At 40.6% G+C, this 144,179-nt stretch overlaps 2 protein-coding genes across 4 annotated transcripts; both read right to left on the reverse strand.

The window, feature by feature from the left end:
- Positions 1-47,219: 47,219 nt before the first annotated feature.
- HAO1 (hydroxyacid oxidase 1) lies at positions 47,220-75,635 on the reverse strand. 2 transcript variants are annotated; one of them, XM_052784061.1, is made up of 8 exons: positions 75,473-75,635; positions 67,198-67,349; positions 57,756-58,011; positions 54,104-54,279; positions 53,047-53,138; positions 49,603-49,761; positions 49,266-49,335; positions 47,220-48,877 (listed from the first exon to the last, which is right to left on the reverse strand). In XM_052784061.1, exons 1-8 carry the CDS (start codon positions 75,607-75,609, stop codon positions 48,807-48,809), a joined length of 1,113 nt encoding a protein of 370 aa, XP_052640021.1. In that variant the 5' UTR covers positions 75,610-75,635; the 3' UTR covers positions 47,220-48,806. The 2 variants fall into 2 exon arrangements, with proteins under 2 accessions (XP_052640021.1, XP_052640022.1); XM_052784062.1 differs by lacking the exon at positions 49,603-49,761.
- An 8,262-nt stretch (positions 75,636-83,897) lies between these two features.
- Positions 83,898-109,570, reverse strand: TMX4 (thioredoxin related transmembrane protein 4). Of its 2 annotated transcripts, XM_052784063.1 has the most exons (8): positions 109,348-109,570; positions 100,521-100,636; positions 95,548-95,593; positions 94,302-94,430; positions 93,293-93,338; positions 90,922-91,023; positions 88,562-88,625; positions 83,898-87,245 (listed from the first exon to the last, which is right to left on the reverse strand). In XM_052784063.1, exons 1-8 carry the CDS (start codon positions 109,557-109,559, stop codon positions 86,959-86,961), a joined length of 1,002 nt encoding a protein of 333 aa, XP_052640023.1. In that variant the 5' UTR covers positions 109,560-109,570; the 3' UTR covers positions 83,898-86,958. The 2 variants fall into 2 exon arrangements, with proteins under 2 accessions (XP_052640023.1, XP_052640024.1); XM_052784064.1 differs by lacking the exon at positions 90,922-91,023.
- Between the last annotated feature and the right edge of the window lie 34,609 nt (positions 109,571-144,179).

Genomic DNA, 144,179 nt, shown 5'->3' on the forward strand with positions numbered 1-144,179 from the left:
CCCCTTGAAATTCAACATGCAGTTGTATATGATTGGGTTTCCGTTTGCACTTAAAGTTATTTTCTTGGCAGAGGTGAGCTTGGAGCTAGTTAGTGGAAAAACTCTCCTTTGCTCTATTTTGCCCACCTACTTGCTTTCAAAAGCCAAAAATCACAATCTGATGTACAAAGGGAACACTCAGTGGCTCCGAGTAGCCTGCCTTCTCCATTTATTTGCACTCTATATACTCCCTTGAGTTTAAGGATGCGTATCAATTCCCCTCCTTGTCTAGTCTTTCTGGTCTACTGACACAGCAGCGTGATTGACACTGTCCGTTGTCCACACCAAAATGAACGTGAAATGACACCAGAAAGATGCCTCTATCCAACATTTCTAACTAAAGAGTGGAGAAGAATGGTCTTATTCTTGCCCTAATTCCTGACTGAAAATATGACCACAACTTGCCTCTAATATAAATATCACTTGAGAGCTTAAAGCCACCTGGCTAATGACCTTTTACAACTAAAGAACTAGAAATAGCTGTAAAAACTAAAAATGTAATAATAATCAATGGAACTACATGATATGTTTAGTGTGTAAAAACCGTGATAAAAAAACTGAGCTATCTATTGCCAGCTTCTTCATTTCTGTACACAATAGTCATGCTCTGTGCTCCTTCTGCATTTGTATTCAGAAATCTGCCACAGAAGTTTTGCTCAGGTCTACCTTTGTTGGACTTACTTCATGTCCTGGGAGCCAGCACATGGCCTACATGTCATGTATGTCTTCAGAGCAGGGCCAATGGAGCACAAGTGGAAAAGATGCCCCAATACCATGAGGCAGAATAAACATGCCCATTGGGACGTCTGACACTGGCTGATTCTCCTGCTGACTGCCAGCGCAGAGAATCTGTATGCTGTCATAAAATTGTTCACCATGAGGCAGAATAAACATGCCCATTGGGACATCTGACACTGGCTGATTCTCCTGCTGACTGCCAGCACAGAGAATCTATGTACTGTCATAAAATTGTTCATTCTCACAGGGTAAATTTTCCCTTCACAGACTGGAAGTACATTCTAGGAGAAAGGCACAGAGGAAGAGCTACATGCCAGCATCAGTCCTAATTTTAGTAAAGTCTTTGTTGGTACCATTCACTGGATATCCTCCAATGCTGTTGAAGACAACAGCAAACCTTCTTTTGCCATGACCAGGTATTCACTTGGGCTCTAAACTCACATAACACCAAATAAAAACATCCACACCGGGTCTGATTTCTGCTGCTCCCAAAGTCAGTCATAGAAATAGATCAAATTGGGGGCAGAGGAACCCCACTTGGCAAACTCCCCCCCGTCTCTCACTAGGTATATTACAACCTTGCAAGACATTACAAATTTTCTTCACATAAACAGTGAATAATCTGCCTAGCAGTAATAGCAAGAAATGCAAATACTTCCTTAGCCAAAGGCAGACTAATACTACGCTGGCAAACCCATGCTCCCCACCTTAGTTTGGGAACGGTTAAAACAGTATAAAAGTGTAACACCAGTGGATAAAGCCTGTAGAATGCTGTACAGCCAAGAAGTAATATTTTAAATCATGTGGGGAAACATTTTTGTATGTTGCAGAGACCAAAACTCAGCTTTAAACCCCCATGGGAGAGCTGATCTGGAAACACTGTATAATTCTGTCTTAGTTGCCTCATGGAACTGGAGTACAAACAGGTGACGTACTGTGTATTCTGGACTTGTCTTTGGAAAACTGGGCTCTAAACCACAAACATCTGTACACAGTCTCACCCTTTCACCAGGGCCATCATCTGTTTAAAAAAAAAAAAAAGTGCAGGAAATTCAGTGTGACAAAAGGATTGCCACACTCATGATTTTTGCTACTTATTCTGATACTGGGTGGGCTTTTTCTAATATGAAAAAAAAAAAAAGGAAAGAAAGCCCCAGCTCCTGGAATCTTGAGAATTTCAGTGTTCCTTTTCTTTTAGCTTCTAGTCTGGAGAATTACAGAGAAAAACCTAGAAACATGACCCCCAAGTTATTTTTACTTAAAAATATTTTATTTTATAACTGTCTTCACTTTTGAAGCCTTGGTCATAATACTGCAAGGATCAATTTGTGATTTAAGAACCACTAGAAATAACAAGATTGTAGATCACTCCCCTATATATTCCATAGGTTATGATCAAATCACTAGAATTATCCAATCCACATATTTATTATGCAATATTTTTTCTGCCTGGAAAGAACTTCCCATTTCTTTTTCTGTGCAACTTTTTCTTTTTAAACAGATACAATGAGAAAAAGAATTACTCTAAAGACAAATGTAATTCTCCTGGGGAATTCCCTGTTTGCTGGAGTACTTTATACACTTAGACCAGCCAATTCAAACTGTCTTACATATATACAGTTGCACTAGCAAGTACTGTGGATGTAATTCAAGTGTGCTCAAGAGAAGCACACTCAGTGATGATTGACTGACAGTCCAGTTTTCACCTAGTTTTGTTTTCTCATGGACATCTGCCCTGTGTGAATTGTAAGCCATACGCAGTGAGAATGTTTGTTTAAAGTAGAGAAGTTATCTACAGATTTTTAACATCCCCTGTGGCTCAGCAAACAAAATAACTCTACATTGGTAGTGTGTCATCCCCCTGGATTTTGCAGTTTGTATGAAGTCTATTGCATCCTTCTCCAGAAAGTACCAAACTAATGACCTTGCCTGTTCATTCCTGCCAAGTAGTAGTTGGCAAGCGAGGAACACACTTCAGAGAGCAATGCCTTTTACTGATGACATTTTTACCCTTAAAGCTACATTTTTTTACATTAATTTAACTGACCAAACAAATCAATACAGAAACAATAACGTCATAGTGAACAGGGACCTGTACATACAGATCCAAGCAATATTAGAAACCAAAGCTAAGTCTGGAGATTGTCACATCATTCCTAAACCCTGTAAGCAGCTCACAGCTTTTAAAAACTAGTGAGCAAACCATTTCCCTTTATGAGTTAACTTTCTGGTGTTGTAATAAGACTATTTTTTTAAACTACAGAAAGGGAATCACAGACTGTGTGCAAAGGTAGCTGATGAGAGCCACAGCTATATAAGCCTATCTACTGGAGCGGTGTTTGCAGTGTGCAGATAATCTGCTTCACTTAGCTTTAACTCTGATGTGCCATGTACTGACAGGAGTCAAGCCTGAGATAGCAGGAGATGCAAGAGTCCTTCCAGGTCCTGCGGCACAGATAAAGCTTTGTTGAGCAAACAGCTTCAGATGCTTTAACACTCCCTTGTTCCAGAAGTGTTCCTTCAGGACACTTCACTAGGGATTACTGACTTCTGCAATAGCTATGAGCAAGAATACCTGTCTACATCCCCTGCTCCTTTGCTAGGTGGATGGTGTGAGCTACAGGTGATCTTGCCAGGTTTCAGTGCTATTTATCTCCTCCAGGCTGGCTCAATTAAAAATGACCCTGTGTGTATATCAAAGTCCCATTTTTCACCTGGTCACACCAGCTTTAACAAGATCTACCACTTACTGAAAGTCTCACTGTAATTGATTTGGTTTTTTTCTCTATAAATCCTCTGGCATTTGAGAAAGATGGTTATCTGAGCACTTTCATTTTTGAATCTTCACCTTGAAATCAAAGTATATTCTTAAATTTATAATGTATTTATATAGGAGAAAAATCTCATGCTAATTTAGACCCAAACCCTGCAACTGCTTCCACATGTGCTTGCCTTTACTAGTGTACCATTCCCTGGAATGAGTGGATTCCAGCAAGCTGCTGTCAGTGGCAGCAAGCTGAAGCCTGCTTCAAACTGTTTGCAGGATCAGGGCTTTCTCCTCCGGGAATGCATCATTGTAAAGGAGCGCAGTTTTCAAATAAGGCATCTGCATTCAGACACTGACACTCACTGGAGACTTTTAAATGCTTCTTTTATGTAACTAAAGGTCAAACTGAACCTCCAAATGTGGAATATCTGACATCCAATTAAGTAGCCCACATTAAAAATTGGGCCAGTGTTTAATTATGTCTGGAGAATACATGAGTTCAGCTGAGACAATTCACACTCACTTCATGCGTTTCTCAGTGTTTTCGATGGTGGAACTGAATAAATATTCTTTTGCTCCACAGATGCACTGGATCAAGGTTTAGCTTGTTACGCATAAAAAATAAATCAGCTCATATTTCCTTGACTTCATTTTTCCAGCTTTGTCATTCTGTCTAGTAGCATACTTCACAGTCAAGCCAGGCATGGCTTTGCATGTTAATAACCCTTGGAAAACTATGGCTGCTTCTGTGCAAAATCCTTTTTATTTTTTCCAAATAGCCAAAGTGCACCTGGTGAAAGATACTTTTCTTTCTCTTTTTTTTTCTTTTTATTAAAGCATGCGTTTCAAAAATCCTAAGTGGAACCACAACTGTGATGCTGCTTTTCAAATCAAAAGGATAGTACAGTCTTCACAGGATATGGCTCCCAGCCAGTTGTTTAATGCTTGTAGGTCAATATACAACCAACTCAGCTTCTGCTGCCTAATTGACAAACCACATATCAGACACAGGAAGTTTAACAACTGTGCTTTCTTTCACCTAAGATCCTCTGTTGAGTCCCTGGGCCCTCAGCCCCTTTTTATTTTATCATTCACAAATATCTACTGTGAGCTCCCTCCAGGCACAACAGACTAACTGCATGCCTGAAAAAAAACAAGACCCCTGGTAAGCAGTGGGTGTCTGGTCACTCAGGAGCCAGGCTAGCTGTTCATCATGCTCCTTGATTTCAGTCTGCCAAAGAGGTTTAGACCCACTGCTCCCAGTGTAAATTATTTGTGGATGAATGAACCAGGAAGAATTTCCTCCAAAATATATTTGATTAATGGAGTAATGACACCAAACATCAATGCATCATCAAACAGTCTTGATACAATCCAGTAACCCACTCCAGCTTGTTTGTCAATTGTCTGTGTTTTAAGGTAAGTATCTATTTGCAAAAACAAATGTTAAAAGTCTTTGCACAAAAATGTTCCCTAAAACACCAACAAAGAAGTAGCCTTCCTTTTATTACGTTTTTTCCTGGTATTATTCCCTGCCTGTCTAAAGGGAACAAACCTACTGGTAAGGGAAGATTTCTGGAGGGGGGCACCTGAGAAGAGCAGAGAACACAAATATCAACAAGACCCAATGCCTGTTACTGCCCAGGAAAATCACCTGATTATTTCACCCCTTCTGTCCCCTCCACAGCATGGCAGTCACATATAAGAGAAATACATGGACAAAACCAGACCTCCACCCAACACTGCAATACTTTAGTATCCTGGCATATGCCTCAGACTAGATATACCAGAACTAAAGGGGCATGAGAAGCTACAAATATTATTCCAGTTAATATTCTTGTCCAGATTCTTGGGGATGCTGCCCCTACTATATCATAATAGTAATACCTTGTACTTCACTCCAACGAAGCTGCAGCAAAGTCCAGCAACGTAAGCACAGAGGTTTCAACTCTCTGTGGCCATAAGACACTGTATAGTGACATAAAACCATCTCTGCACATGCTGCTTCCATTAACGTTGAGTGGATAACCGTCATCTAGAAGAGAAATAACCTGGTGAAGATTCTAACAGCTAGTTCTGAGTACAACATACATCCAATCAATGCTGAGTTATGCCTTGTTGTGCAAAGACTTAATGATACTTAGACCCTCAGGGTTGAGTGCCGATTGTCTGAGTGGCTAAACCCTTATATTTATCCATGAGTTTGATGTGCACCTTCTTTGAAGGAGACACTGAGTAGTTCCATTAGCAGCACACACAGCTGTTTCCACCAACTTTTATTAGCCGGGAGAGACATGCTGTTGTTCTACCAGCTGTTGCTTTCAATGTTTTGTGCTGTGTTTGATGGTGCTGAGCTTGAGGTATGAGGACTGTGCACAACGGATAGTCTCAAAGTGATAGAATTGCCTTCCCCATCTAGCTCCAATAGAGGACGTGGATAGTTTTGCAGAGATGTAGAGTTTGGGTCTGTAGTTTGATTAGTCTAAGTGAAATAACCTTCCTTGTATTGTCTGTGAAAAGTAGATCCCTCTTATGTCTCTTTTCTTGCTACTAGTGTTTGTACTACTGAAGGAAGAGATCAGAATGGCTCTGTATCATCCTTCCACCCACCTGTTTCAGGCAAAAACATCAATTTCTTATCTTCAAGGGTTCATGAAGAACAACATTTTAAGGATATCGCCTTTCAGCAAGGACCTCCTCGTATGCATAGCACAGGTGTGAATATGTAGCAAAGCAACAGCAGTAAATCAGCCCATGCAAAATAAAGCAAAAGGAGATACAGTACTGCAAAACCAGTCAAAACCGATAAATGATTTTGTTCAAACATTTGCTGATAGCCTGCAACTTGCAGAACTCAAGAGACAGACAATAGAAGCCAGGCTTTGTGTCTAAGCTTTTCCTTTACCTCAAGAGACAAACCCTAGCCTGCTTGATGATCTCTCTGCTTCCCCCACAATTTCCCATTTTTTCCATAATACATAGAATTCTATCTTTAACAAGGTCAACACAATACAAAGGGCACAGATACAGGAGTTCTAACTTTAGGTCACAATGATTTCTGGCAGGAAAATTACTTCAGCTTTGGAAACACAAATGTATCTTCAAAGATTTGAGGGCCAGCTGCTGTTTCTGTATGTTTGTTTCTTTTCCTGATGTGACATTGAGAAATGTGATTCCTCCTGTAAAGGGGGGGAAATTCCAGTATCCATCATTTTGAAGGATTACAGTCAGTGCCATTAACTTGTGAATGCAGCTCTAGTCTAAATTACATTTTCTCTTAGGGCACTCTAAAAGTGAAACTGAGCATGAGACTTGAAATTAAACTGGATTGGGAACAGAAAGCCTGGGAACCTTTCCCCTTTCCATAAAGTCGCTGAAGCCATTCTACTTTGCAACAGCACTGTATAATATATTTCCATTGGCCTGGAAGACAAAGCTCAATTTGTCTGAGTAGCTTGGAGGAATGGAATTGTTATGATTTACAAAGTTAAGTAAGAGGTTCTTTTTCGTTTGCTATTCAAAAGCCAGTTTCCACCTCCCTTAGTTTAATTTTTCAGACCTTCATATATTCCTGAGCAATTTCATTTGCATAAAGCCATGCTGGTTTTCTTCAGAATTAATCAGGTAGAACTGTCATATCTATTTCTGCCCACATGCAGGGCCTAATACATTTTTTCCATCTTTGACATTTTTCACAGAACTGAGATTAAAAACCTAGTTTCGATTTTAAAATAAATTGCAGACAGGATTTTCAAAAGTGCCTCTGCATTTCTGCTCCCACTGAAATCAACACTCAAAAATTCAATCTTCCTCTTCTGTGACTACAAGGAAAAAATGTAAGCTGATGCACTGTTATATTCTCCAGTCTGTAGATAGCTTGAAACAATACATCTGAAGGATGTGAACTCCTGTCTCTCATCCTAGTGGAGTAAATCTGAAACCAGAAGATGACAGTCTGCATCAACCTTGTTAACTCTTCCACAGCTAAGGATGTCAGCAGGAATGCTCAGCTGAACTTCTGCAGTCTCCCTTTTTTTTTCCTCTGCCATAAACTGCCCTGCCCCTACAATCGTAATATGTATCCAGTATCTGTCTGTACAGCTCATTGGAAACAGCAGAGAAGTTCATACAATTTATAGCACAATGGGAACTGAAAACGCAGAAGACAGCTGAGAGTAGTAGAGCTCTCCTAATCTCCAGAACATCTCCTGTCCTGGTTTCAGCTGGGATAGAGTTAACTGTCTTCCTAGTAGCTGGTACAGTGCTGTGGTTTGAGTTCAGTATGTGAAGAATGTTGATAACACTGATGTTTTCAGTTGTTGCTCAGTAGTGTTTAGACTAATGTCAAGGATTTTTCAGCTTCTCATGCCCAGCCAGTGAGAAAGCTGGAGGGGCACAAGAAGTTGGCACAGGACACAGCCAGGGCACCTGACCCAAACTGGCCAACGGTGTATTCCATACCATGGGACGTCCCATCTAGTATAGGAACGGGGAAGTGGGGGCAGGGATTCGCCGCTCAGGGACTGGCAGGGTGTCGGTCGGCGGGTGGTGAGCAATTGCACTGCGCATCATTTGTACATTCCAATCCTTTCATTATTTCTGTTGTCATTTTATTAGTGTTATCATTATCATTATTAGTTTCTTCTTTTTCTGTTCTATTAAACCGTTCTTATCTCAACCCACGGGTTTTGCTTCTTTTCCTGATTTTCTCCCCCATCCCACTGGGTGGGGGGGAGTGAGTGAGCAGCTGCATGGTGTTTAGTTGCTGGCTGGGGTTAAACCACGACATCTCCACAACAGCATCTTCTTCTGCCGTCTTCCTCTTCCAAAAAGAAAGTCCTCCTTGCTGCCACCATGCCCCAGCCTGATGCATGGACTATGCAAAGGGTCCTACAGGAGAAAGTATGCTTCAGAGACCACAGAAACCTTATTCCCTACCAATACAAAACTCTCAAACCAGACAGGAAATAAAAATAACTGAAAGACATTTATTTGAAGCTCTTTCATTTTAAACCAAGTTTACGATTTATGGAAGCGTAAGATATGACTGGGAAGGGGATACTGTGGTTGGCAATAAGGGATGCAAAACTGTCGTGCTGAGAAGTCACCATTTCCAGGACAGCAGAGCTCTAACACACTCTATTAAGCAGCTGAGCAAGAGTTCTTGATGCTCTTCTTCAAAAACTATGTAGCTGCTATTTGGACTATGTAAAGCCACAGCATTGTCCTCAGATGTACTCTCCCTAGGATTTCAGAAGTTCACAGGCTATAAATACAATTACATCAGTATACTTCTTCCTCTATTGGGAAAGAAAATTTTGTATTGCTAAACTGCCTTGTTCTCAGGTTGCCCAGCTAACACTTAAGCCATTATTGCTGCCTCTTACACAGCTGACACCATGCCACAATGGTAGCATTAGAAAGGTTTCTGCTGTCATACCGAAAATAATTTCACAACCCCAGTCTAGGCAGATTTACAAGCAGTTAACAGTCTGATAATTTCAGTGGATCACATATTTGGTAGGATTTTGGAAACATAGTTTTCATTTTAGTTTTTTCCTCTTTTTTCTCCTGTCATTTACTCTCACCAACAAGTCTGTTGAAATGTAAAGCAAATCTATTTTATGTACTGCTATAGCTTTTGCAAACCGCAGCCATCAAGTAAATATTTGCAGATATTCTGTGGTTTAATTAATTGGCTATGGTCTGCTCAAAGTGTGTGCATAATGTTGGTCTATTTGCAGAACACCACCACTAAGGAATGACTCTGTTTCTTCTCTTTCATGTAGGTAATATTTGCCATTACCTGGTATATCAGATTAGGAGTGTTATATGAATACACTGATTCTGGCGATGAAGTTTGGAAGCAACTGTGTAGATCCTGTTCATCATGTTTCTATGGTTATTCATAAATATTATGGCCAACCTCAGTCAATATAGGCCATTTGCAAACGAAATATATTTTCTTTTTTCAAATTGCTGAAAGCTGTTTTCTTTCAAAACTCATTTCAGAGTACTCAGAGGAATTCAGTCAACTTTTTATTAATATCATTTAAAGGATGACCAAGGTAAACACAGTTATTCAGTGCCAGTGTTTTCATATTTGGACCAGGCCACCACTTCTATACATTGTTTACCTCTACACTGAGTTTGTAGGGGAGGACAAGTGGAAGGAGGGCTGCTATAATTTAATATAAAATAACCAAAAGGTCCTTTGGCAGTTTCCTTATTCCCTGAAAAATTAATGCACTGCCTGGAAAATTAAAGGAAACCTGATCTGTAACTCCAGTGGAAACCACTCGTCATCTATTGTCTAGATACGAGAAATGTTACTTTTCCTCTTCCACACATGCTGCAAGTAGCAATCCAGCTGAATGCTTTGCGGGAACTGGAAGGCCAGTAGAGACTAAACACAATCATCTGCTCTGGCTTCCTGGATGACACAAGCCATGGAATTTCAAAGCCTATAACTCCAGCTACAGCAACAAGCACAGTCATCAGAAAGACATCCATTCTTGATTTAAAGACTTCCAGTGATGGAGATCCACTATGTTCCTGGATAAATTTTTCCAAACTTGTTAAATAACCTCATTGTTAAAAATGCAGCCTTACTCCTACTTTGAATGGATCCTGCTTTTTCTATTTGTTGGCTCTTGTTACACCTTCATCTGTTAGAGTAGAGAAAACTCCACAATTACAATCTTCTGACCATTAGAAAATTGTACATTGTAAACAAGGCACTTCTAAATAAAGTGAAAAGCCTGAACTACTTTCATCTTTTCATGCAAAGGAGTGTTATTTATTTACTCTACTTTAGCTTGCCCTTTAAATAGTCAGTGTATGGAAATAGCCTCTATACAGAGACTATGTCATGCTTTACCACAAGGATAGCCGATATCTTGTTTAGTCTTTCCAGCCTTTAATATTATCATTACTGTTAATATTATTTTAAGAGTCAAGAACGCCTCCATCATGCCTTCCAACATAACTGAAGCAGATGAAATACCAATATGAACAGTCAGCATGAAGGTCTCATTCATAGATATCAGAATGATATGAGACTTGCAAACACTTGATCCTACTTCCAGGAGAAATCATTCAATGCAGGAATACCCACAATCTACTCAATATTCTGTACCCCATCCTGTTCAGAAATTAAAATTGCAAAAGCAAGAAGTGACTGTTCATTTTCCCAACCTTTTGGACAGGAACAGAGCTGAGCAGTAAAATAAATTTCTTGGAAAATCTCCATCTCTTTTCTTTTGTTTGTGAGTAACTTGAGATATTCTCAGATTTATTTGAAAGAACCTGTGACCTTCTTTGCCATTTCCCTCCCAAAATAACTTACGAGAAGTTTGCTGTTAACATTTAATTATTTAATTTAGTACACTGCATTGTGTAAGTTGTTTACAAAAATTAGGCATTACTTTTTCTGTCCCATGATTGGTTATTTAGACTAGATTTGCAAAGGTCAAATTAGGAACTTCACACAGAAATAAGAAATGTTTCAGCCAGTGCTTTAGTAGTCACACATAAAATGGTCTTCTTGTGAATGTTACAGAATAAGTATCACAGGAGAAGAGATCAGACAGCAGGATGTACATGTTTTGGTGTGGGACCATAAGTTCAGGATGAAAAAAGACAAGTAGAGCTTCATACACAGCTGCTAAACAAATGAAATCCTGATTCTTCCAGCACCTTCCTGGTTGCTGCATCATATATTGTTAATCACACATTCAGGAAAAATATTTGCGAAGGCATTTTTCACAGGCCTGAATTGAAAGTCAGCCTTGTACCACCTGCTTAGGAGTGGAGAATGGGGTCAGGATGTGGACAGCCAGCTGGCACTTTTTGGAGCAGCATTTAGACTGACCTTAGACTTATTTAATAACACTTTGATAACTGGCACCTCTAGGACCAAGGGAACAGAGCCATGATGTACAGCCACTTGCTTCTCCTTCCTAAGAGTTTGTAAATTGAGGATATCGCCCCATATTTCTTATGTAGAAGTACCCTTTAAAGACAGCATTCTTTCTACATTTAGAGCTTTTTCTGGAACTCTCTTAACTAGTGCCTGAATACAGTTCAAATCCAGTCCCAATGCTGACATTTGTGCATGCTTCTATCCAGTATTTTCTCAGGCAAAACTCCATTGGCTTTGAGAAGGGTTTTGCTTGAGCAAGATCATCAGGTTTGACCTTTCAATTGCACAGTGACAATTAATAACAGCTCAAAACAGAGATTTTTTTTAAACACAATACAAAAAATCCAGTCTATTACAAAATATTTGCTGCCACTGAAATTCTCTTCTCCCCAAACCAACAGAAATAAACTGTTTTTTTCCAAAGCTGCTTCATCATACCTTGAAGAACCTCTACAGACTTCAAGAATTATTAAATCAGCACCTTTCCGAGTGCCGTGCCTGCATCAAATTCAGTAGCACAGTCAGAAGTCTCTGATTCCTATATATGTAAATGCAGCCTAAACCAGCTATACATACAAGTACTTCTGTGTCAGAATGGGAGTGAGAGCTCAACTCCCATCCAGTTCTCTATCCCTTAGTAAATGTTTTTTTCCCCTTTCAACCTTAAGACAAGCAGAGGAGATGGTGTGGTTTGGAGTCCAGTCTAATTTATCTCCTCTATAAATCTTGTGAATTGCTATCTAAACAACTGTTCTATAAAGCAAACGCTTTGACTGATTGGTCCCATGTGTCACAGGGCCAGGTCAGATAGGTATCTCTTCACTTATTCCATGCATGTGAGAGAGAACCCAGCATAAATTTCATGTCAAATCTATGTTTATTTAATTAGACTATTGACTACATGTGACAAGGAAGAAGGTGACTTTATACTGTGGAGGAGACCAGGTAAGTAAGTTTGTGAGCTAGTCCATCATTTCATTCCATTCATTCATCCATTCACACTTTTTTATTTTTTATTTCTGACATTTAAGTCAGAACTCCACTTTCCAAAACAGCCTGAAGCTCCCTCATCTTTCCAGTGGCTGGTGAAGAAATACTGAAGTATGCCCAGATCACCCAGCTTAGCCCAATGTTTGCCTACACAGTTGAACAAGAGGCACTTCAGCTTCTCTTTCACACTTACCTGCTGTTGAGGCTTGGGTAAAATCTTGGCCCCTTGGAAGACAAAAGCAAAATTCCCACTAATTCCATCAGAACCAAGGTTTCCCTCCTCATATGTCCTAGTTATGGAAAGGAAGCCTAGAAAAGCAGCAGTTCTGAGTTGTTTGGGGTTTTTTTCTTTCTACAGACAGGTAAGACAGCATAACTGTTGTCACTTAGAGGCGTTAGAAGTCTTAATTTTGGACCCTGCCTCTTTTACCAAAAACATAGCCAGGCAGACTGGAAGCTGCAGCCTAACAAGGAATAGTAAATCATTAATTTAGATCTACTGCTCTAGTTATCACTTGTGGCTCTTAAGAAAACACTTGCCCACATGCAGCTTAGGTTAGTACTAGAGTTGTGCTGCATTACAAGTTAATTACAGAGTGTGATGCTGTATGGAAGGGCAGGTCTCTTCCAGTTTTCTTGCTTTGAGTGTTCTGTTCTGTGTGCGTTTCACCAGAAACAGTCTCATGTTTTAACATTTCTATTAGTTCTAACACAGTTTGTACAAGTGTGACATGTCCCTCCCGGTTTGCCTTGCAGATCGGTGGGAATTGCTCATTCTCTCCCTAGCTTGGTAATATTTTCTTCAGAGTGTGGATAAATCTCAAATGAGAACTCTATTCTTGCCTGGATCTATTTCCTTGAGATGCATGCTACATTACTTAGGAAAGCAAGCTGAACCTGTAGACAAAGTGCTGTCCAACACCTCAAGTGCTGCTAGTAAAAAATACCTGGTTGTGCTGTGCTTTTTAATTCTATTTTCTTGATCTCTCTATTTTATGGTACCACATTTCAGTAGCACCTGAGTACCAGGATGCATAAAATTGACCAAAATTGAGAGCACACACAGTGTCCATAGAAGATGGGTTTCTATCTGCCCTGTCTTTGGGAGTTAAGAACTCTGCTTTGACGTAATTTTTTCCCAAGTGCATTGATTTGTGATTTTAAGATCAATTTATTTCATGGCTTTTTGTTGTTATTTAATATGAGGTAGATTGTGTTTTGGCAAGGTTGGAGAGTCTTGAGATAGGACACTGTCAGTATGGTATTACTTTCACAAGTTTTTCAAATGGGAAGATTTTGTAGTGTTTGCCAATGATGATCAGACCCTTTACTGCCTTTAGAAGACCTTGCATGGTCAGATCCTTTTGCCAAATAATAGTTTCTTTTTCAGCTGTGTCTCCACAGTTCCACAGGAATGCAGCTATAATTGTCTTTATTAGCTTCAAAATGAGCCCTTTGGGTCCACAACTTAAAACAGAGATGGTTGTTCCCTATTTTAACATCACTTAGAGTAGCTACCAATGAACAGACCACCTCTGTGCGCATACTTAACTGTGTCAGACCCTAGCACAGAAGAACTTCAGATATCATATCCTCTAGTTACTTCTGTAAGGACATCATTAATATTTTTCAAATCTGATAAATTTAATTTGGTAATTTCCATCTCCTTCTGCAAATGTTTTAGACCACGTTGCATTACAACAGCTAGCTGACAGGGGAAGAAAAGGGTTTTTTAGTGCTAACGAGTGTTACAGTGAGGATAGGCTTACTGGACTGATGGGAGTTATAGAAAACACAGAGTGCCTAAAATACTGCTAAGTCAACATCCAGTCTGAAATTTTCTTCTGTACTCTTCTACTTTCCATTCCAGACTATGTTCATCTTTATGCTTGCTGTCATACTATCTTTTAATCTTTTACCAGTTCATTGTAAATCTCGATGTCATTATAACAACAGAACTGAATCACGCTAAGGCATACATCTTGACAGGACTGAAAGCTACAAAACAGGAAGTCTTTAAGATAAGTCCGTAGCTCAGAAAGTATCACACAGAGGCCCTAATAACTACCGAGCTGTAGAATTACCAGTTTTGCCAAAAGCAACAGATTTCCTTCTGATCTCAGAGCAACTGTTTCCACACAAATCACATGTGGAGACATTTTATAGGGGTTATGTTATCTATGCCTCTTCTGTTTTCTCCTTGCATAGATTCTTGTATTTTGACACTATTTCTCCTCCCATATAAATGACCTTGTAAATTAAATTTATAGCTTCACAAGTGCGGTCAGATCAGTACAGTTTGTTCTAGTTTGGAATACAGAATAGGAAGGAGCATTCTTAATGGGTTTAGGACAGACGTTACTTCTTGGGAATGGAAACAGACTCCACCAATCACTAGCACAACAAACTGGGAATTGGGAATCCCTTGTTTTGTCTTGGCTGGCTGTGTGAACAAATCATGAAGTCTTTCTGTGGCTCCAGTTCACCCATCAGTAAAGAGGAAATCTGATCATTCCTGTCTACTTCAGAGGGAACTGATATGCATTAAGCACTGACGTATTGGCATAGAAATGACTATAAACACATAAATCTAGGTCTCAGTGGTAAATGGTAAAAGTTAAATCAACTCATTGTTCAGGAGAATGACTCCAAGCCCAACACTCCTATCATGCTCTGAGCATGTTAATTCTTACCCATGCAGTACTTATCAGATATGTCTTTGGAGCTGGCAGGCACTTAGCTTTACTACCATATGCATAGTATGCTTTATCCATTTCCTACATTGAACACACTGCTGCAGATACCACAGTATTGTTCAGTCAGAAATGGAAAAACATTTCTAATAAAGGATTATGGCAACCACTGTACATGTCATGTGCCAGTGTGTAAAGGCTTCAGGAGAATGGACAGAACATTTGTCCAACTCTTCCTGAAAAGGTGATTTGCCAGACTTCAAATTTCCATCACTTCACCACATAAAGATGCCTAATTTCATATAGTGCTATTGGGTGTATATGCTATTCATCACTGGAAAGTTATAAAACAATCAAATGAAGTATCAGACTGTATAGACACTATGCAGAAAGAAATGTTGAAATAGAGGGAGTGTGAGAAGTTGACACTCACCAACAAATTTGGGTGAAAAGCACAAATCAATAGGCAAAAACTGCATAGGCAGTTTTGTCACTGCTAGTGACAAATCGTGATTATGGCAGCTTCATAAAAAGCTGAACATGTTTTTTTCTCTGTATCTTTCCCACCCCTGTTCCTATCCCAAACTATTGCAGCATTTTGGCTGCCATTTTCCTGCTAAAGGAGGCAAAGTTTAGTAAGCAGGACCCAAGACCAGGAGTCAGCACACTTGGGCTTTACTCTTGGCTATGCCAGTGACCTGCTGTTTGACTTTTTGCATCACCCCATGGAAACAAATAGCACCTTTGTGTGTCTATTTCTGTTCCTACACTTTGCAAGTCCTATGAGCAGAGCTGTCCCTACATGTGCAGGGTGTAATGCATAACAAATCCCCAGTCTTGGTCAGGGCCTCGACATCCTCAAATACTAAAATAAATCAAATAATTGTTACTAATTGTAAAAAAAAGTGCTCTCAGAGAAACCAAATGGTTGGCAGAGGAGCCTGTACAGAAGTGTCATTCTTTCCATTCTCACTTCCTCTCTCATGTTCAACTTTCAACTTTATATGTTAATCCTACAAATATTCACCCAAAAAGTAAGAGTCATTCATTGCTCATCTTTCAGACTTAATACTGGTGCAGTCCTTACTTGGGTAGTCTATCCACTTTCTAAATTAATAGTTGCTTTTTTGAAGACCCCATCATGACCAATGGTTAACAGATCATGCAGTTTACACTGACAAAGGACACAAAAAAAAAGAGAGCGAGCGGCCCAGTACCTTATAGCCTTTTAGGTGTTATTCTCCTACTTTCCTCTGCTAGGCTTCTTTGGATCTTGTTTTCAATTCCTGGGAGTAAAAAAATGAAAACCTGTCTAAACAGAATGGCCAAAATAATAAGGAAGTGATATTACATGACTCACTGGAAAATTAAGTTTTGTGAGGGTTACACTGAAAAGCTAAAATCTGTCCCCAGTACATACCCTGCAACATGACAGGACTTCCAGACCGTCTGCACTGCAGGAAGGTGTTCATCCTGCACTCCAAGTCAGAGTCAGTTTGGTGCACATTTGGAGGAAAAATGAAATCTTTGTTGCCATTATGATTTTTTTCAATTAATCTGATAGAAGTCTAGACATGTTATAAATAACGAGGAGGAAAGCAATAGGCAGAATACAGGTAAAACGGTCAAAAGCTGTATGATGCATGTTGATTATCCCTACCTTTCTACAGTTTCATCACAGCGAATGTAAATAATGCATTTGTGTATGTTCATGTTTGTAAAATGTAATTAATACAGACTATAATGTATCTAGTAATAAATATATGTGAGTAAATATATTATCTTATTTATGTTTGAAAACTCCAAATAAAAATAACTAGTAAATTTTTCCAAACCTACCAAGAAAAAAGCAGCTCTTGTTTCTTGAATGTGTAGCAATGATATAACCCAAACCTTAATCACAGAGTGCCAAACTCTGGGATCTATTGAAAACTATATCCAAATGAGCAGGCTTGAGTCCTTCTATAGCGTAGAGTGTGGGGTAGCAGCACTAGCACCCTGATCCTTAGACTCTGCTTTACAGTTCACTGTTGGTTAAAGCTGCACTAGAAAAAAAAAGTAGGACTGAAGGTATCTGAAAACATACTGTTCCTCAGCAGTGAGGTCATCTCATATTCAGTCAGCTAGTAGGTAAACTGTATAACAGGAAAATCCAAGTTGAAATATTCAAACTGCCAAGGATTGTGAATTCTTTGTTTTGCTTTGGAAACAAATGCACAGTAGAGACTAGAGTCACAGCACAAGGAAGACATAACAAAAGCTTTGTTTGTAAGGGGATGGAACCACTGCTCTCTGGTCAGGGATGAGGTTGGCTGATGTGTTTTCCATAATAGTCAATTGAACAATCTCAGCACTCAATCCTGGCCAAATACTAATCTGCTGAATTTATTACATTTGGGTTTTTAAATCAAAATTACCATCTGTAACTCATGTGTGGTAAACAGCACAGAACATGTGACAAGAGAAAAAAAGCACCTCATGAAAAGGTGGGCAACTTCCAATTGGTTTGAGGAGCCCAGAGAACTGTGACACTGCACATTGAACATTTTCTTGCTGAGCAAAAAGCATAACAGTTTAATGAGGTTATTTGTTAAAAACCCCTCTGTTCACCTCAGTAATGGTCTGTGCAGCCCAGGTCTGGAAATGTAGTTGGTTTGACCAAAGTGATACTATCAAGTGAACAAAGCCAAATTTCATAGGAAAAATGCCATGGTAGCCAGAAATAATACACATACACACACAGAAGAAAATCCCAGCTTGGGTTTTGGGGGGGTTTGTTTTGGTTTGGTTTTAAGATTTCTGCTCTCACAGTCATAAATATTCTCAAGACAACAAAAGCTGATTCAATATTGCAGCTACGCGGTCTGAGGTGGGTGAAATCCTGCGCCACTAAACACAGGATATTTGGACTCCTGCAGGCCCACCGTGTCACCCAGCATTCCTGGTCAATAAAGCTGCTGGTGGTGACTCTATAGTCTAATTCCTATTATTTCAAGCAAAGCTGAGGGCTTAAACCTTTTTTTCTTTTTCATTACAACTCTTATACAAGTGCTCTCTTCAGAAAAGCAGTCTTCTGAAAATAGCAAGTCTATTCATCTCCAGTTGAATAAACCGACAAGGTATGAATGCCAATTGGTTACCCACTTCATGCTTTCAGTTTGACTTGTGCCAAACCACGTATCTGACATTATTTCTGCACAGAAATGGGTCTGGGCTTAGTGGAAACATGTCACACTGCACATGCACACAGAGGTGCAAATTACCTGCAAAATTATGCTGGGTAAAACTGGCCTAAAAAAATGTTTTGAGAACAAGTCTGTTTCCAGAAATACTTTTTTACTAACCTTCTTTTGTGCAAGTGTCTGCAAATCCTATGGGTGAACATCTGAATCCATTTTCTAATGAGGGTATCATACAACAAGTTATCTTGTCTTACTGATCCCAGGAAGTCAGAAGAGTCTTAGGAGCTACTCAGATAGGGTCTTTTACCCCTCCCATGGTATCACTGCTTTCAGATCATATTTCTTAGTACAAATAAAACCAAAAAGAGTGGGGCCCCAGACATGTTAGGTGTTGTACAGAGAGAGTCCATGCATACAGTCCCCTGTGTAAAAATGAGGCACTGGCTAAGAACTGGTCATAAAGTCTCCTCGTACAGTCAAAGGAGATGGGCACATTCAAATGACAACTCATCCCATCCATGGGATGCGATGGGATGGGATCGCTCTGTAGGTGCTCATCTCTCTTTGCTCTTTAGGAAGAGAGTAACTTAAACAAAAAGGTTAACCTTTATTAGTTTTTTAGGGGTTTAGTGATGACTAGTGCTAGACAAGAAAAATCCCATGTTTAAGGCTAACAGAAGAAGACTTCCTATTCTCATTTTGCAAATGAGAACAAATGAGGCTAAAAAAATGAACAGTCACTTGCTCAAGGTCACATAAAAGGTTAGTAGAAAAGCTAGCATTTAAAACTCAGTTTTTATTAGTGCAGCCCTTCCTTCCTCATGGTGAAGTAGCAAGAAAAAGGTTCTCACTGCTTTCCAATAAACAGCAGTGGAAATACATAATTGACTTATTTCACACTTCGTGCTTCCTGTCCATTTCTCTGTGAAAAGAACACTGTCCCTGTTGTTTTCTTTCTTCCTGACCGAAGTCAAAGACATAGAAATTTAGGCCACTTTTCCTGTTTCTTTGGCATTTATTCCTAGAGACATTGTTTTTGTTGTTAATTTCACTATGGCCAGATTCTTCGACTGAGATCAGTGCAAGACTTGCAACCAGCTTGAACAAATTCAATATAAGGTCTTAGACATAACTGTTTCAATGCAAAAAGACAACAGAAATCATATCAGCTTTTTCAGGGGAGGGGGTTGTTAAGGTTTTTTCCAAGCCTATAATGTGAACATAATCTTTCACACAAGATTTCAGCTTCATTGACTCCCACTTCACAAATTAGAGATCTGATATCTCTTTGTTCTTTTCAGATCTAGGACTAACAGAAATAGAAATAATTTTTAAAAATCATGTTTCTCCTATCTGTTCAGCTGAGGCATTAGCACAGAAATAGTGGGAGTAGAAGGACCTTTACAGAAAAGTCTCTGAACAAGCGTTTGGTTCACTATCCGGAGACGACGAGCCAAGTTATTTTTAATGGTGAATTATTACAAATAAAATGGCACCTAAACCTGACCATTTGGCAAACAGAGCATCAGTAACATGAGAGCTCATGAAATTACTGGTGTTGAAACCATCAGTTACTGATAAAAAAAACTAAGCAGAAAAGAATACATTTCTCAAATTTTTCAAAAACCTACCTACCTGCTTAGGGGGGTCATCCAAAGACTTAGAAGCAAGATCTGAATTTCTGCTTCAAGAGGTCAACCCACAACATCCCAGGCTTCCATTCTCACAGCAAAATACACACAGATTGGAAGACCGTTGAGGCTTCTGACAACAGCCATGAATGCCACAGCAGATTCAGAGGAACCCTGGTGAAAAGACCATTGCACAGACATCAGAATCACTGCAGGCTGCTACATTTGACATTCACGCTGGCAGAAAAAGCCTGTGAGTTTAGCTCTGACTCCCTTGTATGATGAAGTGCCCTACATTAACTCAAGACCAGTTTTGATTCTGTCCTTTATGACTTGAAAGCCATTTAAAAATAAAATAAGAAAAAAAATCAGCCATTTCGAGTGTCAGTGACATATTTTTCCTGCTTAAAAAGAAATATTTATCCAACAATGACAAATCCATGCTAAAGCCTAAACCCAAAAATTATTAAAATATTTTAAATTACATTTTTAAATAGTATTAAGAGATACATGTATTTATTGTCAAACTCATATAGAAAGTTAAAGCACTGAGTAGATCAATGTCACTGTAACCAACGCTTACTGAACCGATAGCTAACTTCTGATAGCAGGACCTCTTCTGTAAAAAACAGAAGAAATATTGTCTTAATTCTTGTCAATTTAATCAGTCCTCTAAAATGACTAGTTCATTCAGAATTGGTAAAGAGATTGGGATTTGAAAAAGAAGGAAAGTCTCTTTTCTTCTTATAATCTATGCACAACTACCTGAAAGAGGGTTGTAGTGAGGTGGGTGTTGGTCTCTTCTGTCAGGTGGCTGGAGATAGGACAAGAGGAAATGGCCTCAAGTTGAGGCAAGGGAGATTTAGGTTAGATATTAGGAAAAATTTTTTTACTGAGAGGGTTGTCAAACATTGGAATGGGCTGCCCAGGGAAGTGGTTGAGTCACCATCCCTGGAGATATTCAAAAAGCGAGTGGACAGGGTACTCCAGGACATGGTTTAGGGGGCATGGTTAATGGTTGGACTCGATGATCTTGAAGGTCTTTTCCAACCGAAATGATTCTATGATTCTATGAACAGGAAAGCCTGGTTTCCTCTTAGCTATAAATAAAAGATAGTTATGAAAGGATGATGCCTAATAATTCTGAAATGTTGAAGAACATGATAAGCAGAAGCTGACCTTCTAATTTCTTTACTTTTGTGTGTAAAAAGTTAGTTTTATGTGCAAAATATCTTCCAATAAATTCTTTTTTCCTATATAATCAGGAACATTAAGATATTTTAAACAAGTAACAAAACATTGTGGTGGTCTTTTTGTGCATTATAGTTTAATTCCGAATTTTATCTAAATACAGTCCAGGATGATGAACAAGCAAATAGTTAGTAGGCAGCTAGTAATATGAAATATATTGTTCATCCTTTTCTAGCATAATTCAAATTCTAGCAAATTTTGATAGTTAAGAGTCCTAATATTTTGTTACATAATTTCTTAAATATACATGTAGGGATAATACTATAGCAAAAAAGGTCAGGACCAAGGAAAAATTTTAGCAGAAATATACCAGTGAACATCAGATTTTCAATGATTTTAAAGTAGATCTAAAATAAGGCTGAAGTGGATTATTCAATAGGTTGTGATCTCATCACTGATCATATTTAAAAACAGAAAGGGTATCTTTGCCACCCACTGCTTTTTCTGCAAGCAGCATGGACTCCTGGGTGCACAGCAGCATTTTTCTCCCTTCTCAATGCCCCAGAGGTAGAGAAGCACATGCAGGTTCCCAAAAAAGAACGATGTGGAGAAAATACAGTTCAAGTGGCATCTCAGGACCAGGCTCCTTCTCTACACATGTCTTTTTCTCACTCCATCTCTGGTGTTGTTTAATCACATGTACAAACACAGTTCTCTTCCCCTCTCATAAACCTAAAGATTCTCCCTTGTATATCACATTGTTTCTAACATCTCCCCTTCAGCAATCACTCCCAGTCTCAAGAAACTCTCACTGGGAGTCAGAGGAACTTTTTCATAGCCTCTGCCAATATTTCACATTATTTTGCATGAAGAATATGTGCCCTACTGCCCGTAATGTTCACTACCACCTACGGGTGTGCAGTCACCTTAGAAAACATAACTAAGAGCAGAGTGCCACAAAGAGTTTGGGGAGGGGGAGCACAACAGCTAGGCTGTTATTTGTATTTAAATGCTAGAAGACTATGTGGAGCAGAAAGAGTTACAAAGATTGACATTTGTGTTTTTAAGTTGACGTTAGCATAATGGAAATGGTGTATAACTCCAATCTCCCCAGCCATCAAGGGTCTGTCAGCCCTAGTCAGTGTCCCAACGCCCTCTCACTCATCCTCCTTAAAGTAAATGAGTCGTTATGCATCTGACATTTCTTCCAGAGGCAAGCCCAGCAGGGTCCTCCTTCCCTCTAACTTGCCGTCGTCCAGAGTTTTGTGTTTTAGTAACTTGAAACATCCTGTGAAATCTATCAGGATTAGTTTCCAGTATAGAAGCACTTGTACTTGATCCAAGCTAATCAAATGTTCTTCAGATACTAAGCCCCAGGGTTTAAGCGAGTACCCCCAACATATTAAGCAAAAATGACCTTCTTAGTGTGGGTACTATATCCTCCTTTTTGACCCCTTTTGACACAATTTTGGCTGAGACAAGACAGAGAGTTAAAGCCATTGTGAATGGGCCAAAAATAATACAGTTAGTGTGTCTCTGATGTCACCAGAATGTTATACCCCAAGACAAAAAAAGCTGGGTTTAGATGGAACAGAACATTTTTTACATACTAGCAAAACAGGCTTTTTAATAGATAACTTTTTGTTTTCAGACTCATATTTCAGTCTTTCCCAATGGAATCAGTAACCAAATTAAGGGGTTTAGGAGCTCATATTATAATCAAATACAAGTCTGAACTTACAAGTCATGTATGACCTGGCAGTCAAGAGTTTATGGTGAGTAAGAAGGTAGACCACAGAAAACCAAAGAACAGGAAACTTTCAGTCTAGTGTTGATGGAAAAGCTTTGGATTAGATGGATGCAGTACTGAATAACTTATTTCAAAGCAAACAACTCTAACAGAAGTTTCTGATCCTTTTATAGAGGAAATGCTGAAGATGTATGATGTAAGAATTCAGAAGTGCACATGTTAGGCTGCAGTCTTATTTTGAGTTATATACAGCAAGATCAGCGTTTACACAGCTATACAGAGTGACTTCCCCTTCTTCCATTCATGGGCTCTATCAACTGACTGACTTCCTTAATTTCAAAAACCAGTATTTATTATTCCATGGAAGCTGGTTTAACGTTCAGCTCATCTATATGCCCAGGGAATTTAACGGAATTTCTGGAAGGCCCCGGATGTACAATACTTAAAACAATTCAGTTCAGTCCTCTGTCAAAATCACTTTTTCTGTGCAGCCATAGAAAAAACTTCTTTTTCCATCAGTGACAACTCCAGAAACATCCAGATGCTGACAATTTAAAAATGGCAAAGCATTTCAGTAGAATTAAAATCAATCCAATCCAATATTTCCCCATTCTTCGGAAAGGGCCTTAAAACCGGAACATCCCATATAAGCATGAGCTTCTATCGCTGACAAATATTAAGGGGCAATAAGTGAAATGGCTTAGAATTCCCAAAGCCAGTTCTAAGACTGCATGAGGTTGCGTTGCCTTATCTTCAGTATTGCCTTGGATTCAGGTGAATAGGAGGTTAATTTTAATTCTGCCCAGTAAAATGCAACACAACTTGTCAATGAAGAACTTAGAGTAAAAGGAGGCTAGGCTAATAAGATGAGCTGATTTCCTTGAGTGAACTTAGGCTTGATTAAATTTCTGAAAATATAATATAACACTAATAACAAATCTAAACTTTGACCGAGGTTAGCTCTTTAATTTCCAGTGGAATAAAAGCAAACATATGTCTCCAGAGTAAAATGAACAAAATAAAAAATATTTTAAAAGTGGACAAAAAGTTCAAATCTCACTAGGGAAACTATATGCAGTTCCCGTTCATATTAATTGTAAGCATTTGTCTAAGAAAACATGTGTGATCAGTTGCTACAGCTCAGCTGATGACTGGCAACTTGATGACATGCTTGAGGCCAAAATCTATCTAGAGGCAGCCTCTTGTGCCGGCTCACAGAGCTGCCTGATGTTTAAAAGAATGTTAATTTCAATTAATAGTGAGGGTGTTCAGGTTAAAGAACAAATTTTTAAAAATGAAAGCTGATAAAACTCAAGATACATTCATTTCAGGGAGGAGAGTCCTCCCCACCCTTTCTATTTTGGGTAAACCTGCTCTGAATACTGGTAGACTTTCACTGCTAAGGCTTCTCATGACAATGATGCAAGAATCCCAGGTCTGCTCTCTTAGTAAGATAGAAATGAGTTACTTGAATTCAAATAATCTAGTCTTATCTAAATCCAGACTAATATCAAAAAAAGACATTTCAGTCACTACCAGAAAGTTCAGACTAACAGATATTAACAAATCTGGGGACCAGGGGAAGGCCAAAAAGGCTTATACAATGCCTTGACTGAGTCAATATTACTATTTAACTTTCACACTCATAACAAAACTCAGCCAAAAAGCCCAAACCACTAAATCGCCAGATTCTCTTCTGGTGTGGATCAGTATAGCTCAAACACAGGCACCGACTATATGCTTTTTAAAGTAACAACAGCTCAGGTACAAGGCATTTGAGAACTGATTCCTTATTCCAGGCAGTTATTAGATCCATATTACCACATGCTTACAATATTTTTTTTTTTAATTTTAAAAATATCACAAGATTTTGGCCCAAGTGAAAACAGAAAAAAGACTTTTTTTATTTGAAAACCTCCATGCTATTTTTCTGGTCATAACTTTGTGGTTTTATTACATGACATTTATTCCTAGATATTATATGTTATGAAATATCAGATCACATTAAGAGGCAAATTAACTTTATTTTCTTCCCAGATCTAGATACCCAACTTGGGCCACAATTACTAAAGCTAATATCCTGTTCTATCATAAATGTCAGTATTTGCTGATTCCACTGATTTTTGCCATACTCAGCCTACGAAGCTGCTTTAAAATCTCTGAGAAAATACACAGTTTGTTTGGAAACATGTAGAAATAGCATACTTGGGTGTCACTTCTCTGAATCTAATTTAAAGATTAACTTAAATATCCTGGACTTGTTCTTGCTTAAAATCCTTCCCCATCAGAGCACAGCAATAGTGCAGGAGGCCTTGGGGTAGGAGAGACAGTGGGACCGACACCATGGCGCACTATGGTGCAACTGAGCTACCGGGAGTAACGCAGGGTTACTGTTCAGAGGAGGGAAAGTTTAGCGCAGAAAGGGAATGGAGGGCAGCCTGGAACAAAGATCGGTGTCAAGGGGGAATCCTGCTGCGAGGAATTTACTGAGCCCAGAAACTGTCTCTGTTTTTATTACTATTTATAATTATAAATAAATTATGGTAATTTTTAAAACTTTCCTTTCACAGCAAAATCCCAAGGTCATGGGAATCACCAACACCACAAATAGATAGATGATTGAGACAAAGATATGAAAACCTGCAGCTGCACAGGGTCTGTCAGCTACAGGCTCCCATACCTTCTCCCCCTTCTCCACCCAATGCTCCTCACCTCCACTGGATGGACTCACTGTGCACTGTAAGGTAAGCACTACCTCAATACTAAGCTCACGCAGCACTGGCAAATTTAAAAGTCCAGGTTCACAACATGCCAGGACACCACTTTTGGTGCTTCCCTGTGAGATCCTTTTGGGTTAATCCAGGCATTCATTTGACCACTGCTCTCTCTGTTGATGGTAATATAACTGGGATTGCCGTGAGGCCCTTTGTCATCAGTAGGGGCTGGGATTGGAGCCCAGTACAGATAGCACATCCTGAGTAACAGTCGTGCCTGGAAGAGCACTTTAACTGTCACCCTAGTAGTTTCAGGAGAAAAAGGGAGTAGGCCAGGAGAAAAACACACATCTGCTTTGAGTCATGACAAGGAAAGAGCATAAGGAGAAAACAGCCATGATTATGACAGCCAGACTTCCCTGATGGACTGGCTTCTTCCCTGCCTCTCACCTTCCAACCTTTTTTTTTCTGCAGATCCCCATCTTTTAAGATCTTCACATCTTTCCTCATTTGTACTCCAACACTTCCCCAGACAGCCAGACCAACCTGAGAGAAGATTTTCCTGCCATGTACTGCTTGACAGTATCTTACATTACTTTCACATCCACTGGAGTTCACCTTTCTCTTTCTATGCTGAAGGGAGGCTCAGCTGCCACTCAAACCACCCAGCTTCTGTAAGCTTTAAAGAGCTGCATCTTTATCAGTACTCAAATGTAAAAAATTGTTCTGCTGGAAATTTGGGAACCATTTAAATTTGAGTGAGAGTGAAAGCCCACAAAGTACCTTCAAATCATCACCAGTAGCACATGCAGAAACTCATATGACTTTGCTATGAATCAGTTTCATTCTTTGCAAAAAAACCACTAGCGCTTTTTTTACTGCAGGTCCTAGCAATTGTAGCTGTTAGATCACATAGCTCAATATAATGCGTCACATCACAGGAGTTACTATAGATAACAGTAAATTTATTACTGAAAACAAGGTGTTTTGTGGCTGCTTCTGCACAATGCAAAGAGTCTTGGAACAAAAATTACTTGTCTTAAAAGTAACTTGAAGGTGGACAGCTTGCAATGAACACAGCCACATGCCAATCCCAGGACATTCTGCCTGCACGAGACTGACTGGAATAGCTTCACTGTCACTAGGGAAGCTTGTTTAGAAACAGTTTCTTTCAAATGTGTGGAGCTGGTAAGAAATTTTTCCGTATAAAGCCATCTGTACATCCATCAGAACAGTTCCCTCTAAATGGAGGCTTTGCTTTCCATAGAAAACTGCAATTTTTCATCAGAAGAGCTAAAATCCACCCAGCAAAAAGATTTTCAGCTTCTCAAAATAACAGAAGTTCCCTAGAAAAAGAAAGCGTTTCCAACATCAGCACCAGGTACAAATTGCCTGGAAGCCCCAGACTAATTGGGCCGCTGTTTCCCTCTGCAGTCATTCCCCCAGTGTCTCTTTGTAGTACTAATCCCAAGCTGAGCCTCCAGCTAAGAAATAAATCATAACATAACACCCACCATGAGTAAGCATTGTAGTTCAGTGAAAACTTTCCTCAGCATTTGTTCCTTTATACATGACAAATCAGGATATAATTCCAGGTATTTTTCCTACCTTCCCTTTTTAAAATATAGGCGGTACAGACAGTTACAGTATAGTGGAAACATTACTCCAGCAACTGCCCTTACCAGTAAAGACACACATGCTCCTTTCCTCCTATCTATCCTCAATGTAACAGCTTACTGGCAGGTGCTACTGATTATTGAGTGCTTACAGAAGAGCTGCTTCCAGCTATGAACTAAAAACTGACAAAAGCATCATCACAACCAGCATTTCCTAATTTTGTATTACCTTCTTCCATGGCCTGTTTTCCTCGTCTGCCTTTCAAATGAGCCTTGCTATCATGTGCACCATGACATGGATTTTCATGTCCCAGTAAATCAGAGTATCACCTTTTAACCCCCACCACCTGGGAGGGCAAAACCCCCAAGATTAGCAATTCGCCACTCCTCTTTCTTAAAAGCGAGCTCCATAATATTCACCTGCAACGTTTCACTGATACTATTGCTTCTTATCTGGCTGTCTGAAAGTAGGAAAAAATATTTAATGTATTTTTATAAATATTTTCATGTATTTTTATAAATATTTTCATGTATTTTAATAAATATTTTCATGCTGCACACCTACTGCATTTTGTTTACAAAATACAGGGGGAAAAGTACCAAGTTTACTTCCACTAATCAGGAAATATTTCTCTGTGGGTAATTTCGTGGAAGTCAAGAAGATGGCTAACTCTAAGAAAGGACAAAACAATATTAGCCTGGGTATTTCTTTATGTTACTACAGAACAATGTAAATGAGGCAGAGAGAGATTAAGGATCAGCTTTTCAAAATTACTTAAGCACAGATAGGCACTTAATAGGGTTTTCAAAGGTCCCTACAGAGGTTAAGGATCTAACTCCCTTTGGTAATACAAACATTTAGGACATCTAGATTTCCACTGAAACACCAGTGAGGCCATGAAAGCATTCAGAGAGACATATACCTTTTCCTGAAACTGCTTAATGTAATGCTACTCAATCCCATCTAATGATTTAATGTAGTAAAAAAAATAATGTAGATGCCATTTCCATAGGAAGAAGAAACATATATCTACTGTAATCTTGACAAGCAATGATGCTCAAAACCTTACACTGAAAAGGTGTACTGTGATCTTTCTCACAAGGCTAAAAGCCTATGCAAGTTGTAACTCTGCAGATACAGAAGGTGGTATTTGCTGTAAAACTGTGCTGTAGAATCGGAGTTTATGATAATGGTTTTTAGCTTATGTGGCCACAGTAAAGCAGATTTTAAATGTCAACTGAGCTCAGAAAAGTTTTTCATTTTGCCAGGACTCCAAATTTTGCTGTTTAATTCCATGTTCTAGGTCCAGTTGTAGCTGAAGAGAAACAATGGTCTATCTTACTGTCTGTGGAAACATGCACAGAGCAGTGAGCTATCTCTGTATTTTTCTGTATCTGATGTGCTTACTTCAGAAATACTGTTCTCTCAATTTTACAATTAAAATCTATTAAGATTTCCCCCCCTGTCCCTTAAAGCAGAGTTTGGAAAAGAAAACCCCAAACTGTGCCATCTGCAATGGATATGCTATCTCAGCAGCCATCCAGCTATGCTCAGGCCAGGTGGCAAACACCACCTAAACGCTCTGTCTTCAAACATCTCACAGTCTATCCAGGGACCTTTTGCTCACACCAGATAAAATTATGGGCACAGAAAGGACCTGGATGAGGGAGGGAAGGAGAAATAATATAGGATTTCCAGTTCCTTTTTCAGTCACTAAGAAAATATCCTTTGAAGTAACAATCTTTAAGGTGAAAAAAAAAATTTACGTCTCCAAGATGTGATTTTTACTTTTTTTTTTAAAGCAGAACAAAAGTCATGCATGCTTTGGTCATTTGTGAGCCCTGGCAGGTTTCAGAGAGGTTCAAAACTGTGGGACATACAGTTTTATTGCTGCATCTGCAGGCTTGCTGCAGGGAGACCTCTAAGAGCTGAAGGGACCTCTCCTGTGCCTCACTACAGGGTCCAGCACTGGAGCACCAGGGGACTTCAAATGGCAGCACCATCAAGATTGGCCGTTCTCAGCCCAAAGGCACAGCTCAGAGGTACAATTAAATCCAGTTCTCACTTCCCAAGACACACAATGCCCAGTCATGCCACAACTGAACAGCCAGCATAGTGTCTGTCCTTCCCTTATCCTTCTGGCAGGCAAATCAGTCCCCAAATCGGTAGCAATAGCAAGTTGCAGAGGCAGCATCAAATCCAATGAATTCAAGTTCAAACATGTAAGTGATGGGTAACTGCACAGACAAACTGTTCACATACCTGCTCAGAGACAGGAAAGGTAAAGCTCTGCTCATGCACCCCACTGACATCCCGGCTTCAAGTCCACCCGTGCCCTTTCAGGTAACTCTGGTGCTCACTCAATCGTGTTTCTGTCTAAACATGAACACAGATAATTCCCCATTTACCCATTCTTTTTACATGAGACATGATGGGACCCTGACATCAGCTGGATTTTGTTGTTTCTATTGCAATACAACACTTATAGCTTTCATTTTTAAAGGATGTCAGGTTTTTTCAGTTGAAGTGATCCTGAGGCTAATTTCCCATTCACTACAGAAAACAGAAGACCTTCCTGTACAAGTCCCAAAGTCTTAGTAGTCACCTTGGGTTTTTTCATGTTAGCCAGTGAATAACCCACCCCGTTACCACACAAGGGCACTTGTTTAATGTTGACGGAAGAAGGAAGTGTACCACCTACTGAGTCACCAATGCCACATCCTAAACACCTGCCTTTTGCCTTGCTGGGCTTCCATTTAAGCATGAATCTACCCTGAGTGGAGCCGTAGAAAAAGTCTATAATAAAACCTCAAACCACACAACACTTTCCTGGATGGGAGTATATTATGATCTGCTAAACTTCACGGACTTCCAGAAGAAAACTGAAATCCTTTCCAAAGCAGATCTATCTGCTTTGCTTTTGTCCAATTTCAGGGATAACAACTACGCATGTCAAGTCCCCAAAAAAGGTATAAAATTAAGTTTCCATCAAGTCAGAAATAAAATCACAGCTACAATTTTTTTTTTAAGTGACTGCACAAAATTATGGCCAAATCTGCCAAGGTTTTAGATGCTTAATCTCCCACTTACCTTTGTGAAAGCTCATCCAAATTCTAATCATTCTCACAAGACTTCTGTACAAAAAATACAGATATCTTAAAGCCAAACTAAAGACATTTCTTACAAATGAAATTCTTGCCTGTTAGGCAATGACTTATTTGCCATCCACAGTACATCCCATAGTTGACAAACAAAGCAGTAGTTGCCACCCTATTGCAAAACACAGCACAACGTATTTTAGGAAATGATTCTTCATTAAAAAAACATCGTCTAGGGCAGTACAATGCAACAGGAGTCACATGAATGTGCTACATTCTGTGACTGGCTCTGAAGTAAGTGTGAAAATAGTCACAAAACATTTTGGGGGCAGAAGGAAGCACACACTTTTCTATGGGACACCAGCTTACAGATGGGCTCACTTACCTTTGGTTTGTCTTGAGTCAGACCAAAATCCCTTTAACCCCCACACTGAGGAGCTCAGCCTCTTGGCAGCTCTCCCACAGGCAGGATGATCTAGTCAACACCCTTCGAAGGCACTTTCTGCAACGTGCTGCCACAAGGCAGCGCATGGTTTCCACAAGAAAATGAATGTTTATCTACCTAAAGCTTCGCTTCCTTCCGTATCTGCTACCTGAAGAAATGAAACAACTCTGTGCTCAAGCTCAGAGACCAAAACCATAAATGCGTGGTTTGCAGGGAGAAAAAGGTAAACTAGGGAAGAGAGTAACAACAAGGAGGGACATGTCTGTAATTCACATCCTTTTTAAATCCGAATTTCTTACCTCTTTTAAACTAATATTTGCAACGTGTAATTCTGAAAAACCTTATGTGTTGCAGGAAGTATTTGCAACAGCTATACTTTTTATATGTAAACTATCAGGAGCATCACCCCAGATTAGTGCATCATTGCACACAAGGGAGAGAAACCAAGTACATGCAGACAGTTCCAAGAGCAAGATCACCTCAGTACACACTGCCAATAAAATTGTTAATAATGCTTAAGTGAGACATCCCCGTACGGACTGGAACAAGCTAAGCCACTCCTGAACAAGAATATGGACTCGAAACATTAATAACAGCATTAGTGCATTTTCTTTTCTCAATGCACACCCTTTTCCAATTGATAGCACTATAGTTAAATAGTAATAGGCCCCTGCCTCAGCAGGACTACAGCATTGATTTTCTCAAGAAGTACCCAGCAAAACACAGTAGGCCATTGCTCTCCAGCAGCAACACTAATGGCAGAATATCCTAACAGAACAAGCAAGCTTAATCAAGACTGCTCATGTGCAGACAAGAAGATAAGATTCCCCTAGTAGCATATGAATTCTCTATATTGATATTTCCCAGAGGAAAATGCATCAAAAATTAAGTCATTAGTAACTTTTTTGTTTCTTTTTTTTTAATAATTTCAACACAAAGGTAAAAAAGCACAATCCCCTTTTTATTTTTCATTTTATCAAAATAAACTTCAGTTTTCTAGAAGACTTACTGAATTTCCCATAACTCTCCAATTTTCAGAGTAATTATTTTTATTGTCACTCAGACTTGGCCTAAAGCCATATTCTGAAATCTAAAAATGCCAAGTTAAACAAATTATTTGTCCTTTGCACAGAGCTCAGCTTCTCCAGACCCTGCATGTGAGGAGCCCCTTCAAAGAACCATCCTTTCACAGTCCAATTCAAAGCTCCTCAAACCCCTTGGAACAGAGACATGAACAGGCACATCAGAAGAGGACAGAAAAGAAGACCTCACAGCCATCTTATCCTGCAAAAAGAACACCAGCACCCATTCCCACACCAAGATGAAACCCAAATCTGCATTGTACAACAAATCCAGGAATGTCAGAAGAGAGTCTGGCAAGGAGGAAAAAATGACATCACTTCCGAGGTTTTGCCCAAGCCATAGCAGGACCCTCCAGTAGGGCTGCAGGCCCTGACACCATGAGGCTCCTTAACCTCCACAGCACCCTCTTGGTTTCTTGCACGAAATCCACCTGCTCCCTGCTAAATCAAAACACAAAGACTACAGCAGAGACCTCTAAATTTTGTAATAGGAATAAGCCTGCAAGTTCCATTTTCTTTAAGTTACAGACTGGCTTTGGATGCAAAGCCAGAGCAACTTGGCTTCAGGGGAACTACTTCACATTTCAACCTGATGCCTCTCACACTGATTTCAAGTTGTGGGGAAGAGGCTATCACGTCAGCAGTCTTGCTTAACGTTTTGAGTCACATATTGTGTTAGTCACAAGATACAGTAATTGTCTTTTCATCCCTTTTCCCTCACTGAGATGAATAACTCCTCTTAAGGGGCAGGTTTTCCTAGGTGCTTTTGGTCAGAAACAAATGGGTCGCCTTCCAAACAGGCTCCCGAGCAGACCAAAAAAAGCCCAGAAACATCCACACACACTCCTGACTCACAATTATCAAACAATCCTGCAGAAAAAAGAAAAGTTGCAGGTTGCTATTTACTTGCAAAGGGGATGCAGGCGGTCTTGCTCCCAGGGCCTGTGACCCCAGTCTGCAAAGCATCAGTGTACAAACCACTGGGTACAGCTGATGGGCCAGATATTCCCCCAGCGCAGATCACTCCATCTCCAGCAAGGCCACTCTAGTCCATGCCAGGTCCTTCTGCTTGCTCCCCTGCTGTCCAGTAAATCATGCAGGAGTTATCCTTCTCGTCCCAGTTGATTTTTTTTTTTATATTTTTCTTTTTAATAAAAGAAACTGAAGGCCTTCTCACGTGCAACCTCCGCACTGAAATAACCTCCACGTTTTGGATTACAGCAATGAAAAGACAGGGAGCAGCCGGGCTTCGCCTCTGTCCTCAGCTCACTCTGGTGCAGTTCGGTGCCAGAGGGATCAGGCAAGAGGCTCTGCACTCCAAGTGTGTTGTTGCTCTTCCCTTCCACTGCTGCGATATTAAGCCATCCAAAAAAACAAGGGAAAAAAGTTCAATTTACACAGAATGCCCCAAGCGCCCATAAGCGGGACACGCCAGTAGTCCCGGCACATCCCTTGCTTTTCAAATCATTTTTCAAGTTTACAGCTCGGTGGTATAACAAAAACAGCTGTGCAGCGTTGTCGGGTCCCTCCCTGAGCATATTTCTCCCTGTCCTCACTGCTGCTGCCTGCCGATTAGCAGCAACTCGGCCCCTTCTCCTTGTGGCACGCCATCAGTTCGCAGGGCACCAGGTGCTGGCTGGCAGGCAGGGACAATCTCACAAATAAATGGCAAACATTTTGAGAACTTTCCTTTTTCCACAAGGGAGGGGAAAAATAATGCAGCGCATCCACGCCAGTCTTGTTTTACACCGCCATGTTTTGCAGAGCTCCCCCTGCACCTAAACATGCCCTGCTTGCTCATGGTGCCTTGCGTGTGTTTCGGTGCCTTGCGTGTGTTTCAGTGCCTCGCTACAAACTCCCCCTGTAACTCTGCTGCCTTTTTTTTTGGGGGGGGGGGGGGGGGGGTCCTCACTATTTTCACCACACTAGCTGGAGGCAGGTGGTGGAGGCAGCAATTGGGTCGCCCCCACTGCCCTGACAGGGGAAGCGCCAGAAGGTTCCAGAAGGCACCAGAAGGTGCCAGAAGGTTGTGGGGCAGGCTGGCAGCAGGGCTGCAGTGCTGGGCACAAAATCACCATTGTTTCTTGGGGGTTTTGAGGTATTTTTAAAATTTTTGAGGAAAAACAGGCCTTTCTCTATGGCCCAAGCCACTCTAAGCTGCGGGCACAAACCCAGCACCAACGAAAACGCCAGGGAGTGAGCGAGCCATGGCCGCCCTGTCTGAGGGGTGCCTGCCAAACTGAGACCTGCACTGCCAGGCGAACCTGTCACTGTGAGGAAGGCCGAGCTGGGCAAAGTGCTGGGAGATCATGGTGGACTTGCCGTCCCTACACCCCTCACCAACCACCCCTGAGGAGAGGCATGCACCATCCCCTCACCCAACTGCCCTCGGCACCCTCATGGCTGCCCCGTCTACGCTGCTGCGTGAGGCAAGATCAATCCAAAAGGCCTCTCCCCATCAGAAACTGCTTCACATGTTTGGAAATAACAAAGAGTGGGACGTCTGTCCTCCGGGGCGGGAGACAGAGCTGCACAGTCTGCATTTGCAATTGCACAAGGCTGCCGGGTGCGAGGCGGGGAGCGGTTTTCCTCAGGGGTTGGGGGTGGTCAGAGGCAGCCCCTAGTACATCTATCCCGTTTTCCCTGTGCAGGGAAATAAATACTTGATGTATTGCAGCACCACCTGCTGGTTTCTTAAAATTGGGCATCTCCCCACAGGGCGGGAAGGAGCAGAAGGGCTTTGCGAGTGGTTTTCGCGGAGTGCAAGGCCCCTGTGCTTTTCTGCACATGAGCATTTCCTGAAGATTTTCCTCCTTGTAAAGGAATTAAGGTACCTCTAAATAAGCAGTTTAAGAAAAGCCACCTCCTGGAGAAACAACAGGCAAATTAGTGGTGAGTTTAAGGATTTCACTGAAGAAGTACAATAAGCAAAATCTAGGCTTTTTCCTATTCCTCTAAAACAGAGCCCAGTAAATTTTGCAGAACCCTTGGGGAATGATTTTCTAAAGTCACTGACTGATTCTGGGCACTTCTATTTTTTCTATATATCTAACTCAGGCTGCCTGCCTTTAAAGGCACTTGCATTTCATGAAGTCCCGAGCTGCTGCTTTCTCACCCTGTGGTCCTCTGAAGGGGGCTCAGCCTGGCCACCCCCAGCCGACCGTCACTTCAGTAAGCCCCAGCTGACTTTCAGCAGTTACTTACTTATTTCAGCTGGTTTCCTTCCTGGGCTTGATTCATCCCAACAGTGAAGTTATGTTTGTGAACTCTATTGAAAGTCGCTCCTTGCTGTTAATTTACAGCCTGGTGAAGGCAGAAGGAAGAAATTCAGATTTTTTTCCCCTCTCAATGAGTGACTTGAGATAATACAGATATGAAGAAATACATTACTTTGAAATTATGTTGTATAGATGAAGGACACTCACCTCTTTTGCTTCCTTAAAATTCAAGTGCAATACTAACTAAACCAGTAACACTGGAGACTGCTGATACATGCAGGAATTATTGGGGAACTACTGTCTTGCAAAAAACAACATAACTTTCATTTTAACCAAACATTTACTGCTTGCAGCAGTTAAATGCAACACAGTGTGCTGAGGATTTGTGAAAAGAGGAAAGCATAGCTGGCTTTTAGTCTCTCCCAGCTCTGTACCCAAATAATTAAATTTGCATTTCCCCTCATCTCCTCTGCTTATCAATAGCTCTGCAGCAACTTGCAGGACACAGGTCCAGTTTCAGGTGTGTTTCTGGCACAGTGGATGAGCCTACAGACTCCAACACAGCTGGGCACAGTCAAGCACTACAGGTCTGTTCAATAATGTCACCTCTAATTTAACCCTTTCCATATCTGCGATCTTAGTCTGCCTTGCAGCATCACCTCCTCAGTACCCACGCCACCCTGTAGCACTTCACATTCCTGTCTGGCCCCCTCTTTTCCTAACGATGAGACCCTGTTTTACAATTAGTGCCATTGCAGCAATGGCTAAACAAAAGAAAACCAGCTAGCTTTATAGCATATTTGAGTTTCCCTTCACAGGGCCCAGCAAATGTCCAAGGTTCAAACAAAGTACGAGGTGCTAACGAACAGTCTTGACAAACCTTGTTTTCCTGCACAGGGGCTCAGTACATAATGATTTCATTCAGCAGCTACTGTTCAAGCATGGAAAGTGTTGGTAAAGAAATCCCACAGAGTTCAGACAACCATTTTCCTAACTTAAGCTTTCCCCTCCACTCCTCCCCCTGTTTGCCTTTAGGGTCTCTGCCAGTCATAACATAAATATTCATCAGCTGATATTTGCAGTAGCTGTGAAGTTATGAATGAGGCCAAATGCCTTCCCTCCTGCCCCATCTGCAAAATGGCAGCTTCTGGTCTTAGCTCATGGTCAAACGACACTTCCCGAAATCCCCAAAGTGCACTTGCAGGCTTTTCAAATTCAGTCAGGTTTTTAATGCGCAAAGCAGAAATGCTGTCTACCTAATATTTACCCTGGGATTACTGAAAAAAATATATATATTACTTTGCTGCACTTTAAACTTTGCGATGCCTTGACGTAATAGACAGAAGTGTTGGCAGCTCAAAATGTTGGTTGGTTTATTTCAGGGGACATGACTGCTGCAGGTTTCCTTTCTGAATCGAACACCAGACACTTGAACCATTTGTTGTGCAGAAAAGAGAAACAGCTTTTATTCTTAATGCTGGTTTCTTAACCACCTGGGTGCTGTCAGAAGGAGCCACATGCACTGGAAAACAATTTTAATAAGACTCCTTTAAGCCTGTCTTAAACCCTGGATCCTGAAAAATGGTGTCCCTGCTGCCTCTCATATGTGCTTTCTCTCTGCAGGTTATCAAGGGGCTGCTGCTTTACAAATGTTCCGTTCTCACAAAGCCTGGAATTATGCTCTCAAACCTACCATCGGTTAGCAAGACAGCAAGACATTTGATGTATCCACACCAGCAAAATCAAAAGCAGAGATGTCAGAGAAACAAGAAGACCATGCAGAGCCTTAACGAGTAATTCAGCAAGGTACCATTCCAGCCAAAAGAGCTGTACTGATATACCCAGACGGGGACCTTAAGCCAAAGCATTACTGGATCTTAAAGGCTTAAAATCCTAAATGCCCAGTCATTGGGAAGTTCTGATAAAGAGGCTCAGCACCATTCAGGATCAGGGAACCGGTACACCTCTTTGTAGCTTGGGTTGCACAAATCTATCATGCAAACTATCCTATCTTGCCTGATTCATGCAAGTTCAGCCACAAATAAAAAAAACAAATACAAAAAAAATCAAAAGGAAAATGATAGGTTTTGTATGTTTTAGGGATGTTGCAATCATCTAATTTGATTTTCACCATGAAAAAGCCAGAACATTTTACCCAACAACTCTCCAATATTTTGTGGCTGAAATAGAGTATATCTTCTCAAAACCCATCTATTTTTCATTTAAATACTACAAAGGACAATTTACCACATCCCTTGGAAACATTCCAACACTAATAACCCTTGCTGCTAAAAAACAACCCCACACTTTGTTTTTAATACCTTCAGCCTTCAGCCATTGGATCCTGTATGTCTTTATTCTGAGATGAAAGAGCCCCCAAATCATCTCGCTAGTACCTCCAAACCAAGATCATGTACTATCTCCACAGTCTTAATAATCAGCTATGTACACTTCTCAATATATTTGCACTGATGCAATGGCTGCAAAGGTGTTAGGTCCTGCATGGCTTCCACCTACAGGCAAAAAGCAGGCTTCATCTCTGTGAAATCAGACCCAAGTTCACCAGTAGGTTCAGTGAGGACCTCAGGTAGCCTTTAGCTAATGTCTCAAGAACTGTAAAACCAATAAGCCCAGGGAGCTGCACATTGGCTAGTGCTTTATTCTTTAGAGCCACTCAGCTATGGACATAAACAAATTCCAAAAAGTCATGATCAGGGCAGGAAAAATTACAAGGCAGATGTTAGCTACATGCCTTAGCATAGCTTCTCTGCTTCTGCATACAAGTAACTACTCTGTATGTCCTCATGTCTGGGATGTATTTATCCATGTAAGATCAAAAGGCAGCCCCTTAGCCAGATACATGTGCAAAGTTTTGTTTTGCAGACCTACATCACCTGCTGGAATTAACTTAGGATCACTTGATTTGGAAGATTTTAATTGACAAAGAGAAAATAATGTATCAGGAATTGCTGCTTTTGACACTAAATGCCCTGTAAAGTTATATACTGACTATTCCCTGCAGCAAATTACACTACATCCAAAAATTCAAAGTTCTTACTAGGCTGATGACCTAATTTTTAAAAATATCAGCTGTTTACATACTATCATGCTGTTTAAAAGCATCTTATTGGGACAATCGAAGTGTCTTTGCAACAGCATAAGTGAACAGTAATTAATTGACACACTTCACTGAACACAGTAATATTGAGATGAGCTCTTCTGGCATTACCATGATGACACTGCACCACAGAATGGTCTATTGCCAGCACTAGAAACAACAACAAGGAAAAAATAATTAATCACAGCAACACCTTCCCACAGCCAATGAGGCAGTGGGGAAGGGACTGTACTCCAATTCCAAGTAGAAAAGGAAAGAGAAATTTTAAAGAATTTCTCCTTAGCCATTTTCTCAAGAAGGTGGGAAGGTGAGACTGAAAAAGGCTAGCTATGAAGAAAGGAATACCATTTAATAGGGCTGACTTCTCTGCAAAGACACCTTTACTTTGATGCATCATGTTATATGGCTTACAGACACTTTGCTTTTATAAAGATCATAGAATCATAGAATGGTTTGGGTTGGAAGGGACCTTAAAGGTCATCTAGTTCCAACCCCCCTGCCATGGGCAGGGACATCTTGCACTAGACCAAGTTGCTCAAAGCCCCATCCAACCTGGCCTTGAACACTTCCAGGGATGGGGCATCCACAACCTCTTTGGGCAACCTGTTCCAGTGCCTCACCACCCCACAGTGAAGAACTGCTTCCTCACATTTAATCTAAATCTACTCTCTTTTAGTTTAAAGCCATTACCCTTGTCCTAGCACTACATGCCCTTGTAAAAAGTCCCTCTCTGGCTTTCCCGTAGGCCCCCATAAGGTACTGGAAGGCTGCTGTAAGGTCTCTCTGGAGCCTTCTCTTCTCCAGGCTGAACGAGCCCAACTCTCTCAGCCTGTCTTCATAGGAAAGGTGCTCCAGTCCTCTGATCAGCTTTGTGGCCCTCCTGTGGACTCACTCCAACAGGTCCATGTCCTTCTTATGTTGGCGGCCCCAGAGTTGAATGCAGTACTCCAGGTGGGCTCTCACAAGAATGGAGTAGAGGGGCAGAATCACCTCCCTTGACCTGCTGGTTACACTTCTTTTGATGCAGCCCAAGATACAGTTGGCTTTCTGGGCTGCAAACACACATCGCTGTGTCATGTTGACCTTCTCATCAACCAACACCCCCAAGTCCTTCTCCTCAGGGCTGCTCTCAATCCACTCACTGCCCAGTCTGTATTTGTGCTTAAGATTGCCCCAACCCACTTGCAGGGCCTTGCACTTGGCCTTGTTGAACTTCATGAAGTTTGCACAGGCCCACCTCTCAAGCCTGTCAAGGACCCTCTGGATGGCATCACTTCCCTCCAGTGTGTTGACCACACCACACAGCTTGGTGTCGCTGGCAAACTTGCTGAGGGTGCACTCAATCACACTGTCCACGTCGCCAACAAAGATGTTAAACAGCACTGGTCCCAATACTGACCTCTGAGTAATGCCACTTGTCACCACTCTCTACTTGGACATCGAGCTGTTGACCACAACTCTGAGCGAGACCATCCAGCCAATTCCTTATCCACTGAGAGGTCCGTCCATCAAATCCATGTCTCCAATTTAGAGACAAGGACATCGTGCAGAACGGTGTCAAATGCTTTGCACAAGTCCAGGCAGATGACATCGGTTGCTCTTCCGTCACCCACCAACACTGTAACCCTGTCATAAAAGGCCACCAAATTTTTCAGGCAAGATTTGCCCTTAGCGAAGCCATGACAACTGTCACCAATCACCTCCTTATTTTCCATGTGCCTTAGCATAGTTTCCAAGAGGATCCACTCCATGATCTTGCCAGGCACAAAGTTGAGACTGAGTGGCCTGTAGTTCCCCAGGTCTTCCTTTTTCCCCTTTTTAAAAACGGGGAAAATGTCATTGTCTTTCGAAAATGTCAATCAGTCACTGCACTTTTCTAACCACCTAAAGCAGCAAAGGTCAGGATATTCTCTCCTGGGTTCCAATGTATTAATATATGTAGTAATACATATATTACTTTTCCTGTATTGATAACCAAAAAGGTTATGACGGAGGCAATAAAAATCCTCCAAGCTAAATTATCCAGTGCACTGCAGGGAAGATTCAGTCAGAAAGGAAACATTCTCCATGACTGTGCTGCAATCACAGCTCTAGAGATCATGGCAGCAGTGCACAGTGTTGGCTTAGAGATGCTTTACGTTGCAACCAACATCTTTGCTCATCATACAGTACTGAATATTTCCAAACACATCAGTAAACAGCAACACAAATTAATAAATGAGCTTGTGGGCTGGATGTACTCTATGGTTCCTTGTTCTTTGAATGCACTCTACATGCTCTATAATAACTGACAATACAACTCCCACCTATATCAGAGCAATAATGGAAAAAGGATTGAGAATCAAAAGGAATACTTTTTTATCTTTTTATCTTTACGGTAAAAGGGCCTTTCTGTGATAGATCAAAAGTATGTTTTTATGCTTGCTGGGGGGACACATACACCCAAACCCAACACACTTGAAACTGATAAAAAGCAGAGCGTGCAGATGGTTGAACTGTCTGGGTTTACTGCTCATTAGCATACCAGCAAATTATTTAGGTTGTGTGTGGTTTTGTAGTCTGTTATGCAGAAGTTATGAACCAACACATAACTATTTGCAAGTGACTCTCCATAGACTAACATGAGAAGACAGTGTTAATGATGCACCACAAGGTCTTCTGAGTTTCTCTGGCACCACTGAATAACCAGAAAATAAGCTGGAGCTAGAACTATCAGAGATATCTTTTAGGCCTGCTGTACAGCTGTGGCAGTCTTCCAAGTTAACAATGAGCACATAAAAAGCAAAGGTTGGGAGACTGAATCCGGTTAGGGTATAGTTTATGGATAGATAACATGGTGAGTGAAGTACAGAAGTCATAAGGTACTTGTTTATTTATACGTTAAAGTATGCACAACATGCACCAGGTCTGTTCATTTTTCCATTCACACAAGATGGTCTGATATTCAGTATCAGCTCTGTAACAGGGCAACTTTGGCTGGGAAACATGAGCAGCATTGAGAAGGTAACTACAAGCCTTGCCAAACTAAGAACAATCATCACAGCCTTGCCACAGAGCTTGCTGCTTTCCTCCAGCTCTTGTCTCAAAATTCCTCATAAAAGTGACAATCATGCACCTCGCGTGACAGCTGCAAGTCCCACAAATTCAAATACTATGGGCTGGATGGGATGTACACAAAACTTCCAGTGAAACCAATGAAAACTTTGGTGCCTCTTGGAAGGGTAGGGAGAGATGAGCTTGTAGTTCAGATTCTTAGCCGACATAGATCAGTACAACTCCACAGATTGCAACAGAGCTATGCTAGCTCACAGTTTGGCCCTAAACATTTTGGACAAAGATCATATCAGCATCTAAACAGATGAAGTGGAAAGAATGTTGCAATGGTGGTGGGCATTTGATTATTTAGTCAAATGCATGACTCTTACAGCAGAAGTTCTGTAACAGCAAGCCCTAACATCTCCTGGCCCCGGGACAACACTACTGAGCAAGTAACATGATGTAGGCAAGAGTACTATAAGGTCTTTGCTAGCTTCCTTTTTAACTTTACCATGGCTATAGGTGGTGTGTAGCCTGGAAACGAGGGACTGGGTTCCTCTGCCTCAAGGAGGCACTCGGTGCTTTCTCTACTGACGTAAAGTGTTGCTGAAGCACCATAGGCCACCTATGGCTTACACCAAAATCTCACTTATGCAGGTTCCCTTGTCCCATCTATAAGTAGATATCAAACCACTATAAGTAGACTTCAACATTAATCCTGAGTAGGGGCTCTTGGAAAATGAAAAAGAGCTCTTACCTTCTGGCCAAAAACCCTTCACCAACACCCACCACCTGTCCACACCTCATTTCAAAGTATTTCCAAAGAGCAAAGACTCTGCCCAAAGGTCCCCGGCATCTCCCTTATTCCAGCTTCCCTGTGAGATCAAAACCAAGGACTTCACAGCAAAGGCTGATGCAGACATGGCAGCAATATGCAATGCAGGATGCAATGAGATGCAATGCCACAACAAAACAGAGATGGATGCTGGCACCTCTGAACATGCAACCATGGATTAGAAGCCGTGGAACAAACTCACGAGTAGGCAGTAAGGAAATGAGGTGGATTATTGCCAACTCTTATTCTTTATTTGCAGATATATTCTGTTGTTGTGCTTTCCTAAGACTGTGACCGAGTTCTCTTTTCCTAATATAAATTTCTCTGTTTGTAACTCTTTTAAAAGAGCTTGCCAGTGGAGTTTCTCGTACGAAGGGTGCATTTTTAGTTTTTCCAGGTTCCTGGGTAGATGTAAGCTTGTCAAAGGGAATTTGCTTATACGAAATTCAGTATTTTTTGCTGCTCTTAACTACCTGATGGGAAGGCTACAGATATGTAACTCCAGAGTCAGTGACAGTTTGTACTGAAATTATAAAAGACACCCCACCTATGCTCTTCAACAGACCAGGCTAGCTTATCTTTGATAGAGCACACATACAGACCCAGAGGAAAGCTTAGGTATGTGAGATGATCTTGCTATTCAAATTCCCATCTCTGATCAGCATTCAGGTCTCACCTGTTATGGAGATTGTTTATCTCACTTCCATGCTAGATTTCTGGGTCCAGTAACGATACATACTGAACTTAGTTGCTAACCATACCAAGTAGAAATGTGTACAATACGCATCCTGAATTTCTATAAGAGCTAAATTTATGCCACGTTGCCTTTTTGTAGGATCCTTGCACCTTCCTTTGAAGTCTTCACGACCATTCTTGAAAATTAGGCAAATCTCATGTGAAATGAACCTAACCATGAGTACTTGGTCTGCAGGAACCTTTTTAACGACAACTAAGTATTTTAAATCCTACTACTTTCAGTCCTCCTAACAGGAAAATCTAATAAACCATAGTATACAGAATTAAAGGGGTTAGTATACTGAGGGGCCTGGGGAGAACCCAAGCAAAATCACGCTATGCTATTGAATTATAGACAACCAGCAAGAAATAAGAGGTTTTCCATTCCCGTACTGCAAAGCCACCACAATCAGATTTTGCTTGGCAAACTGGCAGAGCGTAAGATATAGTCCCAGGTGTATAAGGAGCTCCACCTTCTGCAAGGAAAAATACACGTTAAAGGCTCTGCCATGGCCCATCTCTACCTGTGCTCTATAGTTGATCTGTGGACCTTCCCCATGGTTGTTGAGTATTTGTGATATGTGATGTCCAAGTTATCTGCCTTAGGAAGAACAGCATGATTTATAATTAAGGCAGTAGAATGGAAATTTAAGGGAGTTAACTGGGGAAATCAGTTTGCTTCCACCCCCATTTTATAGAGAGACTTTCTCTTCCTGTGCCTGTCAATTTACACTTCTGACTTTGTTGGTACAGACTGCTGCTTGCAGAAAAGCATCTTTGCAGTGCACAATGCTGTCTTGACCTTGACAGGAACTTAGAGCTGCTGTTGTCATAAAATAATAATCAATATTAATCATTGTCAGTCTACTTACATGAATGTCTTCCCCTTGGCTGAACAAACCATCTGTATGTATCTACCAGCCTTCCATAGCACAAAGGTGCTGCCAGTGCAATTGATTACTCAGTATGGTTAACTACATGAGCACCCTGCAGGATTGTGACAGAGGAGATGTACTGATGGTCTCAAGGCATTCCTATCAGGGTGCTCCTGGACACAATTCATCCTGCCCATCTGAAATGATGACTTAGGAGCTGGAAATCCCTAAGGGGGAATCAGATCTTTGAAGTTCAGCTGGGGCAGCCTCTGGGTGCCCCTTCAAGAGCTCCAGGCCCTGGAGAAACATGGGGCTGGCCCTCAACGGCATTCTTATATTGGCACATAACCAACATATCTATGCAAAGGAAGAAGCTGAACTACAACACAAAGGCATTTTGCATCTGGAGGACACGTTCTAAAAGCAGCAAAACATCTTCGTTATGAATGTAACATGTGGTACTGTCCCTCTGTTTGGCAGGAGATAAGAAAAACAGAAGCAAGACAAAAATGAAAACAAAATGGAGCATATAGGCATCGTGAAACAATTACAGTGCTGTGTCTCATTAGTATCTAAATCTGGGATTGCCAGTCTTGTTTTAAAAAGTTTTGTTCAACACTCAGTGACAGAATTTAAAAGCTGACATATCTTGCTGCATTGTGGGCCACAGTCACAGCTGGTGCAAATCAGTATAAACTAATGCAGTCAATGGAGCTTCTCTGATTTACACTATGGCTCAATAAGGTTAGACTTGCTTTCTAGGAGTGTTCAAGGAAGCCAACTTCTGTGTGTCCTGTGATGAAGTGGTTATTTATAATGGCCTTCAGTGTGGTTTGGAGCCAAATTTCCACATCAAAAGTAGCTTTATAAGAGATATCCTTACAGTGAGGTTCAGTGCAAAACCATGACTTCAGAAGCCAGCTTTCCTCATGCTCTCAAGTATTTGATTTCAGCCTGAAAACCATTTGAGAAGCCAAGAAAAGCAGAGCCATTCCTGCCTACTTCCCCAACTCTGCTTCATCTTTGAATCACCTGCATATCCAAGAGGCCCCGACCTACACTGCCCATTTATCAAAGCAAGTTACTCTAAGTGTCTGTTTGTTTATGTTCAGAAATTCCCAGTAAGACAGACAAGTTTCATGCTTAACCTGAAAAATTGGGGATGGAGGTGGAGTTCTTACCAGTTCCAGAACTATTTGTTTGACTTGGCCACTAGTAGAAATAAAACACAATAACATGTCCCAGAGTCACAGCGAGAGGTGGAGGTCACAAGAAAACAGATCATGTCTTTCACAGCTCTTCAGCTTCAGTGCACAGAATTATGACTTCTATTATTTACTTATTGGGTTCTCCACCCTGTGCGCAGGCTCCAAGCATTCAAAAAGCAGCAGGTCTCTGCTTCAAAGAACTAACAGGCTAAGCGAGAGAGTAAAATCTGTCCCGAAGCTACATTAACCTCCTCCACCGCTTTTTATCTGAAAGGTCAGATGGTCTCACAACCCTCGGCTGACTTCTGCCATCTTCTGCTCACCAGACTGCCACGCCTGCAGTCCTGCACCTCTGCACTCTCCTCTGCTGTATTAAACTGCCAGGGTCTTATGGCAAATATGTTCCCAATGCAGCCAAACCTGTCCTCTGGGCACAAACCGCTCATGTGTTGCAGCTCAAGGTGGTCTTTTGCAGAAGTGTATTGTTTTTCCTAGGAGGGCCCTGCTCGCTGCGTGTCCAGCCTTGACGTGCTCTATCAGATGTCCAGACAACGTTACAGGCTCTTTCACTGACCTTGTCACTTTGAAACAGACTGTCTACTTTAGAACTTCTTGCTAGAAATGGGTGTCTCAAGTTCAGTTGTTGAGATCCCAAACCAGGGCTGAAGCATCTCCAAATCTCCCGAGTGGTTTCTACACATCCTCTGTAGAGTGCCATGCTCTTCCATATTCTCTTCAGTGTGTTTAATCCTCTATTGGCTCACTGGAGCCAAGGAGACAACCTGGTGGGGATGCTTCCAAAAAGGGGATCTTCTAATCTGACAGCACCAGAGAAATCCACATGTAGGCTGAATATGAAACATCAGTATGCAAAAGCCTGCCTCACATCTTAGCCTCTTGGGAGGTACCACTTTCTCCTAAAAAGTACAGGATCCTCCTCCTCTTTCATACTCTCAGGTTTTGCTTTTGGTCTCTTCTCTCTCCACAAAAGATCTGATAAATATTCTCTCATTAAGAGCTGCAATGTCCTTTTCCAGGGAATGTCCCTGGTCTACCTCAGAGGTGGTTGGAGGTGGAACCCCATGAGAGGTGGAACCCCATTCAGTTACTGTTCAGTCACCAGCCTCCCAAATGGGTTGTTTTTTTCCAGGCACCCAGCACACCAGTTGAGTGCTGTCTCTCTGGGTACATAAATATCACTCACTGTTCCTCTTTTATTAGATTTTTTTCTTTGCAGACATTTTTTCTTGGTATCTATGGCTTAATATGGAGTCAAAGTAAAGTCAGAAAATAATTTCACAATTAAAACTATCAAGACACTGTGTTTGTTATTTGACATACAGATAGGCAGATATACTAAAGTATCACAAATGCAAAATACACCTTCTATTCTGCCCTACTTCTATGCCTTGATCTGAGGACTGTGAGTAATTGTTCCTAAGAGCTGGGTTCACTTGTTACTTTAGAAGCAAATATTGTATTTTTCTACTTAACATATCTCACAAACACCTGCTATTTTCTTCTGTTATATTGCTTATATTCCCCTCACAAACTGCAGAAATATCTACTGCCACCACCTGTTACATGTACTTTCTCCTCAGCTTCTCCAGGTGAAGCAACTGAGGTAGATTTTTTTTTCTTAGCCTAGGCATTGTTCATCTTCTAACATGGTCAAGGGCACTCAGTCTTTCTGCTTTCTAACCCCAAACCAAAACCAAACAGAATTCCTACTTTTTTTTTTTTTCAATAATTTCCAGAAGCAGTTGTGTGTGTTTGTCTCAAAATCAAGGTAATTTCTCTTCACTGTGGAATATTTTAAAAACAGAAGTCTACCAGGCAAATTAATTTCATTTCTGTTAACACTATCTCACAGCCTTTCAGTATTTGGCTCTAATTTTGGTTTTTAATGCATGTCTATTCTTATTAGGGTTGAACTGGAAAGCAGTCAGACAATTCTCAGATAACAAGCAGGAAAAAAACCAATGTAAACCCATTATCCCAGAGGAACTAGAAATAGTTAATTACACACAAGTAACAAAATAGTTTCCTTGCCATCAGAATTTATCCTGGACGACAGAGTTACAGAACTTTCCTTGAATCTGGCTGGGGCAAAAGACAGGAAACTGCCTCTTCTAAACTTTAGAAATAGATCTTAAGCATGTAAACATAAGATATTATGCCCCTATCTTTTAAGTAACATTTATATTATCTAAAATAAACAGTCTTTCTGAAGTTAGTCTGTAATTGACATCTGACACAGTCCACATTGCAACAGATATAAGTGCAGTAAACAGCAGAAATTACGCTTCTCTGTACTCTGAGAAACGTTCATATTTCCTTACACAGATAAACTTTATTTTGTTGCTACGCAACCCTCACACAACACACTACATTCTGCAGTAAATAAGAGTACAAATTTTACAACTGAAGGGCAAGCATGTGGCCTTTTGGGTTTTCTCCCCATTTTGAGTTCCAGACCCAGCTTTAGTTCACATTGTAATATGCCATCATTTTATTACAAAGCTGCCTCTAAAGCTCAGTAAGGGATAATTCAAACAGAGCAAAAAGGGAGAGTCAGAATGCATGAGTCCTCCTGACACTGATGGGAAACAAATGGTGGAGCCAGTGATGTCAGTGACAGTGGAACAATGAAATCAAGGCTTTTTGTTTTTTTAAAACCTCCTTAAAAATGAACACTAAATTTCCACAAGATTTTCAAAACCTTTCTGCAGTGGCCTCTCCCTGCTCCCAGTAACATTGCTATACCTGCAACAGAAGTGAGACAGATGAAGAGCCACCCTTAGTTTTACCCAAGATGAGATTAGTAGAGCCATACTGTCTGCTCACTTTGGGAAAGGTCACTTTTGTGTTATGAATCTATTCCTTTGTTCTTTACAGTTGCAAAATCTCTCCTGAATTCAGTGAGTATTTGGATTGTTCAGAGAATAGAGGAGCAGATCCTACATGTCTCTATCCTCATCATAAGCAGAGTGAGTAACACTAAGATTTATCTGTCTGAGGGGTGTTCATGGAAACTGAATAGAGCCACTAGGATCTTCCCAAGTCATGGGTTAATACCTCAATTATTCAAGCTTCTCTTTTGCACATGGCTGCAAATCTTACGAACTCTCCCAGGTAGCATCAGCCTTCACTTGCCACTGTCAGCAAGTGAAGCCAGGTGAAAAAGGTGACTCAGGGCTCCAGCTGGGTGCAGTTGGCAGTTTGGTGAAGGCAATAGGGCTACAAGGATTTGCACCAGCCAAGGATCTAACCTATACCTGATGCATGTACCTAATGGTTGTCTGATTGCAAAGGGGTTTCTGTCACTTAAACAGCAGAACTTCCCCAATTTCACTTTGCTGTTCATTTCTTCACAACGAAGAGTCCTCTGAGCTACATGCTACAAGCCCACAGGCTTATAAAGTAATAGCACATAGTCGCTAGGGAAATAACACTATGTTTATAAGGAAGCAAGATTTAATCTCTATGATCTACAATGTGATTTCTCTAAACAGTGAACAAAAAGTATCTTTTAAAATTTAAATTTCTGCATGTTGATAGCTGTTTGCTATCAAAGCATTTCTGTTTGTAGTTTCATTTTAACAGCTAAGTTAATTCCAGGCATATAAGTTAATATTAGCATTTGTTGCAAAACACCTTGAAGTTTCTATGTTGGTCTTGTATAAAGGCCCATCTCTAATCACAACTCCCAGTAGAGCAGCTTTCCTTAAGAGCCTAGGAGAATACGGAAACACCTGTAAAATTGGCTTCAAGTACTTTCTTCAACAAGTGATCTCCTACAGACCACCCCTTCTCAGTCAGGATTGCAGGATGAGGCCCAAAGAGTGAACGCAGTTGCTTTTTGTCTGGTAGCACACTTTCTGTACAACAGGCAACACATGAGGCAATAGTCTTCGGACCTAAATCTTGGAAAGCGATACTTGATGTCTTCGTATCAGTGTCCTGCCAATTTCTTCTACTCTCTGGCATCCTGGAGGAAAAGCTACATATCAGTTGAAAATCCTGCTTTTTTATCCCACTCTAAGCCTTTTCTCTTTCTATCCCATAGAAATCTACATTCTGTCAGATGAAATCCACCCCTTAGTGACCAAGGATTTGCTACTACCTTTCTGCGGATTTATTGTTCTCCTTCTGAAAAACATTTTTACTTGTTTTTACTTAATCTACTCAGTTCCCCATCTATAAGACAGAGATAACAAGTCCTTTTCCCATCTCTCCATAGCCTTATCTGTTTATATTGCAAACATTTCCATCTCCCTTCTGTAGGTTACAACAACATCTTGCCCAGGGCAGATAAAAGCTATGAGGAAATGTGAGACAGAGGCAATTACTATTGAGAGGAAGCGTTGATGTCTCACCTGTCAGTGCCATTGCTAGGCGAAACTCTTCCTTCAGCATCTGAAGAACTTCTTTTGCTCCTTCTTCACCCTAGGAGATTAGGAGACAATATGTACTATTATGTGTACACATAGCTCATATGTGTAGATACAGACACGTATACATGTGCCAACAAAGTTTTATGCACAACTGTAACTCCCGAATACTTGTCATAGCAAATTTTAGATTAGATGGTCTGGATACACACAGCCACCATCACATACGCACCCCTGTGTGCACACATATACGTGCATACACTAAGCCTAAAGAGTGAGTCTAGATATCTAACAACAGAAATTTGAACCTTTTCTAACTTACTTGATAAACCAAGCCCCAGACGAGAGGTCTTCCGATGAATACAGCTTTGGCACCAAGAGCTAATGCTTTGAGGACATCTGTGCCTTTTCTTACACCACCATCTAGGAACACCTCCACCTTCCCCTCCACAGCCTCAACGACTTCAGGCAAGACATCAATCTAAAAGAGTGAAACCAGGAATACAGCTTGTCTATTTCTGTAACCCTATTTAATTTTTGAATGAACTCTTATGTACAGGATCCAAGCTTTAAAGAAGCAAAATGAGCAATTGTATGCCTAAACGTATGCACGAATAACACAGCTTTGTACTGAAAAATAGTAGTGACTTAGCATGTTAGCAGATATATACAAAGGTCAAATTTATTTGAAGAGTCACATAAGTAGAATGAGAATCAGCAGGGTCACACAAAATGTCCATCTGATCCCATGACATGTATCTGACACAAGCCAGTATCAGATGCTTGAGAAGAATGTAAGAAGAAACAGCAAGCACAGAGGAAGCCTTTCCTTGATATTACCCCCCAAACTACCAGCGTTCACTAGTTTGGGGAAGAAACCAAATCACTGCCACTTTTTAAATAATTGTCTTCACTTTCTTGTTTAAATTTAGTATTCACTTTTACTAAGGGCCAGCTAGCATCCAGAAGCCCAGAGGCAGGCATTGTACTTATAGACATGGAGTAAGAGAAAGATGTGTCCTGTGGAACTTAGAGTTGGCTGAAAAATTTTAATGAATATATTTTTCTTTTTGAAAATACATCTTGATTGTAGGAATAATTGTAGAAGAAATTTCTTCATATAAGAAAAAACTAGCTTTCCTCTGAGTTTTGAGCAAGGCGGGAAATGCTTTCCTTTAATGCGCACCTACGTTACTTTCACCAAGCTCTACTTATCCCCTACACCAGTGATAAAGGGTAAGGGGGAAAAGGATTTTGACTTCTCCCAGGTTATAAGTAACCAACCAGGGAGTTAAGTAACATGTCCACACCATGCAAGAGGTCCCAGTGAAGAGATGAGCCTCCTGAATTCAAGCCTCAAGTGTTAATTATAGGGCAACTGTTCCTTTAACACCTAAGTAGTTCCTATTCATGAAAATCAGGAAAGACACAAAACTGGAAGCCAAGTACTAAGGAGACTGGAAACAGTGTGTGGTAGCAAGACAAAAGGCACACAAATTCATGTCTTTCAAATACAGATGTAATTTATTTCTTTTCTAATGGATAAAAAATGACTAGGAGATGAGGGGGAAAAAAAATTGAAAGTGCAGTTTGTTTTTAGATTTGGATTAAAATTTTCTTGAAGTTTGGCACTTGCTGTGATTTTTTCCCCTCCCTTTGGTTTTGCTCTCTTGCCAAACATATATTGGATCTATTTCCTTATACAGAGACCACTTTCTACATCCTGACAAACTGTACCAACATTAAAGTGCTATAATAACTAAAGTATGATGCAAACCATAATTAAAACATAGATTTCCTCAATGTGTAACTAGACACTAGAAATATTAACCAGCGTGGATTCAGCTCACGTTCTGAAAACCCATGAAATTAAAGCAAATCATTATGTTTCTAAAACAGAAACATTTATCATGATCTGATACAGATATTTACATTATGAAAATGGCATTGTGAAATGTAGTCCTTTGTACAATGAAATTCAGTGAATACATCAGCTTTAATAGTGCCTTCTCCTCTGCACTGTAGTGTTGCAAAGGAATAACTCATAGCAAGTAGTTTGCAAGTTTAATTTCTGTTCTATTGCAGTTGGCAAAAAATTAATTCATATTTCTTGAGCTTTCTCATTTCTCAAAATGATGTTCTTGGTATCCTCATACATTCTTACTGTTGATTACCTCACACATAGACTTGCCCAAGATTTTCAAATACTCTTAGTGAAATTGTGGAATACATTCTCAAAAGGTAACAAGAAGATAAAGAGGACAGAAGTTAAAGAAGAAAAATTCATTTCAGAAGTATTGGGCACCCACACTCTGAAAATTCAGTTCCCCTTACGGTGTCTAAAACTGAATAGCTGCACACTCTCTAACAACATAAAATCATATTTGAAAAAAGAAAAATCTCAGTCTCTTTTTTGAAACTGGAGAAGTCCTGACATCAGGAGGTCTTTCTCCTACCAGTCCCCAGGAGTATCTGGAGACAGTCAGGCAAGAGCATCTCAGAGGATAATACCTCAACTCAGAGGACAATGCCTCAACTTCATTAACCATTTAGAAAACCATCTGTTCTGGCATTTGGCTCCCCAGTGCAGGGCTTGGCTGGTGAAGAACCAGCCAACACAACCAGGCAATCACTGGGTGCATGTGAAGACCTCTGAAAATCAGAAGGTGAAGGAAATTGGCTGGGGAAATCCATAGCTGCCCTATGAGGAGAGAAGCAGAGAGCAGAAGTGCTCCAGGGGAGGTGGGGGGGCATGCCAGTGGGACAGCAGAGCCAAGCAGATAAGACTTCATGTGCAAAACACCCTGCAGTGAAAAAAGGCTTACCTGTCCCCTTCTCCCTTCAGAAAATCATCATGCAAAACAGGAGGTTTTTCATCAAGGACACATTAGGAATACTAAAACAGTCACAACTGGGCTTTGATTCTCCTCCCTTTCATTCTCTTTTTACTTGCGCAGCTTTCCCACACCAAATGAAGCAAGATGAGTGATGACTGGAATTTTGGGGGGTTTCCTTCACCCTGAACACATACTTTTTCATTTTCCTTTACTTCTTTCTTTTTTGCCAGTTGAGAACTTCTCAAATCCCTTTCACCTTTGGAAAAGGCACAGGGTAGTACGACAAGGAAAAGGAAAAAGGAAAAAAACTGTAATTTAACCACTGTGTACCTTATCCAAAGGTGAAAATGTTTGAAAGGAGAAAAAGGGAGAGTTTCATTTTGCCTTTAGCTGTTCTGTAACTCTGTAATTTTTCAGAACTCCCTGAAGAGTATTAAAAGGGAAAAACAACTCTAGTACGACCTTCAGTGAACTGCAAATGGCAACGGGGGCGGGTGGGGGGGGGGGGGGGTTCAAAAAAGGATGAGAAAGGAGAAATAAAAGAGAAGACTGAAAAAAATTTCTTAAAAACTTCCCAATTTCTAAACATTTAACTGACAATAATACACTATCTGAAATTGCTCTTCTAGATTTCCATGCAGGGTGCTGCAGACAAGGACAGAGCGCCCAGGTAGCTTGAAGAAACAGCCTCACGTAAACCTTCCTGTGTTTTTTTGTTTGATCTGATGAAGGGGAGGCTGTGTCTAACTCAGAGTGTGATGTGACATACATAGAGAAGTAGAGAGAGATTACTACTCATGGGTTAGGGCATATAACACACATATTTACAGGGTTTTCCTCTAGCGACCACGTGTTCAGAAAAGGCAAATAAGAAGCCAAAATGTAGAGAAAACCAGAGACTACTGGTACATATTGGCACCAGTACTTACAGTTGCAGGGACCCCATCAAGCTGTCGTGCTCCATGATTTGACACCAGGATACCATTTACCCCAATCTTTACAGCTTCTTTAGCATCATCAGCTAGAAAAAGAAAAAAAAAACAAAAACAAACAAACAAGATATGCCCTTCCATAACTGGGAGCTTATTGATACCATGATGAGGGAAACTGTGGCATCACTAAAATGTGGCCAGCTAATGCAAAGCCACCTCAGAGCTTCACCCTTCCAAAGCCCCATCTCAACACAGAAAAAAGTTTTATCTTTAAGCAGTAGGACCAGAAAAGTCATTTGAAATGTTGGAGCAGAACATTTTACCACTTTGGATTAGCAGCTGCTTTGGTTGCTAGCCTTTATTTTTTCTACTATGTCCCACAACTTGTCACTGAGAAATTATTTTGTTAAATTATTTTCTCCAAGCCAAAATTATCAGCATGATTACAGTAATAATTCATACTTAATGAAACCACTTCACTGTGCTCAGTGCTCTTGACAGAATAGAAATCCAGCTTTCCTTTAAGTAGCATCCAACTCAGATCAGAGTTAGACTTTACAGGCACAACGAACAGAGCAAGTTCAATCTTCCTGGCTGCATCTGATTTCAGATAGAACTGACGTGACACAAGCCTACCAACTTACTAGTTTAGTGACCAGACGCTCTGGTCCCTACCTATTGAATGTCAAGGTAAACGCACCTTGCAGCACAGTCGTGCAAATCATCTGACAACTCCAGGTACTTATTAAAGCAGCTGCTTCTGCAAGTGTCTTGCTTGCTGGTTTCCTAACCATGCATGAAGAAGAGAAGGTTTTTTCCCTTTGACTGCTTTTGGCTCTGTTTTGGCAAATCTTCCCTATTTAGCACAGCACAGAAACATAAACATGCATCCAACCATATTTCATATCAGCAAAGCGGATGCTTGCCATTAAAAAGTAATGCACTTCTATGCAATTCTATAGAAATTTCCCCAACACAAACACTTTTCCTTCCCTGGTGCCTCTGCGAGAAGGGACGCCTCGCCTCCCGCATGGGAAGCAGCACACCTACACACCCCTGAGGATTCCTTTCATGATGATGGGCAGCGAGGTCAGCCCTCGAAGCCATTTGATGTCCTCCCAATTGACGCTTGCATCAATCGCCTCAGCTACGTACGCAGCCAGTCCACTATTTTCTCCAAAGTCTTTCCCTGAGGAGAATGCCAGGTCACTGCTTGAAAAGTTTTTTAATCTAAAACAACAAAAGACATAGAAAAATAGTCTGAGAAGGATTCATTGTAGCCATGAATCAGTCCCTAATGCCAGCATTCAATATACCCGTGTTAAACCTTTGCTGTACTGCAAGGCAAGAGCAAAAAAAAACCTATCCCAGCCTGTCAGATCACAGTCCTTAGTAAGCCAAAACCTTTGGCTGGCAAAGCATTTTATAACATTGGTGCAAGTTTCTCTAGCCCAAGGCAACAGTCCTAGTTCTTTCAAAAGAAATAGGATAAAGTCCAAAATCTAAAGGTTCAGCATCAAATGCACAATCAGGAGGAAGACCCAGCAGTGAAAGCACTAATTTGGGCTTAAGCATCTGTCCTCCCATAGACCTCCCCTGTGACTTTGGGCATGACACTTAGCCACTCCTTTTGCCTCAGTTTCCTACCATAAAATAGGAACAACAGTATCTGCCAGGAGCACTGTGAGGATAAATCCATCAGAGGCTGTGGGACATTCAGACCCTAGAGCAGTACAGGTTGGATGTGAGAAGAGAACATCGATCTTGCTTTACATAACCCAGGACTCACTGAAGTCAATAGGTGCACCTCTACTTACCAGCAAAAATCCCCTTAGCTTTCACACAGCAAATTTGGTTTTGGTTTTGGTGTTCCTTTTTTTTTTTTTTTCCAAATCCAGTGGATTCAGCTACTGAAGGAATAGGGGATCAGGTAGATGGGCAGGGAGAAGGAAAGGAAATTTTGTTAAGCTCCACGATTTAGATGGATCTTCACGAAGCCTTGCAAAGAATTCAGAATTTTCATCTGTCCAACAAGACCAACATCCAGCCAGTTCACCTTGTGTCTTTTTTGTATGTTTCCTTGTAAAATGTAGGGGAGGAAAATGAAGTTCCTATGAAAACATTAGCTATTATTTGCTGTTTAGCACCAAATCAGTCTCACAGGTTCTAGGAACTGAATGGTAAGTGACAGCCCCTGCACCAAAGAGTTCACGGACTTAGTAGACAAAGCAGAAGGAGAAAGGAGGGCAAATAGAGAAATTCAGGCTGTGCTTGTATTAGAAAGCTGCAGCAGCCCCGACTGCTCACAAGCATTAAAAAACCATCAGCGACACGAGACCGATTGCTCTGTTCTTCAGAAATTGTGTCTCATTCCACATTGCACTATTTTATACTCATATTCCACATTTTGGGAAATGCACAGGGGGGTTTGCATGGAAACTGGCTAGTTTCACTGCCGATTTCATGCCTGCAACAAGCAGCATTTCACATGGCTTTTCTGTTCAGCTCCAGGCCCAGAAGAAAATGAGAAAGGAGTGGGCTCTCAGCAAGATCCAGCTTTTCAGCTGTTGGTTTGTGGAGGGTGGGGTACCCAGAGAAAAACAGAACCATGGATAAGATTATATAAATAACTGTTGTTTTTCTTGGCCTGTGAAATGCAGATCAACACTTGAATGAATGTTGCCTTACATACGTTTCTGAGCACAATGGCACCTTGTTGTTGCTTTGAAACTTTGTTGAAAACTTGAAGCCAAGAAAAAGTTATCACATAACTGAGCAGAGCCCCGCGCTAGGGGAGTTTCACCGCCGACTCTGCAACAAAACACTGTCCAAGTGTCATTCTGAAATCTGAAGTGATTAATTCAAACCTTTAAAGATTACTCCAACTTCATATTCTTTCATATGGTTCACTCAGACAAAACCTTGTTACGGTTCAGTCAGGTGCGGTCAAAGTGTTTCAGAAATGGTCTATTGCTTTCCTCAAATATTTTGGGGTTGACTCGCATTCAGAAACTCTTTAACCCCAGGCCTTAAAATAATACTGCCCCTAAAAAAAAAGCTATTCAAAGAATTTTTTTAATTTCTTTTTTTAGGTAAAATGGCAGTGTGTATCGATAACGTTTTGTTAATCACAGATCTGTAGCAGGATTACTATACAAGGCATATGCATACCAGTGTACTACATTTTAATGTTAGATGTGTCAGGGATTTTTTGTTTTCTGGTGCTTTTCTCATAAGATTGTACCCTCCTAAAATTGTACTTTAACACAGAAGTCACAGGCAGAGTTAAAGTTGTTCTGTCAACCTTCATCATATCATCTATTCGCTCCAAGTACAAGTGTATGGGGGAGATCCAACACCTCAAGCTCTGGAGGTTTTTGGCCTGTGAGGTAAAGAATCAGATTCATTGCACAGTCCCACAGCTGACCTTCAATTTGAATATTATGAAAAAGACGACAGACCTCAGGATGTGATATTATATTTCTTGCTATGTACATGTTATGTATGGTATGTACATTGTATAACATAACAGTCTTAAAACACATAGGAAGAGCACTTCAGATCCATTGATAATATTCAAAACTAGCTTTCGCCCAGAACTCAAATCAAAGTTAATCTACTTCAAAATATGTTCACCTATCCTTTTTCATTTTTTTCCCCTCTCCATTTTTGTGTTCATTTGCAGGCTCTGAATAAGAGCAAACACAGTAGTCTTAATATATGCCATGGCAGACCAGGGTCACTACCAAGACCTATTTGCAAGATTCTCATGAGATTTTTAGCTCCATTTTGCAAACCCAAGTCCTGGATATCCCATCCACTAAATACTCTTCCAGCCAGTCCTTGGCTGCTAACACAGCTGTGCCAGCACTTCAGCATATGTTTATCAGGGTGGTCTCTACAGTGTACCAATTTATATTTGCAAAAGATGAGTGAAATCAGTGCCCTTACAACACTGCTGGATAATTCAGTTAAAATTAAATGCTGCATAGACCCTGCAGTAGAGAGGAACTAGAATATAGTGCTGAAGTCAATCATGAGGCCACAAATTCTTCCGAGTTTTAGAAAATGTCCCAAAACACACATGGAGAGAGAAATTGACTCTCATGGAGAATTTAGAAAGACTGATACCCATGTGTTTCTGTATTTGAGTAAAAGAAGAGTTGAAGTTGCTTGGAAAGGGGCTCCGTGCTTGGTAGTAATGTGGCCCTGGACCCAGTGCAGTATCATAGGATAACACAGGTTAGAAGGGATCGCAACATCGGTTAGAAGGGACCTTTGGTCCACTTAGTCCAGGCCCCCATTCAGAGTACAGCCAACTCTGCAGCTGGATCCAAGTTCAAAGTCAGAGCAGGTTGCACAGGGCTGTGTCCAGCTGAGTTTTGAAGACATCCAAGAATACATTGACAGATGTACAAAGAAATGCCCCATGTCTCTAACTTCCTCAGTCTGCAGCCTCATGTTGCCCAGCACACAGCATCTTTTACAGTCTGCAAACAGCCAAGAAAGCTTAGTTTTGACCCAAAGCAGATCATAGCCCAAGCACAGCAAGAGATATGTGCTCAGTTCTCCAGTGTTACCAACCAGTACAGCATGTGGCACCTGGAAGAAATTCCTTGCGCCAGAGACAAATTTCTCCCACAGCACCTCACAGTGACCGTGGCACTGCCACATGCCCAGCCCACATCCCACCAGCGGGCATCTACCTGAGGTGAGGAGGAAGCTGGAACTTGTTGCGCACGTCGTCGATGCGCCTGCCAAGGAACGGCGTGTCCACTGTCACGAAGATCCCTTTGTAGCCTGCTCTCTCTGCACGCTTCACAAGGGATTTGGTAACCTCCCGGTCCTTGTACACGTAAAGCTGCAGCCAGTGAAGGCCAGCTGGAGCTGCTTCAGCCACTTCTTCAATGGAAGATGTGGCCCAGGAGCTCAGCATCATCCCTGTCCCCATTGCATGGCAGGCTGGAGAAACACAAAGATATATTCAAGATTACGCAAAACACAGAGGCTCCTCTAAACAGGAGCACTTGGCTCACAAGAGTGTGTCGGTGCACATAATTTCACACTGCCTTTCCTCAGTGTTAATGCATTTTCAGCCTTCCAGGGAACGCTACGTTAATAGCAGTTACTAACAGTGGTGGGCTGCTGCAAGCGCTCTCTGGCTTATTCTGTGTGTTTGTAGGAAAAATTCTGGTGACTGCTGTTTGCATGCTGTTTGGGATGATCCCTGCTCCAATACTGGAAATAGAAGATATTATAATCAAACTAAGCCCAACCCATATTAATAATTCTTTATCCTATGGGGACCCTGTTTGTAAGCCCCTAGCGTCTGGCTACCACTTGTCAGAGATTTTGGCACATACATTTAAGGACATACACAAACATGCACATTTTTTAATTATTTTAAAAATGCATTTAAGGCTTCCAACTTTTTGAACACTGCCACATTGCTGCAGATCAGTGTCTCAGGTCTGTCATTCTCAACATTGCTCTTCAGTCCTCCTCACCACTGCCACACACGCTCCCTTGAGCATTCTGATCATGGCATTTTGGCTGCTTTCTCCCACCCTCAAAATGTTCACTAGCATTAAACCTACGTTTCTTGAAGTGCTCTTCTAGTAAATGCCTGTTGTCATCCCTACAGGGTATTTCGGGGCATAATAAAACAGAAGGACACAGTCCAGCAGACAACTTCATTTAAAGCCTCAAGGGGGAAGCTCCACTGTTGTTTGCTTCAACGCTTCTGCTGCCTGTCTCATGGCCTGAAGGAGAAGAACCCCACATCCATTGTGTGATCCCACTCATAAAGCTTGACACTTCTGCCAATAAAATGTAGAATTTCTGACCTCACTGAGAGTGGGAGAAACACATGCCAAGTGGCAGTCCCCAACCAGAACACCCCAAAAGTAAATACAAAGACGAGCAGGTACAACAGACAAGTGATCTCCAAAGTCTCCACTGAGGCCAAAGGGTTGGGTGCTCACACCCAGTGTGTTTTGGCCTTTCCTCCTTTACCTTCAGAAAGCTGTGGAGTGAAATCACTCCTGAGGTGTGGGCAGCCCTGAGGTTAAATGTCATTGAACAATCCCAGACGGGGTCAAGCAGCCGGAGGCTCTGTGCTGGCTGCCTCCCCGGGGCTGATTTCCAACCTGGGCTGCACTACAAACCAGCTAACCTCATACAATTATATTTTTATGAATCTATTACTTATTCTTTTTGGAGTAATCTGTCACTTAATGTAAAATAAAGGAAAACACACTGTAAAACTCAAAAATATTATATAAAGCCTTATTTTTCTTGGTCTACCGCAGTATGCATATTTTTAATGTAAATAGACCTCTGTTTCAAAATGTCATCTCCGGCCCATTAAGGAATTAAAAAGTGGTCTTTATGACAACATTTTATTAAATAAGGATTACAAGTGTCTTAGAGTGGAAACTTATGAACAGCTTATTCAAACAAATTGGTTACACCCTCCCAGGGCCACCAGGCAGCTTTCAATCATTGGAAATACGGTAGCTATGACCCAAAACTCTCTACATTGTAGCCATTTCATTCCTCCCCTTAAAATTACTGAAAATAGTTCCCTCTCACAGATTAAGTACGTAGAAATGAGTTTCTTCTAAAGAACCCACGCATACTGAATACCTAAAGTCCTGCTAAAATCAGCTGTGGTGGGTTATTGTAAATCCCGTAATAAGTGATTTGCCAAATCAAGTCCATTAAGCAATGCTAAGAAACAAGGGATCTGCATTCCTGTTGCTCTGTCAAATACAAGTTCATGAATGAGAGGGAGGGTTGCTAACCCAGCAATTGCAAAACCCTCAGATCAGATAAAGGAAAAATGTAAATGTTATGGTTCAATCTGCCTTTAAGTATCATTTATTTCCATTCTTTCTTTTATTCTCAAGTCTACCTCTACAGCCCTACGGACATAAGAATAGTTGCAAAAGCACAAATTAAAATAGAAACTGCACAGTAAAATATATTCGGTCAATAGAAGATTTAAAACACAAAATACTACCATATCCTTTCAACTTATCTGCATACATAGCAATAGAGAAAATAATGCTTTCATCTTGTTTAAGATTAGATTTAAGCAGTTTGGTTCAATCAAAGTTCAACTATCTCAGACTGGGTTATGGCATTTTCATGAAAGTATATTCACAAAATTCCTCTCATCTGTCTTGTAAAGTTAATGACTCTCTGGTAAAGCACCAGCTCAGCATGCGTATTTTGGATCTGCACAGTCAAATTCAAAGTTCACACACACAAAATTTTTCAAGTTCCAGTTTGGGTTGATCTGTGCTTTATCTTGATCATTTTAAAGCTTATTTTGACAGTTTTCTAGACTTTCAAAACATATGATACATAGTCCTGAAGTGCTGCCAGGTTTTGGGTTTTTTTCTACCTCAAATCAGGTTTTGCTAAAGATATACTCCCACTCCTTGCACATTTAGCTGCAGTTGAAGAAAACAGAGGCAATTCATTTCCTCCAACAACTATATTTTACACTTCAGCTTTGGGGTGCTGCAAATATCTCTATTTATTATTACAAATCAGTACTACTAGATCCATATTCTCACAGGATGCTCTTGCAGCAATATGTGACATTTGCCAGAGTTTAAATACCAGATTTTAGTAAACCAGCCTGTCCTCATGCCATTTCAGATTGTTTTTAGTCTTTTTTTTTCCACCCCCCCAGGTCTTCTTTTACTCCCGAGCATTGCCCAAAACACACGTTTACCTTTGTACACTCTGCAAGCTCCCACTGAGGTCAATGACAGTGCAGAGAGCATGGCAATAGCCACACACAGGAGGCAGGGGAAGTTTTCAACATCAGGACAATAAAGCTTTGAGTTATTTGTACTCTTGTTTCAGGGCCAAATGCAACTAGAATTGGGATATAGTGGGGTGCCTAGGAAAGGGAAGCTTCACAGCCTTTGCTCCCTAGCTGCCTTGAGCGGGCACAGGTTTCTCAGCCCCACTGCTGCCTGCTTGTACTTAGCCCAGGGAGGCCACGAGCACAGACATACCTTCTCACCAGGGAACATAAACCTCAGTAAAATGGGGCTTTCCTCATTCTTGGGGAACTCAGCTGAAGGATTTTACATAGCAACAAATCAAGGCTGACCACGGGACAGAACCCACTCGGGAAGTCCACAGGAAAACAGAACGATAAGGTTTTTTAGCCCTTTTTTCATCCTGAAACCTCAGAATCTCCTTCCCTCCTCTGATGGGGCATCACTTCATTAAGTGGTTTGGGAAGGGTATGGAGTTTGTCCTGTGGGCAACCCAGAGGCAACATACTCCAGGGGAGGACATTGGAGAAGAGCCCAGTTTAAGCTTGCGTATTTTGTCAGGGTTACCTTGTATGGGAATGGGAACTTGCTATTTTTCTCTAGCTGTGCAAATTCCCATAGTTTCCCTTTCAGGGGCATCTCTGAAGCATGGCAGCCAAACTGCCCCACTGTGGTCATTTCTCCCTGAATCCACCGGTGAATCCACCGTCCCCAGGTTAGGGGCCAGAGGACATTACTTGGGATCAACACGATGTCCTTTTGGCACGGTGGTATTTCTCAAGAGAAGTACCTATGTTCTTGGAGCTGCATATCCTAAGAAACAGAGTTGTTTAAAGTACTTAACATTACTCTCTTGACAAAACACACTTGGCTGAGAAATCCCCTGCCCAGCTTTACCTCACTTACCCCTTACAAAACGCTGCGTGCGAGTTGTGCCTACGATCATTTTGTTGACACAACGCATTTTGTCAGCTGCACAGGAAGGCTGGAGGCAGCAGGGAAAAATACACGTGGCCAAAATAGATCTGGCTAGTCTAGGGGGGCTGTCATGCCAGACTGCCTGTGTACACTTGCACCAGAAAGTCCCCTGGCCATGCTGGTCTCTGGAGGGAGTCAGGGCCAGGTCAGTCCAAGCCATATTGTCCCACGTGAATATCGTTCTCTCAATGACTCTGGAGTAGCCATACCTCAAAGTTAACATTTTTGGGGGGGACACCACATAGGAAACAGGTGAAAGATGGGTACAAAGTCCTGCTATTTTCACTGTGGCTGAGCACAAAGAGCGAAGGAGCACTAAATCTCTTCTTTACAGTCATGGGCATGTCAGAGGAGCACAAGGAACCTAAGTACAGATGCTCAGCAGCATCAAAGCAAACAAAAACCACGGCAGAAGTTTGTTAAGAGCTGAAGGAACAAAGGTGGTGTTCCCTCTCCAGTGGAAATGATAGAGCTGCCGGTAACTCAACTACAACAAGGTGGGGGGGGAAAGCTTTTCAGTCAGTATTCCTATTCTCTGTCTGGCAAAGCAAATGGTGCAGTCATATCGCAGGTGATGGTGAAACCCTTCTTGTGTCAGCAGTAACTCAAAGTTGTTTAAGAGCAATTGCAGAGGGTAAATATAAAATCACCAGATCTGAGCAACTAGCACTCAAAGTTTTCGAAAGATCTGGCCGAGAACAGAGTCAGGCTGTTCAGCCTGATTTTCAGCAAGTCAGAGAGGTCAGGTATTGCAATACCCTTTCTGGGCTAAAACACAAGAATATAAGGTAATCGGTCAGTAAGAAAGCATTATGTAATTAGCAGCAATATAAACAGAATAGAAATCTCAATAAAATAATGCTACATACCAGTTTAAAATAATGCTATGTATCTGTTTATTATTAATTAAAGTTTCAAAAAAATTGCTATTTATTGCTCAGCAGCTGGATGGCGCACAAGGTTTTGTTTCAGTGTACTTGAAGGTGGGACCTATTTGCAGGAGCATGAGTACTACTGCACTTGTGGGGAGTGCTGACTGAAGACAACAGGGGAACATATTGGTTTGCAAGCACAGCATGAAGTCAGGGTGGCAAATCAATGTCTTTGCGTGGAGGAATAGTGACTCTTCTGATGGACAAGCAAGAAAAAAAATCATGTAGAATCAGAAGAGTTCTGTTGAAAAGTGTTTAGAGAACAGCCCTTTGCTCTTTAATGGTGGCTAAGATTATTCATCAAATTTGGCAAATATTTTTAGTTGAAGAGGTTGAAATTGGAGTGGGAAGGATGACAAAAATTCACTTCAGTCAAAGTGTCATGTATTGATATTTTCATAATGGAAATGTTTTCTTCTGAGCTAACACTTTTGTTTCAAAACAGAACAATGGCTAAAAGCATTAGCTACTAGGAAAATGAAATAAAACATCGTGGTTTTGATTAAACATTTCAGTTAATCCAAAACAATTTTCCTCCCAGTTTTTCAGTTTCTACTGAACAGAAAATCCATTATTTGTAAAATTGCCACATACACTGACGAACTACAACTAAAATGCTAGGGAATATACTTGAAGACGGACCTGGAAAAACTGGGACAACTGCCAAGGTCCGTGTAATACTTTCAAGGACAAGACAGCTTTCTCTACAAGGAAGGACTCCAGGTCCATTCAGACATGTCAAAGAAAACTGAGGAGCAAACTTATTACAGCCTGTATGGACAACTTTTTTTCTTTTTTCTTTTTTTTTTTTTTTAAAGTCTAGCTAACGGAACGATAAGTAAATCCAACATCTGGATTTGAAGCTGTACAAGTTTTGACCATTATTGCAGTTTATTCTGCTCAGAGTGGAGTTAGTTAACCCTTGAAATAACTTACGTTGTGTTGGATGGCCTGTCACCAGCAACTTTTAAAATTGCAATTGAACATTTTTCCCCAAAAAGATCCTTTAATAATGAAGCAGAATTGTCAGTGAAGGTTTCTTTAAGGCAAGCTGCCAAACTTTGCCCTGTTTTGGGAAACATGCACGCTCCTCTCCACCAGCTTGGTCGCTGCGGGAGACCATCCCTCGAGGAGCAGCAGCAGCAACAGCAAGGGGCAGCGGCTCCCACAACCCTGACAAGCCCTAAAGCGAGGGGTTGTGAGGGCAGGGAATTTTACTTAACAAGAGACACCATGATACGCCCTTGTCCCTAGAGAGGGTATTTATGCTGCAACGTGCGGGTCTGCTAGAAAAGCAGAGCAGTTCAAAGCAAAACGCTGTTACTGAAGGAAATTCCTTGGCAGGATCAGGCATAGTTCTCAAAATACAAAAAGGTAGGGGAAGGAGTTGTTACTGCTACTTGCACCACCCTGCTCTGCAGGTAAGGATGGTGTGAACCCAAGATTATCTCTTGGGGTTTAACCCCAGCCAGGCAGCTGTGTGGCTTGTGGCACGAGAGGAAATGGCCTCAAGTTGCGGCAAGGGAGGTTTAAGTTGGATATTAGGAGAAATTTCTTTACTGGAAGGGTTGTCAGGTGTTGGAACAGGCTGCCCAGGGAAGCGGTTGAGTCACCATCCCTGGAGGTATTCAAAAAGCGCGTAGACAAGGCACTTCAGAACATGGTTTAGTGGACATGGTTGATGGTTGGACTCGATCTTGAAGGTCTTTTCCAACCTAAATGGTTCTATGACCTGCTGAGCGGTGCCTGGGCGCACACACACACATGCACGCTGTGCGTGCTGCTTTGGGCAGCTGCAATCCCCCTCGACACGAGCCAGGGCACACACCACCTACTTCCCTGGCCAGGAAGGGGCAAGATTCAGACCACATCATGCTTTTCAAAGATCATCGCAACAGCAGAGGCACCACCACATACATTGCTTCCTACACACCTGAGCCAAAAGTCAAGCTTACGAAGCACGCCAGGCTTTCCAAAAGCCACAAGACTATGGACCAGACTTTCTTGCCTTGCATAAATTGGTGCAGCTGAAGCAAAAGCTGATTTAAAGCAACCAACAATCTGCTTACTTATATTTCAGAGGTATCGCAGAATTTAAGAGAAGTTGGATGTGGCAAACCCCCAATCCCAAATGTCCCAAGTTTAAGGGAACCTTTAAGCCAAATGTGTACTTTACAGCTAATCCCTGTCACCTTATAAGGTCAAACGAAAAGCTTGGCACCGAATGCCCCACTCCAATTCTAACAGAGCACAAAACTGAAGCTGTATTTTTTCTACAAGAAGTGCTAATGCAACACAGAGGGTGTGATTTTAATTATGCTCTCCTTTGAAAGTGATGAAAAATTTAACAACTCTGTCCTGGTTTCAGCTGGGATAGAGTTAACTGTCTTCCTAGTAGCTGGTACAGTGCTATGTTTTGAGTTCAGTATGTGAAGAATGTTGATAACACTGATGTTTTCAGTTGTTGCTCAGTAGTGTTTAGACTAATGTCAAGGATTTTTCAGCTTCTCATGCCCAGCCAGTGAGAAAGCTGGAGGGGCACAAGAAGTTGGCACAGGACACAGCCAGGGCACCTGACCCAAACTGGCCAACGGTGTATTCCATACCATGTGACGTCCCATCCAGTTTAGGAACGGGGAAGTGGGAGGGGGCAGGGATTCACCGCTCAGGGACTGGCTGGGTGTCGGTCGGCGGGTGGTGAGCAATTGCACTGTGCATCATTTGTACATTCCAATCCTTTCATTATTGCTGTTGTCATTTTATTAGTGTTATCATTATCATTATTAGTTTCTTCTTTTCTGTTCTATTAAACCGTTCTTATCTCAACCCACGGGTTTTGCTTCTTTTCCCGATTTTCTCCCCCATCCCACTGAGTGGGGGGGAGTGAGTGAGCGGCTGCGTGGTGTTTAGTTGCTGGCTGGGGTTAAACCACGACAAACTCCAATAGATATGTTTACCTGAATGCACATTCAAACTGTTTCGAGTACACCAAAGTCTCCTAGCTTGAAAACCCAAGAACATTAAATACAATAATCATATGCCATAAGTTTGAAAATGTAAGAGCACAAAAGTCAGGAAATTCCAAAATTAAGTTATCTACCACAATCATAACTCAGCCCTGGTAGTCAGCCTTATTGTACCACTCGACTTTACAGGCCATTATAAATTTATGCCTTAAACTGTGGCCAGGCCATAGCACTGGTGGGAATTTTTGCTAAGGAACATCCTGAATTTTCTGTGTTTCAAATCTCGCTCTTAACATTGCATTAATATGTTTGCACTGAACAGTATAATGCTCCAGAGTTTCCTCCTAGCATAACCTGGGCCAGAAATAATCTGCAAGAGTTACCAAAGGACAGGACAGCACCAAGGCATCCCACCGGACGCTGCTTCGCAAACCAATTCAAGGTGTTCGAGCTCCATCGTGTGGAACGTGCCAGCACATACAATAGGCATAAAATCTTTGGCTTCCTAATAAATTTCTTGGGAAGGGGAAAAATATATGCTCTAAAATACTATAAATAAAATTGGAAAAATCCACTTTTTTAGAAATTGCCGCTGGAGTTGCGCTGCAGCCCATCACGGTGCACATCACAGCAATGTGGTTTTTAACGAGACTCAACGCTGCAGGGCAGATAATTAGACTCACTTCTCACTAGCATTTGCTGCATTGGTCATGGAAATGCTGTTATTTGAATAGCTCAACCACGCACAGGATTTTTTTTTTTTTTTAATATTGCCTGTTTAGGTTTTCTATCCTTTTTCATTCAGTGCTAGATCATCGACATGCACAGCCCGATGCTGTTTGTATGCAACAGGCACAGTGTGACCTCTTTCTTAGATTTTGTGTCATTCTGCAGCTTGGGTTAAAGGAGTAGGGAACAGTTTCATATCTGAATTCTGGTTAATGTCTCATTTCTCACAGCCTTTTAGGCTTCAGCCTCCATGCCGGCAACATCTTTGTGCAGCATCTAGCCCAGAGGGGCCCTTATCTCACTGGCTCCCTGGGATGCTGTCAAAGAGCTCTTTTCAAAGCAAGTATTTTTCCCAAACAAGCAAAGGCTTCTGAATTTCTAGAAGCAGTTCTGTAACAGGAAGAATGTTGCCGTGACAATATATATAGTTATATTTATAGAACGTATAGAAAGATATGTATACAGAAGTCATTTTCAATATTATATTTGTTACAAATTATTCTCCTCTTACATACTCCATTTCTCATCCCTGTTTCATAGCGAGGGAGAACCTGCACACAAAACAGGCAAAGGAAAACAGTAAAAAACAAAACTAAAAATAAACCAGATTGAGCAGCAGCTCAAGCCCATCCTGGCCACAGCATCAGGAACAAGAAAGCAAGCCAGGCTTCACAACCAGAAGGCACAGTATTACTGATGAACAATCTCTGCCTCACTCGGAGGGCACTTTGCACGGTTTACCTTTAGCAGTAGCCGTCTCTCCATCAGTGTGAGCCATGCGCTGCATAGCAGTCGCTCCAACGCAGACTGGCATGCTGATTTTCTGCCCCAAGACTGAGGTTGACAGGTCCATTACTGACACATCTCTGAGCACCCGGGGGTACAGCTTCCATCTACACAGAGACAAATAAAGAGAATAAAAAGCCTGCATCATCGGGGTTATTTACAGTTCTTAACCGCCAAGAGCAGATTTTTCTCCTGTCAGGAGAAACATGGTGAAAGCTGTTTTGGGGCTGGAGCAGAACCTCATTGTGTGACCCAGAGCTGCAGAAGGACCTACAAAATGCACAAAGCCAGGAGGGAGCGAGCCAGGAGGCACCGAAGTCCATGGAGGGTGAAAGAGGCAAAGAGCCTTTGAACATTATTGGCTGGTATCATCTGAAAGAAAAGACAGGAGCTGCAAAATAATAAGGTTCACAGTGAGTCTCAGCCTCCCCGAAAGCCTTGGGGCAGAACTGGATGACAGAGGGTTTGCAGGAATAGGAGAGGTCGTTAGCTCCCCCTCAGTTATTCCTTGTATGGACTAGGGAACCAAAAGACATGGGATTTTTTGGATAGAACTAGCCTGGCCAGCATGCTTAGCCCTCCTTGTCCCTGTGCTACAGGTCTCTGCAGTGAGACTACACAGAAACAAGCTGCTACGTGGGAAGCGGGCAGGCAGGATGGCTGCCCTGGCTTTCCTCAGCTCCGGCAGGGTGTGGAAATCCACTGCACTGCATCTCTGCTGGCACAGAGACCAAGTCACTTTGCTCAGAGAGGTCCTGTCCCCAGCAGCCACCAGCTGCTGTGCAACACGTAGCCCGTGAGACTACAGCTGCAATCCTAGGGACAGCCTGTCGTACCGCAGGGACTCCAGACTTCCAGGAAAAGACCAAACACGGCCACTGTAATTTGGTGCAGGAAAAGACCAAAGTAGCACAACTGTTTTCCCAATAGGGCAAATTATGGTCTAGCCCTTGAATGATGTGGCCCAGCATCTGCTCAACCATTCCCGACCTTGCTTTGCCTTCAACATGTCTGCCAGAAACCACATCAGCCCAGAGCTGGGCTTTATTCTCCACTGGGCTCTTCAGCTCGGGTACAAATGGAACCTGACTCCAAAACAGAGCAAACTAAACCACGCTTAATCTGAAATTACAATTTATTGCAGTCAGGCTGGGCACCACATGCTCGCACACACAGAGATGTATCTTTTTCTCCCCTCACAACAGCAGCACGACAGTATCGCAATCCCTCATGGTGGGGTCAACTAGATGACACAGCAGTATCCAAACTGATCTTAATAGGGTCGCATTCCTGGGGCTAACCTGTGAAATTGGACTTTTTCTGCCCACGCAGGCGATGCTGCAGCGCAGCCACTCTGACTACAAGCCACAAGAGGGGGTGCATTAGCAGGGGCTGTGCACTGAGCCAGGCCAAACCCTCTCTGCAAGCGGTAGGTAGTAGGATACACATTACTTCTCACTAAGGCATCCCCTCCCTCTGAAAGGACTCTGATGGCTATTGAATTTTAGTTACAGAAAATAATTAAAAGCTTAAGCTCTACTACTGCTGAACCTGACTACCAGCTCAGCACCAGAATGCCCAAGAGTGGTAATATTATTATTACTAGCATGGAGATAGCAACCAGAGCCACTGTTACCCTCAGACTATGCTCTGACAGCGAGTAGTGGTCAGTTTAAGCTCGCATATTAAGCTGACAGGTTATAAGAAAAAGAAAAGACACAATCTCTTTGTTTTACAGAAAGATGAAGAGACATTTCCATAAGAAGCCTGGGACAGAGCCAGGACGAGACCTAAATTTCTGCAGCCCTAGAGCACGGGGCCCTGCCAGCTCTCCAGGAAGCGCTCCCCAGGGAGGAGCAAGTTAGTTATGATGCTTGGAAGGAGACATGTAGTTGTGGGAGTCAGCTGTATTATTCAACGCCAAGACACACACTGCAAGTATGTCTCCTCAGACTTGTTTTCATGCTATTGTATTGGTTTGTTATTTTTCAGGGGAGGATGGGCTGAGGGTGGAACAAAGAATACATGACTTTTTTCTCCCCCTTTCTTCCTAATCAGCCTTCAGAAGGTTTTCTCCCAGCTCTGAGACATCTTTTCCCAGCAAATATAGAGAAAACAAAAATCTTTTAATAACCTTGCTCATTTTTATGGTCAAACTCAAAAGCATAAGTATGTGAAGTATCTCGCTCTTCCTCAGCCTCCTAGTTTCTCTGCTGTCCCAGACCTGTCAGATTTTTACCTCTTGCAAAGCACTGCCATCTCAAAGCACACACGTAAGCATCAGTCTTGAAGCACCAACACTTCTATAGTGCTTTTAGCTGGGAAAAGAAACAGAAAGAGCAAAAATCCTCCCAACTGCACATGCAAGAAAAAGGATGCTGCTTCAAGCAGCAATAAACAGCATCCTTCCAACTCACCTTTACGTACCATCAAATTACTCCGTCCATGAGCTTTTTGGGGTCCTCAGGCTCATTAGCCCCTGACTTTAAACATAAATGTCTATTCCAACATCTTCTGTGGCTTCACTTCCCCTTGCACCTTATCAGGTCACATCCTCTAGACCAACATCAAGTCAATACTCATAACTGAGTATTTACTAGGTCCCACGAAAGACACCAAAAGGGATCACTACCTCAAGTATTATACTCCTTAGACAAAACCTGATCTTGCTTTGGAAACATGGCTGTTTTCAGCCATTAGTTTGCCAGACACTTGAAGTGAGGCATTTTCTGGACAAGCCATAGGGAAATGCCCTTAACAACGGCAAGCAAAACCCCAGAGCAGTACTTCCCAGTATGCAGAGCATGCATTCATTAGGCTGCCACACACGAGCTGCTTCCTCCTAGTCTTTGAGTGAAAATGTTTCCTGGATATTTTGTAAATAATTGAATTTTTTTTTATTCACCATCTCATCACCCACGTTTTTTTCCAGCCAAGTCCACATTTGTGTGCTGCAACCAGCAATTGCAAGCGAGTACGTCTTTCCTCCTAGCTGGAAGTGGGGAGATGCCACAGTGGGGAAGGCGCAGGCACTCCCGATTTAGGTAACTTCAGCTAAATGCCATTTTGAAAGAAGGATGAAAGGGAAGTAGGGGGGATTAGTGGTTTGGTTTGGTTGGTTGGTTGTTTTTATTTTCCCTTCATGCTCAAAAACTTCAGAATGTAAATTATCTTGCAGTTGGGTAAGAGGGAAGCACTCACCGCTTTCCCCACTCATTTTCAGCTGTGAAAATGCTGAAATTTTCAAACTGCAACACACTTTCAAGCGGCTCTCCTCATTTCCCTTCTGAGCCTACACTGAATAATCCCTCTGTGCTGCATCGCAAGCAACACGCTTGGGAAAGGATGCACTGCTCGGGCAAAGTCTCCATTCCAACTTCAACCCATTTTGCAGCCTTAATCTCCCCTACAGCTCCACGTCCCATTGTGAGGGGCAGGTGCTAGTGCTGTGCAAGGCGAAGCAACAGCTACTTTTGCTTGAGGAAAATCAATTTTCTCTCCCAGGGTGTCTTGCTGTCCACACAGTGACTCTTTTCACAGCACTCTGTGAATTCGAGGTGAAAGACATCGCAGAAGTGTAACCAACTTATTATTACAAGCATTCCTTTCCTTTTCTCCCCCCCTACAATTTCACATGCTTGTCTGACACCATCACATTCTCAGCTTTGCTTTTTTAACCAGTATTTAAATTATTTATGTGCCCAGTCATTTTAACGTCCTTAATACCTAGCTACAAGATAATGATAGGTTTGCAAAAAATAGGCATTGATGCTGTCACTGATAAGCAAGTGACTGCTGTTCCTCGTACATGACAACAAAACGCATGTCCTCCAAAGGCCGCCAGGGAGTCAGTGGCGGAACATGTCACGACAGATTAGCAGAAACATGTTCCTACACATGCAGATGTCCCCCTTCATTACAATGCCAAAAGGGGACATTTCAGATTGATTTCTTGAACACCATCAAGCTAAAGGCGTCCCGACCTTGTCATAAAATCTATTCTTCATTCAGGCCCCTTGGTTCCTTAACAACTTGAGAGTGAATTTAACCGCCAGACAGCACGGAGTGGGAAGGACACACGGTGTTTTGGGACACAGGGCAAATGCAAGGTGAATATGGTCAGACGCCATAGGGAGTAATGTATGCTCTGACATCCCAAATCATCTTTTCCAGCCTTAATGCCTCACTTATACCAGAGCCATGTCCACATCATTTGAACACTATGAATAAAAATAATTATCTGGTCTTAGCAGGAACACACTGATGTTGATATGCGAGCTCTGGTTCTTCCCTCAGTCCCAGAAGAACTGGAAGCTAGAGGAGAGTTACTGTACCTGGTGTTAACCTAATCTTAAACACTGGCTTTTTGGAAGCATTTTGTACTCTGGTATCTGATTACAGGTCCAAAGTACTTTAAGTTCCTATGCTGTCAAAAGGCCAGGACATTAATTCTATAATCTAATGAGTATGGATTGCACTGCTCCAAAAATTGCATGGGCCATTCCAAAGGTATTGCAGCATTTATCAACACAACCATTCATTTGCTAGATTAGTCCTTAATAATAATCTATTTATTTCTCCATAAATACAACTACTCGGTTGCCAGAAAATAGAGAGCTCGCAGACAAACCCAACACTGATTTTCCTCCAAATACAATCCGTGCCAGCAGTCTTGCTCACCTGAATAATCTTGCACCACAAAAGTATGGGCTAACAATTCATGCTTCTGGTTCAGTTTTGTGCTTTCTTCTCTTCCATTTAAACATAAACATTTATACATACATCTATAAATACTTAAATAAACTGTAAACATTTTTAATCAGGCTGAACCCTGCAACTAAGCTTCTGACAGTGGATATCAACAGGAGTCCTCTGGCTGTGGGAAATGAAGCTGAACGTAGTCATTTCTTTCACAAAGTCATGCGAGTGTGTGGCACAGGGGGGTGTAAAGTCCATCTTACTTCATATTTACCCACAGGAACAGGGAGAAAACCAGTAATATGCTCAGAAACACACAAGGACTGTGTGAGAGTCAGAGTGAGAAGCAGTCCTGCATCCTTAATGGTTAGGCCACGCTTCTCCCGACAGCATCAAAGAAAAAATGAAAGATTTTAAAAGTTGCTGGTGTCAAACAGGTCTTATAAACCCAAATACTGTGAAATCTTTATACCAGGTTTCTTTCTACCTTTTCTAGGCGCGTTGCCAGGAAGCCATTGTAAACACAGTCTAATAAACTCTTAACCCTAGCATCCCCTGTGCTAAGAAAACCCACCACTGCATGCGTGGTGCCCCACAGCAGCTACAGTGGGGGACCGCTGTAGCTATCAAGATGGAGCCCCTGGAGCCTTGTGCTCAACGGGCTTCCACAAAGCTTCAACGGCCCATTAAAGGGGCTCACCTTTGCAGAGAGGAAGATCCCTCTGGCTGCAGGCAGCAAAGGCACACTGCTTACTGGAAATATTTCAGTTTGCAAATAGAGAGGTACAGGAAGGCACTAGGAAAGTTGAAAACTATTTAGCTTATGTTTTTCAGTGCTATCTAAGGGCTGATTTAACTCTGACTGCCTTTACTATCATCTCCCTCATTGCAGACAGACAAAAGGGCACGTTTTCCCATGAAGCTGTAAATCACTATATATCCCTGCTCCAGCCCTGCATCCTTTCCATATCATACAGGGAAAGCTGATAAGTGCCAGCAGATGACTTCAGGTGCAATGCCCACCCTCACAGGAAGGGCTGTGCTGGCGCTGCAGCGACCAGAAAGGAGAGGACCGCGCATGTGACCAGAGGAGCTGGCTTTCAGGCTTTGACCCCAGCTCTCCCACTGATCTGCTGGGTGACCATCAGCACATCACCACACTTCTCTGTGCTTTGGTGGACACTCTGAAAGAGACGTAGATGTAGAGCGATGGAAAGGTAACAAGCAAAGCTTTGACTTCAACATTTCTGCCCCGTGACCTCTCTCTTTGGCTGTCAACAAGTTCTGTTGTTTGACGATTTAATAGAGTAACCCCGTTGTCAAGTCTTTTAGATTTTATTAACTGCCTTTTTGGATGACGTTTAAGTGGCCTAAAGCTACTGCGGAAATTAGATCTTGTTTTCTTTAAGAGAAATATACAGAGGGAGGGGGAGCAAAGACAGAAACACAGCTTCCAGCCCCTTCATACCTTCACTGCTGAGGAGCAGAAACCCAGCATCAAGGGCCTTTTAGCCACACCAGGACCTGGGAAATTTCATTTACTTCCTTTTAAGGTCTCAGGCTGCTCAAGGCACTGCTATTTACTATCTCCTTCAGTTCCAGGCTGCCTGCAAGCTCTGCAGTTTTGAATGCCTAAAACTGGAGGCTCTTATTGAGAATGTGATGGAAGATGCCAAGAAAGAGGAGGTGAGCCTGAACCCCACAGGTGACCAGCCCAATGCAAAGAGGTCTTCTTATCAGAGGAGTCTGCCCCTGCAGTGGGAAACAGCTTCAGAGCAGAGCTGCTCTTATCTCACTGCTAACATCTAGCTCCGCTAATACCAAACCAGCAAGTGGACATACCCAGCTTTTTGCCAGCCTGTGTCTGGGCACTTTAGATCCAACTCTTGCTTAATCATGATTAGCTCTAGCAGTTAGTAGTGAAAAGTTCACTACTACTACAGTTTATTGCCCCTGAGCACTTCCTTTGAGTGTCTTTTCCTTAACATCTCATTTTGTTTGTATGAGGGCAAATAACATCCTAGCATCTGGAAGCGTTAAAAAAAATAAATAAAATAAAAAATAGGTGAGCACTACTACATCCCCTCCTGCTCCTATTTACTCCTCAGAGCCAGAGCAGTCCTTTGGCTTGTGTTTGAGCAGCCCCAAGCACAAGGGGTTTTCCAGTCTGTGATGGGGGCTTCTGCACAGAGCTAAGACGTCTGGAATAAGTGGTCACAGTGAAGCTTAGTTTTCTTCTTCTCCTGCCATTACAAAGCTTTTCTAGACACGTCACTAAAATTAAGGTTCGGAGCTGATTTCTGTGATCTGACCTTTGAGATCCCGCTAAATGAATTACCACCAAGTTTCCTACAGCCTTAAAGTTGCGTGGGATTTCCAGCTGACTTGCTCATAGCTTATGGAAAGGCAATTGGAGCAGTAAGTAGGATTGCTGCTCTACAGCAGAAAAGCAAAGTGGGGAGGGAGAAAGACTAAAAATAAATCCCCAAAATCTTGTTTTGGTTTGTTAGAGTCAAAGGGATTTAAGACAAAGCCTTTAGAGATAGCAGACAAGTGCAGTGGGTTAAACGTCTGCACCAACACAGCACCCAAAGGAAAGGGAAGCCAACAGCTCTCTAAGCAGTTTGACTGGGCTCAGCCAGGCTGAGACAATCAGCTTCCAGCTGCCTTCTTTCTTCTGCAGTGCTTGGGCTGATGGTCTGGGGACAGAGCAACAGCAGAGATTCAGGAGATGGGGAACCAACTGACTTCACATGAGTTCTGACACTCTTCCGCCAAATCTGACAGCAAATGCCAACTTACTTTGTGTTGACCTCGTACTTCTGAGACAAAGGGTGACCTGAGTCCAGGTTTTGACAACAGTTCAGTGGCCAGTTTAAGTCAAAACTGGTTTATGATCGTTCCCATCATTTACAATATTTCCCGGTGAAGTGCTGACCTTCTGCTGGAGACCCCCTGAGCATGGCTTGGCCAACCAGTACTGAGCCCTGGCTTTCACGGCTCGCACCAGAGCTAGGATATGCAACTCCTTTCTGCTAGGCTATGCAGCTCTGATCTAGCAATGCTGCACGTGCACTTACCAGGGAAGGCTGCGTAACTGATTCAATTTAGGAAGAACAAGCAAAAGGCAAAACTGACTCAGGACCTAAAAGGTACAACCCCACCACAAGAATCCCTTGCCAGCATTTAAGCCCAAGATGTAAAAATTACAGTTTCATCAGCAGATTAAATATTGAAGCTGAAGGACTCTTTAGAGAACTTAAGTTAACAAAAGAAACAAAATGAAGGTAAAGCTAAAAAGATGCTAATGGATTTTAGGGACAGCTTTCTGACAGAAAATGTTAGGTGGTGGAATGAAAGGGGAGAGGCAGTTGTTCTGAAAATGAATTATTTGAGAGTCTTTGCTAAAAAAGGAAGTTGCAGAAAAATTGAATTTTGTTCACACAGAAAAATCTAATATTGCACCACATTTACTAATAAAGAAGAATTTACACCCCCTACCTCCCACCTCAGCCTTAAATCATCTTCCTACCTTGAAAATGCTGCTACATTATCTGCTAGCGTTTCCTGGTCATCTGCTCCAGATCGGTAATAATCGTACACTGATTTGGGGAGAAATTTTTTAGCATATTCTTCAAAATCAGCAATGCAAACTGGTTTTCCAGACATATTTGCAGATCTCACAGGGTTCGTTTATTCCTACTTCCCTCTCTTTTAAGCTCTGTATTTTTGTCTGTAAATCATTAATACAGGACCTCATCAGGATTCAACTTGCCTACATACCAAAAAAAAATACACCAATTTGTGTCATATTGGACTTCAGCACGGTGTTTTATTTCATGTGGTCAAGGCCAACCTAGAACGTAATGGAAAAAAATATGGCAAAAAGAAAGAAAAATGAATTGGCAAGGAAAGAAATACGTAGGTGCAGCATGCACAACTTAAACCTGGAATAACAGGAATGTAGAGTCTCTCGTGTATGCCTTCATCATCCAAAATATCCAGGAGACTCAAACAAGAAAGATACTGTTTATGCCCAAAAAGCAAAATCTTGATTTAGATGATTTATAAAAGCAGGTCCCAGCATGGACATTAGGGCAACATCTAACACAAACGAGTTTCCAGTTATTTCCATCAAAATCCTGGATACCGAGTCAAGTTGCAGGGACCCAGCTGCCAGGCAGCTCAGGCATCTAATACATCCTCAGGCAAATGGCTCCTGATCTTAAGGTAATTCCACCTCCACAACCCAGAGAGCTCTAGTTATTCTTAAAATGTTACGAAGTCAGATGCACTTACCAGCTGGAGATAAAAGTAGCATATCAAAGAGATGACACTCATCCAAAGTGTAACAGACTCAGTTAAGATTTCTTGATGGAATCTTGACTTAAATTTTAACAAATTACATCATTTGCAACAGGTGTAGGTATTTGCTTGACAGGGAAAACTTACAAGTCTATCACGTGTATACAATTCAGTTTTCCATCTGTTTCAATTAGCAACGCCATTTTATTAAACCCAGATTTTGGGAAGAAGGGAGAAATCGATACCTTAATTGGAAACAAACCCCCAAAGCATAGCACAAGATGTGGCAGACTTTGCAGCGTGCACAGGAGCAAAGCAGCATGCACTGCACTCACTGCACACCTCTTTCTGGTGCAAGCAAACCAGAGCGCCTGTATTTTTGCTCACTGTTCATTATTTGTGGTACACCGAGACGAAGAGATGCAGTGCAGTACAAGTACAGCCATGCCTCACTCCCTCCAATAATTTGGGGCTTCAAGTGACTTGGTTTTTCATTCTTCAGCAAGGCTGAAGAATTCAGATAACATCGAGTTAACTGTACATATACCTCTGTGAAAACCACAGACATCTTCCTTGCGGCTGGTTTATAAATAACAACTAGGAACGCAATATTCTGCAAAGAGCAAGAAAAATGCTTAAGATTCAAAGGATATTGTCAAATATATTTGGAGGGATATCCCAGGGGCTGAGGCAGGAAGGATGGTGCCAGCTCAGGAATCATTTAGAAGGAACGATGGCACTGAGAGATTTGCAGCTATTTCTCTAACTGCTTTCCTAGATGAGGGCATCTCAGATTAAGTTGTATGGGGTGTGTAGGGGGTCATTTTTCTAACCAGTTAGAATATTCATGGGATGAATTACTGGAAATGAGTATCAATATACATACAATTACACCATGAGACATTTATCACACATCAGTGTCAGATACAATTTAAATACAAACTGGTTTAACATGGACATTTCTCTGCGCTCCCAGCACAAAACTGGGGACACGTCTGCTTTCACTTATTTGAAGTTTACATCGTTTGTGATAAAGACAGGTATTTATCCTCAAGTATGAGACAATAAGCATTGCACAATAGCTAAACATTTTAATACGTGCAGCTGAATTCAACCTTAATGAATTCAAAAGATTTTAATGTTGGAAAGTTCCATAAAAATTGCTGAAGGTAACGATACAGTTTCACCACTGGTCTTGCCACCCACCCCCTTTTGTAATGTCTATATTCACTTAAAAAAAGAGTTAAGCTCTTCAGAACACTTCCCACCTTGATCTTTCTCTCTCCACTTATATGTTCATTTGCCACATTCACACGAGATCAGTGATTTACTTTACTGGTCGTTACTTGCCACTCTGGCTAGAAGTTCCTCTTCCCTCCCCTACCACGAAGCTGCTCACATGCCACCCTTTGCGGATCCCCCCAAACATGCCAACCACACACCAAAGCCCAACCGGGGTCACCGACTTCTTGCTGCTGCCCAGCCAATGTGCCCTGGGAAGCTCCACAGACCTCAGGAGCCCACCAGGAGCTGGAAACTATTCTAGTCCCACAGGCCCCCCCCCCCAACTACTTCCCACTGCTGGCCAGTTTATGAGCTGGGGTGCAGTGGAGGGTGCCAGTATCAGCACAAAGGAAGCAAAACAAAGTAAAACAAGAAATTTAATTTGCTGCTAAACTAGGATGGGTGTAATCCCTAGGAGAGCACAGCCAACATCTCCCCAGCACATCTGACACCACTTCCCTCCAAATAATTGGCTCCTTGTTTTAATGAATCTCTCTGGATCAAAGGTTTCCTCAGGGCACTTAATGGGACATCGGCTGTCTGAACTTTAACCTTGAAGCAAAAGAACAGCATCTGACTTAACAGCAAAGAGTGTGCCCAAGCAGCCATGACAAACCTCACTGACAAAAGTCAATGCGCGATTCAATTGAAAGGTTCAGATGCGATTAGGGCAGAGGGAAGAGAAAAAAAAAAAAACCAGACTACACAATCAGGGTAGCATTACCATCCTCTCCTATATTTACTGCTTCTCCCTTGTTCCTTTGGCAGGTCACCGGAGAATTACCAATGGAGAACAGTGTCACTTAACTGGAGCTCAACTGAACCAGGCTCTGCAAAGGAAACTCTGCACTTTAGTGCAAAAAGGGGTATCGCAAATTCTGGAAGGAAAACCCCACAGAGGGCTGTTGAACACCGAGATACAACTTCGGGCTTAGAAAGTGCTCCAATTAAAAGCCAAAAAAGTGTTCTAAGACATATCACAACATGCTTGTCCTAATGTATGTTATTTGCTAGAGAGGGAGATCGCTACACAGCGTTTGAGTCTGAACCACTGTGTCCTACCGCAGGATCAGAGAGACAATGTCAATGGTCTCCTGTCAACATGCAAAAACCTCCATAGGTGAAGGATGAGTCAGCTGGGATTTTCTCACTTCAGTTAACTGCAGTAAAGATTAACTGGAAAAGTTAAGTGCAGTATATAATTAAAATATTTCAACATCCCAGTGATTACCTATTTCTTAAGACTGTTATGCAAAGCTGTTTTATCAAGTAACTTACATAAGTAAATGGTTATTTTGACTTCCAAATTCCCCACGAACATTTGCAAATTTCTGCAAATAAAGTCAAAAAAATACCGATTTACAGATGATGAAGGGTTTTCAGCAAATATCTCACGTAAGTTATAACTGAACCAATTTACTTTGGCCCCTCCAAGTCAGTCAGAAGAATCAACAGAAAATACTTGTGGCTTTTTTTTTTTTCCCAGCAGCCATCTGCAACTTCAGCATGAGACCAAGTCAAAAACGATGGACCTGTTGCAGGGATGAGGAGAGTTTCCTGGCCATTCAGCCAGTGGCCCTAACAAGCCCCAAAATGTTTATTTTGGGAAGTCAGCTGGGAAGGCTGGGGACCACTGGGGTGGAGGGAGACTGGAGCATCAAATGGAGGACCAGTGCTCCTGGGAGGATCTGGATGACTTTGAGTACAATGAAAACAATCCAGCGGAGATCTACAAAGAGGTTCTCAGTGCTATTTTTGGCCACCCAACCGCACAGCAATAACCAGACATAAAAAAGTGCCCTTATCAAGCATGATCTTTTCATGTCCTTGACATAGGACTGACAGTCAAACACTTTAAATGACCACTGTCATTTCTGCATGCTCCGCAAGCACGTGAGCTACTGGCACAGCCTGTGCCAAGACAATCAGCGGTGCCTAGGTTCAGCTCTCACACCCCACTGGGATCCAGATTAACAGATATAAAAGCCTAAAGTACTAGCAGGCTCCGAGAAATTCTAACGAGTCAACAAAAATGGCCTTTCCATATAAAACGGAAATTTAATGAAAATATTTGATTACTAAATCCCCATTTGTTCACTGTATGTTTAAATATGGAGCTTTCTTCTCGGTAAAGACAAAAAGAGTACACAGTTTTTAAAGTGTTTTTCTACTGGGAAAGAAATAAAGATGTTTCATTAAAAGAAGCAGTCACCACAGTCTTCATTAAAGTAAACCACAACACTTTTTATTCCCCTGTAGGGAAGGGAATGAAAGAAAGGTATCAGCAGACTTGGCTCCCTGGCAAGCAAGCTTACAAAGGAACCGCTGTTGCGTGATGGGTTAGGAGTGTGTCGTGGTTTAACCCCAGCCAGCAACTAAACACCACGCAGCCGCTCACTCACTCCCCCTCACCCAGTGGGATGGGGGAGAAAATCGGGAAAAGAAGCAAAACCCGTGGGTTGAGATAAGAACGGTTTAATAGAACAGAAAAGAAGAAACTAATAATGATAATGATAACACTAATAAAATGACAACAGCAATAATGAAAGGATTGGAATGTACAAATGATGCACAGTGCAATTGCTCACCACCCGCCGACCGACACCCCGCCAGTCCCCAAGCGGCGAATCCCTGCCCCCCCACTTCCCCGTTCCTATACTGGATGGGACGTCCCATGGTATGGAATACACCGTTGGCCAGTTTGGGTCAGGTGCCCTGGCTGTGTCCTGTGCCAACTTCTTGTGCCCCTCCAGCTTTCTCACTGGCTGGGCATGAGAAGCTGAAAAATCCTTGACATTAGTCTAAACACTACTGAGCAACAACTGAAAACATCAGTGTTATCAACATTCTTCGCATACTGAACTCAAAACATAGCACTGTACCAGCTACTAGGAAGACAGTTAACTCCATCCCAGCTGAAACCAGGACAGAGTGGAAGGATAAGCAGAAAATTGGAGAAGAGGCAGGCAGTTCCTGGGAAAAGCTGCAAAAGCATCACGAGGGACATGCACTGTTTCCTCCCAGGCAGCCCTTTGCAGCCAAGCATCCTGGTGTTTCCTCTGTGGGGGGGGTTAATACTCAGAAGAGGGAAAAGGAGGGGATCCGTTTGCTTCCCACTACCATACTGCAGCCAAAAGACCTGCTGCAAAGCCATGCAGCTTTTCATTTTCAATGTGTGATCAGCTCCTAGGAGGAAGCACATGCTACTCGGCAGCCCCGTTGCCAGAGCCGGGAGTTACCACTGGTCCAGTTCAAAATTCCAAGGTAGAAACTTAAGCTTTTTGACCGCTCCAGTACAGCCATCGGTTATCTTCATATTTCCTCTATAAAAATGGAGCTTATGTTTGTCTGATTGCTTAAACAAAGTAATTTTCAAAGCCCAATCAGATTTTGCCTGTAGTATTCCACCTGCCTGTTTTCATGGGGAAAATTTCATATTCTCCCATCATGAGACAGAACAAAAAGCAGCTGATTAAATAGTGAAACAACAAAACACTTGCAAGGGCTTCATTTGATACCATTCCCCCTTCAACTTTACATCAGGAAATCAATGCAATGGAAAAGAAGAAAACTGAAGTGAATGGCAAATCACCCAACCCATGCAGCAGTTCTGTTCACAGTGAAAGGCAGTTCAGGAAACTCACCCGAAGAGAATGAATGCGTGTACTGGATCCAGTTGTCGCTCACATCATTCAAATACATTGCAGCAATGGTTCCTGGCAGTCACTTCGCCCTCTGGCACAGCTGGCCCTAAGGCCTATTTCTTTAGCAAAGACTGCTTGCTGTGAACTACAGTGAGATGTGCTATTTAGATCCATACACTTCTTTTTGACCACATCAGTAGGGAGAAATGTACTGCTGTCCTCCTGTATTGGTTTTGTGTGGCAAGGTTTTGGTAGCTGGGGGGGGGTTACAGGGGTGGCTTCTGTAAGAAGCTGCTGGAAGCTTCCCCTGTGTTCGAGAGAGCCCATACCAGCCGGCTCTAAGACGGACCCGCCGCCGGCCAAGGCCGAGCCAATCAGTGATAGTGCTAACGCCTCTGTGATAACATTTTTAAGAAGGAAAAAAAGTTGGGACGGGGGTATTCGGCAGCCGGAGAGAGGAGTGAGAACATGTAAGAGAAACAACCCTGCGGACACCAAGGTCAGTGAAGAAGGAGGGGGAGGAGATGCTCCAGGCGCTGGAGCACAGATTCCCCTGCAGCCCGTGGTGAAGACCATGGTGAGGCAGGCTGTCCCCCTGCAGTCCATGGAGGTCCACGGTGGAGCAGACATCCACCTGCAGCCCGTGGAGGACCCCACGCCAGAGCAGGTGGGTTCCCGAAGGAGGCTGTGACCCCGTGGGAACCCCGCGCTGGAGCAGGCTCCTGGCAGGACCTGCGGATCTGTGGAGAGAGGAGCCCACGGAGCAGGTTTTCTGGCAGGACTTGTGACCCCGTGGGGGGCCCACGCTGGAGCAGTCTGTGCCTGAAGGACTGCACACCGTGGAAAGGACCCATGCTGGAGCAGTTCGTGAAGAACTGCAGCCCGTGGGAAGGACCCACGTTGGAGAAGTTCACGGAGGACTGTCTCCCGTGGGTGGGAACCCATGCTGGAGCAGGGGAAGAGTGTGATGAGTCCTCCCCCTGAGGAGGATGAAGCGGCAGAAAATAACGTGTGATGAACTGACCGTAAACCCCATCCCCATCCCCCTGTGCTGCTGGGGGGGTGGCAGAGAATCCGGGAGTGAAGTTGTGCCCGGGAAGAAGGGAGGGGTGGAGGGAAGGTGTTCTGAGATTTGGTTTTATTTCTCATTACCCTACTCCGGTTGATTTGTAATAAATCAAGTTAATTTTCCCCAAACTGAGTCTGTTTTGCCCGTGACGGTAATTGGTGAGTGATCTCTCCTATCCTTATCTCGACCCACAAGCTCTTTGTTATATTTTCTCTCCCCTGTCCAGCTGAGAAGGAGGGGGAGTGATAGAACAGCTCTGGTAGGCACCTGGCGTCCAGCCAGGGTTAACCCATCACACCTCCAAATCCCAGACAGAGTTAGCACACGATTTTCAGAGTTAGTGGACTTCTCGGGGCAGGAGGGGGGAGGGGGGAGAGCTAACCTAACCTAGAGGTACTGAGGTGAAGCCCTCAAGGATTCAGAGTTACACTATTTTGCCCGGCAGCCTGCATTTGAACCCCAGCTGCATTTTATACCTTCAAGAGTATACTGCTCAGCCCAGAGTTCCTACAGTAAAACCCTCCATCTAGGTATGCTTCTTCCAAGCATTTTTTCACTCATGTAACAAGGAAGCAATTTGTTTTAAAGAGTTTAAGGAATCTTCAGCAGTCCACAAGTCACAACCTCTATTATTAATTGGAAAATCAGTATTAAAAAAATAACCTTTCCTTAAGTACACAGATGAGCCATCTACACACTGAGAAAATGAAAACTAACTACAAGATTATCATAAATACAAAATTTATATGGAATTCCAGTAAAAATACCCATAGTATAAATTTGCAACACTTTCACAGAAAAGACAATCCTGTTCAACATTTCCCTGAAGAAAGCCCACATAACAAGTGTTGCCCAGCACGGGTGCAGCATATACAGAGTATTCCAAGATGCGCATACAAGTTTCACACAAATCTCAAGGGGACAAGAGTTTTGAAAGGCTGTATGTATTCCCGGCCTCTTTAAAAAGTAACCCACTGGATTTTTTTTAATTACTTGCTTTTAAGCATTCATGTTCAGATCCATCAGGGACTGGTTTTCAGAGTGGCATGCATCCCATTTGAAATTTAAATTGGTTCTCAAAAATCTTAAGTAACTTTTGACATACAGCTCTAGTTTACAAGCCTTGCAGCCCTATCCTTAATCAAAACATTTTTAACAGTGTTAGCAGCAGCTTCTCCAAGGACATTTTGTCTATACTGAGGTTGCAAGAACAAGTTCCATTTTTTTTAAATTAATCAGAACAGAGATAACAACACTCAGATTGCACAAAAGGTTGATACTGACTTTTTTTTTTGGAAACACACCAACTTTAATATTATCATAATAGCCTAATTAGTACTATACTTGCATGATTTTTTTAGTGGAAAAAGCCCTGATTCTGGAAAGTATATTAACATTACACTTTTACTGCATAGCTAGTGGTCTTTCTGTTAAACACAAATTTAGCCTTTACAGTGTTTGCTACTTGTTATTTGACAGATAAACATTAGTCAAAGTTGAGTATCTCCAGTATCATGCTACAATATTTTTCCTACAAATATAAAACTAAGTTGGAGGTATCAATGGTTGCACAGCATCTGTTCTTCTACAGTCTTAATCACAATTTAGTGATCTTCGTGATACTCCAATGCATGTCAAATACAGTCAAACCCAAGTTAGCATTAATATTCCCTACTTTATTAATGAAAACACAGGAGCAGTGACATACATATTATGTTCAAAAAAAACTTAGAAGCCTAGTACAGCTCATTTCCAGACTTACAAGACAGATCTATAAAGAGATGAACTGCTGTCACTTGCTGCCTGCTTACTTAATCCCTGCTCATCAGTGAGTGATCTTACAGATAGGTCTTTTATAATGGAAAATACTTAATATCTTCATTTTAAATAATCCAAACTTAACAGTGACATGGAAAAACAGAGGAAATGTAAGCAGATACTTCAGAGAATCACCACACAAAGGAGCTTCTGATCTTTCTCACAGCATCTCATAAACCATGTATCTTACAGGACAAAGTATCATTTGTGGTTTTTGTTTGGTTTTTTTTTTAAATTCAAAGACACTGTAATGAAATGCAACTCTTGTGAGAACACCTTGTTTGTCTGAACATTCAAAAAGCCCAAATACCTCATATCTTGAGCACTGAAAAGAGGTACACTTGACTTTTTAATACTTCATATTCCCAACAGCATACAACAAAGCTATTGTGAGGTATAAAGATATTCTGCATGTTTTAAAGCTAAAACCTCTTTAAACAGCTGAAGAGGAAATTAGATGACTGGCTCCATGATATTACAAAAGTAAAGAGAAATTGAATCAAAATTTAATATTGACATGCCCCCTCCTACACACTGAGTATCACAAGACCCTATGCGGTATAAAATATCCCCTTTGGTACACAATCAAAGCCATCATTGCCCTCAATCTGTGCTGGATACAGTCCCACATATTTTTCAGCGTCTGGTAGTTTTGGATCTGTGACTGAGGGGATATGTCTATTCCTGTCTTATGCAAGTTCATGTAACTGAATATACACACACTGACTCCTGCTTGTCTCATGAAATATGGTTAAAGTCTTGTTTTTCTTTTAGACTTTTATGAGCTCCTGATGCACAGATAATGAAAAAAAGCAAACACATGGTGGAAACAACAAATCTGTACTCTGAGCTTTTAGGTACACAGTTCTTCCCTCCAGACTACAGTGGCCACAAAGTTTTCTTAATTTTTGCAAATAAAAGCTTAGCTTGAGTTTGGGGTTGGTTTTTGGTTTGGTTTTGGGTTTTTTTCAGGAAAAAAAAAAAGCTGCTATGTACCTCAACTGAGTTCTGCTGTCTGTAAGCTTCTATAATTGCTCAGTTACATGGGACAACACCCAAATAACACAAGACAAACTTTTCTCATTATAGTACAATGTATATATATTATCAACTATATGTTTTCACAAATGTGAAAGCATATTTACATGTGTCCACTATATGAAATTCAAGCTCCAGACTGAGAACATTCCTTAAGAAAATTCATGTTCAATATATGCAGTGTAATTTTGTTCTTTACACAGCTGTAACAGACAAACGCAAAGTTTCTACCATATAGTTCCAAGACACAATATGCAACAAGACACAGACAGGAAAAGTTAAGCTTTCATAGTAAATATGCTCTTTATGAGCATTTATTAAAAAAAAAAAAAAAAAACAAAAAACCAAAACCACCCAAACCAAAACAACTTTCAACACAAATTGGCCCTATTAATCTCAGTCTCAAAGGAAACCAGCATTTTGCACTTGCAACTTCTCTTCTAATGAGAGATGATTTCATCTCTGATTACTCTTTATTCTTGAAGAACAAGATGAAATTCATGCATGTTAGCAAGGTTTATGCAAAATATATATATATACATAAAAAAAAATCAAGATTAAGACATCTTATGCACATGATCACACATTAACAAAGTAGGAACATACAGGATCTCACTGTAGGGATTCCTTACCAAAAAAAGCCTTATATATTAACCAAGTCAAAGGAGGGAAATACTGATATCTCTAATGACTTAAGTCTTCTAATCATACCTAATGCTGTCTAGCTGGCAAGCCATTTTCACTTTACACAGTTCAATAGACACATGTTTATCTTGATAAAAGTAGCAAAACCAAAAGCTTCTCCCCACTACCCACTCGTGCCCCTCTCTTTTCCTAACATGCCGATTCCAGTGAAAAAAAGTAGAAACGCGATCAAAGGTAAAACCTTAAGTGCCTCTTCAGTTAATATTACTAAAGAAGTTTGAGTTCTGCCAAAAGTATTCCGAGTTGGAAATGGCAGAACTGCACTGCATATGACAAGCTTGTATTGGCAAGAAATACACAACTTACTGACTGCAAACTGAATACTTCTTGCTACAATCTCTTGGCGGGGGCGGGCGGGGGGGGGGGGAAATAGAGTCATGCTGTGGCAAAAATCCCCCCTGACCAAAATAATTTCCTTTAAACCTTTTAAAAGTTCAAACATATTTTAAACATTTAGCTGCCACTCTTTCTCGGCCTGAGGTTTTCAATTACTCAAACTCCTTGGGTCAAAAAACTCAGCTGACAAGCTTGAGCTGTGCAACATGCCTCTGAATTACCAAAAACTGAAAAATCTGGGTGCGTACTGTATAATAAACTTTCAAAACAAACATTAATAAAAATGAAAGAGAAAGGTGCTTCAGTTGAAAGTGATAAAAATAAACACATCGTACACAACATTTTTAATAGAAGACTAGTAAGGTGCCTTCTTTCACTACTGTATCACTTCGCTGGTGCTTCTGTGGCATTTGGAAACAATAAACATTCAGACAGAAAAGTCACAGTCCTGCCGAGCTACTGTAAAGAATTAAAACTCCTGATCTTGCTTAGGTCAATACTTAAAGGAACACAAGCATAGATTACCATTTTACAGCTGGTGAACTGAGACTGTTACACCCTTTTCCTCTTAGAAGACTTCAAAGAGATAAAATACACTTATTTTGATTGTCATGGCTAAAGTTATGCAACTTTATGCAACACACAGCATATGTGCTTATAAAACAAAGTAAGCAAGTATTAGTTTAAAAAAAAAGAAGCCTGCTGACAGAGCAGAGGTTTTGCGTAAACACAAATGACAAATCAAGTGTAAGCTTCAGCTTCAGACCCAGGGTCTGATACTTCTTTGGTCCAAGTGTACAAAATACACCACCGAAAAAACTATAGTCCATTATCAGCCACCTGACTTTTACGCTGTCTTACTGAGCTTTCAGTCTCTGGATCAGCTAAAGGTTGTTCACTTAAGTCTTCCATTTCTTCTTCCCCTGATTCTTTTCCAAGTGCTAAATCCTCCTCTGAGTCATCAGCACTTGAATTTGCTGCATCTTCTCCATCTGAGAGATCTTTTACATCTGTAGTCTCTTCCGCATCATCTGCGGAAAGCTCTGCAGCCTCCTCCGGTTCTTCTAATGCTGCATTCTCCACATTATCCTTTGTAATTGCTTCTTCTAAACAAAAGAGGAGTTTCAAATACTGAAGTTAGACTGAATCTCAGAACGATGGCTTTTCAAGTTACATCACTGTGTATGTATTCTGAAATATTCATAAACGTTATTATTGAAAACTTGTACAGGACTGTATTTTCCTTATTTTTCAAGTATTTCAAATAAATCTTCAGTAGTATTTCTCCTCCATTTTCATTTGGTTTTCTTGTGTATCAGGCATAGATAGCTTCCATTTTGTTCCACCAAGTTACAAACTAAAGACAGATCAATTTTACCTGACTCCTTGAAGAGGTATAATTATCAAACAAATCAGTGGGAAAGTGATAAGATACCGGCAAGCTCTGTCAGGTAACAGCTGCTGTTGAGTCAACCAGCCAGTTGGATAGCATACTGCACAAGTACGCATAGGTGCATTTTTCTTTCGATAGTGATGAACATCTAAGATTTTGAAGATGGTAATTTTGCACACTTACGAATTCCAGATTTGGCTAAAGTCTTGCTGGCCAGTGTCACAAATGCACCTTCATCTTCAACAGCAAACCAATACACACAAATGTATGCAATTAAAAAATAAGTTTTTAATTACCGTCAAGTTTTGACTCCACTTAATAGCACAAACATACCAAAAGGTGTTCTGGAGCTTAACACGCATATGGTGCTGACAAGAGACTTTATTTCGTGTGCAAGTTTTTGCCTCGCATGTTTGTAGGGAGCAGAATACTATTCAGAAGCCCTTTCACTAAGGATCAGGAAGACGTATGTTTTCTTCTTTTATTTGAAGGGGATGCAACACCTTCCCCCATCTCCACAGCTGCAGTCTCTAGGGAGGGATTGATTCCCTCTATCTCCTCCTTTCCCCAACCACAAATTATGTAGAGAATTTTACAGGTTCAGAATGTTGCATCTCCTAATGAAATATACAGAGTGCATATTAGGATGTGGAAGTGTCCTGCCAAAGCAAATTCCTTTCTATATTTAAGCAACAATTCTAGTGAATATGCACCTGCACAAAATACACAAACTCCAGTATCTTTCTTCAAGACTTCCTCATTTTGAATGCATTTAGCCTCTTCACAGCTGTGGAAGCTAGAACAAATTACTGTTGGTTTGCAGTGGGTTTTTTTTGGTCTGCTTTGCTATCATTCAGGTGGATGCTTTGACATCAGGATTTTAGAGCCCAACATACCAATCTTTGTCAGTGTGACTAAAATTAATACCTGGATTATTGGCTCACATCTAAGTTCTTGACAGTGTATTGCCCTCCCTCCTACAAGTTCACATTTAAACCTACAGTATCCCACCCACTTAAGAGTTCTTACCAGATGTTTCAGCTCTGTATGTTGACTTGGATGGGCAAAGGCAGTCTGAAATCAAAACCAGTATCTGTGTAAAGGAAAAAAAAGCATTTATTAGCAAATCATCCCAGCAGCCCCTGCACTATTAAGTATTTTCCTACTCATCCTTTTTAGATAGACATACCATAAAAGTTAGAAAATTATATTTTCTTGCTCAGAGATAAGAGCTAAATAAAAAGACAGGAAAAAACTGCATTCTCAGTGTATACCAGCCAACATTCTCTGCTTTCTACTCCAAATTTTCTGCCTCCTACTTCCCTAAATTTACTCAGTTTTGAAATGGTTTACATCTTAAGAGAGGCCCAGAACACAGTTGAAGATTTTTTTATTTATTTAAAACTTATGAAACCTTCTTGGTCAAAATTTTCTGTATTTTGGGATGTTATTCAATTCCTACCCCTGACTCCCCAATCCACGATGTGTACTTCCACCATTTGTGCTTGATTTTGTCTTTTAGGTTTTTTTGTTGTTGTTATTCAAAGCAGCCTAGTGTAGAACACATACAATCAAACTGCAAGAAGATATTTATGTCTTATTGTCATGTGCTAAGAATAACGCAGCAGAAAGAGATGATACCATGTTAAAAGAAATACATTTCAATCATTGAAAAGCTTTTTAGAAAAAGCTGAAAGATTAACCTTACGGTTTTTCAGCTTTTCCATGTTTGGTTTTTTTAAGTGAAGGAGGAAGAAGGGAAGTTTTTTTTTAAATTATCATATTCATTTGTTCCTAGTTACACTAACTTGATTTGCACTCATTTGGGGATGAAAATCTACCATCTAGAAAAATGCAGCTGTTTAAATTGTATAATGAAAGACATTTGCTCATATATACCAATTCAATTAGGTATAAAAAAGTGGTTTTGCCTAAATACACACACTGCTTTGAAATCACTTCCCCATACTACTGAGAAACATACTTACACCATTTTTCTTCATTTCACTAACACTAATATTTGGGCTGAAGGGCAGAGATCCAAGTGCCAGAAACAACCTTTACACTTCCTACATGGAATAGTGACTTAGCAGGTAGTTAAACCAGTTATCAGCATAACTGTTTTAAACTGTCTTTGCAGTTGCAGAACATGCTTGTAGACCAAGCAACTAGTCTGAAAGAACTTCTATTCCCATCTATATTTCCTTTTCCAGCTCAGTTTCTCAATTAATACTGATATTTGAGAGGTCACAGAGCCACATCATTCAAATATTCTGAGAGGAAATAATCCCAACTCCACAGGTAAAGCAACTTTGAACTGTTTCCACTGATGAAACAACACAGGGCTCAGGATATAGTCCTTAACATTCACATATATAGCTAACAGGTTTGTTTTAATAACCTTCCTGATGTTTTGGAAATTGATATATCAACACACCAGTTCTAGTTAGTAACAAGAGAGGTCAGATTCTTCAATTACTAATGAGAACTCAAACCAAAAGATCACAGGGGAGAAAGAATTTAAGTCAGATTTTATTAAAACCAAGCTGTAACCACAAAGCTATGCGCTGGAATAGAGTAAATCAATTAAACCCCCAAATCTTCAAAGCCTTTAAAAAAATATTTCATCCTTTCATTTTGAATAACAGTGCAGCAGCATACTTACATTGCTAACTCCCACAAATACAATCCTATTCCAGCTAATAAAAATCTCTCCACAAAGCCTGTGTTTTTAGAAAGTTGGGAGTCTTTACACAATTCTGACCACACGCATTCATTCAGTCCTTAAGTACAAAAGTCTGGATACAAAAGGCCAATATAAAAATCACTTGTTTAGTGGATGGACTAAACAAATCTAAATTGAAGCATGAATTTCATAAAAAGGTTAACTTTTTTGAGTGAACCAGTCTTAACCTTTACCAGAAGTAGGTAACAACACTGGAGAGTGGATCTGCAGTACTGAATATTTAAGAATTTTAATAGAAGAGAATAAACTATTTTGGTTGGTAGGGACCTACAACGATCATCTAGTCCAACTGCCTGACCAATTCAGGGCTGACCAAGTCAAAGCATGTTATTACAGGCATTGTCCAAACGCCTCCTAAACACTGACAGGCTTGGGGCATCGACCACCTCTCTAGGAAGCCTGTTCTAGTGTTTGACCACTCTCTCAGTAAAGAGATGCTTCCTAATGTCCAGTCTAAACCTCCTTGGCACAGCTTTGAACCATCCCCGTGCGTCTTAGCACTGGATACCACGGAGAAGAGATATGTCATTAAAATAAGGTACTTCAGTACATCTTATCAGTGAAGTTTATTCTTTTTTTCACAAGTTAATGCAAAGCAAAAGTTCTAGGTACCTGAGAAAAATAAAGTAATATGCTTTCTTACCAAACCCAGGAACAGGCCAATCAATAAGGTAGCTAAGATGAAGATTGCATAAGAAATCCAAACATGAATTCCAAGAGTACCAGTGAGGTAGCTATGAATTTGCTGGAAATGAGAAGAAGATACTTAATAGCTTCATACCTAACACCACTTATGATACTGCTGTCGCCATTACATAAATTGATATCCAATTAAGACCTTTCATTTAACAGTATTTATACTAAAGTCTTCCCCCTCAAGCCCTAGTCATCCTTAAATGTCATACTGTAATTCTTTTGACACCATTAAACCTTGTTGTTCTTTACCGAGTTGTTCACATTAAAAGGCTTTTTAAGCAAAGGATGCACAATTCCTTCTTCCTAAGGTACTCAGCATTAGAGATGCCATACGTAATCTTACTGCGGATAAACGTATGAAGAAGCCTCAGAGCATAGTGGAAAGTATCACAACATTCTTGATCATTATATTCTGTAAGAAGGTGGCAACTGTCAGAGACAGACTATTGGGCTAGATGAACCCATGGCATGAACTTATACATTTGTTCTTGTGGCCTCTGTTGTAGGAAGGAGACAATACAGTAAACATGCCCAATAACGATAGCCACAGCACCCATAGAAGTCTACAAAGCTGATTATTTAAAAAAGGTAACTTAAACATTTCAGAAGCAAAAAAGAACCAAGTCAGGTTAAAAGCAAGTGTCCTTTTACAACCACCTCTCAAGTACACCACCAAGTGAAAAAAATTGAACTTCATGCAGAGCTTTATCCCCATAATTATATCTGGGAAGCAGAGTGGTAGACACTTAAAAACTGCACAAGATCAAAATACATACTTAAATTTGGGAATTCATTAACTAAAATTAAGCCATGTAGTTCTTACTCAAGCTCTTCAGCTCTTAAAAGAAGCCACCCATTCTAAGCAGACACTGAAAAAGCGATTTCACTTATACATTTAAAGAGAATAATCCAAATACAATATTAAGATTTCTTTGAAACTGAAGTCTGTTATTCAAACCTACAAATTCAATTGACTGAACCAAGCATCACATCGAGTCAGATTGTCTGGTAGGAAGTAAATTATGACATTAGATCTCTTCTAAGAGTATATCCATTGGAAAACAAACCACAATCAACATTTACAAAAGTTTAAATATCGAAATTCCAGGGTCTTTTTTTTTTTTTTTAATGTTAGAACAGCTTCCAACATGTATTATAGCATATACAAGGACAGCACAGCAGGAAGAGTGATGAAATGTGTAGCTGAAATATTCATCAAAGCAGAAAGCAAATTAGAGAAGGTTTCTTCCCAGAGCATTTAATCTTTCAGGAAGGAAACTAGACAGAGACAACATCATTACACAGCAACTATGGAATTGAAACGTCAGAAGGCTATAAAAAGTTAATACTATTCAGTGAAAGAAAGAATCAGACAGTTTGCAGAAGAAACCTAACAACTGAAAGTTCTGTTTGATTCTGGGTTAGTTAGATGCTTGCTGGAAACAATACCAACTCTGTTCAAACTCTCTACTACATTTATTTTTTGTAGCACATGTTACAATATTAAGACCTTTTGCTACAATCAAAGACAGCCTCTCAATCTCGGTTACACTTGATGATTTTAAGAAAGAGTACGTTTCCTGACCAAAATTGGAAAGGTCTGAAAATTCTCAGTATTTGCAGGCTACAGGAAAAACTTCGATAGCTCCCAAATGAAAGGGTTAGCTCCCAAATGAAAGGGTCTTGAGATATTTTTAAGTTAAAAACATACTTCAGTGTATGCTAAGCATTTCTCCTTTACTTCTGATAATTACTCGTCCAAATTTGTTGTGTTCCTGTGTGAATGGCATTGACAGTTTGAAATCCAGATGCAGAAATTCTTACTAAAAAATAAAACCATTACCCTCTCTTCTCCTGTACAATACCCTAGATGCAAACAAACTACAGAAGAGCGTGATTCACAATGCTGAAAATGAACCTCGATATAATCTTTAGTAATAGTATTAAGTGAGAGAACCTGGTAGATACTAAATGTATTCCTGATGTTTACAACCATTTTTGCTGCAGCTCTCAAAAAACTAATTTATCCTGTTAGCACACTTCAGTAGAACATTTTAACTATACCAAGATAACAAGAATAATAAGTATTTTCAGTATTGATGATAATCTTTACAATCAAACTGCCATTTTTGGCATAGTCTATTAGTACCACAAAATTTATAGTGCAAAGATACTATACACCCAATGTACAGTAAATATAAGGAAAATTTAACTCTGATAAAAGGTTAATAAAAATATTCAGTTAGGTTTTGACTTCTAAACAGATTATTCTAAGCATAAAAAGGGGGTATGGAAAACACTACCACATAGTTACTTACCCTGATCCATCCAGAGAGGTGAAATAGCCCTGCCATGCCATGCATCCTAAAAAACAAAGAAATGGAAGGAACAGGTTACAAGACAGACAGGAGTTGAGATACACAACAAACCGCACAGAAACCAGGAAAAGATTCTATAGACTTTCAAAGCCATTCAGGCCCTAGTAATTGTCAGAAGGAGGCTACTGCAAACAAAATTACATTAATTCAAGCCAGCTCAATGCAAAGCATTGAAACAGTGATTTGAAAGATGACATTTGAGCATAATCAAGAAATAGCAATTCCACAGCTTAACCCTGTGCAGCCGTAACCACCTTCTCCCCAACTCACAGCAGCATGCAGCCCTGTAGCTCCCGATTACTAAATATCCTACAGCTCTTCCTCATTGTCAGATGAAAAATAAGGACACTCACTGGATGTTTGACATGAATTTACACATAATAGCTTTAGCCAGAATCAAATGCAGGCCATTCACATCTTTGGTTCATCCTTTATATCACGCAAGCATTCTACGCTATTTCAAAGAAAATTCAATGCTCTGAAAACCAATTCTAATATACTGTGTAAGCACTACACTGTTTCCTATTCCAAGAGAGGACAGAAGACTTCCTTCTAACAAATAAACAAGAAATCCTTAAAGCCAAAGGCTGCCTGCCCCAAGTAGCCAGAAGTCATGAAGTAATAATCTACACAAACATGCATTTGGTTCCAGTACTTAGCAGATATTGAAAATGACACTTACATAATGCTCAGTGGCTGTACTTTTTTTCTTTATATATTTTCAAAGATTATATAAACAAGCCTTAGCAGGCACAAACAAAAGCGGATGCAGAAAATAAACTGCTTTTAAAGGTGAGAAACTGGAAAGCAGGCTGTCAATACAGATTGCTTCTGCAAAGCCTACATGTCTAGGGAATAAAGGCCTTTTGTCTTGAAGCTGTCAACATAGCACCCTTAATGAATAATGAGCTATAAAACATGTTTCTTGTTAATAAAAACAAAGTATTACACTATAGAAGATGGAGACTTCCATCCTGCTACAGGCTCCACAGCTTCCCATTTTCTCTCTAAAACATAACCTTGAAGATCTTCCAATGTCCGTGAGCCTCGGTATCTGCGAAATACTCCATCATTTGCACTAAAAAACAGAAATATACAATAACACAGATATCCCTTAAACTGTATCTATGGTAAAAAAAAACCCCAAACCAAACAAAAACCCATATACATTATAGATTTGACTTGCTCAGAAAGTTGAACGCCTAAGCATTTTCAGTATGTTTTGAAACTGTAATCCATGATGGAAGGTCTCAGTTTTTAAAATGCATGAGCTTTTGCCATTTATTAAAACCGCTATTTTTCTTAAATATTCACTCACATTACAGCAAATACAAAGCACATGAGGATAACCACCAAACCATTTTTTAGACACAACTCAGAATTAAAAGTGTGCATATATATGTGTGTGTGTATGTGTATATATGCACGACTCACAATACCATGACTTAATAAAGGTTTCAATATTTAAAGGATGACAGCTTCTTATGGGAGAAGATATACAGCAAACACCTCTTCTGATCCATTTTTAACAGTATTGATAACAGGGGAACTTAGTAAAGTCACTTAAACTAAAGAAAAGCCTCAGGTGAGGACTTTATCATACAATCAAAGCTCCAACAATAACCTGAACTGAAATCAAAAGTCAGTATTCCTTCTTTTTCCCCTGCGTTTCAGAGTTACAGTTTAAAACAAGAGGCAAGTAGGAGTCAACAGCTACATATTGGTACTAAGTCAATAGATGAAGAATTCTAAGCAGTAAACAGAAGCAGTACAACAAACAGTGGAAAATTTCTGTACTGTTTTACATGCAACCTATGCAGTCCATTATTCAAGTGAGAAAGTGTAGTGACACTTCTATACAGTCAAGTGTGTCTGCTCACATACAGTCAGGTTTCTAGAAGGCAATACTGCAAACTTGCACCAGTTTTTACAACTGCTATTAAATATTGTTTCCAGACTGAAAAAAGCATCACTTATCTAGGTACAAAACTGTTTATAGGAGAACCTTCCACCATAAGTTAAAAACACATACTTCATGTTCATTTAGTGCACTGAGCTCCTGAAAAATGTTTTAGGGATTGACAAAAGTGAAATACGGCAGTTGTTCGGTACATCTTCCATGCCACTGTTCAAACAGGACAGGAAAAAAGAATATATACTGAAACAGACAACTGTTTCTAGTATGACACACTTACTGGTAAATTGTAGGAAGTGTTGTGACAAAGAAACGACCACTCAAGCCTAGAAAGGGAAGAAAAAAACCACATCAAACGGTTAAGTAAAACTGAAATTTCTCAGCATTCTGACTTATCTATAAATACCTACAGATCTGTATTTGTAGACTAGAAAGCAGCAGACTGCATAGCTTTTACTACTGTTTTGTAAATACAGGTTTACAGTTTGTGTTCAGAAATGCTACAAACAGTAACAGAGACTAAATACTGTTGACAAATTAGGAAAAAATGCATACCTTGAAGAATGTTTACTACAAGTAATTTTTCTACACGTATTTCACTAATCAATATTTGCACACAGCTGAAGTTTTTGACCAGACCAGCAGCGTGCACCTCCAACCAAGAGAAAGAGCCACACAAATGCATCTATATTCCAGGATGCTGTGTGCTTGTGTCTGTGCGTAGTCTCATCCAGATGACCTTTGTTTCATCTAGAAAGTTGGGCCACTAACGATAGCAGTGACAACGAAGGCTTACAAACTCTGGCCCCCCCGATTTTCAGCCTCTAGCTGATTTTAAATGATTTAGAGCTGCACATTTCAGATGTCAAGTACTTTGAGTCATTAAATAAATTTATCTTTGTATTTGCTTGTTTGCTTCCTCCAAATAATACACATATACTGCACAACGAATCTGTTCTTATATTCTGTAGGAAGGCTCAATCTCTCTCAAACATGACTGTAGCAAGACAATGTTTTGAATGTTTCTAGGTTCTTTTCCTTCCTTCCCATACATTATTCCTCTCTAGGTAAATACAAGTGGTATGCCAACACATTTATAATAAAGCTTGGGATGTCTCAGTATTCTGTTCTGTAAAATATTGCAAATTTAAGCCATGAGAATCATTTTTTACACCATCCAGAAGGGTGAGTCATGTCAGCATTTTGATCATCAGACAGAAGACAGCAGAAAGGACAAAGAAAGCCTAAAGTAGGCCTTCAAGAGGCTGACTGGAATTGATCCCCACTGACTGGCAAATACATAATAATCTTTTGACAAGTATCACCCTAGACAGTGACAACATAATGCAACTCATAGGACAGAGAAATTATCCAAATCATCAAAAAGCAGCTTGTAGGAGAGAGATGTTTGAATTTCTCTGGCCTTGCACTAAGTACTGCTACAGAATAATAGATGCAAGTGCTTCCAGCTTCACTGCTGTGTTAGGTACACCAATGAAGATCTCCCAGTGTATGCCTTCACTGCAAGAGTCAGCCAAGAAGCATAAAGCTCCTGAACATCTCATAAGCAGGTTGTCTGTATGACTCAGCTAAGTTGTCAGGTGAAGATATCACTCTCTCCCTGCTCCCAAATCTGAGAAAAGTCAGGGCTACTTGACACTACCACCTCCTGAGAGTCAGAAAACCTGCAAGTGAGAGGGAGAACTCACCTTAGCACTTAGTAATATTATTTACTACTCAACACATCCAACTTAAAGACTGCAGAAATGAAAAATGTGCTACTAATGCAGTCTATTTTGGCAAAAAAAATACAGCAGACTTCAGAGATTATCAACCCCTAGATATGCAGTCTAATTCCATTAGTAAGGGCTACATTCCTCTAGCTAGCAATTGCCATTCACATAAAGTACCTACGTAAAGAGTACAAATCAGTTATTTGACTTTTGCTTTTATAAAGTTTGTGATAATCTTTTGGGGAACTAAGTCTTCATTCAGCTTTCAATGAAGTAAACAGCTTTCTGCATCAGGAAGCTAGCCATGGAAAAGTATTATAGCAAGAGTTTCTGCCATTGGAGACAGAGATGTGCCAGACTGAACTAAGCCAGGTATTTTTAAAAGTTTCAGTAGTAATGCTTTTTCTAGCGTGAATTCCCCTACAGAATAGGCAAAAAAGGGTTGTGGGTTTTTTTATTGTTTGGGTTTGGGTTTTTTGTTTGGGGTTTTTTTTGGTTTTTTTTTTTTTTAAGATGCTTAAATCAAACCAGGTGCAAGCATCTTTAAAGTTCCAAAAAGGAAGTCATCTTCTTTTCAACTTTTCAGCTTTTTGCCTTTATTGCTATGAGAAACAGGGTGGTGGAAAACTTCATAAAACAGCTAAAAGCTGTGCCAGCACAGGGAGATGTGAATTAAACAAAGCCACAAGTGTAACAGTAGAATTAATCAAGCAGAAGCACAGCTGCACAAGAAAAACTAGGTGGAGAGCCATAAAGAACACAATAAGCTTAAGAGCAGCAAAAATTATGGGAACACTGAAAGACTGTCTGAAGTTCTTACAAATGCTAGTCACGCACCCAGAAAACAAAATAGCTAGCTTAAATCTCTCTTACCAGTAGCCTATCCTAGAGCAAGTACCAACAGTCTCAGAATGAACAATGAAATCTATAAATTATAAAATATAAAATCTGTTGCCAAAATGCATCTAAGCATCCCCAAAACTTTAGCTGGAGGTTTATTGCTTACCTAAGGCACCTCCTTAGATCAGTAAAACCAGGCATGAGCCAGCTACAAAAAGCTAAGAACAGACAGTAAATTGTTTTGGTGCGTGTTTCATACAAACTTGAACTGGCTAGTAGTTTTAACTTGAAATACAGTTAAGCATCTGTTTTTGTTTGCAAATAAAAACCTGACATATATCCATTATAAAGTCAACATATAATCAAGAACAGGAAAAAAAACCTTCAGTATTTGCACCCTGCCCCCCCTCCCCAAAATACAGAGAATATAGATGCCATCTAAAAATAAAGCTGCTTTCATCAAACAAGTACTCAAAGATTACAGAAGACCCAAGAAGTCTCGTTTTAAATCACAGGTAAATGTTGTGATTGGGACCTTAAGAAGGCACCACAAATATACAGAACTTTGAGATCCAGAAGTGCCTCTATTACTTGCTCTTGAAATACTGAATGTTTCGACAGAAAAGATAAGGAAAGAATAAACACTTTAAGACTAGCACATCAAGTGACTGAAATATGCTGTAAATCCATTAAGGCTCCGGTGCATTTATTCTTTGGGCATCTGCTGTAATTAAGCACCATGAATGGCTACCTTCTCCTGAAGGTTTTGGAGTGCAATTTTACGCAACTCTGCACTCATCTAGTGGTTTTCCCCTAATTTAATGCATTTTGACTACTTTCAATTTGATGAAGGGGTTATATAACTAAAGCTAATTAAGGTACCATTTAGCAAGCAAAAACAGGAGCTAGAGCACTTAAGCACACCAAGAAAGGCTGAAGCATAAGCCTATAGTAAAAATACCTCAATAACTTTGGAGAGCTTCCAAAGGAGCTCATATACATTCAACATTACATCAGCACCAAAGGTTAAATCTGTAATAAGCCTTTGTTTTCCAGTTTGAGTATTCATTAGTTTCAGAAGTGGCTATGGTTTTCATGCTTTGTGCTGAACTGGATATTGTAGATATATTATGCATGCTCTAGTACAAATTCATCATTTTGGGTCAGTGCTTTGACATGCAGAAGTCAAGCATCCTCAGAGGTCAAGACTCTCAGCAACATTAGAAATTCAAATATTTAAGGAATCTCTGGCTAAAAGTCACATCTAAGGTCTTAAGAATCTGCCATCACTCAGCAGTCAGAAAAATTTAGACCAAAAGAAAGTATCAAGTACCTGTCCCCTTCAGGTCCCAATACTTCCGTTCAAGTTCTTTACCAGGAAGAATAATTCAAGATCTCGAGTATTTCATTTTTACAGCCTTCTGAAAGTGCATTTTTAAGTTACAGTCACATCCAAATGCCACAATGAAGACTGAAATCCTTTTTTTTGAACACTGCATAGGCAAAAAAATCCCTAATTGGGAGAAAATAACAAGATAGGATTATAACGGATCCCCATTCGCAGCCTTAACTCCAGAGTAACCACTACTTTGTTTATGTGCAGAAGCTGACTTTAAGTTTATATCTATGCAAAAATTTTTAATATTCATACTCATCTGTTTAATAAACTGTTAATGATTAATATATGCACTAAAGGAGGGCCCCACATCAACAGCTTTTTGGCATCAGAGTTTTTGTATACTTCTAAACTTTTAACAAAACATTAGCCTACAACAGGTCTAGAACAAGCTGGCATTTTCTTGTGAACTTAAATTGCTCTGAGACCAGAGTTTAAGTCATTTCCCTGTTGTTAACTTGATAAAGCTAACTTCTTCAGCATGTTTTCAAATAATAAAATGGACAATCAGTAAAGCTTAGCCTTTTTATTTTAGTAACATCTTCCTAACTCTGTCAGTCTTTTGATATTGCTGATAAAATCTTTTATCCCTTTGAAGCCAAAACAAGCATGAAGCATTCCCAAGAGATGCAGAGGTTTAAACAATATTGGTACTTGCTTACACAAACACAGATCCAAAACTTTGAAGGGAGTCACTAAAGGAATAAATAAGATTGTGTTCATGCTTCTGTGGATAGTTAGGAAACCCTTTTTGTAAACACATTTGCATATGTGCATCACCAACAGAAAACAACAATAACATCTACATTTTAAAGCACCACTACAATTAAACAAGACAAGAAAACAGCACCATCATGGAAGCAGTTAAGAACTTATTAAAGCAGGCTCACACTGCGGTAATGTTACCACACCCTGAAACTCTCGGTAACTGGAGGCTACAGAACTGGATTCTTCTGCAGACAGTTTGGAGCAGAGAGGAATGAGACAGGCAACAGCTTTCAGCGAAGTAGATTAAAATAGAGAATAAGCCCTTTTTAATACAGTATTAAGCCAGATCACTCCCCCAATTCTTTAATCCTTCAAACGGAGTTTATAAACTCAGGCTCACAGATATGAACTATATGGACAAACAAAATGTGGATAACATCATTTTTATTTAGAAACCTCTTATCTGACTTGGCTGGTATCCCAGGTACTCCAGTAAAATAAAGCACACTCCCAGATACTAAGTGGTACTTATATTGAATAATTCCTTTTATTAAAACAGTCTATTTCATACTATACCTGGTTCTTGAGTGACATCCACCTTTCCCACAGTGATATCTAGACGTTCACTTTCCTTTGCAAAACTCTCCCATGTCAATTCAATCTGTTGACAAGCTGGACACCAAGGAGCATAGCTAAAGAGGGAAGACAGGTTAAATATTTTAATATCCTTACACTTACAGACATTCAAGTGTATTTACTATACAGAGAAAATACAAACACATCAATCACAAAGGAAAAAACCTACAGTTTTTCTTAATCAAGTGTACTGAATAAGATGATCAAGTAGCTTTGTATCAACCCCTACATTCCTCCTCACATTATTAAAACAAACACAAATCTCCACAGATTTGAGAAATTCCTGTCCAAACCCCTTACCACCCATGATTTATTCTATTTACATATGAAATAAATCCATTTCCACTGCAGCTATCTGAATTATTGAAGCCAGGCTGTCCTCTGAAGCGGTATCCTTCAATGTAACATTTTGTATTGATTTCCCACATCTCAGAACTTCCAGAAATTACATTTGCCTTAGCCCACTACTCAATACATCAAAGCATGCCCTTTTTGATAGCACTCTTTAGAGATTTAAAAAGAGTGCACATCAAATTCCTACTGCTCATACTGCCTGTCTTTCTCCTGTTTTTTCTCAGAATTAATTTCAGCAAAGTAAGAAAGAATGCTTCAAAAGCCGAGTTTTCAATACTGCCAATTGGGATAAGCAAACCAAGTTTGCAGTTGTTATTGATAACATCAACACGGAGACAGAACAGCTAACACAAAAGGATAATATCAGATAATGCTTAAATGCTGATAAAACCCCATTTGCCATCTTTATGTATTTTACCCTAACTTGGTTTACAAAGTCTGTGTCAAACTTGTGCAGCTTTCAATGGTCTGTCATATACGCAATTAAGGTAACACGGAACAGCTAGGTATAGCATGTAACTAAGCCATGGCAATTGCCCATACACAGACTTACCCTTTTACAAATGAAAAGAGACCTTTACATGGTTTAACCTAATTTACTGGGGGGGTAGAGGTGGAAATGTATATGTACAAGTTTCTGATATTTTAAAATGAAAGGGAGCAAAAATAGTAGTCTAGAGACACACTACTTCTCACATTACTCCATATATGCTACCACGCTCCTCATCCACTGCTAACAATAGAAACAGATTTCTTCATGGGCAAAGACTGATATCCTTAACAGACCACATAACCACTACACTCTAACTGGGAACCTCTACAAGGAACTCCCTTACTCCTTCGGCTTGTCTGCCAGTACTATTATCTGACTTAAAGAGTGGCACTTCCTATTCTCTGGCTGTCTTCTGATCAGGAATGCTTACTTAGTGGCTGCAGACGGAGATCTCTCCAGCCACCCACGGATGTTTCATGTAAATAAGACTGAACCTAAACCAGGTAATTTCTCACAGAAGAGGTGGAATCAAATTTACTTGGAATGCTTTATGGTAGTTTTGAAACCTAAGTATTTAAAAAAGGAAAGCTTGTCATTTGGAAGTTAAAGATACAATTTAAAAATATGTGTTGTATTTTACTGTACTAGGAATTTGTGATTTTAAGTATGAAAGCTAATACTGTGGTTTTTTGAATCAACATCACTTTACATCAGTGTATCTGAAAACAGTCCATAAATCTTACCCTGCCAAGAAATAGCCCCTCAGCATCTTTTAAAAAGATGCTGGAAACAAGTCTCGCATGCAGAGTTGTTTCCCATTGTGCGGCTGGCCTACAGAAGGCTTTTAATAATATTTTGACAGATACTGTACTTGAGTATTATTTTATGACAGTAGCTTGACTGGTAGGTAGGAAACTGCACACATCCATCACATGCTGCTGCTGATGTTGCTCTAAAATTAAAGACAGAAGTCAGAATGTTTTCTAAATCCAGCTTCTCTAGATGTGTCAAACTCACGCCATGAGATTTTCAAGATTAATGCACCCTTTAGCCTGTTCAAGGTACTATCTGATCTTGAAATAGAAATTTGGCCCATATCAACATTTATGCTTAAGTTTCACATTCATAAGCCTTTCTTCTAAATGAAATTAAGTGAAATATTCAATACACATGGCTAACATTTATATGATTATAAACATTTTCTTTAGCTCAAAGCAGCATTAAAATCCACCCATATCAAAGTTTGGCAGTGACAGAACATAACAATGAACTTCACAAAAAGCCTTAGTTGTTGGCTTCCTAGTTTTTTTACCAATATTGGATGTGGGATGGCAACAGCCACATGTGATGCTACAAGATCCAGCCACTCAAGCTGAACATCAGCACAATCAGCTTTAAAATATTTGCTTTACATTCCTGAAATTACACGTTCAATTTTTGCCAGCCAGGATACAGCCTGTCCCCACATATACAAGAATGAACTTGCAATAGACATCAGATTTTTCCAAGAGTTTTCACTGCTGTTTACTTCGACATCCTCACTTTTCTGAAGCTTTACTGTCTTCATTTGTTAAGCAGCATTTGAAGCACTAAGGAATTCAGGAGTGCCTCCTGGAAATAACAAAAACATTCTATTACCAAAGCCTTATTGTGCTTCCCTCTCAGTCTTAAAATACCTCCCCTTACACTTTCTGTTTCAATGATACAGAAGTGTAAAATACTTCACACTTCTGTCACCTTTATCAAAAGTTTCAAAAAACTTTTTGCACCCTGAAGAACTGAAGCTTAAGGACTTACTTTATTTCAATGCAGGCTTCTAATGAATCTTTTTAGAACTGTGGCTGATTTGTATTTCTACAGGAGTCACAGTACAGCTACCATTCTTATATTCCCCAGGAAAAAGTAAATAAATAAATAAATCTGTCAGAGCAGGAAAGTAGATCCATGTGTGTGCTGTGAAACCAGTCTCCATTACTTTTCATCAAGTCATAAGATGCAAGACCAGGTCACTCACAAAAGCAGATGTAACCAAATTTCTTCTGCCATACTCTATGATTCTATTCTACTCCACAGACAGATCAGGAAATAATTAGCACCTTGTCAACACCACCAAATTTAGCGCTGTTACTCCTCTAGCTTCTCCCTTTGCACAAGGGGGTACCTTTAGCTGTTAACTTGTTGTTTGTGCTGTGCCCTATGCCCTACAAGCACGCCAAGAATACAGCACTCAGGTCTTTCCAATTTAAAAATCAAAGTCCACTGGAATTTAAATCAAGACCTGGGCACTTCATTAAGGAAAGTTTTCAGTAGCCTGTTACACATTAAAAAGCAATTTACTGATCTCCACCATTTAAAAGTCAGATTGAAAACAGCACATACCTATAAATTATACACTGCCAAGTTAGTCACTGCAAGCAGGTATCACACATTTCTCAACATACACCTCATTTCTGACATTACCAGTCCTCCTACATAGCACAAAGTTTTACAACTGAAATATCCTCACACATTGTCTACCCTCTATATATAAGGAAACTAACATCTATCTTCTGGTCAGGTCCATTGAAAGAACAATTGACTTAAGTGGATTAAAATCACTATTTCAAAGTAGCCAGGTGTTTTCCAGTTCCTACTCCAATCCAATACCTGAAACTTTTCCAGAAGGCATAAAGCAAGCAATCCAAAAGCAAAATTTTAAACTCTTAAAAAGTCAAAGCAAAGTGTGTGTCTATCTCTGATCTAAAGCATAAAAGACCAAGCTTTGGCTTTCAAATACCAGTAACTTCACTGATGGCTGCAATACAAAAAAAAAAAAAACCAAAACCTAAAACCAGTAAAAGCAAACATTCCATTCAGTCATAGCACTACAGAGTTGATCAGTAAACACAGAATGACTTTACTAAGATTTACTGATACACAGTTTCCAACTCCAAGCCACTCATCTCTCTTCTTGTAACTGCTTGGCTAGGGAATTCACCAATTCACTCATTTTCAAATGAGTGTAACTGACTCCTTTTATCTGCTTTTTCACTATTATCAGTAACTATCAGTGTTGAACAGATGTAACCTCAAATACCATTCTACACTTTGCTCTGATGGCAATTTCACGAAGTTGCAAGGATCTAGGAACAAAGGAGAAACAGCTTATAGATACAGGCATCAGACAATTTGCTGAAGAGAAAACAGCAAAATAGGCAAGATGAAAGTTTCCCCTTTCAGTCTACTTTTTCTTGATTCAAGACACACAACTTCTATAAAAGGTACTGCTTACAGTAAACCAAGATATTTGCTGGATTTCAGATTGGGAGTACTATTAAGATTAGAGGTGCATATGTTGAAACAGTACCTAATAGAATGGTAAAAACAGTATCAGAATTAAATAATTATTACTTTTATTCTTTTAGGTAGTTTTGCCTTATTACTACAGATTCCATAAACATACCTAAAAAAACCCAAAAAAGACCATGCTTGATGTGTTTGGCTGTTACCTTAAGACTATCATTTAATTCGTTCTTGTTCCTAAATACAGATAGGTTTTGAGGCAGGATAGGTGGCTTTGTCATTTCAACAAAAGATAAGCTTCAGAAGGTCAACTATATGGTTTTAGTCTACTTTTCAAGTAAGCAGGTAGTAGCCAAAGATACAGAAGTTAGTCCCTGTAATCTACCAAGATCTATCTCATAATAATGCATGCTCCAGAAGCTGACAGGAAGTTTCCTCCAGTGTGCCAAAACCCCTCCAAAACAGACAGGCAAGACCTCCCAACCCAAAACCAGTTGCTCCACAAAAGTTAAACAAGTTTTTTTTTACAAATTGTCAAAGCCCTACCTACCTCAAAGAGCAAAGGAGGTTTCTTCCCTGCATTCTCCTGCCAAGTTTCACTTAAATGCCTTAAATCACAGATGGGCCTGCTGAAGTGACATACACCGAGGCACTGTTCTGGGGAATTTGTTTCAGTGTGCAAGCTCAACCTTATGAATTCCCATTCTGCTGTTATTTACTTTAGTAACCTGACATGCATCTCTTTTCCAATAATACCTGAATAAAGGGGAAAAGTAACTGTATACCATTGTGGTGTGATGCACTACAAGCCAAACAAATTGTATTCTGTAAGATAACATTTTAAACTTCCAAGAACAAGATGAGAAGCAAAGCAGGGTATATCATAGTTACTCAGCTCTCTAGTTTCAAAAACAAGAAAAGGATAACAGTACCATCTGCAATAAAAAAAAAAAAGACCCCAACAACTTTCCATCTCAAGCATTTTTTTTAAAGATGGAGAAATTATTTTTAAAATAGAAAGCCAATCACTGAAAGATTATGTGAAATCCTCTAGAACTTCAGCAGATTAAGTTCCATCATTCTACATGGTTTTGTCCCCTTCTATAATAGTAAAGCATCCGCTAACCAAGGATATTTCAGTTTCACATTTTCTCAGTTTCTGTTCAGCCAATGCACAGCACAGTAATCTGCCGCGTGTTTGGTTATTAAATAAGAGTCCATAGATAATTTGGTCACTTCCTCAGAACTCAGTCAGGAGGGCTGTAGAAGCTTCAGAACCAAAGCAGAGTTGTGGTAACTTGTTTTTCATTCCCCCCCTGCTTTTTTTTTTTTTAGGAATATGACAAAGAAAAGCCTGGATACTAACAAATCAAGAAGAAGTAACAGAAAATTCCCAATCTTATTGATCTCTCAATCTAAGTTACAGTAATTGTTAAATAATTCATGGAACTCTTCAGGAGTTTATTTACACAAAGTGTTTCAAGCCAACTATTTAAAAGCATTAAACTATGCAAATACCAAAACATTCAGCTACATTTTTAGCACACTCCCTTGAAACTACAGACAAAAGTGCTAGTGGGAGGACTGAACCCTTGTGATAATCTGGCCTGCTAGATAGCAGGACAACGTTTAACAATAAATGACAATGTGTGTGTGTGTTGTTTGTTTGTTTTAATCTACTTCAGAAAGAAGAGGATGTTAAATTAAGATCAATCAAGCTTGGAACAAGCTATGTTTACGAATGCAAAATGCACTTTTAAATAGACAGACCCGAAATTAGTTTTCTATATTCTTAACAGACAGAATACTAAACATAAAGACAAAAAAAGAAAACTCCTCATCTTAACAAATCATTATATTGCAGCTACAGAGTAGATATAAGTCCATAGGGAAACCTTTAAAAACAGTTAATTCCAGCATCACACTCACAGCACGTCAGCACAGATCTGTATGCTGCAATAGTAACAGTAAGCAAAGTGTTGCAATGTCTTTCAGAGACACAAAATTATCCAGAACATTTTTATCAATGAAATGCAGCAGTGCTTCCAGTGGCTGCAATTTTGCCAGCTATGAAAAACTGAATATTTACAAAAAGTCAGCCAAGTACACACTCTTCAGCTAGGAGGAATGAAGGAAGAAAAATCTTATTTCCACTACAAACCCCGCACACAAGTAATTTCTGACTTAAGTTTGTGCACCTGAGAACAACAAAAAAGTGGTAGCATGCAATAATTTGCCTACACTACTTTCACAAACAGAAAAACTGACATTAAACAGAAGTACTAGTACCCGTTCCTACCAGGGCAGAAGGCTTCAAGCCAGTAATCCAAAGCAGGTGACAGAATTTTTTTTTTTTTTTTAGAGATCCTATAATAACATGTGCATTAAGAAAACCCATAACAATAAGTACTGCTTGGAAAACAAAGGTCTTATAAACAAACAGGAGGTTCTCTGAGCAAATGAGGTTTTGACGAATGATACTGCAGTCTTGCCAACTGACCTATCACACAGCATGGAAGGAATCAATGAACTGACATGCAGGACTCCTGTCAGGATCACCAGCTCTGAACCAGATAAAAATCAGAAGTCAAAATCCATCAGCATGAAAACAGCTGCAAGAATCGTAAGAATCAATACTAGATCTCAAACTCCTGTTTAAACACGACTGGGAATCTCAAACTCTCACTAATTCAAGAACGGCAGCATTGAGTTAGCATCGTGAATAAAGACAGGTTCCTTCTCAGTTAGGAGAAAAGCAGAAAGTGCTAGAAACGTACCACAGAAAGTAGCATGGAGGACCAAGGATCTTTCACACATCAAACACTGTACATAAAACAAAAATAAGTCTAATTTAAGCAATGAAGCAACATGTACTGTATAACGCTAGCACTAAAGCTAACTTTGCCACCATTGCTATTGTCAGCTACCTGTCACTCCAATCCAGAGTGCAGTGTTTCAAGTGGAGTAAAGACTCCCAAAGGATTTTAACTGTTCGCTATCCCAGCCACTTCCGGTTTCAGTCAGTTGTTCTTTCTTCCTCAGGGGCATGCACCACTAATTATTTAAATATTTTCTCTTAGAAATAAAAACTTTGAGTCACCATAAATAACCTTTCTGCTCCTTAAGATTCACCAACTCATGTATGCATCAGTAACTTTCATACAATAGCGTCCACATAGGACTAGGATGTCAGAAGTGGAAAAATTTCAATTAAAAAAATAAATTTATTTTCTCCCACTCCAAGATCATCTCTTCCTCCACCTTGTAGAACACAATAAATTAAAAGGGGGAAAAAAGAGACTTAAAGTCAAACCCAAATCCTTAGCCACACCAGTGGGCCTTCCTGGGTCTCTCAATCAGCTATTTCAGGATTGTTCCCATCTATTCACTGATTAATACCAGGTGTCCAGTAGGATCCTGAGCAGTAAAGCCCTAGGGGAAGTGATAGTCCCGCCCCCTAATAAGAGACTGAAGATAACTCAAATTCAGTACTAAAACAAAACCTAAAGCAGCTGGGTAAGTATTTATAAGGGAACACAAGTTCAGATGTTGGTGGGCAACCTAGTCTGTTTCAGAGGCTACCCAGTCTGTTTCAAACTGTTCAAACTCAAGCACTTCCACAGAGTAGCAGCACATATGCCACAATAAAATCCTGTTTCATAGCTGCACAGCACACAGATATCATGTGAGCATACAGCCTACTTATACTACTTTTTTTTTAACTGTTGTCTTAAAAAAAACCCTCAAGTTCCTTTTCCCCCTTCTAAATACAAGCAGGTGAGTTAGACTCCAAGAGCAAAACGTCATGCGCATTTCAAGAACAGTATCATGTCACAAGTGAAGCCATAACACTACAGTTTGTTGGAAGCACTTAAAACCCCAGCCGGCAATAGGCAAACCTCTCTAGCTGTCACCAGGATAAAGCAACAGCAGCACTGAAAAGTTAATGAAATCTGATGCACCTTCTTGAACAAGAACTCTAGAGCAAGGCAGCTGCAAGTGAGAGCGTACCGGCATATTATGTAACACCACTTTGGAGACCCACTCCTGCTAAATATTACCTACCAAACTCAGCCTTCCTAGCTTGCACAGAATCCACTGAAAGTCCCGAACGGGTAAGCGGTGCAAGGTGCAGTGCCTGACACTACTCCCCAGCAGGTAGTTCTCTCAAATAACACCGCTAACAGGCTCACTGAAACGTGCCCGGTTTAACCTTAGGGCGCTCGGGCCCTCTGTACCCGCACAGGACGAGAACCTGAAGGAAAGCTACTTTTATCAGATCCTCTCAAATAAGTTGAGCATGTACCTGGAAGCTCAGGGCTGACAACGCTCGGTGGAAGAGGGGATCATAGGCCTTAGGTATCCCTGCGTGGTCACCCCCCGGCCGCCTCCGCCAGTGCTCCCCCCTCCCCGGGCCAGCCATTGCAAGCTCCCGCACTTCCCTTCGCGGGGTGGGAAGGCCGGCACCGCCCGGCCCCTCTCTCCCCGCGCTGGAGCAGGCGTTACCGGCCATGCCCGCTCCCCGGGACAGGCGCCGAGCTGAGGCGGGAGACGCCGGACACCGCACACAGGAAAGCCCCCCCCCCTCCCCCGGCACCAGCTGCCTCTGAGGCGGGCGGGAAAGCGGCCATTACTCACAACTCCAACATCCATTGGCCCTGCAACACCAGGCTCCAGTTGGAGCCGCCCAGCACTTGCACGCGGCTCCGCAGCTCGCCCGGGCTGCCTGCCCGGGAGGAGGAGGAGGAGGAGGAGGAGACGGCGGCGGCGGCGGAACCCAGCACCGCTACAAGGAGCAGAGCGGACGCGGCGCAAAGGAACCGCCGCCCGCCCCTGCAGCCCGCCGCCATGTTCAACCCGCCCGCCCCAGGAAGTGAGGGCGCGAGCGGCCGCCGCGGGGGCGGTGCGCGCGGAGGAGGTGTTGGGCGCGAGGCGTCAGGCGGCTGCCGAAGCGGGCTGTGCTGCGGTCAGCTGCCGGAGACTCTCCCTCCCCTCACGGGGAAAGGCCCCGCTGAAGACTCAAGACCGAGCTCCTGCTCCAAGCAGGGCCACAGATCAAGTGCTCCGGCCCCACCATCGCCGTGGCTTCAGTGCACTCGATCAGGTTAACGAGTCTTTCTTGTATTGGGGCACCCATAACGGGATGCCTTATTCAAGGTGCCACGTTACGAGTGCTGAGTAAAAAGCGATATTCACTTCACTAGGATGCTGTTAGCCACCAGCCCTGTCGGGCTGCACTGCGGGATCACGTTTCAAGCGTCCACTAGGGCCCCAAGGGACGGTGTGCCCCAGGCTGGCAGCCTGTTTATCGTAATGCACTGTTTAACCCATCCCAGACACAGGACTTTGTGTTTTTCCTTGACTTCAATGAGATTTCTGTCAGCCCCTTTCCTTTGGCTTGTCCAGGTCCCTCTGAACAGCAGCCCTGCCCTTGAGTGGAATGACTGCACTCTCAATGGTAATTAAAACAGTCAACTTCCTTAGCCTAGTAAATTGACCAGAATAAATAAGAGATCACTGAACAGGCCTGAGCTGCCTTCCTGTCTGATAGGGAAATTAGTACTTGTTTGGCTGGAGACTATCTTGGCTTGGAAGTAACTTGTGATGAAGAAGTTTCTAACAGTTACTCCAAAAGTTTATAAGCTCTCTTGTTAAAACACTTACACACTTTTTTTCCCCCAGTAGAGGAAACAGTAGGACTTACCACCTCCGGATTTTGTGACACTTTGCCAGTTTGTCTTATGAGGCTCCTTTACATTACTCCCATATTTCTCTGTAGGAATCTGGGCTTTGTTCAAACCATTCCTTAAAGCCTGAGTGTAGGCCTGGCCTTTATTTATTGACACTGAAGTGGACTCAGCATTAGCATCTGGAGACAAAAGCAAAAGTCAGGAGTCAGGAGGAGTTTAGCAGCAACTATGGGCTTCCACTGTTCCTCCAACACTGAGCGAGCGGGGAGACAGACCTGCCCATAGGACTACTCACACTGTGCAGACATGAAACAGTGACAGCAATTTTCCTCATTTGCTACTTCTCAAGAGTAGGTCACCTCTCCCAATGACGTCGTGATATTCTCTCCTCACTAGGTATTCAAATAGTACCTGCCATTACCAAAGAAGATTTTTGTCGACAGCTTCCCAGCATTGTAGATTTCCCTGCCTCTCTGAGCCGTAAGCTTCTTGCCACCACAATTAATGCCAGCTGAGGATTAGGTAAGTAAGAGCCTCACAGAACACATATATCTTCTAATATCTTCCATGTGATACACATAGACTGAACTCAAAAATCTCTATATTACAATTTTTCTAATCCTTTAGATATTCTTGTGGTTTGTAAAACAAACAGACAAACAAACAAACCTTGTCTAACTTAACAGTGCCCTTCCTGCATGGATAGTTTGAAAATTGGATGTGGTATTTTAGCAGCGTTTAGACCTGAGATACATAGCAAACAGAAGGAAATACAGCAGTAGAAGTTATTTGAGAAGACACACACTTGGCTGAAGTTGCCTTGTGAGGCAATAGTACAGAAAGGACTTTTTTCTGCTGCTCAGTAAGAACTTGGGAAACCTGAGGGAAACATGCTAGTTTTTTTATAGATTCTCAGGGGGGGCCAGGAAGTGATTGGCCAAAACCAAGAGAGGTTTGAGATCTGGTGGAACCAAATTAGGAGAATTTATGTGACAAAGAGCTGATGTGCAAGAGGGAAGGTTGAGGAACATTTTATTGTTTAGTACAAGATGCCAAATAGTTATATTTGTGTCCTCAAAGAACATGCAAATGAAGGGGATGGCAAAACAGATTTCCATGAAGTGGCTACGAAGGAACATGTAAAATGATGGTTCCAAATATATGGGAGTGTTCCTGCAAATTCAAAAGGACCAGGGAAAAAAGACCAGGATGAAAAGTGCAAAAGACTTACTTTATAAGTAATTTATAAGTAACTTCTAGCCACATTCAACACAGAGGAGGTTTGCAGTTCAGGCAAAGGCTGCTCAGGAACAATACAGAGTTGCTTTCATCCCTAAAACAGAACAGGGTGTTCCTAAAACAGGGGAGACATGTCACTGTGCTGCTAATCCCTCTGAAGTAGGTCAGGCTTGCAAAGATGGAGAAGCTACACCTCATTTGAACCTGATTAGGAGCATGAAACAGGAAATGGATAAAAAGAGAAAACAAGGAGGGCCACTTAGAGAAGACAGCTGTCTGGGCCAGACCATTTATTGCTTTCATGATTACATCAATTACTCTGTCCCTTACAAAACTTACTCTCCTTTAGCTTCATTGGGCTTCTGTTAAATCTGTACATCTTCAACTTTCACCCTATATGTGTGTGTTGCTCTGCTGGCTTTGCACAGATCTTGAGAGTTAGAGTTTTCCAACTTCCATAGTCCCACTGCTGTTAGAGAAAAGGTTTAGGAATCAAGCAGTCAGTTTAGGTTTTGACAGCTGTTGATGGAAGTGTATCCATTAGCCATGGTTAAGTTTTGGACAGAATTTGGCAAAAAAAGGTTTATGAGTTCACTTCTGTAGCTGTTTTAGTCTTGGTTATAAAATGGAAAGTTCAACTATAGTATGGAAAGAACAAGTAAGTGTGGTAGACCTGAATGAAGGGCGAGACACCAATAACTTGTCTTTCTCCTGTTCTCTGATACTGCAGGCACTCAGGTCACAAATATTTCTACACTGGAATGACAATTTACCTTGGTGACCAGTCCCTGCTCTGCACAGAGGACACCACCAAAATACATTGTTTCCTAGAATTCCCTAGCAGTAATTTCAGTGTTTCTCTTGAAGGACATGCACAAGACTGTGCTTTGTGCTCCATAAGTATTTTCTCTCTGTCAAGTCTTTATGTTCACGGAAATAAAATTTCGCCTCTTGTGATAGTGTGGCTTTCCACTGGAAAAAGAAGGGAATTAAAAACTCATTGATTTTAGGTGTGTGGTATAGAGGGTATAGTTAGAAAACTTTTTCTGTAAGTTTGTTTCTATTAGGTTTATTTTGTACTTTATTGAATGTTGTCCTATTATTAGTTTGTGTGGGTGTCTCGTGGTAAAGAAAGGTATTCCAGAATTCTTGACATGTTTTCTTTCACTGTGGGCCATGATGGATTCATAACACTGCCTAGAGCAGAATAAATTATTGTAACACTCATTTTCCTAAAATATGCCTAATATCACCATCTATGTATTTTTTTCAGTTCTATACTGGATTTCTAGAACTACCCTCCTAAAAACTTTTGGAATTTGTATTTGATGGATTGTTTGTAAAACCAGAAAATAAGAGGTTATTAACACACAGACAATAGCAATTTTGATACTTCCAATTTTCATTTAATCTGTACATGCGCCTAACAAAATAATAGTTGCAAATATTTTTTACTATGAGAATGGCAAAAGCATTTGAAACTTGGTTTATAATTTAAGACAAATAATGTAGTAGAGAATAAACAATATATGGCCAGAAATAAGTATTCCATGCATGTTCTAACATGGATTTATTAACCTTAAAGCTTGTTCTATTTAAGGAGAATGGTGTAGTTTCAAATAGGTAGATTAGTAAATACACAGTACTGTAACTAACTTGGAAACTCACCACTGCTCTGCCTTTGATATCTATTTCAAATGAACAAAACCCTTTATACAACAGTTTGACTTTTGACCAGGAATGTTTATATCTGTCCTTCATAAATAAGACTACAAAATTCATTGGAATGTTAAAAGAACTATATAAAGAGCTTTCTTGTTCATATAAAGCAAGTTCACATGAATCTAATGACTACCTACCAACAGATAGGTATAAAATGACAGGAGGAAATCATACTTTGCACCTTCATAAAGAAAGCCAGTGAGGGTACTGCAACCATAATGCTTCTAGTTAAATGTAGTTTTCAAGAACATCTCTGACTAACTTTGAGTTTTGCTGTCTTGCATAAGTGTGAAGAACTAGAGTTGTCCTGTCAAGCACTCCAATTTGAAGATAAGTTATCAAAGGTATTCAGCATCGAAAAATGTATCTTATTATCAAAAAACCTCACTGCTCATTTGTTGTTTATGCTTCTTACACAGGGAAATTAACGTGCATCACTATAGGCACGTTAGTGTGCACTAACAGTTCTACCCTACCTTCCTGTGTGGCTGCTCTTGTGATCTTGTAGTACTAAATAATATAACAGGAAAAATATGCTTTTTCATCTTGCCTGCATGTCCAACCACAGAAGACACTTGGCTATCGAGGTGAAGTTTGTCATACAGAGACTGGAGTGCACCAGAGTACAACAGTGCTCCGTGTACTTCCTGCAGCCAGAGGCATCCCTAACCTCCAGGGAGCAGAGATGCCGGAGAGAACCTGGTTCCGGAAGCATACGATGACTACATGGGAGCTAGAGGAACAGCTTGCTTGCTGGCTTTGAAAAGAAGACTGCTCAGCAGGGAAACTGGGACAGAAAGAATGAGATTTTGAACCTGAAGGGCAGCCTGTTTCTGGTGAAACGTCTCTGTATTGGTATCTTTACGTATCTTCCAAGGTACAAAATGGAGGGACAGGAAGTAATTTACAAACCTTATGTAATATCCAGTCCTGTAAAGAGGTGCATGCTGGGCAATTCCTCTACCCACACAGTGCTCCACCATGCAGGCATGCCTCCGCATCATCATCTTTGCATAACTCAAGCACAGACCTCCTACAAGATCATCTCCCACCTCTAATGTGCATCTGTTCATTTTCTGCCTGTCAAGCCTCTTCAGAATTTAAAAGAAAGAAGTTGCAAGAGATAGAAGCAGCTTTCAAGTTTGAGTGCATCCAATCAGGACAGATCTGATAGGAAATGGGAATTTTTATTGCCTGACTTTTTTATTTTCCAAAGTGGAATTCTCCTGCTGTGAAAGGAACTGTTTCTTGCAATATATTTTTTCCTCAGCAATAAAAATATCTCCAAGGCAGAAGTACAATTCTCTTTTTTAGACTTGACACCTCCAAAGCCCGATAGATGTGGCTAAGTTAGATGAAAAGGTATTATTAGGTTTTTATTAGATTATGATGCAAGCTCAAGCTGGCTAGGCTTGTCAGCCAGTAAATCTAGTGCAAACATCTGTGGCCAAATTCTGCTCTCATACATGTTTCTGTTTGTGGTCAGTATTCTTCTCTACTGTGATACTGGTTCCTTTCTATCAGTTGTGAGAAGGGCATGGGTGTACATAGGGCATGATTTACAGCATAAACAGTCATTGACATAGAATAATTCTGACTGTGCTCCCAAATTAAATCAGAAATAATGCTATTAAAGGCAAAGGCATTATTCTTCCTTATACAATACATGAATCCAAAATTCAGGCCTTTATCACAAGACTAAGATTTGTTAGATATGGCACGGATATTTATTTATACATGGCTTTTTACCATCAGTGACTTCTTGTTTCAAAAATAACCCTTTTTTGGCTCCTTTCCGGCAGCTGCATATTGTGTTAAAAAAGTGAAGCATGTTGTATTACAAAAGTGGATCAAACTGTGTTAAAGTCAGGTAGACATGAAGCTCTCCTACTGACTTCAGCAGGGACTGCACAAGAATTGGGTATCTGAAAGCTGCACTGGGTACTGCGAACACAGCAAGTGCTCCTTCCATTCCAGGCAGAGTGGTAGTCTCACTAACAGTAGGCAGCTCTCTTCACAGCATGTCACACTCATTTTAAACCTGCTCCAAATGCTGCAGGAGCTCAGCAGTGAAGCAGGCTGCCCAAAGGCACAGATGTAAACCCAGGCTAAGCTCACAGATGTTCTATGGCAGAGTATCTACTGTGCAGTCTATAACACACAAAATATATGCTGTAATTTTTTTTAAAGGTTGCAATACTTCAATACTTCCTGCAAAAAGAATAAAAGCTCACCTGAAAAGATGGTATGTTTGAGAATATGAAAAGTGTCATGTCATAAGCTAAGTTCTTGCTTGTAGTCAATTTTTGGATAAGCATCTCAAGGACATACTGCAGCGGAGCCATAAATCCAGATGCCATTGCATGTAGTTCTCAAGCCAAGCTTCCAAAAATTCCAACCTTTGCAAATATCTTTATATATTAATCTGAATTTAGTGCTGAGATAAGCAACTTCTGATGAAAGCAGCAGGATATACATGAAACAAATATTTTCCAAAGTATTGCTGTATCTGCAGTACCTTTTCAGAGTTTCTAGTCATTCTCTCCCACACTAAGAAAATGTCTTCATCTAAATGCAGAGAAAAATAATATTTCTGGCCCCATCGGAATAATTAATGGGTATGCCGGCTTGATATGTATGCTGAGGCTTTGGGGGTAGTCTCTAATAATTTCCAAGTTTTAGTAAAGTAATGTTTATCTCTCTCCTTTAGTATTACAAAACAGGTATAAAATCCTTATCCTGGACCTCATGTTTAACCAGTGATTACCTACAACCCTGGGCATGTTTCTCCTGTTCCTTTCCCATTGATCCGTGCATTATGTCGACCAAGGACAATGGACAAGTAATGCTCAGTATTTTTTTTTTTTTTTCCTGGCAACCATTTAAAGAAGGTAAACAACTACACAAGACACTGCAAGACACTGGAAAAATCTATCTATACGAAGAAACTTCCTGAAATGCACAATGAATGTAAGAAATGTAATAATGTAACTATATTCTGCCATAGCTTTGCCAGTGTAATTCTCCTTGCTCTCCCTTTCCCAGGGACAGTTTAAAATAAGTTACTTGAAAGAAGAATTACATTGCAATATCATCTGAGTTTATCTCATCACTTATCTTGCTTCACTAGTGTCCAACAGACATTTCAGGCCATTTATCCTTTGTACAATAATCTCAAATTGTTCCCAGAGTAGTAGGAACAAGATCACTTTCAGTTATAGTCATAAAATCACCCCACTGATTTTACAGAGGTTAGTTACTTGAATGAAAATTGGATTCAATCCAAAAAGTTTTCTGTATTGAAATGTAAAGCAGGCTGAGTTCAAAATTCTTGGTCCTGACAATGTCTTTTTCATAACCAAAAATCCAGATGAATGAAGAGCCAGCCGAACAAAGGTGATTTGCAGCATTGCTACGAAATGGAATGAGAAGATTGCTTACATTTCATAGTCATTTACGTGGCTATAGAAGTACTTCTCTCTGCTCCAAAAAGAGGTGGCATATAGATCAATAAGCCTCTGCAAAGACATATTTATGAATGGGCCTCTGCTGTTGGTGACTAAATGCTCTTACAGGTGCCAAAGAAAATGGGCCACCCACATAATTCTGCTTTCAGCCTAGTCTCCATCTGGTACAGAACATCCCCATAGCTCACTGCAGCTGCTTGCGTGTGACAGTTGCCAGAGGCCCATATGCTGGTGCTGTCGAAAGGCCCTTTTAGGCAGTTTGTCATCTGGGGGTTGCAATTGCCTTTCAGGTAGTGGGACAGTGATCACGGGCCTGCTGTGGTAGTCCCTGTTCAGGCAAAACTCTGTTAGATTTGGCAGGAGTTTTGCTTGAAGAGTTACTGCTGGATTAGGCTACAGATTGTTAGATTGAGAAATTGTATCTTGTTGCTGGGACATATGAAAGCAGAAGTCTTTTTAAATGCAAATTGTCTGAGAAAAAGACTACTCAAGCTTCCAGGAAGCTGAAATTCTAGTCTTTTATTTGCCAAGGCTACAAAAATCTTCAAATATACAATCAGCAACCAGTTATCATCCTGTGATTAAATGCAACTTCCAAAGTGTCCATAAATATTTAAGTCTATTACAACTTTCAGACATGTGGTTTGATAATTAAGGTGATCAGTGTAAAGAAAATTATTGATTTTTCTCTGGGGGGCTCCTGTGCAGAGCACTTGTGTGATCCAGCCCTAGAATACGAGGGTGTCAGGCACAAAGTCAAGATAATATTTTTCTTTTGAAAAAAAAGAAGAAAAACTGTAGGGGGTCCACATTTATTTGAAGTGTGGGCTGATGATAGGGCTTATTTAAAAGTTTCTTTCAGAGCTACCCTTTTGCCAAAGAATGCACTAGCAGATATCTAGAAATAGCATGTTTTGTATGAAATATGAATGTTGAAGTTGGTAAGTGCTCAGAACCTTATTTGCCAGCCTTTTCCTGTTAAGTACTGTTCAGGTCCACAAGTAGACAATGAAAAACGGATATGATCAATAAGTGGATTATGTATGGTAACAACCTAAAGGATGCGTTAAGTATATAAATATGTAGTCTTAAATGGCTCATTCCAGAAGAGCCCTGTACTGAAAGTACAGCAATTATTATTGCTGAAATATTCCTAGCCATGGTGCAGCTTTCTACATGGCAACCATTTCATGAAAAGTGCTCCTGGTCTTTCAGCTTCATCCATAAGCTCTTAAGCCTGACTTTCCTGGATGGCTTTTCCCTTGAGAGAAACCTGAAACATATTGTGCACTTATAAAGGTTTACATATCCTGAAACATCTCTTTTCCAGCCGTATCAGCTGACTAAGAAACAAGTTACCTTGCTTTGCAAATGGCATGTAGTTTATTATATCAAAATTACTGAAGAGTAGTTTTCAGGGACCCAGACCTGACTCTGTAATAAACTGCTGTTGGCATACACTTAAGCACAGAAAGGAGGCAGTTTGCCAAGTAGGGACCTTCTAAGTAGCAACTGCCAAAGCGAGTCCTCTTGGGTTTTAGACCCTCCTGTCTCTGACAAGATGACTGTAGATCTAAGTCTTGCATTCTAGTCCTGTGACTCTCTGGTCACTCCCACAGAGCCCTGTCTGTGAAGCAAGTATACCATTTGGCATACTTGACCCTAATTATAGCTTATATCACAACTCTCTTACCCAGTGGGAATGTAACTGTCTCACTGCTCAAAACGCTGGGAAGGGGTGGAATTCATATTTCTGTGCCTCACCCAGCAGAACAGCTTTTGATCCAACTGCTTCTGTAGCACAAGTGACGGATATTCTTTAAGCTGATATTTTATGTTTTGTTCTCCCATTTCTGTGAATTTTTCCATGATAAATGAATAGGTAAAAATGGAAAAGCATAAGACAGAGATGACCTCCTAATGTGTCGTCTCAGTTTATAACTAAACCCCACAGGCAGACATTTTTCTTCTGTCTCAGAGATGCATTAATGTAAGAAAACACCAAGACACTAAACCTGAAGGCCACTGAAGCCAAAGTTGTCTTGGAACAGCCATGTTAAATGGCTGAGCAGACATTTATACTTGTAACACTAACAAAGCCTTGGCCATAATAATAGAAAGATTACTTTCTGATTTGGCTTCATAGAGAGTTGCACTTTTGGCAAACTGTTAGGATATAGCTATAAGTTACCTATTTCATTTTGATCTAAATACAGATCCATACATATAGAACATGTCCTGCTAAATCACAACTTCTAACACGACAGCACTCTTGTTCTTCCTTTCACACATCTTTGTGAAGAAGCATGTAATTCATACATGCCTCGTTGAGGTAGAAGAAAAAAAATACTTTATTGCAGTTTAGAAAACAGTAAAAATGATTTTAAATGATTAAGCCCTCCAAGTAATTTCTTAAATGCAACCCTATGATTTCTGTTGCAGAAGGCAGAAAAAAGCCATAAGAATGGCAGGGAGTCACCCAAGTTCCACCACACCCTAAGAAACTAACTCTGTTGTCATTTTCTAAAACAGAGGGCTGCCATTCGGAAATGTAACAGACATTTTTTAAGTCCTCTTAACTCTCTGCCCACCATTTGCTGTTACTTGTGGTTCAGTAATTTCCCAATAAAATCTGTACTGTGAACAAAAGGCCAGACAATTAGAACAACTTTTTGGCTGTTAAGAGGTGCTGACTGCTTTCTCCACCCAAGGATTGTGGGTTTTATGTCTAAAATTTCTTTTGAGGCTCAGTACTATCCCTTAACATAAATATCAAACAAAATATCAAATCTCAGTGATGCTCAAGGACTGCAGGGAAGGTGTAGCCCCTCCCTTGAGATTACCACAGCACTAATCTTCTACTGTTTTTACATTCTATTCTTATTTTCCAAGGGTCTCTAGTAGAAGTATAGATGGCTTGTAAATGGCCAGTCCTCATGTTGTAGGCTGTATTTGCTTATCAGCAAAGTAACCACCAGAACCTTCTATAGATAAAAAAAAAAGTATGTTACAGAAGGGGCTTAAGAACAAACAAATCCAACCACTACTTTTAGCTTCCTAAAGTCTATTTGACTAGGTAGAGAACCTTAGAATTACAGGCTCCAAATATGCAGAGCATTATCTGCTAATCCAGGCTCCATGGAAAGGCAGAGACCACTATAGATAGGTGGACAAGCTAAAAAAACCCTACAGTTAAAACTATTGCAAGAGATATAGTGAAGAACCATAGCAGTTAGAAAATAACTTTTTCCTACCCAGAGCTATAAAATTAATTAGACATTTGTACAACTGACAGTGAGAACCAAGATTGTTGGCAAGAGCTCATCACTACTGACATAGGTGAAAGTTCACAGGATGCAGTAGTGAACACAGCTACGAAAAAAGCAAACCTCAATTACACTTCAATAAAACACATCAAAAACCTGTTGTGAGCTACAGCCCACCATACACTGAATTGCTCCCTACATGCCTGAATTCTGTCTCCCTAGATAAAAAAAAGACCTTTCAGGTTTACATACTTACAAACTTAAATGATAACCAACTATTCCAGAGAGTTTTCCTCTTGCAAACAGCTATATCAGGGCCCTGAGGGCACTAATAAGCTCTGTTGGCCCTGATCAGCCTCACCTGGGATCTCTGTCCATAGGCCCTTGGGCCTCATTTAAGCTCAGGCCTGGGCACTAGGTGTTGGTTTGGGCTGTGCTGTAGGAGCACTAGTCTTTAGTTTTGTTTTATGGCTGCCTTCAGTATTTATATTGTAGTTTTGTCTTGTATTGCTCTTGCCTGGGCTGCCTGGATGGCTTACAGGTTTGGTTCATTCTCTTGCTGTGTCCAGGGCTGTTGATGGATCTTGTTGTCTACAGCTGGTACTGTATGCTGTGTTCAAATCCTGCAGGCTAGTGTTCTGGTTAGGTCTGTGCTGGGATCATCCTCAGGTCCTGGCTTAGCCCTACCAATGGGGTTGCACTGGTTTTGCTGTTACCTGATGGGCTAAGTGGGAAGATGGGTAGACTAGGGCTGGAATGAAACTGCAGAGAGCAAAAGTTAGTGTCGTTCTTAAAAGTTAGTTTTTCTCATTAAATTTTTTAGTGGTTAATTGGCCTAAGAAGCAAGGGAAGAAAGTAGTATTTCTCAAATGGCAAATGTTGCATGGTATTTTGTTACAATAGGATGTATGCTTGTTACAGGCTCCTGTCAATGAAACCAACAGGATTATAGAGAGTGGGATTTGCTTCTGTAGTTCAGAATAGGCTGTTTAGAGAAACAGATTACTGGATGCTAAACTAATCTGAAAGAACCCACTTACTTTCAGCCTGGAGAGGAATGGAGGTTACTGATAGTTCCTCATGACAAGAGAGCTGAGAAGTGAGGTGTTTAATGCTGTCTATAGCAAGAGCTTTTTGTATATCTTGTATGCTTGATCAGACAGTATGAATACAAGTGTCATATTCAGACCCAACACCCATTTGTGGAATATCTAGTTTCCATGAATGGCCAGCAGCAGGTTCCTGGAGAAATCAGATAAGGAATGTGTATATATTGCTATCCCTAGCCAGATGCAGTTAAAGCTTTTGAAAGTGTTGCAGTTTCAGTATGCATTGAATTGGATTCACCCAGCTACTTGTGGTTGAAATCTAATTAGCATCACTGTATTTTTCTGCAGGGTAGCATAGCAAACCTGGCATGCTTAATAAGATTGCCATGCTGCTTTCATAGCTTTAACTGTCAACCTACTTTTGTTCTGAAGAAATGCAAAAACTGTTAAAATACAAGCTGGAAGGAGGAAAAAAAGTTAGAGGGGATGTTTGGACTTCTGAGCTTTCCTGATGCATGAGAAAACAATGGGACCGTGTAAGTTGCCTTTACTTTCTAAGGGTGACTGCCTAGTAAAAACATCTCTTCAGATCAAAATTTCCTTCCTCTCTGACTTGAAACAAGTATCTTTCCCTCTTGCCAGCACATTTTACAGCACATCTTGCTGTTTTGTAGCAGTTAGCAGTATGTCTTGCTATCTTTGAGTTGCTTTGCAGTTTCTGTTCAGTTGTCTGTTTCTCAAGCATCCAGGTGAGAGTAGCATTGTGAGGGGTTTAATGTTAATGAAGATACAGGAGCAAATCAAACAGTCTCCTTTGTAGCTTCTGGTTCTAAGAGTCTTGCAAAGGTCTGTGTAAGCCCTCTTACCCATAATACTGTGTGCACGCCCTAAATATACTTTTAACCTGAACATCTCAGTAAGGTTAGTGAAGCTGATGTAGATAGAGAATGACTGATGTAGGCCAAGGTCACCAAGCTCATGTCAGTAGAACTGAGTTAAATGTTCTTCCTTCATTGTATTGTTCTAAGAACCCAGTAGTGTTTTCTGCATGTCTTCTCAGTACTTTATTTATTTGGACAAAACAAATACCTACTGCTCTTCAGTTTCCAAATAGCTATTCTTTATGTAAGGACAAATGCTGTATTGTTGTGTTTGCTAATAGGATTTTTGCAGCCTATTTTTTTATTTTGTCCTCAGGAAAGGTTTTCCTGGCAGATGTAGGAGTTTGGTTTGAAAAACACTGGCTTTTTTGGGGGGTGTTCTACCTCTATGTTCAGATGTACTTGACAAGCTGTATGATACTACAGGTGAGCTAAAGGGGTTTTTTCCAATTCCTCCCCTTAATTCCTACTGGTCATTAATGCTGTACACATCACTAACACTTTGTACAGCTGAGTGCATTTAAAAACAGTTGTGTACCAAAATACCCTAGTGAGAGATGTTAATATTATTGCTGTACTTGCTTACAAACTGTAAATTATAGCAAATACCATGTGACAACTCATCCTGAATGTATGGAGTTGAAAAAAGTTGCTAAGATTAAGTGAATTTGTGGGATTTCCCTCAGTTACCTGTTTATGGGCTCTGAGACTGGGCTCCTGGCTAAACCTAAATATAAGAATTGCAAGTCTGGATCAGACAGATTTCTTTCAAACCAAGGGTCCTGTCTTAATGCTGTGTAACAACAAATTCCTAGGGAAAGAGTACAAGCTCAGGCTGTGCATACCATCTTTTTCTGTCTTGGAAACACCTGGTACCAATAAGGGTTTCTGAAGCATTTAATTTACCTTTAATTGTCAGCAATGGACTTCTGTGAATTTGCTTATCTGCTCTTTGAACTTGTCCATAGTTCTTTCATGCTTTAGCAGCAAGTTCCACAAAATAATTACGCTTTGTAGCACAAAAATAGTTCCTTTGCTTAAGACATGTGGCCTCATAACCAGTGAGTTGCCTCTTAGATCTAGTACTGTAAGAAACAGATAACAATTATTTCCTTCCCCCTCCTTCTTAGCATTCTGTAGACTAAGTGCTGCTTCACTGACTGTGGTGGAATCTGGGTTGCTGATTTATGAAGTGGAAGCAAATGCCTGCTCTAGATGTAAATGCAACTTGCATTTCCTATGTCTCTCCCAGTTACTTGGCATTGTAGTATGTTAATGACAGCTTGGAGCAGGTGTGATTTCCATTTCTGTGTGATGAACCAGTTGTGTGCTTATCTTTTGAAAATGTGATGACAGATTGGGAATGCATCCAGTTAGACAACCCATGTCCTCCTCAATGCTTGCTTGTGTTAGAGGATGCTGTGCTCAGTCAATTAACAGTTTGTCAACAGCTGATTACAGGATAGCAGAATTAAGATAGCACCTCCTGCTAAGTAGATTTTGCTTCTCTTAGGTTATTGGCACCTTGGTAATGACATTCTGTTTTAGGCTGAGCTTGGTTTCCTTGCTGGTACTGCTAGCCTCTCTTGTTGTGCAGAGCCTCAGTCTGAACAGCAGCTTTGTTGCAGTTCCTGAGACTCTGAAGGTTTTCTCAATTTTCCTTCACAATGACAAGGAATTAACACTGGCCCTGAACTGTGACAAATCAAGCCCTAAGTCACTGTAAGACTGTGGGAAAATACTCTCCTTCACAGAAGGTGAAGGGGCTATTTTAATCATGGAATTGTAGAACAGCCCAGGTTGGAAAGGACCTCAAAAGATCATCTGGTCCAGCCTTTCATGGAAAAGGGAACATAGATGAGATTATCTAGCACCCTGTCCAGTTGCATCTTGAAAACCTCCAGTTGTGGTGACTACCACATCCCTGGGGAGGTTTGATCTTGACTGAGCTTTCCTGTGTGGTGTGAGCTTATATGTGAATGGCATATGTGCTTTCTCTTTAGCAGAACTGTAGGTTTTTGAGTACTTTTACTTGTCTTTGTCTCCACAAGATTTTACTCCCAAGTGTTCAGCTGTCTCTTTAAGATGCACATAAGGCATGTCTACAGCAGCAAGTAGGATGACTGGCTCTTTCTCCCTTCATTGTGAATGCTTGCTTCCAAATCTATGTGAAGAAATATCCATGTTTCTAGAGACCATTTACATTTTTCTTTAGTTGTTTTCTGGTGTTAAGCTGATGCTTGTTTTTTCCAGTCTGTGCTCTAATGTGTCCAATCTAGCATCTTCTATTTATTTGTAGCATTTTAAAGTGTATACTTACAGATGCAATTCTCTGCAAGGTACAGGTACCAGGCAACTGATTATGCATTTCCTTAGCTTATAATAAGAGACAAATAAAAGCATGGAGTGCTTTAAGGATAAATGGTAATAAAGTCTCTTGGAATTTCATTTCTGCACTTAGTGCAAGGCAATGAGAGCTGTATGGGCTAATGCTATGGCCAATATTTCCATCAATGTAGAGTGGGGAAAAAAACACTACCAAAATGGAAAGGCAGCATTTAATGTTCACTTTTTCCAGGTATGTACAAGTGCCCAGGCCTCCTGGGAGGATAATCAGTCCCTGTGAGAACATCATTATCTGATTGTGTGTACAAAGTAAAGATCGTTTTCTCAACTTCCTTTGTCTAGAAATTGTAGGTCACGAGCGTAGACTGAGTGCATGGACTCAAGACAAGACCACTGCCCTTCTGCTCTGTCTCTTCCATGTTGCCAGAGTAGAGGTGGGAGTAGGCAAATTTTCTCAAGCGTGGAACTGGGGTGGAAGCTGGAAGGCTGCCCATGGAGACTCCTCATGCTGCACTGTAAAAAGCATCATAGGTTGGAGGCAGAACACTGAACTTTGGTAACTCTAAGCATCACTGCAACCCGTACCCTGGTTTGGAGATACTGCTGGAGTTCAGGCAGGCTCTCAAGGCCAAGTTGCCTAGAGAGCTTTTTCACATCCATCCTTCCATCTCTACATATGCACACAGCTTTTGCTTGAAGGGCTCAAGCTCTTGGAGGCAGAAGTAGGAGTTATCATCTGTGTGAGGGTTTTTTTTGGTTGGTTTTTTTTCCCCCACTATTGATGCTGCTTATCTCCTTTACCTGGCTTGCTATGTACAATTTGCATTCCACTTTTGTTAGGGAATAGTATGGGGAAGAGAGTCTGGAAAGAATGTTGCAGGGAAATATGCTAAGAGTTCATTTATAATAGTTCATATAATCTGACCCAAAATGTTTTAAGACTTATTCAGAAGGCTTAGCTTGAAGCAATTAGAAGTGTAAAATCAGTATGCCCACATGAAAGCATATTGAACAGATGTTAGTGTACTCTCCTTCAGGGATAAAATAACCTCTAATATAGCCCTAAATCTCTTGCAAGATCCATCAATTCTGGAAAATACAATATCATTCCAAGCATTCAGAGATCTGACTTGAGTTTTTTAATGTTTTGAAATTTTCTGTCTTGAATTTGCTTTTGTAAGAGAAATGTGGTGGTGAACATCATTTCAAGTCACTTTAGAAGTATGTAACACAATGAAATCCTTATTGAGTACTTTACTGATGTCTTCTCTTCTCCCTCTCTTCCCCAGTTCTTCATGGCAGAAATCACTTCTGCAATTTACTTTAATGAGACTTTTCCGGTCCAGGGAGAATTGCTATAGGACAGGTATAAACTTGAATGATCTTTGTGTCATGCAGAGTGCTTGATGAACTCCATGTTCAGATACATTTTACCTTGATAGAGCTCCACTGATTGCAGTGGACTGGTTTCTAACATTCCCATTTTTTAATGGCATCAAAGCAATGGGGTCACTATCATTAGAACATTAGACCTGAATTTTCATATGGACTAGAAATGTTTTTCTTGGCTTTTTTCCAGTTTACCTACTTGTGTGTTCTGGAGAATAGCAACTGTAGGGGACAATTCCATGTAGGTCTTGCATTGCAGTTAAACTTCATTGACTTCAATTACAAAAATAGATGTAAGAAAATATTACTAAAACTAAATGTGTTAATAACCTGCTGTTTTCTTCTTGGGACATATGTGAAGTTTAACACGGCCAAGTGCCGGGTCCTGCACTTCGGTCACGGCAACCCCATGCAGCGCTACAGGCTTGGGGAAGAGTGGCTGGAAAGCTGCCCGGCAGAGAAAGACCTGGGGGTGCTGGTTGACAGCCGGCTGAATATGAGCCAGCAGTGTGCCCAGGTGGCCAAGAAGGCCAGTCGCATCCTAGCCTGTATCAGGAACAGGGAGGTGGTTGTTCCCCTGTACTCGGCACTGGTGAGGCCGCACCTCGAGTACTGTGTTCAGTTTTGGGCCCCTCACTACAGGAAAGACATTGAGCTGCTGGAGCGTGTCCAGAGAAGGGCAACCAAGTTGGTGAGGGGCCTTGAGCACAAGTCTTATGAGGAGCGGCTGAGGGATCTGGGGTTGTTCAGTCTAGAAAAGAGGCGGCTGAGGGGAGACCTTATCGCTCTCTACAACTACCTGAAAGGGGGTTGTAGTGAGGTGGGTGTTGGTCTCTTCTGTCAGGTGGCTGGAGATAGGACAAGAGGAAATGGCCTCAAGTTGAGGCAAGGGAGATTTAGGTTAGATATTAGGAGAAATTTTTTTACTGAGAGGGTTGTCAAACATTGGAATGGGCTGCCCAGGGAAGCGGTTGAGTCACCATCCCTGGAGGTATTCAAAAAGCGAGTGGACAGGGTAATCCAGGGCATGGTTTAGGGGGCATGGTTAATGGTTGGACTTGATGATCTTGAAGGTCTTTTCCAACCAAAATGATTCTATGATTCTATGATTATGTGACTCTTGATGGCTGTTGCTCTAATGTATATTTAGAAAATTCTTTTGCTGACTCTATAGAAGTAACAAACTTGTTTCACCTTGTGATCTTGTACACATTTATAACTGACAATCCCAACTAAAAGTGAAACTAATAAAATAACACAAACTAAATTATCTGCCTGCACCTTCAGCAACATTTTTTTTTTCTTGTTTTAAAAACAGGGTTATAAATCGAATACAGCAAAATGTGCTGTGTCTGGATTTTGCAGCTCCCAGCTTTTGACAGAGTCTGTCTGCATTCTCTGCCCTGGAGAAAATTCAGCTGCATGTAAAGATAGGAAATAAAATTACTACTTAGAAGCCTTGGTGTTAAACAGTCTGTTGGCTGAAACCTGGAAGAATGCTCACAAGCTTTCTCAACTTTTTTATGGAAAACAAGATCTGTCATTATACTATGTGAAAAATGAGTCCTCTTTCTGGAATCATCTCCATTAATTACCAGGTTAAAACTCAGATTTCCTTGCTGAAATGAATTTGGACTTTGATAATTACTTTAAAAGGAACAGTTCCATAGTCTTGTCTTGATTTTTCTTGTCAAAATATTGCTTAATGCATTACTTCCATTACAATAAATTGAAGGGGGGGGGAAGATGCTAAAAAAGCAACATTAAAACTGTGCAAGGCATGGTGACAGATTGAGACTGGAATTATTGGACATTCTTGGAAGGAGTGAAGATGCCCCCTTCACTCTCTGCCACCAGCTTCTTCCACTATGTGCCTGGAAGCATACTTGCCTGTTTCTTTTCCTTTCAGGTGACCAGCCAGGAGCATGAAGATAATAGTAATAGGCAGACCTTCAAATTTCTCTCCCACCCTCTGTCCCAAGAGTGGGTGAGCAACCAGGAAGCTCTTATGGATATAATCTGTGTCTTTAAAAAGCCTGGTGAATACTGAGCACTCTGTATGCTGCATCTTATTGAAACCCAAGAGAATTAGGCTCTTTGCCAGGTTTAAAAAGGTACTCAGGCTGAGCATTAGAAATGAAGCTTTTCCCTGTGTGAATTTAGATTCTTAATTTTAATTTTTTTTTTTAAATCAAACACAGTTGACTTTGAATATGTTACACAAGGACATAAAGGGTAAGAAGGAGCCAAAAAAATATGGGGGACTACAGTAAGGTCTGAGCTGAAAAGCTTTTGCAGGCTATTTGTGAGGCATGTTCCAGCTGTAAAATAACTGTTACTAAAAATATCTTAAGATCACTGTATAATTTAGTCAGCTTTGAATGTCAGTTCATACAATGGAACATATGTACATATTTTAAAAGAAGAGAACTGATAAAATTAGCCCACTTCTGCTAAGATATTACTGGAACAGATGCTTGCTTTGAGCTGGCATCATCTAAAGTGTGTAGTGGGGGGATCAAGCTACCAGCTGGGTGAGGAGAATGGGCTCTTGTCCTTTCTCTGCCACTGAACAATTCACCTCACCTCCTGGTGCATTTGCTTCCCTGTCTGCAAATGGACTGAGGAGCACAGATAAAAAGCTCTCTGTAAAAGATACATAAGAGAACAATGATATACTCCTGAAGGTTTTACTGCCGTTATACTCAGAACTTGTATTTTTCATTTAGGAAAGAGTATAGTTAACTAGCAATGACCCAGTCACTTGGCATTTTTGATGTAGATACACAGTGTATTCTTTAAGTAGGGTGATTGTCTGTGGACAGCATCCTAATTAAACTCTCATTGTTCTTGAAATACCTTAATAAGAAGTTATTTTAAAAAGCCTCAGTACAGCATAACTTCAAATACTAAGAAAATTATGTATTCCTTTTTTGTTTCATTGACATACAAATGCTCAAAGTATCCTATAGAAATTCATAATTTCTTAGAAACAGCTTTCTCTGAACATTTTTGGATAAATGTAAAAGTGTACCTACTGAATGACAGTGTGTTAGGCCCTTCATCTTCTGAAAACCAGAAACTCTTTGTAAGAAGTAATGAGTTCTGCTGCTTCTCTCCTGGAAATGGATGGCACAATTCATCCCCTGTTGCTCTATGCTCTCCAATTTTCATTGTTATTAAATGAAGACAAATAGTCACTAGTTGCCTTAATGGTATGTTCTTACACAAGCAATCTGGGACTGATAGTCATGGCAAAATGCTGGGTTCGTGGTAGAAAAATAAAGAAATATCCACTCTAGTGAAATGCTGTATGCAGATGTTGAAATGAAAGGAAAGCAGTACTGAAAAATGCTAATCTTTTTGTCTACTTTTTTGCATATTCACTATTATTTCTACTTGATTTGCTGATGTACACAAGTTCCTGGATTACAAACTGTTGAGATGTACTTAAAAATGAATAAGAGGTGGAAAGAAGAGGGTGTTGCCTTTGAACATCCAGGAGAAATGAAAGCCAGCAATGAAAGTCTGTCCTGTCATAGGACTTCCTGTAGAAACAATAGTTCTTTTTAGTAGATCACATTATCTTTGGAGAAGGGCAGCAGAACATAGGATAGTATTTTAACTTTGAGTATATTAATTTATGTGCACAAAGCAATTATTTAGCCCATACAAATGAGAATATGAAAGTATTAATTGTTGCCAAACTTCAGTGAATAAATGCTTGTTTTTAATTAAAGGATTTGATCCCAACCCTACTCTGGCAAGACTGCTGATTATTTTAGGAAAAGGAGAAATGGACTCAAATTGTGTAGGAAAAATTAAAGCTCTAACACATGGGTAATACAGTTTTTTTAATTCTTTGGATATTGGATACTTTTGAAGGTTTGGGTGGGAGAAATGCATTTGAGGGGAAGAAATAGAAGAATTAATTTAAAATGTGTTTTACAAATATACTCTTGAGAGCTAATACAGTCTACAGTGCAGTAGCATGGGCAAGTTTACAACTCGACTTACAAGGCTTTACCTCTTAAACTAGATTTTTTTTTTCCTTCTTGCAGCAGGCATCTTCAATTTCTTGTGTATTGGGAGTACATTAGCAGTGTAGGCATAAAGAGTGGCCTAAGATGATTTCCAGTAGGAAAAATAGAAGAGGAGTCTAAAAACCATGAATGGCTTATACTTTTATGAGTTTTAAAGTTTAAGCATGTTATAAACCTCCCATTCCAAGCTGGTGTGAGGGAGCAGCAAGAACTGGCTGCTCTGCAGGGCGAGAGGAGACAGGAGTGGAGCATGATGATAATGCAAGTAGGAGGGGTGACCAGGAGGGATCAGGGTCAGGTGTAGACCAGTAACTGTCAGCAGTGATGAGGCAGGTCTGAGGCCAAGCCAAGAAACCTGGGCTGAGTCAGAGACATGGAGATATGAGTCTGGGCAGAGCTGCACAACTGGGATGGAGCAGAGGCAGGGGCCAGCGGTAAAGCCTCTGCTTAAAATCACTTCCCAAGGAAAGGACAGGCAGGCCCACATTTCTAGCTTTCTTCACAACAGCTCTGATCAGCGAAGGAACTGACCTTGGACTCAGCCAGCTAAACTACTTAATTCCCTCAATTTGCACTCCTAGAAGGGGAATGTGCTCTGGGCTGACAGCTGGGTCTTTCACTTCTAAATTATGTTAACTAGGAAGCTGTTTCATGTCCTTTGCCACAAGCTCAGAATGCAGGTGACTACAGTAGAATCAGATTAACACAGCATTTTGCTTACTGCCTTCTGCCTATGTTTTTAATATTATTTGCTGTTGACAGTACTTGGGATCCAGTTCAGAGTCAATTGAAACCAGTGGAACTGATTTAATCAACTTTTCTGAACATTGGATAAATACTGTAGGCGTGATAATATTAAAAAAGTTCAGAATTGTATTTTTTAGAACTGAAATATATTCTGGCTGCTTTTATTCCTGCCTTTTGTTTTGTGTCCACAAACAGCAGTTTAAATTCTTAGCAATTGCTACATTAAGATGAGTTTTCAAATATTTTAATATTTTGGACATCACTAGCAGAAACTGTGGGCAACAATTGCAGCTCAGTTAAATTAGCCATTGCCCTGCCAGTGTTTTAGATTACGATTCTTCTAAATTTTCCCAATCTCTGAAAGGATTAAAAACTAGCATTTAAGACTGCTGTTTTCCAAAGCTTTGAGCTTGTAATCAATTAGACCTAAAAAAAAAAAAAAAAGATTCTGGCAATTAATATAAAGTTGTGTGGGGCTTGGGGGAGTGAGCTTTATTGGTTTTTTTGGTTCATGCAGAGATGATTATGAACTTTTTAAAGTTTAAAAATGACTTCATAGAAAATGTAGAAGCCCAAACTATAATGATTTAAATTAGTGCTTTGAAGGTCAGTAAATTAGGCCTATCTTCACAAGGGAAGTTGAGATTTGGTAAAAACATTTCATCCCTAAATGACGTATTTCAGCTATGAATTATCATCAAAGTGCCTCAAAGTCATTCTCCCATGTCTTTTATATAATTGAAGCTGTGTAGTGGAACTTTCTCTTGTATTTTCGTTTCAGGCTAATATTTACCATGTTTCAGGCAGTCAGTGTTTATTCAGAAACTGACATTTCTGCAAAAAAAAGACTCTGTGAAAGATTTTATTTAAAATCTGGCTTTCCTTTGAAAAATTTACCTTCTGATAAATTTTCTGCCAACTCATGAATCATAGCAGATCTATTCCTTCTGAATAGTGTGACTATTCAATGTTGTATATTTTTTATGATACAGTGTGGATTTTTTTAACTACTTAAGCCACTGCAGTTGTAGTTCTAGTTGAAGGACAGTCTTGCCTAGAAATAGGAGAAATTTGATTCCATATGTACGATTAACAATTGAAGTGTTTTTTTCCAGAGCCTCATACACCTCACAAGTTATCTTTTCACAGCTACACATGGAGAAATGCAGTACGGAATTGGATCTAAATGCCTAGAATACCTGAAATTGAAAATACTGCAGGCAAGGCAGTTATGTGTCAATTAAAGGTAGAAGAGGGGCCACTGAAGAATGTCTTTTCATGGGGGATTCCCCAAGAGGAAAGCCTGTTGTCATTGGCATGTATGTAACAACTCCAAAGGAAAACGAGTGGTTCAGTCAGGCCAAGAAAAAGACAAAGGGAATTAGAACTGGAAGCAGGCCGACAGAATGGTAGATAGCTAGTGGATTAGTCAGCACATGGGAACTTTATTTGGCACTCATGTAGTCTTCAGTCTCAAAGAAGAACCACAATGTTCCCTTGGGAGATTATTTTAAGATCCCAAAGAATGTATGTGCTGTTCTTAAGTGTCAAGCAATTTTATCACATGCTCATCTAGCCTAGTTTTTTTAATTCAGATGTAAAAGTGCAGAGCATCCCCTGGATGCATAGTTACTGCTGTTCTATGGGGAAAAAAGGAGGGGGGGGAAAGAAAAACAAGTATTCTAGTTTCCAGTTCCACAGTAAGTTATTAGTTTCCCCCAGGATCCATTTTGCAGCACACTACAGCCTTTGATTCTCTCGCTTATTTTATAGTCATGAATTCTCTGCCACTAGAAAGGCAGTAGAGAACACATTTGGCATAATGCCATTTATGGGAAATTATTTTGGCTGCTAAATAGAAAACGAATTCAAATTAATTGTAAAACTGTTTTCAAGGTTAACTTTCAACCAGAATTCTTGAGGCTTACTCTTAAAGAGTGGGGATTTTGCTGGTTTTGTTGTTTTAGGATTAAATCCTTTGAGTAATCAAACCAAAATGGGTTTGAAGTGCAGCTGTGCATAATATTGGCATTTGGACTTGAATATCCAAATAGTTATGATATCTGAAATGTCACTTGTGAAATACACTTTCACCAACAATATTGCAGCTAAATTACAGTTATGCCACAATATTAGTTTGCTCTTAGAATGTCAAAACTATAGGTCATTGTGGAGGTCATGCACAAAAATAAATAAAAGGTTCACCAAGGAACATCAAGCCTAAAAAGTCTTGTCCTTATGTCTGATCAGATGTTAAAATGAAGCACTATTTACTACTAAAAGCTGGGTGACAGATATGTGCTGATTCAAGTAGATTAAAAGAGAAAAGGGCTTTTTTTTGAATGCTGGCACAAGGAAGAGAGACTTAATGATAACACATACTCATCTGCTTGCACTTGTTAGCTGATCTTTATAATCAGATTACCTATAAAGTCACGTTCACCAGGGCAAAGTTGACTGTACTGTCATAGAACATTCCTGTTTGTTTCTCCTTATAAACATTGAGTAAAGCTGAATATATACATGAGTCTGAAAAACAATTTGGAATGTGTTGTAAAGAACTTTGGCAAGTATTGATTTGTCAAAATAAGATATTAGCTCAAAGTTTTACTAAAATGAACAATTCCAGTTCACTCTCCAGTCAATCTTGACTACTGTCAGTGGCTGAGGGGTAAGGATAGGCAGGAGAAAAGATTCAATATATGTCTCATTCTGCCAGAGAAACTTCATTAAGATCCAAAATACAATTCCATTAAAATTAACTGCTTGATGTTGGATAGTAGATGCAACCTTGAGGTTAGTAATGCCACAAGAGATCACCTTTTCTTCTCCTTTCCTCTATCCTCGTCATGTACATATGCATCAGAGCCCAGACCTGAAAGGAACAGAATTGCTTGGGACCTGAGCTCTGGCCTTCTCTCCCACTGATCTGGAAGGATTAAAACTGTGCTTAGGGTAGGCCTGAAAAATAAATGTTATTGCAGTTTTGTCAATGGTGTAATATGGAATGTGAGAGTACAGCTGAGAGCAGCTGGATAATAAACTAGAATGTAGTCTGTTGAAAAAAAAGACAAGAGGTCCATGCAAGCTACCTGTAATATTGTGGGATGAGGAGATGCAGGCTAGGAATGGTCAAGGTATAGTGCTTAAAAATATACAGCATAATTAAACACATGGTTGTACTAGTGCTACTGCTAATGACCAGTGATTGAGAGTAGGCTTACTGTTTGGGTGGCGTAACTGAACTACTAGGAAATATGTGACAGTAGCTGGTAGAAGACTATGAAGAGAGAAAGTGTAAAAAAAAAAAAAGTGGCTGACTGTGTACATAAGGGAGAGAACTTGGATTTTTTTTGATTTGGCTTTCCAACAACAGGACCCCATTGTGTCTGCTGTTTGGCTATTGTGCATAGTGTTATGCTTGGGGGGGATTATGGTCCATGGGATGTTGACAGTGCCTAGTGGGACAGAGTAGCCAGTAAGTGTGACAGACCCAGTGGCAACAGCCATGAAGGGCCAGTTATGGAGACAGCAGGACTTTCTTAGTCTGCCACAGCCCAGGAAAGGGCTTTTTCCTTCTTTTCTGTCATTGCAATAATGGCTAAAGCCAGCCGAGTTTGCCCTGTGACAGAAGATGCTGGAAAGGCTCGACATTCCTTTATCTCTCATACCTTTAAATTCACATCTCTAATAGATTGCTGGAAAAGCAAGGTATGTGTCAGAAACTTGGCAGGAGTGTGCAGCATGTTCCTCTGTTGCCTGATGTAAAGGGAGAATGCTATAAATAGATGATCCGGTCACTAGAGGACATGCTGGGGAGAGCAGTATAAAGGGACTGAGTGGCTTCTTCCAGAACCCATGCAAGACCAGTGGAATTGGTTAAAACTGGAGTAAACAAACCCTGCTAGATCCAAGTTGGGGCCATGACTGGCACCCTGCTTCAAAGCCCATGCCAGCTTTGGAAGTGAAGTACTTGGTTTGCACAGCACTGCACCTGTACTAAAGGATTATGCTGAACCTGAGCTTGCCCTATCCAGAGATAAATCTCATGTCAGCGTTAGAACCTATGTGCAATAGGTGGCACTGTTAGTTTATAACTTGGGCAAACCACCCACAGACAAGTGGGAGTTGATGGTAGCTGCAGTCCAAAAATAAATTTATGTACATTGGGCTGAACAACAAGTGAAAACTGCCATTGCAGGCCAGGGAATAGATTGACAAGCATGTTCAGCTTCTTGCAGAAGTCAAATGAGATGTGTAGAAGCAAGCATCAAGTGATCCTCTGAGCCATGGATGTTATAAACCTAGTTCTACCTTCCAATACACCTGTGTGATTCCCCCAGAAAGATTAGCAAAACTTTCAGTGCCTGACATAATGCAGAACTTCAGGTTTGGGTTTTTGCTTTTAAGTTCAAATCTGGCAAATGTTCACACTTTGTTCCCTCTCCTTCCTCCACTATTTTCTTCTGCAGCTTTAATAACTGCTTATGCACCCTGTTCTTCTCACCAGAAAGGGAGGTTTTTGAACTGTGCTGTGATTCTCTGTTTCTAAGTGACTGTATTTTAAATTTTCCACTGCTGTGAATGATGTAAATGACTTGAGCAGAGGAATTGTGTTGCTCTAGGTAGCCAGTATACTCATCAAATGCCATGTGTGACTGAGATACTTAGATATTATGACTTCAGGACAGCTGTGCTAAGTTCCAGGTGCTGAATAAACTTCACACTCTACATTTCAGTAGGTGAAAGCTCTCTGTGCAGGATGGATAACCAGTGGAGACAGACTGTTCTAATTTTTAAAATCATGAAAGGCTTTTGACACTTGCTCTATTAATTTTCCACTAAGGACAATGAGTCCTTAAAATAACTGTTTAGCTAACCTCTGTATGAATGGGCTCTGCTTGTTACTACTAAAATTGGAAGTACTCATTGTACTAATGGATTTTGACTCTTCTCTGCTGCTTTACCTTTATCTTTTAAGCATAGATGTTATTATTTGAACATTGGTTTTCTAAGTAAAAAGATAAAATGTGCATTTTAAATTAATCCTCCTTATCCTCTTTGCTGCCCTCTCCCCTTAGAATTTCCTCTCAGAAAATCAGAACTGCTGAACAACAGTGCAATTGCTAATGTGCAGTCTTGTCAGCTAAACCAACACCACTGAGACTTTGCCTAGCTTTTCTAGCATAACTGTTCCTAGGTACTGGCATTTTTTAGCTTGGCTTCTGTAAGTCTTCACTCTCAGGGCATGACTTTACTGACCCACTTTATTAAGTCCTCTGTTGTGACTTATGGAAAGGTATGTTGACTCAAAGTTTTGTGCTGTCAGTGTATTACCAATTATTTCTGTGTTAAGTATTTTATCCTATTTTGATTCTCCATTCCACAAGTTTAAAAGCTCAGTGTGAAAGCTTAGGGCTGTTTTGATGGACAAAGTTAATCACTTCAGTGATTCAAGCCCCCTGCCTGATATATCAAGCCTCAAAGATCTATTCACTTGCTACCCTCATATCCTAAAATCCCAACTGAAGTATTAGTAGCAGGCTTCGAACTAATTTCCTGACTACCTAGAAGGGGACAAAATTCAGCTGCAACTGTATAGAAGGGGACTGAACTGAATCTTGGAGTTGCATCACATATTTGCATGCAATTAATTTTCATCTGATTTAAGATCTCAAATTCTTTGAAAAGAAAAAAGATTGCTTTTCAGAGACTTTCTATAAAATTGCTTATCTTCCCTATGTCTTTTCAGGAGGGCAAGAAAGCTTGTTCTAGAACAACTTGAAGTATATTCTGTGAAAAATGTATATGTAGCCATCCTAACGTAAGATTATCCATTGACTACATTCAAGAAAAGTTAAATAAAAATATAGAGTATGAATCTGCAGTATTTGAATTAATGGTTGTCTAAATTTTGCTTGAACATCACCCATTTGGAATCAAAAGAATCCTCAAGATGTAGCACATTTAGCAACTAATAAAAATTCTGAAATGAAGTTATCTCTATGGTTCCTGGTGCATGCTCTGAGGACTGTCTCAAATACTTTTCATGCTTTTTTCTCAAAGATATCCAATCTGAAGGTGTTCCCAGATTACCATTAGGTCTGACAAACATTTTTTTCTCCCTTTTTAATGAGCCTTTAGTGCAAATGGTGCCTTGAAAAATATTGCTGTCTTTGCTTGTGTTGAGGGCTCATTTTTTTCATTTCTGTCATGTCACTATTGAATTGCTGTGATGTCTTCTACACAAGTCAGACATTCTCAGTACTTACACAATCAACCCATGACTGCTGCCTGATGTATTTCAAAGTGTTGATACTAATCTCTTAGGGTCTTCTTGGCCTGTTTCTAGCAGCACTGGTTGGTCCTGACCCAGTGCTTAGTTAGTGCACCCAGGACATCCCCAGGCTTGTGTGTGGATGGTGTGGTGAAGGCCCAGTAACTGAGAAAATTGCATTCCTCTTCTGGCATCCATGGTGACTTCCACAGCACAGCTCTCACACCTGTGTTTGTTCAGATCTGTCTAACAGACTGAGTGTGGAGGTGACAGAAGCGTAGATTTAGTACTTGTTGAAACTCATCAAGACCTTTCCATGAGCTTCAGTGGATGTTACATTAGAATTTAACTTTATCCTTTCACTGAAATTCAGGCTACCTGTTCAGATGCCTGTATATCCTCTGTGATTTCAAGAGGATCAGTGCTATAAAACAGGGCTTGCCAAGCTGAGTTTGACAGAATTGCCTCTGATAAAAATGTCCAATATACCATTCAGCAGTTGCTGTGGCAATAGGCCCTCATTAACCCTCTACATGGAGAAGCAACTCCCCTCAGTCTAGCAGCCATCACCATTCAGACACTGGTGGGTGGCTGCGGATATTTAATTTTGATATGTGTGGCTGCCAGTGATCGGAGCCTGCTGCTGGGTAGGTGCTAACCAGAGCCATGGGGTGCGTGTCTGTAAGAGGCAAAGACTCGTGAATGACAAGTGCCTGTGTGCAGACACTAACATTGACTCAAACAATGCCTGCATAGAGGCAGCAGGGAACAGTTTCAGTATAGCTTGACTACTCTCTATGGTATGGGTGCCTTGGCCATCAATTGTGTAAACGTCATTAGGAAGCAAAGAATTGAAAAAGCAGGTCTCTTGAGCAAACTGCTACACTGACTGTTGCAAGGTGGTTGTCATTAGCCCTGCACTGAGTGTGAACAGAACAAATACATGAATAGGAATTCAGCTTGTGTTCTCTGAAGGGCTATGAGGATATTGACTATTTTAGATGTGGAATACGCACTTCAGTTTCCAAAGTGAGTTAAAGTGTCTTCCAGCAGTGATAGGCAGTCCCTTAGACACTATTTATAAAGCCTGCAGCTTCTGTGATACTCTCTACTGTTGATCCTTCCTTTTTATTGTGCTTTCCCAGCTAGTCTGTGGGAGAGATCTGAATGACCACTATTCTTTCCAGGAGTAGAAATCATTTGAGAAGGTTGCAAGCTACCTGCCTAAATCTGTGAGCCGGAGAAAAAATACTATTGGCATTAGGTAAAGAACTGCTTGATTTTTTTCTTGTGCAGAACATGCCTTGAGTAACTGTTTTTCTGTTAGGAAGGCAAACAGAAATGGCCCCATTAATGTCTTGCACATTCTGAAAACTCTGCTGTGACCCTGTTGCAACCAGAAAGAGCATGCTATTTTAGAGTCTCTTGGCCATTCACAACTAAAGTTGATGTAAAGATGATTTCCTCTAGAATAGAACTGCTTCTGCCTGCAGTTAGGGTGGTTGATGGAATGGATGTTATTTTTTGACTGCAAGTCACAACAGGTTTCAACTGGAAACAATAAATCCCAACCTCCATACTTCTGTTAGTGATAGGAAATAATTTTGAATTCTTCAGATGAAAGTATTAAGATGCTAAGAATTGTAATTGGGTTAATAATTAATTCCTTAAGTTTAAAATATCAATTAAAAAAGATACATGCTGGTGCCCCGTAGGAAACTATGTATGTCTCTATTGGGTGCTTTTTAGTTTTCTTGCTTTCAGCTTGGTTTTTGAGAGATTTAAGAAATGTGTATTTTCTAGTACTTAAAAGAAGTTGACAAACAGTTGTTAAATACTAAATATCAGGGTGCGGCATGGGCTGATAGCTGGCTGGGGAACCAGGAGCTGCAGGGGATTCCTGGGCATTCTGTGCCAGCCATTGCCTGTCCCACTGCCCCCAGGGAGGAAGCAGGGCAGACCAGGGGGAGAGCCCCTGGCCCAGGACATCAGGCACCTCAGGGGACAGGCCAAGGTCAGCTGGGAAGTCAATCCATGGATTAGTGTCTGGGTCAAGGGGATCCATGGCCAAGCATGGGCATGGCTGTGTGACACAGCTGAGACAGCTCAGCCAAGGAACAAGGGTGAGAGCTTCAGCTTAGAAGGGAGGAAGGGGGGAACCCCTCCCCGAGATATCTTAGCAGAGCTATTGAGGCAGCTCCTAGCTTTCTTCACAGAGCTTACCAGCTCACTAGCTTTTAGAAGTCTAGGGAGGAGAGAGATGCTCTAGGCCCTGGCATCAAAAGCCTGTATAAATAGGCAGAAAATAAAAAGGAAGAAAATCCCTGGGATTCCACTGTGCTTCTAACTTGCTGCACACTTGCTTCTTGCACATTGTGCAGAGCAGTCATCAATCCAGTAGTATATGCACTAGGTCTGCAGAATTTTGCTTTGCTAATATTTAATGTATACAAATCATTGTTTTAGTTGCACTAATGAAAACTTAGCACGGTTGAAGAAAGCTTTTAGATAGAATTTTCTATGTCTTATGGTACTAAATAAACTTTATTAGAAGGAAAAAAGTATCGGGGGGAAAGGAAGGTTCACGCTGCTTCTGTGGTGTGAATAGAATTCTTCTCTTGCTAATTTCTTTTGGTGGTTGTTAGTACCCCTTTCAGACTGTGCATATGACATTTGTAAAAAGACATATCCCTTAGTTGAGAAATTTTAACTGAAATATTGTCATTAGAACATTCATCACTGCTGAGAGCTCTGAGTGGGTCCCAGTCAATGGCGGCAGCTCACATGGCCCAGGCAGCACACTGGCTTCCAAGATAACAATCCCATTTCCTTCAGGAATTGTCATAATTAGGGAAGTCAGAGTGGAGCTAAGAATGGCAGTGACTCATAACTGATACCAGTAGGTATGACCAGGGTGAGTGGATTAAGATGGTTTATGCTGTCATACCCTAATTAGCACACTTGACAACTGGCTGGTGATACAGTTATTGGGTATGCTGAATAGCTGATTTCAGTGGGACTGTGGTGGAGTAAGGTACTTGGAACCAGCAAGGGTACTGGAGTCTGGATGCATTTTATCTACACTTCCCACCATATTAAGACTATTGTGTGTTTGCAGACCACACAATTGTTTGACAAGCTTGTTCTCAGGCAGTACATTTGAAAGTACACTACTTTATAAATAAATCAGCCATATGGCTTGTCAGGTAGGTCTTTGACACCTTTCACACTTGCTTAGTCAGAAGTGTATTGTAGACAACCCTTTGCACATGACAGAAGAAGCATCTGTTTTGTGACATGAAGACATGTGAAACTTAAGTAAATCACTTATAGTTTGCATTACCCCTGTTTGTGTATGGGAACTGTACTCTGCTAGGCGCTGCACAAACAGAACAAAGACAGTCCCAGCTCCAAAAGCTTAAAAGTCTTAACCTGCTGGATTTGAAAATGTACAAATATGAAAGTCTGTATGTAAGGAAGAGCCTCTCGCATTATTACATTGAGATCAGCTCAGAGTACTTCAAAATATTCAAATATTCTGATCTGCTGCAAACCTGATGTAACTCAATTGAAATAAAAGTTATTACGGCAAGGTTGATCTCACTAAGATAAATGCTTCATTCTGCTATAAAAGCTCAGTCCAACCTCCTCTATGTTGCAGCCAGAGAGACTGCAAAAAATATAATTTTAAGAATCAGCCTTTCCTTGGTAAGCCTTAAGATAGCAGCTCAGTTGTTTTAGATGTTATTTGTTAAATATTGTTTAATTAAAAACTGGTTTAACTGATTTGGAGCCTGAAACAATTCCCATTAATGCCTTTGAGAATATTTCATTCAACTTTATTAGCAATTAGATCTAGCCCTTAACCCTTTGGAAACTGCCAACCAACGCATATTCAGGAAAAGCAGCTAAGTATTCATTTGGTCGGCTGTCTGGAGACTGCAAATGTTCCAAGGATTAAATAGATTGATTTTTTTTTTTTTTTTTTTTTGGCCACTGGGCAAAGTTGTCTGCCAAGTTCTCACCAGATGCATGTTAATAAAGCTGGGTTTTATAAACAGTTCTGATGCAGGGTTCAGAGCAATCTGAGTGACTCAGAGCTGCTAATAGAGTAAGAAGAGTTCTCCAATGACTTCTCTTAGCTCTGGTTTGAACTGAGATGCAAGCTGTAAGCAAATTAAAGTATTATTTGATAGTCTTGCCTGAAAATAGTGAGAATCAAGTCCATTCTCTTAGCTGGCAAATGGCATATCTCAGAAGAGCTGTGTAGTTGGCATTACCTGATGTTTTGGAGAATCCTCAGAGGTGCCAAAGACCAAATAGTCATGAAAGATTAATTGCCTTCATGGCAAGCAGCAGTGTCCAGGTCAGGGTGCAATGCGTTGCCAGAAGGAGGTGGGAAAGGTGGTATTCCTGTCTACAGAAGGTGTTCTGGGCAGTTGGTGTGACACCAACAGGATGACTGTTCTTTTCTGAGCATAGGAGTCAGGTTGGAGTGATGCTTATTTTGCCAAATGCATTGACAGCCTAGGCAAAGGTTTAGAGCTGCAGACAGACTGAGGACAGCTTGCATGTTGCACCAGTCCAGCTGTAATTTAGAAAGGGCCCGAGATAGATATGCCTAAATCAATTACTTCCTGCTCTTAAGGTTTAACACCATCAGTCTAAGTGCATAGCAGCTGTTAATTACAGTAACAAACTCAGAGGTGGGGACTAAGGAGCAGAGAAATGTAGGAGGCATGCAGTTCCATTTCTAACACATTTCTGCTAACAGGACAGCAAACGGGCAAGCAGGTTTTTGCTGTTCTATGTTTACAAGCTCAGGCACTGTGCGTGGGGGTATGGGAGTGTAAGGTTGGGAGGAGGATTCCTGTGTCCTGTTCTTCCTTTTCAGGGACTCAGAATGACTTGCTCCCTGAAATTCATAAGATGTTGAGTTGCAGTGGCAAAGATGACAAGAGCCTTCTGTCACCTTGTGCTCTTTGTTACAACTAGTGAGGATGAGAGTCCTAAAGAGCTACCACTCATTGAAGCAAGCCCAGAGCTGGAGCTGAGTCAGGAAAATCTCCAGCAAAATTTACTAGCAGCGCTAGCTGCCCAAGAAAGGAAATTTAAGTTGGCCGAGGAAATATACCTGCTGTGTGGCTCCCCAAATCTCTAGGGTCTTATTTTAGAAACTAAGAGTCTCTCACAGAAGCCAGAGTCCTTATTTTCTGCAATTATAAACACAAAAGTTACTGTGCATGATTGAGGCACCAGATTTTCTTGTGTTATTATGCAAGTGAAATAAAATCAGGGCTTCCAAGACTATGCTTCCTCTCTTCCAGGACTGCATTTTTGATTGGTCTTGACAATCCAGGGAGCTTACTGTTAGGGACTTCTTCCCACAAACATTTATGTTTCTGTTGCAAATTCAGTCTGGTGTGTTTTGTCTCCTTTACCTCTCTCCTACTATGTTGTCTGCTTTTTTAAATACTAATAGCTACTTTCTTCAGAGTTATGTATCTCCATGTGACCATTCTGGAGATTTTCATTCTTGATAAATAACAAGATAAAACAATACCTATATCAGAAAGGAGATCCTTCGATTGGACAGAGCTGGAGGTGTGACTGCTAACCAGCAAATTAGGAGACTGACCAAGTTTTCTAGCTCAGTCTGGCCCTTATTTCATCTTGGGCAATTCATTTAATTCACTTCATACTTTTCTTTTGCTCATTGTAAACATGGAGATGATACCCTTTTATAAGGATGTTGTAATCCATTAACTCCTACCAGAGTCTCAAGCTGCATTGCTATATAGTATCTAAGTACAACTTATATAATCAGACCAGCATTATTACTCCTTAACTATTTTTGTATTTTGTTCAAACTGAATGCCAATTTAATTTTGTTGCATGTGAACCTTTCATAATTCATACTGTATTAAAGAAACAGCTTTTATTACCATACTAACTGCAAGCAAAGATGGGGGAGAATAAAGATACATATTTTATGATCTATTAATTCTGGACCATTTTAGAGAGAGTAAAATACTTATTGGATTACTTAGGCTAATATCTTTCTCTAGGCTGCTCAAGGTCATATATAATGGATGATGTACCTTTTTGTGTACATATGCATTATGCGTCATTTTTTGGAGAAGTTGTAATCAGGTCTAGGAATTATGCCAATTTATTATTGGAAAAATTTATGGTATTTAGCTCTTATGTAGCACTTTACATTTTTCAAGGGGAATTTTAACTAATTAACCCTTGCACATCTATAGAGCATAATTGTTATCACAGATGTGAAATACAGTTACAAGAAGAGGTTTTTTCAAGGTTAATACCAAAGCCAGAATTAAATGCCAAATTGCTTACTATTTGTCTTGTGATCAATTTAATAGGCCTTCCTTTATCTCCAATAAAGTGTTGCTAAAACAAGGACTAGGTTAGCAGAATCCAAGAGTATGCTGGCTTATTTGAGGGCTTGACTCCCTGGATATTACAGTTTGATGACAGAGGTGAGCAAGTAGATATCAAATGGAAGCATCCTGTCATCAAGTCTTTCTTACACTGAGAACATCCTGCTGTTGCTTAGCAAGGACCCACAGCTGCCAGCGGAGTGGGGTTTTATTTTATCTTTATAAATTTACCCCACTCGTTTGACTTTTGTACTATCCAAACACACATGAGACAAGCAACTGAAGGTGACCAAGCATAAAGTTGAAAGCTACACTGAATGTAACAGAAAGGAAGGAGTGAAGAGGTATAGAAAAAGTTTCTTGGCTAAAAAACTTGTTGTTGTGAGTCATTATTGCCTGGGCTTGCCAAAATATTCTGACGGTTTTCTGTTTGCTAATTGCCTATGACTGTAGGAATGCACCTCTTATAAAGCCAGTTTCTCTTCTCTTTCTTGGGAAAAGAAGTTAAGGCTTTAATGAACAAATTATACTACAGAAGTGAGAAAGAACAGCTTTAGATGAAGATCCTAGGTGGCTCTATTTTCTTTGTGCTTGCCACCAGCACACCTGCCTTTTTCAGGGAGTGGGTAGAGTGCCCTTTTTGAAAACTCTCTGAAGCTTTTTACTTAAAAATAATGCATTTCTCAAAACTGCCATGCTGTAGGCTCTAGACTGGCATAGGTATAAAAAAATCTCTGACTTCTTTTTCCTCTGTGTGATTCCACTGGTTGATTGCACTTCCAACTGGTACTCTCATTTGCTATTTCAGTGTTGCAGGGTGTATTTTCAGTGTAAGGCATAATTGAATGAATGCAATTAGACCTGATGGCACAGATATTTCTGATCTAACCCATATCCCAGTGTTTCCCAAGCTCCTGTGAAGTGCTAGAGCCAACTAGTAAGAAACACTG

Source organism: Harpia harpyja, chromosome 4, assembly GCF_026419915.1.
Source record: "Harpia harpyja isolate bHarHar1 chromosome 4, bHarHar1 primary haplotype, whole genome shotgun sequence".
In the NCBI taxonomy this organism is placed as follows: Eukaryota; Metazoa; Chordata; class Aves; order Accipitriformes; family Accipitridae; genus Harpia; species Harpia harpyja.

What these genes read in the sequence shown, in the direction of transcription:
- TMX4 (XM_052784063.1), bottom strand. Translation starts at nt 109,559, where the DNA reads ATGGCGGCGGGCTGCAGGGGCGGGCGGCGGTTCCTTTGCGCCGCGTCC. An exon ending in ACCTCTCTGGATGGATCAGG is followed by an intron (nt 91,024 to 93,292) that starts GTAAGTAACTAT and finishes TCTCATTTCCAG; the next exon opens with CAAATTCATAGCTACCTCAC. An exon ending in TTGGCCTGTTCCTGGGTTTG is followed by an intron (nt 88,626 to 90,921) that starts GTAAGAAAGCAT and finishes TCCTTTACACAG; the next exon opens with ATACTGGTTTTGATTTCAGA.
- HAO1 (XM_052784061.1), bottom strand. Translation starts at nt 75,609, where the DNA reads ATGTCTGGAAAACCAGTTTGCATTGCTGATTTTGAAGAATATGCTAAA. An exon ending in TTGATGGGGTCCCTGCAACT is followed by an intron (nt 49,762 to 53,046) that starts GTAAGTACTGGT and finishes TCACTCTTTTAG; the next exon opens with ATTGATGTCTTGCCTGAAGT. An exon ending in TCTGGGGCTTGGTTTATCAA is followed by an intron (nt 49,336 to 49,602) that starts GTAAGTTAGAAA and finishes CTAATCTCCTAG; the next exon opens with GGTGAAGAAGGAGCAAAAGA.